Source organism: Pseudopodoces humilis, chromosome 19 (genome assembly GCF_049639895.1).
Source record: "Pseudopodoces humilis isolate 2021_Gansu_Grassland_sample_001 chromosome 19, ASM4963989v1, whole genome shotgun sequence".
Taxonomy (NCBI): domain Eukaryota; kingdom Metazoa; phylum Chordata; class Aves; order Passeriformes; family Paridae; genus Pseudopodoces; species Pseudopodoces humilis.
In genome coordinates, this window is record NC_142218.1 from 11,771,065 (window position 1) to 11,915,243 (window position 144,179).

A 144,179-nucleotide genomic window follows, 5' to 3' on the forward strand; every position below is an offset into this window, starting at 1 on the left:
AAAATATCACTCTTTTTCCCTTAAATTTATATCTGTTTTAAAGAAACCCATTCTCCCCAAATTACCTTTCATTATCAAAGAATTTCCTGCCTAAGGAGAGCATATATATTTGCCAACTTCTGGGATTATTTAGCCATAATGTACTGTGTACTGTCAGCACTCATTACTGTGACAGTAGCAGTAAAGCAAGCTGAAAATGACTAAATTACAGTAGACTCCAATCAACTTGCATGTAAATTACCCACCCTACAGTTAACTACTGAGTTATTTAACCTTCTTGCCTATGACAGTTCAGTAAAGATTAGCTCGTGTTCTAGAAAATTATATAATGTTCCAACCCTGCTTATTTAAAAATAAATCAGTTGTGATATATGAAGTACAAGAAAAATTTCCAAGCTACACAAAACCCCTGCTGGCACCGGATCAGGGGCAAGGCTGGTTTGACTCAGAGCTCTGCACCGGCGGGGAAGCGAAGGTCAGAGCCTCCTTGTGCAGAGGGTCCTTTTCTTCTCCCGTTCTGGCTGCTGGGAAAACTCCACGTCCCCCTCCCTCCCTCCCCTCCCGGCTCATTCCGGTCCTCCCGTGGATGTGGGAACACGAGCAGGAACGGGGAGTGGGGGAGGCAGAACACCTTGGGCTGTCCTGGAGATGCTGCAGCCCCAGGAGCTCCCCACGGCCAGGTGTCACAGCCTCCTTCATTCCCAAAAACCGCGGCGTCGTTCTGTTCTGGCACCGCCCAGCATCCTCATCCTCACCATGGAAAACTGATGGGGAACACCCTGGATGTCCCGAGGGAGCGCTCCCCGTCCTGCCGGCGGCTCTGCCCTTGCCCTGGGCTCCTCCTCGGGCTGTCCTCAGCAGCCCCAGCACGGGGCGGCCGCAGGGCACAGCCCGGTGTCCTTCAGCTACCAGAATAGCAAAGCGCAGGACAGCGCTTTATCTCCCTTAATCTGCTCGGCAGCCTCTGCCAAGCTCCCCGCAGTTCCGCACCCTGCTGCGAACGAGGGGAGTCGCAGCTTTTGAAATATTCTGGAAGGTTTTTTTGGATTTTTTTTTGATTATTTTTTTTCCCAGTTAGCAGAGCTGTTATTTTCTGTCTCCTGCAGCACCATGTGCACCCTTGCCCGGCGTGTGGGGTTATCTCCAGGGCCGATGAGCACCATCCCCCGATCCTGCCCGCCAGAGCCGCGCTGCCCATGCAGCTCAGCGGCAGCTGGGTCAGCACCCACTGCGAGGTCCGGCCGGCCGTGCTCTTCCTCACCAGGTACTTCACATTCCACGGCAACAACCATACCTGGGAAGGGCATTACTATCACTACTCCGACCCGCTCTGCAGGCAGCCCACGTTCACCATCTACGCCTCCGGGCACTACACGCAGGGCATCCCCTCCTCCAAGGTGCGGGGTGGCACCGAGCTGGCTTTTAAAGTCACCCAGGCTCGGGTGACACCGCTGGACCAGCTGACCGTGGTGATGCTCAACTCCTCGGAACCGGGCAGCTGTGGCTTGGCGGGCTCCTGGAGCGCCGGGGTGGAGCAGGATATAACACCCACGAACGGATGTTTGGCTCTGGGCATCAAGCTGCCCCACACCGAGTATGAACTGTTCAAAACGGAGCGGGACACGCAGGAGCGCAGCCTCCTCTACATCGGGGAGCGGCCCACGGACGGCTCCAGCCCCGACAGCCCCGACAAGCGACCCACGTCCTACCAGGCCCCTCTGATCCAGTGTGCTGCAGCCTCAGAGGAATTCTCCAACTACATTAGTCTGAAATACGTGGGAAGAAAGGATGCTAATGGGATCAAAGCACTAAAACCTTTGCCTGTGGCCTTTTTATTGTTTATAGCACTTCTGTTTTTAAGGTGGGACTAGTTATCTCTTCAGGTACAGAGCAGAATTCAGATAAATCTTGGTGCTAGCGTGATTTTTATATCCTTCAAATGAGCACATCTGGAATCAGTTTTACTCAGATTTGGAAACACTTTTTAAAAACACCCAATAGTGAATGAAGCCAAGGAGATATGCCTGACTCCACACTGTTTGTCCTGTGGCTTTATTGCCTAATCTCCCCTCCTTGCGTGCAAATTTAATGTACTGACACGGATGCACTGCACATTGCAACAGATAATTTAGCAACATGAAGGGGGAAAAAAGTGACATCAATTAAAATTGCTGCTTTGAGCTTTTGACATTGCTAAGATTTAATCAACAGCTTGATTCAGATGTAATTCAAACATCCAAAGTGTTGGCTGCTGAGTTTCTTTGAGGTTAAGTTCCCTCCCATCACACTCCTTTTTGCTGTTCATGCAAATTTAATCTGCAAAGTCAGTCAGCAATAAACAGTCAAGTGTTCTTGAGAAGGGCACGGTTCACATGCCTCTTGCAGTTTACAGATATTTTCTGCACTTTGCCTGTGTATGTCACACACAGGGACCCACAAACAATATTTGCACTTCGAGATGCCCAGAACAGCCCTCACAGAGGGCTCAACTTTTCCACCTGACCCTGGGCATAGATTACAATCAATGGAAAACACTTCTGTGCACAACAGCTCCAAGCCTCAGCATTCCCTGGCTGCAGCACTGCATGCCTGCTGTGTTACTCCAGCTCTCCAGTGCAGTGCTGGCCTGGCTGTGAGACATCAGGAGTGTCCCCATGTCACTGCTGCTGTGCCCGGCACAGGCACCATCACCACGCACCTTGGGAAGGGAAAGACCCCTCACCAGCCATGTATTTTCACTGCCTTTTTTTCAGTTTCTGGCACAGCAGTTGTTAATCCAGCTCTCCTCTCAAAGTGTCACTTCCAGCCTCATTCCTGTACAGATGTTTTATAAATCTGCCTCTGGTGAACAATGAGCTGAAGAGATGCTCAGATCAGACAGCACAGTCAGGTCAAACTGATTCCTCCTGACAAGCAGGACAAACTATGAAATTATATTCCCTGTCTGCTGCAGCTAAGCGTCATATAACTTCCTTGAGAAGCCCTTCTCCAGCAGCTAAATCCTCTCCAAATAAGCCTATATATCTTACCCACAAAAGATATTTTGTTAAAGCAGCTATGCAATAGCCACCTTCTTAATGCTGTATTTACGAACTTGCAGCTTGTACTTAGATAAATTATGGCATTTATAACACAAAAATACGTTGGGGGGATCTGTACATTAATAATTCAAATGAGATGCTTATTAAATGCATTACAGTTGTGACATAAATGTTGTCAGCATGTTCACATGTTCCAGGCATGATCCAATATTAGTCATGTACATAAACAGCTCTACTTAAGGGTGATACACGAAAGGGCCAGGCTTGGCTGCTTTGCCTTGGGTTCTCTCCCTAATCCCTGGAGACTTCAGCAGGCAAATCTTATTTCCAGTCTTGTTGGTTGTGCTTTGTTCCCTGCTGCTGCATGGAGATCCATGGCTCAGAGAAGGTGGTGTCTCCTTGGGGATGTTTCCATTAGGATGCTGTGAACTGGGGCAAGTCCTGGGCAGTTCAGCTGCACCTCCTGTAAGCCATGCACTGGCAGAACTTTTCCTTCAGGAGCTTCCCATCACTGTGTTCACCACAGCCCAGGAAAGGCTCCAGTGGCTCCCATCAGCACAGGTACCCACCCGTTCTGCAGGACACAGATGTCCATGGCAGGAACAGGAAACAGCCTTGTGCTGCCTTTGGAGCGTGGGTAGAGGAGGGACAAGGCAATGTAAGGTAATTCCTGCCCTACATTTACCCCCATGAATCAGGTTTGTGTGCAGATACTTTCTTTAATTTACACACCATGGAAATTAATTAAACTCAACAAGTGTCCAGGTCCTGCATGGTGTAAAAGTTCTTACAAGGGCACAGATCCTTTCCAGGTGGGGATGGGATTAACATGATGTGAAACACCATCACACACTTATGCAATGTTAGCAACAAGCCCTGGGGAAAGCTCTGCCCTGCAGCAGCTCAGGCACCACTGGCCCCAGCAGCACCAGTGCCCCACTGCTCTGCTGGCTGAACTTCCCTGTGAAACCTCATCAGGAGCCTCCTCTTTCCCCCTCTAAGTACACCTCTGAGAGGAAAAAAACCCATGAAAGAGCTATTTGCATAAATATCGTAACTTTTATTGTTCTGTTCACAGTTTTTGAAGACACATTCCTAAATTACAGAGTTATTCTCTCTTAAGAATTTGTGCCTTTTCCCAATTTGAATTTGCCTGGCTTTGACTGCCAGTTGGTGATTCTTGTGTTGCTTTTTAAGATCAGAGAGCTGTAGTGAGCAGTATTTTCTGCCTGTGAAGGGACTAGTGCACTGTAATCAAGACAGTCTCAATTCTGGTAGAAAAACTCAGCCAACTGAGTTTTCTCTCACCCTCTCTAAGGCATTTTCACACTCCACCAGTAATTTCTGAATTTTTTTTTTTTTTTTTGCATCCATTCCAATTACTCAGCTTCTCTTGTAGAATGTAAGTATCCAAATTGCATCCAAAATTCCCAGCTCTCCCAGCTGAGACATACAGAAGGATAATCACTTGCAGCTAACAGTAATTAAAAACAAGAACACATTCGTATTCATTAGGCTTTTACTCTGGGACTGCACTGGGAACGTACGTGGAGCTGTTATTCATTCTGGTCCTGGCTGTGGATATTTTTGTTATGTTTTATCAGTAGTGATTTTGTCCCTGTGTTCTGTCCTCAGTGCTCTGGAACCACTGAACCTCCAGGTCCCCCACACCCCTTCTTTGGGCATCCCCATTTCATTGTGGTTCTCTTTGAAGTGCAGCAGCGTGTGATTGTCAGGGAGCTCTGCAGGGCCCTGACAGACCCAGCTCACTCTGATCCCAAAGAGAACTGAAACCCAAAAGACACAATGAAAGGACTTACACCAAGCTCTGTCAGGAACATCCATCTCCTCTTCCATCCCTTTCCAGGGGGTCCCACTGTCCTGACCCACTGACCACCCCCAGCAGCAGCAGCTCAGACACTGCCCCAGGCTCCTCCCTTGCCAACACTGATCAAAATTACTGAATTAAAAACTCTAAATTTTTAATCCTGAGCATTGCTAAGGAATGATACCACCTTTCCAGTTCTCTTACATCACCCCTAGGTTTTATCTCCTGCATCTATTTATTAACAGTTCTTACCCTATCGCAATTTCCTCTGAACTTCAGTCTTCATCACCCTCTCCAAGCATTCCAGCCCACGTTTTTCTTTTCCTTTGGGTTGTGCTTTCCTTATTTTCTACATTTCCCAACTCCCATTTTGAATGGATTGCTGTCTGCTTCCCTTTTTCTTATTTGTTTTATATTGCTTTCCATCTAATTTTTCCCCTCATTTCATCACTGAAGCAGGATGGGCAGTTAGCCAAAGTTGTCCCCCTTCTCAATTGCAAAATTATTGTTTTTTTGGCCATTTAATACCTTTCAGTTAGAAAACTGTCAATTCTACTTCAGTTTTTCATCTAATTTCCTCTGTGCTTTCAGTTCTGATATGAAATTTGCTCAGCTATGCCCTTTTGAAGCACCAATTACATCTATTAGCAGCTCACATGGCTGTCTGCTGAGCTCCACTGCAATCAGGATCCCAACCTCAGTTCTGACATTCATTTATCATTATCTGGCATAAACAAGACAAACCCAAATAATTTCATCTTTCATGTCTAACACTGCATCAGAAGAACAGGTCTAGGACATAGACCAGGAGCTTTAAACCTGACTACTGGGTTGCTTTCTACTACAAAACAAATAAATACCTTTTTACTGTCCCTGTGAAGGAAACCCAAGCCAATGTGTGCTGGAAGTAGATGGAAACACACGTGGGTCTTAGTAAACTCTTCCACATTCACTTCTCTTAGAATACATTTTCCAAAGATTAATCTTTTTTTAACCACTCCAAAAAGCAAAAATAAACTAATTTCCAAAGTCTCAAACAATTTTCTGGCTTCCTGCACTGAGACTGAGCCTTCAGTACCTTCTTTAATATCACAATCTCCTCAGACAAGCTGCCTTTCCAATTTTCTGCTTCTTTAGCAGGTGCAGAAGTTTAAAGTGTGAGCCAAGTCTGCCAGACAAACAGTCCTGGGTCCGACACACAGCTCAATTAACAGTAACTTATTTTTCCAATTAACCACCTTCATGCCTCCCTGTTTAAAATACCTTGGAATGCATTTATGCATTCTAGATTTCCTGGATAAAATGAAATAAAAAAAATCTGAAGCACTTTTGGATACATTAACAGCACTGTGCTACTGCTTTGAGAAACACTCCACTTGGAATAAATAAATGCACTGCACTGGAACAGCAGGAGGAAGCTGGAGGCAGAAAGGATATGGGTGACAAGACTCGTTGCTCCAAACTCCACAAAGAGTGAAGAGGAAGAAAAGAGGAATCAGGAGGTGAGTGGCTGTGTGGGATGGGGAAAGGCATCCAGGAGCAGTCAGATCTCCATGCCAAGGGAGAGAGAGCCCTGCCAGGCAGCCTGGGGCAGCCAGGGCTCCCTGGGCCTCTTCTGGGACGGGCGGGCAGGGAAGAGCAAGCCTGGGAGGGTGATGGGAAGAAAGAGACCCAGATGGAAAAGAGGCAGCAGGGAAGAACAGCATTTAAAGATGCTCAGCTGAACAGGCCTTTCTGTGCCAAGGAGCAGTGAAGGAACAAGGATGACTTGGCCTGGACCAAAGCACTGAGGGAGGGAATGGAGTGAGATTTGACAGCTCAGGCAGAACAGAGCAGCAGGGAGATTGGGCAGCAGAGCCTTCAGCCCCCACAGAAATGCTCCTTTGGGCTCAGCACTGAGGCAGAGATTCCTGGCTCCAATCACACTTGTGTGTGGCCTCCCAGCGAAATGTGGAAACAGAAATTGCTGCTTCAGCTCTGAGTTCCTCCCCACCACGCCAGGAGCTCAGGTCAAGAATGGGGATCCACACACGGAACACAAAGAATTCCCCCCTGACACACACGTGGGTTACACCCAACACCACGGTGCCACGTTGGAAGCTCACATTTTAAAAACCTATTTATATGAAAGTTAAGAGAAATTAGGGTTCTCCAAGTCCAGGCACACAAAGCTGGACAGATTTGGACAATTTCTGAGCAGCTTCAGCTCACTTTTTAATCACTGAAATGATCAGACACTGCAATGTACTCCCCAAACTCAGTGCACAAAACTGGTTCTGCCATTTCCTAACTCCTGAGTGCTTGACTTTGTACAGCCTTAATAAAGGTCTTTTAAAAGTAGGTCTCTGTGGGTAATTGTGTGTGGGACATTTGCCAAACTAAACATAAGGGAGTTCAAGAGGCTTTTCTAATCTTGTGAGTTTATCCACTAAAGAAAAAGATTTGATTAAAAAAATGAAGTACAGCTAAACTGGGAACAATACTTTACTACGGGCTGTTCTTCATAGGCACTTCAGAATCTTGAAAAAAACCCCACAAAATTAGGAACTTATTAAATCAGAATGAAATGTACCAATGCAGAAACATAAACAGAAATGCCAGATGGGTAATGTCAACTTATAATACACAGCTTCAATTAATTCTTCTTAATTCATTTGTTTTCTTAACTTCTTTTGTTTTGCTCTCTGGGAAAGGCCATTTTCTAATGACAGATCACAGGAGGAAAGAGCCAAAGTTCAGGTTTACTCCAAGGAAAAGCAGCCTTGTTTCTGTGCTCAGAGCCCGCATCCCTTTTGTACTTTTCACTCTCGCAGAGGCTTCAGGACAAACTCTGACCTGGATTGGGAGGCAAAGAGATCTACATGGAAGTTTATTAAAGGTTTCAAAGTTTTGCTCTTCAAGTACAAATGTGAAATTAATTATTGAAGAGGAACTGAAGCCTCAGGAAATGGCAGTGAGTGACAGGCACACAGTCACTCGGCAAGTGTGCAGGTGCGTGCTCAGTGGAGTATCACGTGCAAGATTCCTGGCTGGCTCTCACTTGTGTTACTTTAAAAATAATCTTCATTTATCCAGTAAAAAACTCAACCCATTAATCAACCAACTTTTATAGTTAAGCAGATTTGAGCAGTGAAAACACAATTACTTTGTTCCGTGAAGCACATCTTCTCAACATCCTGAACACATCAGCTGAATTTCACTCACCACCTGTCACTTCTCAACTTGCTCACTTGGGCCATGGATGCTCCCCCATTCCAAAACCATGGCACAGTGGCTCTCCAGGCCCTGTGCAGCACCAGTGCAGCACCAGTGCAGCTGTGACCCAGCCACAACAAACAGGAGCGTTCAGTGTTATTTTACAGGGGCTTTAATTTCAAACAGAGGTATTTTTGGCGATGTTTTTTTCCTCATTTACTTTATATAGAAAACAGAACTCAGGATATGGAATTTCAGGACATCACACAGGGCAAGAGAAATAAAGTTTCAAACTTGAGAGCACTACAGTGAAGCCATTGTTGTGCCTGAAAATTAAAGACATTCCACTGAAGGGCCAGAACTGCCATTTTCTGAAGAAAAGGGATGACAATTTTCTTCCACTGGGCAATGCAACATCAAGTATGTCAAGACATAAATGATCCACTCCTTGTGCACACCACGATGTAAAATTGCTGACAAGAATTGCAAGTTCACATGTGCAGCAGATACAAACCCTTCATAGTTTATTGATGAAAAGAAATTCTAGTGAATTGCAAAGTGAAGTTCCAACTTTATCCCACTAACAGCATTTCAGGAGGAAAAAGTAACACCACCATCGAGCTTTACAATCCTGTATTTTTAGAAAATGACATTATGGTACATCAATCCCCATCAACATAACAACATGACATGATCTTGCTCTTCAGCCCCCAGGCTACTCCCCAGTAACCTGAGTTGGTCCTGGCTTGCACATGCAGCTGTTCCAGCTGTGCATTCCCAGCTGACAACTGCCAATGCACAGCAATAGTTATGATCATTCATGCACGGAGTATTTTCTTTAAGAAGTGGAGAACTACATAAAAATAGAAGAAACCATTTTCCATTCGTTTCTCAGCACTAAGCTTCAAGACATTTCAGGTATCTGTTTATCCCAAATTTGCCCGAAGAGTGCACCAAGCAGCCTCTACTGGGTGTTACAAAAATCAACAATAAATGTGCAAGTGGTCATCTTAAAGTAACAGCAAGGACAATAATTAGATTAGTAATAACTTGATTTCTACTACCATGAATCAATCACAGGTTTCTAGTATCTGATGTTGTGTGAGGACCCCAGACAATAATCTTACTTAGAAACTCTACGTTTTGTGCACAACTTCCTAAGATGTACAATGTCCTTCAGAATAATTCACTTCCTGTGAATACTTCATGAGAACATTTGCTCTTGTGTTGCCATGAAAGGAACAACTTACAAAAAGAGCCAGGTGGCTTAAGAATATCCATCCAATCTATATTTGCACTCTATCTACAAACTGGCCTTTTAGGAACCTTAGAAGAAAAAAAATTCCTTAAAATTTCTCTCTACTGCCTATGAAAGAAGGGTTTGGTCAAACAGGGAGTGAGAATTCCCCTGCTCAGTCATTTTATTTCAAGCTCAGCAAAGCAAAGCATTACCCAGACAATTCAGGGCTACTGTGTTCAGGCTCTTGTCAAAAATTGTGAGGGAAAACTGCAGGATTTTGTTAAATTCCAAAATACAAGCAGTTGATTTAAGAGTTTTGTTTAGGACTAATGGTGGGGGTCAGCCCAGCTGCAGGCTATGGATGTTACCAACACTGAAATCCTCTCCTGGTCTCCTTGATCAGTGTTTGAAAGGAATCTGGAAAAGCATGAGAGGGTTTTCTGGGACCTCTTTATGATCCTGGAGCACAAACACCAGGAACAACTTTGCTCATGAACGATCTACAATTCCAGGCTGGCACAGATCACCAAGAAGTGACTGCTGAGCACTGGGGGAGGACAGAGTTGCTGCTGGCTTTGCCCTGGGCCAGCAAAGGCAGCTGTGGTAGCTTACACTGGGGTAAAACCTGCCTGGAACATGACTCCAGATATCCTCACAGGAGACCAGTTTAAACCTTTAATTCTCCCCCTTTATCTTGCAAAGACAGTGATTTTTTTTTTATACCAACCTCTTCTAGGCTATTTTAAAGCAGAACAAAGGACTCTCAAAAAACTTTTTTTTCAAAGTGAATCAGAAATTCTGATAAGAGAACAAGATATTTACAGCCACTTAAAAATCCTACTTCATATCTCAGTCTCCCTTCAGCAAAGGTTTTCTCCAATATAGTCTTCAAAGCCATGAAAATGAATTTTGCAGTATCACTCACAACCTTGTCTTTCTGAAAAGAATGCTTCATTAGAAAGTTTTCTTCAGCTTCTACTGTCCAGGCAGTATCTTATTCTTGATCAATTCTACCCAATTTGCCCCATAAACTCCCTGCTTTGTCCTTTCCAGCTCATCTCCCACCTGCCCTGCCCTCTGCAGCCAGGCTGCAGTGGCTCTGCCCCTTCCCTCTGAGCAGACAAGGCACCAGCACATTAAAATGCTAAAAATCCACCTCTCCTTTCTACTGAATCTCCTAGAAATACTTCCAGACTCATGTTCATAAGCTGAACACAAAGTTATGGGAGGGTTTTCCTCCTACTTACTTCTTAAGCCTCAGATAAAATTTAATTTATTTGCACTTGCAGAGGAGGAAGCCCTTGAGACACAAGTGGGGCAAACATAAAGGTCAAGGAGTGCAGCAAACAGGCTGCAGCCCCAACAGCTTTCTCACAGAATCCCAGGGATAGGGAAGGAATGACAGAAGTCATTTTTAAAAGATTCAGCTTCATCTTGTAATATACTTCAAAAATTGCCACTGAATGTTTCTGGGTCTACCTTTTAAGAATAGATGTGAATTTACTTGCTCAAAAACTGTTTCATCTACTGAATCCATCGTGTTAATAACAGAGAGTTTGTTTATACACCTTGTGGTAAAAGAAGCTTAGAAACAAAATCACCTTATTCTGAAGATGCTGTCAAGTGTCTGAACTCCTGAACCAAACTAACCTGGAAAGAGGGATGTTACCTTGTACTCTGAACAACTTTTGTGTCAGGCTCACGATGGGGTGGTTTGGTTTGATTTTAAAATTAGTCTGGAAAAAAAGAAATTCACCCTGGAATAAGACTGCAAGTTTCCTTATGCCATGAACAAAGCTGACAAGAGAACGCTGTTTCATCCCCACCTCTAAAACTGTGAGAACAGGACAAAAGTAACAAAGGAAACATTAATTTGGGGGCTTTATTTAATTTTTCTTTTCTTTTTTTTCTTTTTTTTTTAAGATGCTACATAGTCAAACAAGATTGGTCTTTTTACGGCATAGGACTAGTTTACTACTAATATTTTTGTTTCTCCCCTAGATAGACTTATTTACATACAAAAACAGTTTCCTGACCACTGTTTCCCCAATGCTCAGATGATCAAAACTCCCAACAATTGTGTAGTGCCCAAAACACCAGGAGGCAGAAGAATCTCACATCACTACAGCAGCAAATTTTTAGTTCTCGTCACTGGCTTTGAACAGGAGCCTTTTCATACCACAAAGTATTAGTCAATTTTTGTGACAATAAGGAAACATGAGATGAAATACATTAAATAAGTCAAATATGCATTAAACATCTCTGAATAACATTTTAATTCAACTAAATGAACCAACAGCAATGTAGCTTGGTCCCTTGGTGAGAACAAGGCATTGACCTTAAATCTGAACGAGCCCCTTGGTGCTGCCCAGCTCCCTCAGTGCTGCCACAGACAAGGCTTTGCAGCTTCTCACTACTCATTTAAGTGCCAAGAAATTGGTAACTTGCACAGAGTTGAAGACACTGACAGAAACTGTTAAATTCATGAGCAGAATGGTGGCTTAACGTATTTTACAGAAATTATCAACACCTCCTGCCTAACCCAGCTCCAAACATCCCTAGGGCCAGCTCCAGCACTGGAGGAAGAGGTTTTTCTAGTTTTCCTTTTTTTTTTCTTTTTTTTTTTAAAAAAGAGGTAATCCAGCAACATGTACCAGGGTCTAAGAATGTTTAAAATGACATATACAATATTCCATTGTAGTGTTAAATCAGGATTTTCTCCCCCCTTCATCACTGAAGCATATTCTCCTTCATTCATTCCCTCACCGTACATTTTGAACTTTCTAGATTATGTTACATAGTATTTGTGCAGGGGTAATTTAAAGGCAAGACCTGTGAGATGTCATACATTAATTTTTTTTTTAAACATTGTTATGAATAAATTTAATCCAATGATATGGCAGAACCATCAAACCAATTTACAATTTCCAGCATGCTGCCTCTACAAGGCTATTTTTCCTATAATTACACCAAAGACAAAGAACAAAACCACCAAAGCAAGTAGTCTGGAGCTGAGCCCTTCGTCCTTGACAGCAGCTGCAGAAGGAGATATTGGGCTGTTTGTCGGGGGTAGTATCTTCCTCATCCGCAGTCCATCTTCTTCCTAAAGGAAGAGATATTGATTGTTTCTACAAAAAAAAAAACTTTAAATATTCACCCTTCTCATATTTATTGAGGTGGGTGTTATAGAATAGGTGAAAGTGAATTTACAGCTAAGTTAGAGGTCTGTTTCCTGAATAACCCTGAGAAAGAAGGGTAGAGAGGCAGCAGAGGAAAGCCACACACTCTTGGAAGTTTTGTCCTGCTAAGGGAGTGGGGAAGTGCTGAGGAACTCTGCAAGAACTGTCCAGAGTCCAGAGACGGCTCCAGAACTTCTGAAAAATGATGGAGCAAATGCCATGAAGGTGCTTTTCTTGCTTTGTAAGCAAGTAAGGTGCTGTTGGGGAAAATGTTTCTCAGTATAACTAAGATGAAGTTGCACATTTTTCACAAGCCAAGGCAATTACATTCCTCATTCCCCATGTCAGATGTCACAAGCAGATCTTCTCAGCCCTTGAAGGGAAATCAGTTTCCCCCATCATATTAATGCTGACATTTTGACAGGGACCTAATGGCAATAATTAGGATATTTTCTTGATCGGGCTTTGGCAGCTCACCTGATTTAAAGATGAGACAACAGATAAAACAATGTAACACCAGCAGATATTCTCATTTCAAGTGGGGATGATGCTTCTGTCACATCTCTCATCTCTCCCTGATGTGTTGTGCAGCACAGCTGTGTGTTAGCACACTCCAGTCACACACACACACACTCTGAGCACCTCAGGAGAGGGGCAAATGAGTCTTGTGACTCAATTTGTGTCCAGCTGAAGCAGCAGTGTTAGACTTTTTAACGTGATACAGTATTACAGTGCAAAAGTGTAAGGCACCAAAGCAAAAGTCTCCAGTCTATACTTAAAAAAATACTCAAGAAACAAAATTGTAATGAAAGTTACTGCAGCCTTAAAAATTGTCAGATAAGTGAAGTTCAAAGGGCTCAGGGTATGTCAGTGTTTCTCACTTTTGAATTTAAAGGGGCATCTATGTGATTTGAAGGTGAACTTATTTTTTTATTAAAAATTTATTTATTAACTCACTGAAAGCCACAGGCTACCCAATACCTCACTGCTGCTCCTATTCTGAATGGGGACAACTGACTTTTGTAAACAACAAAATGTTGTTCACATACAACACACTTTGTATAGAAACAAAAAAATCGTCATTTTAAATATTTTAATTTCCTTCTGACAGTGACCGCAGCCTGACACTGACAGCACCTGGTAGCAGGCAGTGATTGAGCATCGCTTTCTGATGTTTTACAGATGTTTTCAACACTCCACAAAGGGAACAAAGAGCTCACCCATCGAGGACGTTACTGTAAGACATCAGCTCAATTCTAGATAGCTCCTGTAGAGTGTTTATTCAAGACTGATTTGCAAATAAATTAAATAAAATCTTACAGAACTTAAGAGTACTGAGTCGCTGGCAAAACAAGAACACAAGGAGAAATTAGGGTCATATTTGTTATGTACACATATTATTTCTGTGCAAAACAAAACTGTTTTCAAGAATTCCTTCATGCATCAGCCAGCCAAGCAGCATCAGAGCTGAGAGAACAGAGCTCCTTTCACTGGGCTGCAAGAGTCACAGCATCCACACTTTCCTTGGTGCTGATATCTATGGAAGCAGACACTTACAGCAAATCAAACTACTGCAAAAAGAATTTTTCAGCAGAGTGATAAAGGCTTCTCAATTACTGGTTTTCCCAGCCATGTGCTGCATATGACAGGAAGCCCATTTCCCATTCATCTGTCTTAATTTGGCCATTTCAGCAGCACATTACAGGTGCAATTACTGAAACACTCAGTATTTGCACAACACTGCCCTCAAGCTCCCATCGGTTTGGGAGACGGGGCCAAGTCCAACACTGAATGCTTAATTCAGACTGAGAAATTAGGTGGGAAAAGAAAAAAAGAGGGGGAATTCAGTGCTCTGGGTTGCTACCCAATCACCTTCTGTGACTGCATGACTTGTGCCTCCTTTCAAAGGAACCATTGATTTCAGCACCTTCTCAGAGTTTACAAAGAAACCTGAATTATCTTTTACTTTATAGACAATATTAAAATATTGTGCTAAGGTCAGGTAACCAAACCTTTAAGATGGAAGCTTCTTTTTCAGGAAAGGGGTAAATCTGAAAAGAAAACAACAGCAATGTTTACCTTAAACTGTTTATTCTCCTCCCGTAACCTCTGAACTTCTACTTGAAGCCTCTTATAGTCTTCCATTACTTTCTTAACTTCAGAGTCATCCAAAGGAGAACTTATTGATTTAGACATTACAGAGGAATCTGTCTTTGTTGCAGTTGTGGATACAATTTTATTTATTTCTATGTCATGCTGTTAAAAAAGGATAGAGTGATTTTTGGTTAGTTATTAACACCACACCACACACCTGATATAAAGGAGGAGAATCAGGTAAAATTGGTTGTGCACACCTGACACGTGCCTGTATCAAAAGAAATAAACAACATTTTGCTTTCTGAAACTTTACTGCTATCCCAGAAAACACCAGATCAGCAGCAATAAGTGAAGACAGAATGACCTTGACTTTTCAGACCCAGCATACACAGAAATGTCCCTAAACTCCATGGTCTCCTCACCCTTCCCTCCCCAGGCACAGTACAAGCAGCTACTGCAGGAGCCAGGACAGTGCTGTAGCTCCCTCCTCCTTCACTCTCCTCTCCTCACCTCTGTGTTTCTGTGGGGATGGAGGAATTTGCAATCCAAGTTGGGAAACCAGGTTCAGACCTTCAAACCCTGCTCCCTCTCCTGGCCTTTGGATCTTCTCCATGCTCTGCACTTTAGAAAGGGTCTCTCATGGAAACAAACCCCTCCCTACCCAAACAATTACATAATCCTAATTACAGACTGTTCAGTGCAAGGTAGAACAACTGTGCCTTTAGTACCTGCACACTAGGAAGCATTCTTCAGTTTATTCAATCCTTTATCAGTTTTATATACTGGACAATACATATTTCCATTACAAATTAGCGTGTCTATTATCTTAACAAGAAACAATCCAACAATATTATAGCTGATAATTTCAATATAATTCCTAACTGCATGTGTCTTCCTCATCAGCTTTCTATCAATTTACTTGACAAAATCTGAGCTGTACCAAGGAAGTGTTGGACAGGCAAGTTTATACTGCTGATGGTTATAACTGCTTCAGCACAAACTCTGAGCTTCACGATCAGCATCTTAAATTTTTTCTTAAGTATTCTTTATCCTGTGACCTTTTGCTAAATTAAAACAGATCTACTAAAAAATTGCTTTGTGCTACTGTTGCACTTACCAAATTCAAACTGGCTGCTAGTTATACCAAGGATTATCTAGATTTTAAATAGTTTACATTGTGTTTTTAAAGGGTGATGCTATCCAGGCAGTGAAACAGAGGGTTCTGTCTTGTGCTTATATAGCTGTCTGTACAAACATGCCATTTTACAGGATTTACTGTGGTATTAAGTCACTCAATATGCATCTGAAAATACTCACAGGCTTATCATTTTCTGCTGGTAGCTCAAACACACACCTAAGTTTCGAATCCATGAGTTCTTCCGGTTTTGCTTCTTTCCACTGGAATAAGTTAATATTAATTTCATATTAAACATATTAGTACAATCAGGCAGATTGGAAATGCAGTGCATTATGTAAACAATTCACATCATTTCACTCACAAAGAACCCACAGGTGTTTATCACACTACCATTAACCATACACAGGATGAAAAATGAGATCAAAAACATAACTGAGTGGTATCATAAAGACAGACCAGATACTGTGCAGCAAATAATTCTAAATAGTCTGAAACTTCCACAGGTAATTTATGAGAGAACTGGGAGCTGTGTCAGAGTAATTAGCAGAGACAGGGGGAATTATGAGCCTGCTTAAAAAGAAGAAAAAAAAATAGTAAAAGGAGGGGTGAATTCAAAGGAAGGGAAAGACAACAAGCCCCCAAATAAATCACAGAGTGAGCTCTCAACTCTCTGCACAGTGGAGTACATATTCAAACTTTTCAAATTTCACATGATCTTTTCTCCCCAACTGGAATGAACTACAGGACTGCTCTTCTCCCTCCTTTTCCACATCCTTATTTTTCAGCATCAACATCTGAACAGCACCAGATGTGCTACATACAGAGGGATAACTTTCCCTCACCCCTTCTCTCCCCTTCAGCTGGGGAGTCTGCCATAAACAAGATTCCTTGCAACCTTTTTAATAGGGATCAGCAGTAATAAATCTTTGCTCAGTATCAGCTGGAACCCTGAAGTGAAAAGATTTATTCTCAGTGATAATAAACAGCAAGAAGTGTCTACACTTATATCCTGGAGTTCTCACATGCTCCTCTTCACTTTGACCATCCTCCTGGTAGCTTGGTATTCCTCAGCCTATCTCAAGTAGGTGACAAATTATGGCTAAGCCCATGCAACCTGGAGTAGTATTTAACTCATCCTAAATAGCTGAATCGTAGTTCAGCTTTTCTGGGGCTCAAGTCAGTTCTATTTTAAGTTCCTTGGCTGCCTGTGAAGTGTTGAAAGCTTTACAGTACTCCCATAACTGGTCTCACCTGTTCATCCAGAATAGGAAGAGATCTGGATAGTGGTAACAAAACTGAGAACTGATCGAAGTGTTACAGAAAAAGGAATTGTATTGGTCTGGAGAGCTCTGGAATACTGAAAGGCCCATCTAGGTACTAAAAAACATTCTTTGCCAGTAGAATAACATTTGTCATGGTATAAAGTAACTCATAAAAATTAAAGAGCTCGAAAGAAAGGCAGACTGACTTATCTTTCTAGAGATGCAGACATTTTATTACTATTGCTGTTTCTCCCACTGGAATCTTATTTTGAGCCTATTAAACAAATATTGTTCCATAAATCAGTTTCAGAAGGGAAATTATTAACCTGCAGAGTGCCCCAGCTTTAAGAAGCTATTCAAAAGAAGACACAAATTATAAAGACACTGTAGAGTATATTTGGGTTGGCTTTTTTGTTTTTAAATAGCACACACAAGCCACACACTTTAAGAGTAATGGTCTTTTTCCTTTTCACATTGTGTCCTCAATAGCCACTGAGTGTTCTCTCAAGCTAACAAAAGCTAGGCTACAGAACTTCCTTGTGCCTTCTTCTGGGGGCAAATCTTGCTGCTAAAGGAAAGCCAGCAGTTGACATAATGGTTTACTCCTTTGCAGGCTGTCTTACTGCAGCCTGACATCTTACTTTTATGTCTTTTGTCCTGCTCTGCTCCAGCACCTACATACTTCTATTGCTCTTATTTGTAACCCACAGGACAGAATTTGAGGGCCTTTTATTTACAAAGCCACAGCAGCCATAGGTAGGGATAAAGAAAAATAAAATACTTGTAAATAATCCTCTTGCATCTTGCAAAAGGAGCTGCTCAAGACACAAGACTGAGAGTAGATGCATAAAATATAAAAGATGCCACCGACTCAGAATATATTCTGTATATCCTTAGAATATATGGTTCAAGCTGGACTTTTCTAGAGAAGGATATATAGCAACAAACTGCAATATGTGTTTCATGGCTTGGCATCCCATTACTAACAGCAGCTTCCTAAAGAAGTAACCAAAGACAACAACTCTCAGTGCAAGATTCCTGGGGCTCAAAATAACAGAAAGCTCCTTGCCATGGAGAGATGGAAATCTGGAAAAGGATTTCAAGGACCATTCCAGCATGGTTTGACAACAGCCCTTAAACAACAGTCAAAGGACTTACAAAATTCTACAATTAGAAAGAAATAAATTTTAATTAATTTCAATACTTACTACTGCTTCCATATCTGAAGTATCAGCTGGAGCAAACATAGACTGAACCATAAACTTGTGTTTACTTTTCTCATTAGGGTCATAGTCAAAAGGCTGTAGCATCACTGGAAGAAAAAAACCCAGAACACATTGCATTAACATTGCTTTGGTGCAGAGTCCTGCACTGATGACACAGTTACAGATTTCAGAAAAACAAACATTTAAATGGTTTCAAGTTGTTTGTCGTTTATGATCAAAACAGCAGTTGAGCTCAGGAACCTCACTTTAAACCAGAATTTTGGAAGGAGGCAAGAGAAACAGATTTCCTCACTCTGTCTAGACTTTGGTCTGAGAATTCTGGAAATGCTGATCACTCTACAATATTCTGTACACAGTTATGGCAAGATAACAATAGTAATTTGAATAGAAATAGTAATAGAAAATAGGATCATTTACATATCTTCTGGGACAGAGGGAAAAATTTTCCAAGACAGCATCCTTTTGTCTTGTTCCATCCTTGGGGCAGAAGTAACAAGCTTTTTGCTGAGCTGTACACACAATATTGCTGATGGTGCCCAAGAAAAACTACAGAGGCAAAGTCAAACTTTGTAAACCTTGAGATGGAAATTTCCTCTACCAAGTTCAAGAGTCTTATGGTATTAGTTTTATCAAGCACAAGTATTTTCCTTCCACAAATAAGTTACTGACAGTTTGTTACCAATTTATAGCTGGAAGTTTATAGTTAAACGTGATGCAAATTTTGCCTATGAAAGGTATGCAAGGAATTAATTTATATTCATTCAAAGAATCAAAAGCACTCCGAAATTTACTTACAAAATGACTCTGTTTAGGGGGCAGAGAGGAAGGAGGAGCAGGTTTAGGGTGGGTGTTTGCTTTAATTTAATTTTTTAAGCAATAGTGGGAATTTCCATGCCTTTGCTTTTGGGTTAAAGCAACCCAAAGAGGGACAGTTGGATATTCCATTTACATGGGATATTCTTTAATCACAATGGTCACTTGGAACCCCCACATTTTCAAGTGACACCTGGATATTCAGCTATAGAGACATTAACAAACATGAGCCTGGCTTCACCATGAGACAGAACATGTGGAAATAACCAAAGCAGTTTACACAAACGTGTTATTAGACCCTGCAAAAAGCCACCACCCCCTCAAATGAAAAACTAAGCTTGCAAATACTGTCATTACTGCTAACAGAGAAAAATGGTGTAAGGTTTAAAAAAAATCACATTTTATGACCTATCTTACTTCAGCCCCTCAATTCAATCACTAAGAAGTGAAGCAGTTCAAGAATTAGGACCATTTTCAAGTACTGGTGCTATTAACATTATGTGCCCAAATTCATGCACTAATTGCAGGGGTTTGTCGTATAAAAGCAATATCCAGAGATCCCATTTGTTGCAAATGAAGGCAAGTCAAACCAATTTGCCTCTCTTAATGAGCAGGGTATGTTATGGTTGTGCCATCTTTACTGTGCATACAATCTGTGGCCATCAACAACCACGTGCCTTTTAAAGTCCAAAGAGAAGGCATGCAATAAATTCTCTCAGATGAAGTGCTTTAAAAATTACTATACATTTTTAAGTCACCTTGAAGTACTTGGATATTATTCCAAAATGAGTGTTTGCAAATTAACTGGCTACCTTTAAAACTATTTTCCAAACAGGAGTGACTGCACTGTGAAAGCACAACTATTTCAACACTGACACATCACTGAAAAGCAGCAGCATCGTTTTCTCTCCTCTGTAGTACACACTAAAATAATTCCAATGTGTAAGATCCAACTCGATAGTCAGAACTTATTCAGCATTTATGAAACTTCTACAGATTGTGGCTTTTTCAGCTCGCTTTGCTGAGTGCAACTATCAGCTCATTTGAAACTCCTCATTTCCCAAGGGACAGTGCTGAATCCATCCTGGAATGCCAAATGATTGCTGCTCCATTCACTCAACCACAAGAGCCAGAGAGGGCTTGACAGCACAGACGTTGTTAGCACTTGTATTTTTAGATCAATACATGAAAGCCACATTGACACAAATTATTCAGCAAATGTCTTGTAAGCCAGATGGGAAGCTCAAAAATATGTACTTTTTTCAAGAGGAAACCAAACTATTTTAATATTTATCCACATACTATTGGGCTTTCTGTGAAAGATTAGTTTCATAAAACTGCCCTAATTGCTGGAGAAATTGCTACTGGGAATGTGGCTCCTTTGTTCTGAATGGAAATCACAAACCTTATGCAAAAATTATGTGAGAAGTATGTTCCTACAAAATACTTTACCACATCAGTTGTCCCATCTGGTCCAAAGTTTCAGCTTTCATCAGTAATCAGAGTTTTAAGAAACAAAATTATTAATATGATCTTCAAGCTTACTGTCAGCAGCATCCATCAGGCAGAGATATATCTCAACCACTTCCCAAGCTGCTCACCCCACAGCGCAAGCACCAGCACTGTTTTACCACAAGCAAAAACTGCAGAGTCACTGAGAGACCATTGGACATCGGTTTTCTCACACATTCCTGCAATATCCCCAGCATTTTACACTCAGTAGGGAGCTGAGGAGAGGCACTGACCACCCAATATGCTCCTTCTTTTCCACAGAATAAACCAGCTTTCTCAAGAAACAGAGCAAATCTGAAGCAGAGACTACCTTTAACACCTGCAGATCTAGGATCTGTCCTTTCCAAGAGCACAAGGAACAGAAAAGTCTCCCAGCTCAGTCAGCAACCTTCCTCTAGTTTCCATCTCAATTTATTAATGGCCTGTTTACTTGGTCCTGGACCAACACTGCCCTTATGCTGAAATACCAGAGAAGGGGAAGAGTCATTTACTTCTGGTGCCCTCCAAGACATCAATCACAGCAGCTCTTGGGCTCCAGGTAAACTTAAGCCAGACTTAGCAGGTTCTCTCTAGGCCAGGCTCCCCATTCATCCTCTGCACCTGTTTTAGTTTGAGCTTCTCCAATTACACATGAAGGAAACTTTACTAGTGCCTTGAAGCATAGCATTTATGCCCTCTCACCTCTTCCCTTATCCAGATGTACGATGCCTTACTCACAGCCAGATTATGTCAGCATTTTGCTCACCCCAATCAGGCCCCTTCATTTAACAAGCCTGTAATGCAGCAAGAGTATTTTACTCTCCAAATATGTGATTTTGCAGTTTTTCTAATGAAACTCATCCCATTTCTCTTATTGTAGCCTTCAAGGACACCTAATCCTTCTGCATATCTTCTATCTCCCAACTTTACAAGATCATCAGTTTTTAGTGTACTCTTTGTACCAGAACTGACTGTAAGATTAGGACCAAGAATCACTCTCAAGAAACATCACTAGTAGCTCCCTGCTGTCACGTTTCCATCCACATCACTGTTCATTCTTTACCAGCTCATTCAACAGACTATTATTAGTCAATCTATTTTTTCTTTTCTAGCTTTATCAATAATTTTCCCAAATGGCATTGCATGGAATTCTTCATGGTCTGGATGGATCAAAATCTACCACACTTATATCACATAAAATACCCCAAACAGAAACAGGGGCAAGCCTCAAGATCCTTGTGGAATTCCATCAGCTCTGGCAGAGGTAAGCAAAGGACACTCACATCTATGGAAACTAACAGAATTCCACCTTTGTTTCACGTTTACATAAATAAACATAAAATTTCTGTAAATATTTCAATAATACTATTAAGTGTTGCGTTTGTGAAGATCAAGATAGAATTTTAAAGCAGGTAGGCAAGAACAACCCAAAACTTGGCAGCTTCTGCTGAGTCCTGGGAGATCTGTGGGAGCCGGGCACAGGAGTGACACCACCAAGGAAAGTTTGAGAATGCAGCAGAGGATGAGAAACAATCAGTGCCTGAAGGAATGGGGCAGACCCACTGTGACTGCAGAGCACAGGGCTGCAGCTCCATTCCTGCCTTTCTGAAGTCAGGCAAGCTCAGGAAAGACTAAAAATCTCTCCCCGGATATTTGACGGCAGCCCAAGGATAACGTCAGCTTCTCCTCACTTTCAGGAAGCATGTTCAGACTGCTCTCTTCAGTGGGACACTGTGCACAGATGGTACCATCTGCAATTCCTCTCCTCCTTATACATCTCACCAGCATCTGCTGGTATTCCTTCACTTTTCCTTTGTAATCCATTCATGGCTTTTATTGAAGTTTCAAAGCCACAAAATCAGCTATCTTTGCTGAAATCAGACGTGCTTAACAGCAGTGGAATGTGTGCAAATAGTCCTTTCCCAAGTATTGCAGCCCCAATGCAATGGAATCAGATGACAGTGCACACTTACGCTTCCCGACAGTTACATAAACTCAGCTGTTAAAATTACATGCCATTATATAACAGGTGAAAACACGGGCTCCAAACCTGACATCCCAGCAGGCAGCACATGCTGACAGGGCTTCAAATGCTGGTATTTAGCAAAAGCTGTGATATGGCATAAGAAGGCAGCATTTGAGACTCCACTAGATTAAAGTGAGCTTTATTTTTCTAGCATTTTGTACGTTTTTAAATGAGCCATCGTATTAGTGTGAAATAAAGTGAAGCTGCTGCCACTTAGAGCAAAATATCTTCTCATATACTTAAGGCAAAATAGTACAGACACAGTTTCACAGGAGTGTAACAAAGGCATCTGGTTACTACAGAGCAAGAAGGAAGAGGCTGTCCCAAATTCAGCTTCAGGCAATAATATTCTCTGAGACTAAAAAATGCATAGGCACTGATTTTTTTGGAGACAAGGTGCAGCACCAATGCAGTGCTATCAGTGGCTGTGGTAAAGCCAGTCAGCAATTGTGAAGGAGACAGATTGCATATAGTAAACACAACCCAATTAGCTTAAGTGTCCAGAAGTTACTGTAATACTATATTTTAATAATTTCTCATCAGTAGTATTTTCACTAGGCTTGGAAGAATTCAAGTCCTATTTATTCAAGTTCTATTTTTATGCCCTGTGTAAGACTTGAATTAAATGACTGAAAAGGTAACTGATTTAGAGGCGAAGAAACAAATTCTATTTATTTTTCCACTTCATTAACTCCAAAATCAGTCTTTTGTTCTCAAGCAATATTACTCCAAAGCAGAGGTTAAACACATCTTCCCCCCTTTCTGTGAATCTGAAAACAATCCTATTTTGCAAGTTAATGGAAGGCCCCTCTTTGATCCCTCCCACCCAAAGGATTCCATCTGCTGATCAAAACCAAAGACACTGCCATCCTCAAGTCCAAAATTAGGTCCCATGCATGGTCTGAAGGAGCTTAATATATTACCTAAGGAACAATGTAAGTGTGCTACTTGCATTTTAAGATATAATGTTAGTGTAAAGACTGTCAATTTAAGATTGTTATTTATTACTACTGTTAATATCAGCATGGAAATATTAGAACACACATGTGAGCTGGTGATTAAATATACCACAGCTATTCTCCAAACTAACCAAATCATAAACGATTACTAATAAAGTTATCAAAAAAGTGAAATTCTGAAAGCTGTGGAAGCAAGAGCAAAGCACAGCTCAGGGTTAGCACAGCAGTCTCATAAGGAGATACTTCAGCCCTGGACTAGATCCACACTCTACCTGGTGTGCCACTGGGAAGGGTCAGGCTGGAAAAGCAAGCTGCTGGTAGCATAACAAGAGATGGTTCCTACACTTGCCTGCGCTGTATTTGATCAAGGTGGAGCTAAGGGGCACTTGTAAGCAGAACTTTAAGAAACCACTTGACACTGAGATCAAGACAACATTTCAAAAAGCCTGGTAAGAGCTTGCAAAGGAAGCAGGCTTTTAATTTTCAAAGTTCATCTGCAAGATGAAAAGCATCTACATCTTTATAGCATGAAGATAATTTGTAGCTAGAAACCATGTTAGTTTTCATTATCATTTCATTGATTTCAATGCATTTGATATGCTTGCCTGCAGCTAGTATAGATGACAGACAGCTTTACTTGGGAATTGTCCCGACTTTTAAAAATCTCCATTTCTCTCCAGAGAGCTTTTTCATTTACATATTAGTCATTTCAGAGCTCACTGGGTACGTGCTGGCCCTCTCCTGAAGCAGAAATGCTTTGCCTGCCCCACCTGGAGCTCCCACACTTCCCTGGTTACCTCCTCACTGTGACATTCCCTTGGGATTAACTGCAAGGCAGGCACAATCCTGCAGCCCTTTGCACACTCAATTTGACACCACAGAAATCCCAAAGACAACAGATCAATCAGTGTGCAAATATGGGCATGTATAAGAAGACTTAACAGGATCAGAGTTGTTTAATTTTAGAGTGGAAAGTGGCTTTGGGATAAATTTTTGTTTTGTTGAAGCAAGCTCTCTCCAAGGGTGAGGTGTTTAAATATTTTACATTTTATTAAGGAAGTTTATTATTGATTTTTACATGTTGATTTTTTTCAAGTAAAAAGCAGTAGTTTTAGCTTCCCAAATTTTTTATCCCAGGCTAGAAGAGGTTGGTAGGAGCAAACTGTATAACCTATCAATAATACTTCTTATCATGCCAATATTAGTTTTTTTTGAAGAATGGCAAAGCAAATCCGCATGTTTAGAGAAATAATTTTCTTAACTAAAGTCTGACCTCATTCATCCAATATGCCACAACTACATGCTTTGGTAGAATTCTTTATTGAGAACATGGATCAGAGAAGTCATTGAGAGAATATATTATCAGCAAGTTAATAATATACAGATATTCTGCTTGTGAGAATACTCAGCTCTTTATGCTTTCAAAGTAAGCCATTCCTTTGCTTTTCCATTACCAAACATAGGCAAGTCAAGAGCTACTGACTCATTAGAGAAAATCATTAACTTTTCCTATGCAACAGCAAAGATTTAGTCATTTGACATTTTTAACACCAAAGGATACTGTTCAAGGCACACAAAACAAGCATGGTTTGAAAGTAAATGTTTTCATTGTTGGTTAAATCAAAGGCAGTTTGGCATCAGCCCACACCAGTCTAAACCAGTGGCTATAGTCCACCCAGTTTTATTCTTCCCTCAATGTGCTCATCCAAGCACTTGTCTGACCCCATGGTGAGCTGGTTCAGGAAGTTAAGCTGGCAAAAAACTAACTGTACAAAAATAATCCCACAGGGAGGGCAGGGCTGCAGCAGGACTGGTTTGGATATGCTGGCTGAGGCTGTTAATGAACCGTATCAATCTTTTATGTATTTCCGCCTTTTTCCTCTCCAAAACAAGATGTCAGACCAAACTTATTACTGCTAGACCAGGAATAAGAGAATAAGAGAAGTAAGGATATATAAAATGGCTGCTTCTCCATGAAAACACAACCTCTTGGATTCACCAAGATACTTAAAGGCTGCAAGGCATTCCAAGAAATAACTGATTATAAGAAGCTATTTTCAACCACCAAAGAACTGCTTGAATGGCTTACCAGAAACATTAATTGATGTTCCTGCATCGATAATTCCACTGTTGGGCCTTACACAGTATCTACGTGGTGCTGTGGTCTTAACTTTGAAGCACACATTTCTGTCCGTGGGGTTGCCGAGCTTCAGGTTTGTAGTGACCACATCTGTGAAAGGACCTGAGAAGGAGAGCAAAAGCAGACTTGAAATCACACAGAAAGCACTTTCCAAGCAAAGGCTAAGCAGGTTCTAAATCTCTGTTCACAAATCTCATAAAGCAATTAGAAGTTCAATTTCCATCTGCAGCACGTACAGATAATCGTGCACGCAAAGCTGAGGCTGCAGCCAGGCCCCAGCCCAAGAGCTCATCATTAACACAAAACAAAAGGGGGAAATCATTCACACATTGTGCCAACACCACAACATGGCATTCAAAGGATGCCAAATTCCCTGCTGTGTCACAGTTGCTCCGTTCTAGTCACTGAAACCCAGGCTAGCAGAGATACCACATATACCCATGTTATAGATGATAAGTAGTGACTGTAGTACAGTTTGTTAACCAGGCAAGGAATGGGAACCAAGGACTACCACAAATCCATCTACACGTGAAGCTGGACCTCCACAGAACCAGGATTCCACCAGGTATTCAGGAATGCCATAGCATAAACAGCAAGACAAGCATGCAGGGTACATCGCCTTTCACCTACCAATTTTTTTTTATTTTTTACAAACTGTCATGGCAACTAGAAATTATAAACCAGAAAAAATAAAGTAGCCTACCTCACACCCAGGACAGGAAATAACCATTTGGAAATATGAAAATTTTTAGATACTGAGAGCACTGGCAAAGATTTCTGTTTTAGCAAAGCCTAAATCAAACCATTGTCAAGTTCTGCAAAACCAAGTGCAGGCAAATCCACTTCTCTCAGGCTCACTACCTAATTGAAACTCCCAAATCCCTCAGGCAGAAGAAAGGCTGATTTCCTACAAGACACTGATAAATCAGACAGGCAGCACACAACTACAGTGCTTTACAGATAGTAAAGAAGTAAAATTAAAAGAAATATAACCACACTTTGATCAACTGTCTTCTCCACAGAAGTGATTAATTTGATGCCTGAATAAAATACTTTCATCTGTCCTCAGGAGTAAAAGCAAATTGGTCAAAAAAAGCATCAAACTTTTCCTTGCAGAAATGGCAGCCCTAAAATTGCAAAAGGGTGAATGATGATGATAATAAAAATACTAGCAGGCAGCATTCCACCACCCTCCTCTCACAGCATGGATGCCTTGATGTAATTTAAGTTTGCTTCTTATTCTATGCAAATTTGTCTCCTAAGACAATATTTAATCCAGCCATAACAGTACTACAGTCCTGCAACCTCTATCCTTGATCCAATTTGTTTAAAGTAATTAGAGGGGAAAAGCCTCAAAACAATCACACATGTAATAACCCCAACCAGACAACAAGGTAGCACCACTTCTGTCTGCACCCTGAGCAAACCAGCTTTGCAATGCAACACGGGAGCTAAAAAAAAAAATTAAAGAAATAAAAATTTCAGATCCAAATTCACTAGACCTTTACCTGGTGAAACACTGGGATACAAAAGAGAATGAAACACAGCTGTAAAGTTTTCTCTGTGTTCTGCATGTAGAGAGAGACTTTTAGCTAATGGAAAATAACTGGCCAGATGCAGCCACAAGTAGTTAAAGAAGTTAAACAAGCCAAGCCATCAGAAAAATCCATCAAACATTTAGGTGTGCAAGGACAGTAGCAGATCTTAAAAACAGCCCTAACTGGGAGAAATCTAGCATTTCAGAAATTCAGAAGAAATTACAGGATGCCTATGCAATAAGGATATGTCTTTACTAAAAAATTACAGCTTGAGCCGTTCCAGCACGGAGGGAGGGTTGGCTGTACAAAGCCCTTCATCTGCAGCTGCATCCACAGTAGTGCTTTACTGGTCCGCATGCTGGAATAGATTTCCTGGGGGAAATGCCATGTTTTTACTTGGCTGATCCATGAATGTGTGCGGGATTTGCGTGCCCCAGCACAGAGCTGCTGTTTGAAATAGTAATACGACAACAATTCTGTGGGGAAAATAATTTCCAAATGGAGTTACTTATTGCTAACATAGATCATACCAAAATATTTGGCAGCAAAACCTTTCAGCAGAAGGAACTCATTTCTTCTTGTCTGCTTGGTGTTTCCTCTTCTGATCTGTCCACTAAACCCTAAACAGTTTCTTTAGCTGCATTTTCCCCAAATTACAGGTTTTACAGCCACCACAACTGTACTAGAAGGTTGACATCTGCTTCCAGCAAACCGGTGTGCAGGCACATTCCTTCTTATGGTGCTGCTGTTCAAATTCTGCAGCAAAGCAAAACACCACAGACAAATGCAGGATTAACATGCCATCAAGGTGTCCTGAAGTGTGTAAAAAAAAAATAAACCAGACCACAGGGTATTACTCAGGGGTAATTGAGGCATGGCAGTGAAATATTATCACTTGGCTGGCCTGCCTTTTAAGAGCAAGGCCCATGGACTGCCAGCTTGGGCTGAAATGAAACCTTGTTAGCCTTTTGTTGGATTACTATAGCCAAAGTTACAGATTTTTTGGGGAGGTTGGAATATGTGGGAGAACTTATCTCAGGATAGACACAAGCTAATTCTGCACTAGAGACACACCTTTGCTTTCTAACATCTGGATTTGAGCACTGCAGGTAAAGCTGGTGTGGGTATAAACAGTCACATGAGATGCACATCAACCCTGGAACGTCATTTTCCAATGCAAGGCATTGGGACTTTAGGAATTGTATCACATTCAGTAAGAGAAAACACTCTACGCTTCTTTCTGGTAACTTTGTCCTCATTACAGTGGATGGACTATTTTATACAAGCTTATGCAACACCTGAACAATGCCTGTACTCCCCCAAGGTGGGCTGAGAGCACAGTTAAGCCAAACTGGAGCATCTGGATGGTCCTCAGGTCGAAGCAACAAGCGAAGACTGACTCTAAAAACCCACAACCCTTACTTAATCACATTATTTTGTTTTGAATGCTTTTTCGATTGCTCATAATATTTCTAGATAAGTGGAACTCATATTAAGGCAGGGTGCTTTCCAAATGACAATTTGCTCTTTAAAATCATCCCAAGTGTTTTTCTCTCATGTTTTTTAAAGACCATGAGAAAAATGCCACTGGTGTCATCCCAAGGACAAAGTTATGGGAAACAGGGTCTGTACATGCATCATCTGACATGGGGTTGTCATGGGAGCAAGCTGTCTAGAAGGAAGAATGTAGTAAATTGAATTTGGTGCTGAAAGTCTGAAAATACTCCACAAGGGCTTGGTGACTTTCTCCTGCCAAAACAAAGTCAACTCATGTTAATGCAAAATGGGCATCTAGTGATACACAAAGTAGCAGTATTACTGAAAGGAAACATCACCTCCTGTACTCACAAAACAGCAAACAGTAAGAGGTATCCTGGTTTTTCATAGGATTGCTTTCCAGCAGGGTTATTTCTGAACTGTGGCTTTTCACCCACACATCCAACCCTTCACGTTTGAAGATCACAGTGTTATCTCAGAATTTTCCACAGTCCATTTCCTATCCAAACACCAGTGCTGTATCAATCTTTCCTTAGAGAGCCATTCTGCAGCGTATGGCATTGTAATATCCCATACCATTTTAGTAATGATAAAAAAGTCTGGGAATTAGGTCAAAAGAACATGATGTCAACTCTATTTAAATTTTAAATAACTCTCACTGCAATAAAAATTGCCCATAATTGTTTCAGCAAATCCAGGCTGATAACTTTTTGATGAGCACAAGTACTCACTGTGAGTTCCTTGCCACTCACTCCTCAAAAAAATCACGTTACACAGCCACATCATTTGTACTACATCTTAATACAACCATCCTCACCTTAAATAAAATTCTATGCTTTGGCATGCCAAATAATCAGTCCTCATGCTGTTTGGCACATGAAGGAATTTAGCATAAGCATAAATTTAGCAGAGGGAAAGCTTTGATGGCACAGGCTTGGCCAGGAACGTTCAAACCCAGCAGGGACAGTTCTCTGCAGATCTGTACCTGCAATTATCACTACATCATTATAATTAACTACACACATCAGGTGGGCCACAGGGTTGCTTAATTCCTGCATGAGTCCATCTCACTGCTGAAAGGGGAGGTGGTCTGGCCTCTCATCTCCACCAGCTGCCTGTGCAAATTGCACTGTGTCCCTCTGCATGGGCCAAGAGCAGAGCCAGGGAGCTGCTGGGGCTGGAAATTAATCCACTTACCAGGCAGGGAGAGAGGGAGGGGGCAGTGGGAAGAGAAAAAGGAGAATCAGTTTTCAGCCAGAATGAACAGCACTCAGACCTGGCATCAGGGAAATTGCATCTTCCTGCACAGCATTCTGCCAATTTAAGGTCTCACAGTTGCAGGTTAAAGCTTGCAAGCACATCTGCAGTCACACTTGTAGTGTTGGCATAGCTGCTGAAAGTAATTAAGGCACATGCATCATTTTTTCTGTACTTAAATATAATGCAAATTCTCATCTGCTAAAAGCTAGGCATCCGTAAAAAATATAGTGAACTTTTCAAAGAAAAGCACTGCAGGAATACTTGATACAACTGGAAACCAACTTGATCCACACAGCTAAGAATTAATTCTTATCAAGTTGCCCATGTCATTCCCAGAGTGTTTTAGATGCACTTTCAGCATCTTCCCCTAAACAACTTTTGCAACTCCAGCTCACTACAGGCATGTATCTAGCAGCAAGGTAATTGGAAACAGCCAGAAAGGCAGAGCTTCTCATGAGATAACCTCTCTTGTACTTCCTCTGTGGAAAGCAGTGGAATGCAATAATAGGAAGGGAAGGATGTATTTCACCATGGTTTAATCCCACTGATGTGTCAGATGAAAGTCATTAATCACCTGACACATTAATCAGCCATACAAAGGTAACTGAGGAATATTTAATAAGGGAGATGGTGGAAAGCAATAGAGGGGAAACCTAAATTGTTTTGTGACTATTCTTATGAGCCCAAATCCTACATGTGACTGGTAATGTCCACATGGAACAGTAATTAATCCAGTGAAAGAGCCACACTGACTCTGAGGGCAAAGGATGTGGGCTGAATGTGATACTCATCCCTTCCCCATCCCACACCCTACACTGGCCCCTCTCCCATGGCATTAACTGCCTCCCCCCAGCAATGCCAGCCCCTCAAACTGGGGATGCCCCTTGCCCTGCTCTAGAGAGAGGTGTCAGCACCAGCCACCATACCCATCTCTCCATCTGATTTGTTCAGCCTTTCTACCTCCAACTTCTCTCATCTTCACATCTGAGTGGTTTTTCAGTTTCTTTACTGCCTCTGACAGCACCAAGTGATTTCATTTTATTTCCACAGGCTCTCCCATTTTATTTTTGTGGATGTCTATCGGCATTAGAAAGACAGGCAAAATAAAACCAGTACTGATGTGCAAGAGGGCTGAGTAACAGGTAAGAACTTGACTTACAGCACGTTTCTTTTAAAGTCATATATAAAGCTGATGACCTTTGAAGATAAACACTAAAATGAAAAGAGCTGAAATGTCAAGCAAGACATCTTGAGCTATCAGCCAGGTGTCTGAGAATCAAGAACACCCAAGATCCAATCAAACTCTCCTACCACCTTACTTGTCTTTAGACAAATCACTTAAGGGCTTGATCTTCTGCTATTAAGAGCCTCAAGAGTTGACAGCAACTCCAAAACAGAAGCAGGTTTGGACCCTTACAGTTTCCCTCTCTGTCAAGTAAGGAGAATACTTACCCAATTACATAGAATCTTGTGAAGATTAGTGTTTTAAAAAGTACTATGTGCCAAGGTTTAATCATCATCATCATCATCTGGCTCTGGAGACTTCCATAATTAAGTGAGCATCCGCAACTTTTGAAATCAAAGAAGTAAAAAAAACAGAAAACAAGAAGAGCCTGTGTTGCATAAATATCTGATTTCACAAGTAACTCACTGAGAGAACCCAAAACCCCGAAATTTGGTAATTATTTTTAAGAAAAATCATTGTGTAAACCACATGCCAACCTTTTGACCTCAGCTCAGATTTTAAAAGGAATTAGCTACAAACCTCTAGCCCCATGGAATCAGTATCTTTACTCCCAGCACTTGCCTCCTCACCCAAAAAAACCCTTGAAGCAAAGTGACAGGAGGAGAGTGGTCCCTTCCACTTCTGCTGTGTCAAACAGTGGATGCCTGGATGAAAAGATATTACAAAAATAGAAGAAACATCCACATCACTCCCTATGCAATAGCTGATGCAGTGGAGCAATTTTTTAAAGAAGTATACAATCAATAAAGTGACTTAAGAGAAAAGAAAAAAAAATAAAAAAGAAGATGCAGAAACCCAACAAAATTACACGATCCAGATGCCAAAGGTGGAACAAGGTTGGAAGGTTGGCAGCAAGTCATTCCATTTAGATGGATTAATCAGTGTCCTTCCCTGGCCTATTCTAGCATAAACTATTTTCCTCAGAGCATGCCTCATGCTTAATTGGGAAAAAAGCCCAAACCCAAAACAAATATGAGACTGAAGACTATTTTCAGGGTATCTGTTAGTATGCAATTTTTGTCACCTTTTATCCCTCAGAGGATCATTAACAGTCTGACTTCACAGTTGTAAGAACTGAGAGGCCACACATACGCTTGCCAAGAGAAATAGAAGAATATGTCCTTCATATAATTTTGGTACCAGTGTCATTTGTTTTTTCCCAAATGATCTCTTCAGAATATTTTTACACCCAAACATTACCTACACCAGATTTCAGCAACAAAATCACACAACATGAAATATTTTCTGTGCATCATAAAGTTAAACCAGATTTCTGCACGCACTTGCATGAACGAGAGACTGAGAGCAGCCTTGGTGAGCTTTCAGAGGTGTATCTCTTTCAGCTGTGCTTTCAGAGCCTTTCAGAACTGAGTGCCAAACAGATTGTATTACTTTACTCATTCTGCACACAAATATCACATGAACCAACTCCGTCCAGGTATGAAAACAGCTCAGGAAACAGTGGGACAGCAGCTGCATCTCTTTCAAGAACCATGATGTAGCCAGATCCACTTAGAGTAAGATAACTCCTTTTTGTACACAGCCTGGAGCTCCATCCACAGGGTATGGAAAGGACATAAACAAAGCTCAGGCTCCCAGGAAAAGTGGGAATGCAGCAACAGAGCAATGAATCCTTGATGTGCAAACCTCCCCAACAAAAACACCGCTAAAGACTGAAGTCAATGTAAAATGTTTCCCTGAAAAAAACATTCTGATTTTAATCACCAATCCAAACTACACTTTTTCTTCTAAAGTGATTTTTTCCTGGTCTAATTTCATCACTAATCTCCATTTCAAATGCACATTAAAATGTTAGGGAAGGAGCAACTTAACTACTCTAATTTTACGCTCACACATACTCCTCAAATAGAGAAATTTGATGCACAACTTAAATAGCAAATGAGCAAATATTTTAAGTGCAAAACTGTGCATACGTCAAAAATATCAGAAGAAACAAACACATTTAGATATTCTGGGGATGCACAAAGAATAGCTGCTTTTCTAATAAGTTTAAAAAAAAACCAACCCCAAGCGACATAAAATAGGCAGTGGGATACTATTTATGGCTACAAATAAGGAAGGAATCCTGAGTTTAGCAAGATATATTTCAGGGGAGCCACTTGAAAACCAGCCTATTAACTGTACTTTCAGGACCAAAGGGGTAAAAAAAACCCAAAACAAAATCAGAAATTTAGCCAGCAGCAGCGAGAAAACTTAATCAGAAAAAAATAAAAATCTGACAGTATATATGTGTTGCATAGAAAAAAGAAACAAATGTCAAGTTGTGTTCTTCAAGCCTAAACTTCTGTCTTTTCCAACCTAAACAATTCCATGATTCTGTGATCATCTGCATCACTGTATGACATTACTAAGCACAGTGTAAAACCAGCAGTACAAAAATTAAGGAAAAATAACTGTTACTGCCCTTAGATCTTCATAGAAAGGCCAATAGAAGAGAAATCACAATCCAGAGGAAATGCAAATGTTTTGAGAAAACACAAAATATATTGTTAATTTGCAACAAGAATATATAACATCACAAGAAGCACTAATTGAAAATATCAACTGACAACAAACATGATACTGCACAAGGGAGAGGGTGAACTGCTGGGAGAAACATCAGAAGCACCAACAAGGATAACTGATGTGCTGAAAAAACTAGCAGTCTTGGGAAGAACAAGAAAGTGCAATTTTTTTCTTAAAAGAATTACATAGTCATTTGACATGCCTTCTACAAGCACAACTAATTTGTCTTTTAAATTGCTTGCAAAAACATAAGATTTGGCTCCATAGTGATCCCCACACCTACATGATTTTATAATCTGCATCCTAAATAACCGGATCACCAGGCAAACCTCCCCCTTCTCTATTTTTCCACCCCTCGTGGAAACCAACCAAGAAAACAGGATTAAATTTAGAATGATAAAATCTTTAATCCATGCACCATGGTATGAGGGACTTCACTTACAGCTCAGAGAACTAGACACTAAAGTAGTTTAGTAAAGAGATTATTTTCATAAAGTATTTATAATAACGTGGGGTAAGTACTGCAGGCAGCAGCAGTACCCAATCTGTACAAATGTGTTTGAGGCCAGGAGAATTACAGTTGAATTGAGCAATTTTCAGAACAGCTCTAACAGAGAAAGAACAGACTCAGCCCTCAGTCTGGGCTGTGCTGCTGGTGTGAACACACAATCACCTCCACCCTGCCCTGAATTGAGCAGGGCACTGGTGATTTGCTTTGCATACATTTCCAGTGACAGCAAGACCGTGACAGCTGTTCCAGACCCATGGCACAAATCCCTCTTTACAAAAGGTTGCCTAGCAGGCCAAATTTTAAACTCAACAACATCCCAAATATCTCAGAAAATATCTTATGTGGCTCTACAGACATCTTGGTCTACAAAGCACTGAAAGGGTTTATATATTGAAAAATACTGGGTCAAATGCCAGAGGAAGAGACTTAGCATGAATCTAACCCCTAGCCTGGACAAACTGGTAGTTAAATATTCATATATGTATGTAAAATAAGCTTCCTTTCTGCCTCTGGTCATCACACAGAAAGACAAAGGCCCCTCAGTGTTGTGGTAGGAAATGTCACACCAGTGCCAGCCCCTCATCCAGAGGAAAGAGGGCTCAACTCAGGAAGAGTTCCTGACCTAATCAGTGAGGATTTACTTGCAGAATAAAACCCAACGAAACAACAATTGCAATAGCAAGATGATAATGTTAAAGATCATGTTTCTTACAAATACAAAGATGAAATTTAAGTCTGAAACAACAGCTGTCACCACAAACAGAACTGTTGCAAACACCATCAATAAGGCTTTCAAAGCCAGGCAGCCACACTGACAGGGAAAGTAAAGAGGCTGTTATTGTACCAACTATGAAATGCATTCAGTAGTTATTAGCTGTTCCCAGCAGGCAGCAAACATAAGACCAATATGGTAACAAGATAGTAGAAAATGAGTGTGACTGCAAGATGTGGGCAGAATTAGCAAGGGTCATTTGATTCCTGCACTGCCTCAGCTGGGCAGAAAGCTGTGCTCAGAGGCACTGAGAAACAAGACAAACCCTCCCTCGCCCAGTTTCCTACAAAAATTGCATTATAAGATATGTAGAAGTTGCTCATTTGATCCAAAACTCATTTGATGCAATCAATACCTTCCAGAGCTGGCTGCATAGAACAAATCAAGCTGCTTTTAAAATTGGGTGTTTGTTCACAGATGTAAGCTGACCTGAGCTCATGAAGTTGGATCATTTGCTATGGTGATGATGCCTTTTTTCCAGTTGAGTTTCAAAACAGATCTGACAATCTATTTAAAGGTTTGTACTTGAATTTTTACAATCCTAATTCTGAATTAGAGAGCAATTAAACAGAATTCACTCTTGTATTTAACAGCAGCTAACCTACTTTAAAAGAAATAAACCATTACACGATTACTGGTAAGTTTTTAATTTATAAAACTTGTGCAGTGAGGAAAAATAGGTAATAATTAAATTTCCACTGAGAAGGCACTATCAGGAACTGCTATATAAATTTCTACTCCATATTCCTTTTACGGGTGACAGGACACTGCACATGGCATGCAGGGCAGCAGCTGGTAAATACAATTTACTGCTAAGCACCAGTGTGAACCTGCATCCACTCTGACACATTAACTGTGTCTTCATTTTGCCATGACAGCCATGCTCCCAGGACTTGAGAGAGCCACCCCTTCCATCTGTATTTTCAATATGATCTGTTATCAGATATATCTTCTAAAGTGATGAATAGAGGTCACATCGCAGCAACCAAATCAGACTGGCAGGCTGCCATCCTGATGAGCTTTAAATAACAAATTTGAAAAACTTTTTCACGTATCATTGCAATAGCTCCATAGCTCAAAGTGAGCTGAAAATCCATGGACAAACACGGGATTCCCAAGGAACAGGAAGTTGTGAATGTATGTGGCCTGTTCTGTACAGTAAAGGCAAGGAGTTGATCACATTTAAAACACAAAATCTCACAAAACTAGGAGAAGCAATGGCCAAGAAACAAGCTTTATCACTGCTTTAGGTCTTTCCCTGAAATAGTAATACTTTGATCCTATTAATGCTCGTAACTTCAACTGGAATTCTTAAAATCTGTGCAGTCCAAAATTATTCAAAAGTCCTTAACCCATAAATCACATTGACCAAAGCCTTCAAGGAGATTGTGGTATATTTGGAAATAGTCTTGGGAGACCTAAATACATTAATTAAATTTAACAGAAGATGCAGTTAAACCTCCTTTACTGCTTCACACATCTCAATTGTTCTTTGGTGCTCCAACCATCCTATTCAGAGTTTCAAATTTCTGTTAGTCCCACATGTTCAATTCCTCCCTCCTTTCCCAGTGGAGCTGTGAGTGTTGTGTCTCTAGTGTACATGCCATCAGCAGATTAAGGAAGCTCAAGAGAAGCACAGTCTTCAACTAATTCCACCTTTCAAAAAGGAGATGTGTTGTAAGAAATTCACAATGCATCACTACCCTCTCTTACCTCCAGTTTTTTCCCTCCTAACACCTCTCTTTTAAAGTGAAGAGACTATGCAAAGTGATGAATTAATTATAAAACCAATGGAACACGTGAAATCAGAATAATTCAGTGAGATGCAGCAGGTCTGTACAACTAAACAAACATTTAATAGAATAAGTTAATGATTTTAGCTAAGATGCAAGAAAAGTGAGTGTAACATGAACTGCACCAGAAAAAGACTGATTTTGTTTGATAATTGGGATATATTTTAGGATAAATTTCTGTAGATTTAGGAAGCCTTCCTGTTATTGAAATACTATGTCCTCTTTTTAAAACTATAATTTTATAATTAAATTCAAGTATGTGGAGAGATGTAAAGGTTTACTCGTATTTAATGCAGTAACAATGACTTGACTTGGAATCAGGCCAGACAAAGGGAAGCAAGGGCTGATACATTTTTCAGCAGGAAAGTAGACAGCCATTGGCACAGCAGCCTTCAAAGAGTAAAGAAATCCTAGTACTGGCTGCCATTCTGCTGTGAATACGAGGAGGGCTCTAGGAAAAGAACATATAAAGGTTCAGCTTAAAAGATGCATATTAATTATCCTAAACAGGCAACTCCTCACAATACTGTCACTATTTTACATTCTTAAAAATGGCCTGTGACTAGAAATTCCTATTTACCCAATACAGAAGAGAATGGGTACAAAGTCAAATTCCTCCTAATACTTTCAGTGCAGGAGTGATTCCACCATTCCTGTGGATCAGGACAGGGAGAGAAACATAAGTGAACAGTCCACATGTCCTTAACCTCTCTTCTGAGACTTGGCAGCAGCAGCTTCTGCAAAGACTAATCTCAAACCCCAAATGTTACTGGCCTGTTGGACTGAAGAGCCTTAGCCTGGTATCTGACAGGAATGGGATATTCCTGTCAGACGCAGGAGGCTTTGCACACCTCCACTGCAATGAGCAGATCTGGCTGGAGTTTATTCAGGCTGACCTAGAGGAGCTGAAAGTGTCTGGAGCAGCAGCCTCCCAGCCACAAAAATGCAGGTCACACAGACTGCACAGGACTGGGGCTAAACACTAAATACCAAATATTTCAATGTTGCAGATGCAGTGTTGGACTTAGTACATCAATATGGGCCGAGGCCACACCTTTGGGCTGGAGCTCTGAGGTACCAAGGGCTTGCACCTGAGCCAGTGACAGTTGACAGCCCCATGTCAGGGATGAATCCATTCTGTTAGCAATGGAGAAGATTGGTTTTTCTGGTTCATTGTCGTGCCCTAAGCAGAAAGCAAAGCTACACAGTGACATATTGCATAGGTACAGAGTCACATACTGGGGACAGGAACCTGCATTTCCAACTGGCACGACTTACAGAGTTTAGCAAGGCACTAATCCCTGCTTGGCAGTACTGCCGGGAGCCACTTGGGGAGCACGGACAGAGTGCTGAGTCATAAATCCAGCCTAACCTGGAGCAAACCTCCAGAAATGCTACCAAAATGTCCCTCGGCCTCTGCCACCTCCCATCTGTGCCACCCCTCTTGAGCAACACTGCCCCAGCACCCTATGTCTGCAAATATGCAGCAGCATCTCAAATACTACAAACCCAGGGCAGTTCTAAAACATGCTATATTTTAACAAATTTTTACTTGCTGACAATAAACAGCCCATCTCTACTCTTGGTGGGTACATATGGTGAAAAGACAGATCAGCCTTGGTGGGCAGTGATCCTGTGAGGCGCAGGAGGCATCCTGCAGCACAGTTCCACATCCTTGTTCAGGTTTAAATCTAGCAATTCTTAAAGTCAGAGCCTTGAATGTTGTAATAAATTCTTGGCAGACTGATGTAATCTCTTAGATTGCAAAAAAGAAGAAAAGGAAACATAAATGTAAATGTCACGTATACCAACAACAACATTTTTTTCACCATTTGTTACCAGTAAACGCTGAGCTGTAAACCTTTAGCTGGATAATTTTTTTTGCAAGACTACAGTGACCAAGAAGTGGAGGAAGTCACTGGCAAGACAGTGAAGCTCCTATTTCACATAGCATCAAAGACCAGGGGAAGGAAATGGGCACCTTCAGCCACCTAATGGTGTCCAGCCTCCCACGACTCACAGCTGCATTTCAGCACAGCACACGCTGATGCTATTTTGGAGCCTGTGTGCTCTGCTGTAGGAGATGCGAGGCGGGAGGAAAGACAACCCCTGCTCATGTTCACATGCTGTGAAAAAAAATTCCAGCATGAAAAACTCCTTTGATATTTTTTTCGAACGAGACACAAGCACAGTATTTTGAAACAGAGCACCAAATGAATTTATGAGATTCACTGCAAAACCAATGGGCTACAAAAGCTTCTTTAAAATGGTCTTTAACCCTTAAGAAATGAAAGTGCAGGCCACAGTTGCAATCCCAAAGTGACTGGGACACATAATAGAAGACATCTTCATTCACTGTATTATTCTCAACATCCTACCTGCTTCTAAATTTTGTATTGAAGAGCTACACAGAGCCTTTCAACAGAATCAGAGCGAACAATTTTATGCTTTTTCTACCTGTCTGCATTTGGATTAAGCCCTTCACCACTTCTAGTGTTTGGTTTACAGTCCAATCTCAGTTACCTACATTGAGCACCATGTCTTTCAGCACACACCATGAGGATGCCTGTACCAGTCAGCAGCTTCATGACCTCTGTCAGCCTGGATCTACTTGTATGGGGCCAAGGAACGCTCTGGAAATAAATGTAACTATTTACAAGGTGACAATATCAATTCAGCTCTATTACCAGGCAGTATGTCTTCACAAGATCAGCAGGGCAATAAATACTTAGAGCAGAATTTACTTCATGAATACTTCAACCTGGTGTATCCTGAATGAAGGACATTGGTCAGCACTGCTTGCTAGAAAGGACTGTAAGACCGAGGTATTGCCAAAGCATATGAATGCTGCCTGCAGCATTAAGTCTGTTTGAACATTAATATTTAAGAGTACTTTGAAACTAAGCCATTTAATAGCTGCAGTTAGTCAAGCAGCATTTTATGTTATAAAGAATATGTGTTGTAGGCTGAAGATCTGGCAACTAAAAGTGCTATGGTTAGTTCATTTAACTTCAATGGCTACTGGCTATTTAGCCCAGAACCTCATCTGAAAGAAAGACAGTCTGGTAAATTATCATTACTTCGAAAAAACAGTCTGGCAAGGTTTATATCTACCTGTGATGAAGAAAAGAAAAAAAAAAAAAACAAACCCTGGACCACAATTACATCTCATTAGCAAGTCAGCACCAATTAAGGCCGCACTTTTTGCCCACCTGAGCTTGGATTTGCTTGTTGGCTGAAAGCAATTTTATCCAGAACAAGAGGTGATTTTCATCTAATCATACTTAACACAAAGAACCTGAGAACAACAATAGTTTCCTTCTTAAGCATGTTTGATACTGCTGCCATAACAACTTCAGCTTACAACAAAGATTATGCATTCCCCCCAGTGTTTATTAACAGGCTGTTTGATAAAACCCACTTAATATTATTAGTTCAAATATATTTACTAATAAAAACTGGTAAAGACCGCCTATATATTTAAAAATGTACATGAAAGCTTTTTTTAAAGGAGTATTATTTTTGCTAGAGGCCAATAAATGAATCCCTATTTTTTTTAAGAAAAGCTTATTTGCCAGATTAACAAGCAAAGCTATAAAACACTTCTGACTCTGGTCGCATAAATAAACTTGGTGATTGCTTATTTGTAATCCCAGAATATTGTATTACAGCTGTGCTGTCAGGCTACAAGACAGGAATTTGAGTGCCAGTGGAAGCCCAAATCCATTCAAGACTTTTATTTAAAGGATGGATTTTTGCACAGGCAGACTATTCGTGGCTTATTTAGCCAAAAGGCTTGCAAAATTACAATAATAATAAATAAGTAGGAAAAGCCAGGAAGTGCTGCTCAGCACCTGGCCAGAGGCCTTTTGTTTTTGGCCAGAGACGATTGCAACCCCACAGTGCCTGGGACACGTTACAGAAGAAACCCTTATTCGTTATCTTATTCCCTACATCCTTCCTCCGTCTAGATTTTATACCGAAGAGCCACGCAGAGCACTTAAACAGCTCCATAGCTATCAATTTCCTGATTTTGTCTTTTGATTAAACCCTTTGCCCGTTCCTAGGGTTTGTGACACCTGGCTTCCCAGTCCCACCACACGGACATCGCTGTCCTACATTACAGCACCAGATCTTTCGGCCGGGGCCGCGCACACACCCCCGGCGGGGCCGGGGGAACGCACCCCTGCTCCCGCCGCTTCCCCGCGGGGTCCCCCCTGTCCCCGGCCGCCGCCCCCGGGAAGGTCAGCCGGGCACAGCCCGGTGTTCCCGCTGCCGGCCGGGGAAGGCGGCGGCCGGGACCCCCCCGCGCCGTCCCCGCGGGCCGCCCCCACCCGCGCCGCGGCTGCGGCAGCGCTGAGGGCGGCCAGGGAGGACCTCCGCGGGCTGGGGGCGGCTCCGCGGCGGGCAGCGGGGGCCCGGCGGGCGCGGCGCTGAAGGACATTTTATCCGCCGGTGGTGCCCGGCCCCCGGAAAATGGCTGCCGGGGAGCGGGGCCCGAGCGCGGCCGTGCCGCCCGCCCGGCGCGGGGAGCGGCGGCGAGGGATGGCGGCGGCCGCTTCGTACCTTTGAATTTGAGCTCGTGCTGCGGTTCGAGGCTGAGGACCTGCTCCGCTTTCGCCATGTTCCTCCTCCTCGGCGGTGGCGGCACCAGGCGGAGAGAGGAAGGGACGGGGAGGGAGGGGAAGGAAGAGGGGAGGGAGGGAGGAAGGGAAGGAGGAGGGAAGGCTGCCGGGGGGCGCGCCCGGTAGCGGGTTCACCCCTCTGCCGGCTGCTCGTTCGCTCGTCGCTCGGGTGCTGTTTCACCCTCGCCCAGCTGGTTGTTCACACTGTCCCGGCGGCCCCGGAGCGGGGACAGGCGCGGGCGGCGGCTGGCGGCGCACACGCTGCCGGGCAGGGCGGGCGGGAGGCGGGATGATGCAGCACGGAGGGGCCCGCGGAGAGGCTGCGGCGGCGGCTGACGTGAGCCCGGCCCCGCCGTCAGGGGCCGCGGGGGGAGGCCCCGCGCCGCCGCTCCTCGGGCGCTCCTGTGGCCGGAGGTGCCTCCCCGGAGCATTACGGCAAGAAAGAGGGCTAATAAATAACGTTTAATCGGCACCGGAAAGCGTGATTTGTAATAAACGCCTTGTTATCCAGACGCAGCGTGTTATTTTAGGCCTCTGCTGCGTGTGGCCTCAGGGCTGCAGGGGAAGCCCTCGGGCCCCGGCTTCCAGCGCCGCCGGGATCTCCGGCCAGGCTCGGGAAGGGCAGGGAAGCGCTCCCGGGAAAAGGAGGAGCTCCCGGGGCCGCAGGGCTGGGGCGCAGCGTTACAGCGCCAGGGCAACTCTTGGAACCGGCATCGAGCTGCGGGAAATACTCGCTTTTTAATGCATAAAACCAGAACTTCAGGTCACCTCAGATTTTAAGCCATCCACTCTCCCCTTTCCTAACAGTAACCAAAGTTTTGGGTTGCTTGTTGTGGTTTTTGTGTTTGTTTTGGGGTGGTTTGTGGTGGTTGTGTTTTGGGGATTTTTTGTTGGTGTTTATGTTTTGTTGGTTGGTTTTTACTCCAACGGTTTAAAACATTATTTTTTTTAAATTTACAGCATGGTTTAATACAAAGTGCTGTTTTATTGATAGCCCTAGGCCAGTGTAATTACAGCAACACTACACTTCTTGCTCCCCTCTGTCCTCAGGTTGTTTTAAATATTTGAAAAGTTCCTAAGAATTTATAAAGCATTGCTGTAATCTGTCAGAGGCAGGAGTTTGGGATGCCCCTGTTACCAGCAGAAACATGCTGGTCTTAAAAACTGGTAATTTATGTACACAAAGTATTCATTTGACTTCATAAATACTGGATTTATACATACATGACTTCAGGAGGAGATGCCATTTGCAGAAATAAAAAGCTTCCAAAGAACATCAACTCAAAGCATATGGCTATGTTTGGTCCTAGGCAGGACTGATGAGCAAAGAGGTGAGAAGTGAATTAAAAGGTTAAAATGTTGTGAAAATCTGTTTTCTCTCATGGAGTATAATCCACATGATGCAATGCACCTTCCCCTCACACAAATTGTTAGTATATGTTATTTGACTTAATAAATGCCAAAAATGCAGAAGGTAGTTAAAAATATCTAGAATTGGAGGAGTGTTCTCCTTTCTGTCACTAAGAGCAATATCAAATGAGTGATCTATATGTTAAAATTAACACCCTAAGCAAGACAGTGGCATTCACTGCCCTGAGCACATCTGCAGTGTTTATACCACACCTTCAGCTGCTCCCGTCCACCACAATCCCTGCTTTACTGCTCATGTGCTTTACCACCTCCCATCCTATTTCATCCTTTTTGTTCTCAGTCGTCTTTCATTCCCTACCAAAACAAACCAAACCCATTCTTGTATTTAGTAGAGACCTTAGTTCTGCATGATACAAGTGAAATGCCAGCTCCTTCCAGCCAGGACAGCAGGACTGATTTTTTAAAACTTTATTACTGCAGGGCAATACACTCAAATACTGCTCTTGTTCTTAAATTCCTTCTCTTTTGGAGAAAGAATGGTCACATATCATAAGAGTATGCATTTTCTTTTTCCAGGAAATTAGATTTGGATGATATTAGTTTTGCTCCTTGGGGGGGAGGGTGGGGGGGGAATTTTTAGCCTAAACTACAGGTTATGTCATAACATTTCAGATCTCAAGTCAGGAGAGAATAGAGTTCACTCGTATTTTGCAGCTTTTGTGGCTGGTGCTGTGGGAAGGTTCCCTTTTTTTACTTAATCTCTTAAGTTTAATTTATGAACAGATTCTCTCTGTAAGCCAGGCATTCTTGGACCAGTAATTAGTAGAAAACACAAGCTTTATACATATTGGTAAGTTAATTGCAAACTAACTGGAGGAGTAAGAGAGAAAGCTTTACACAGCATAGTCATGCATAATAAAAACCCTAATGTAAACAACTATTAAGTGTTGCCGCCCAGACCTTTTCAAGTTCTACTTTTCCTGAAAGAAGTACAAAGAACCCCCTGAAGCATTTGATGATCCACCTCTCAATGGATTTGGCAAGATGTATCACCTTGCCCTAATTAGCAGCTCCCAACTTGCCTGTTTGTATTTGAAGGACTCACCCACGTTTTCATCCAGGCTGAAGTTTTTATAAAGCACAGCATTGTTTAAGTTGAAAGTTTATGAAGTCTAATGAATGTAGGTTGTCAGGTTTTTGTCGCATGTAAATAATGTGTGTACATTTACTGTTGTGCAGGTCAAACTCACTGCAATGGGTGTGCATGGAGGCCACCTGCAATACCCCGTCCCTGTTCCACAGACAGCCCTCACTGGGAACAATTCAGCCACAAGACTAAAAGGCAACTTGTTGCCCACGTGGGTTTTTGATTAACAGGAGAAAATTGGGATGAACACTACCGGGAAATGCTGGACAGCACCTGAAAGCTTTGTACTGAAACAATTTTAAAGAACAAGCTCATCAGTTGCAAAGCTTCTCCCTTAGAAGCTATGAAAGACTTGATCCAAGTGAATCATTCTCATTCTGTGTGTGCAAACCAGGTACTTTGCATTTAGTTCTCAGATTCCCTATGCAAACGTCTTTTTCTCTCTATTCCAGCATATTCCTTGCATCTACCCTTCTTATACTCTGATGCACCTTCATGCCATCTTAGACAAACCCATCTGACACTATTCAAAAGCAGTTTGCTCACATCTAAGACCATAACTTCTAAATTGCAGGTAACAAGAAATTTAAATTATTCCAGGTCTGTTACACAGAAGATGACACAGTATGGGTTTCTTGCATAGGAGCTGCAGTCACTTGCTTAAAATCTGGTATCCAACCTTTTCATGTGAAACAGCAGTTCAGAAACAGGAGTTATTGTTTATTTAGCTTTTGAAGGCTGCTATTAACTCAACGTGTTAGATGTGCATCCCAGATTGAAGCAAGCAAGCCACATCTTTCAAGCATCATGTAAGACACGCGAGTTAACTGCAGCCAAATCCATATTTTTGGGGACTACATAAGCAACGGAGCAGTGGTTCAAAAAAAGCAAGCTATCAACCAGCTGGCTGTGTTAACAAGCAAGAGGAGATCCCTTCCCAGCACAACAGGCCCCACAACACTGTGCAGATATTAAAAGCACTTTACAGTTTTGATTGACAGAAATTTGGCCTAAGCAGTTGAGAATTGTGCATTTCATGCAGTCTAAGGTAAAAGCAATGTATTAAATAACTTGGCCCTAATAGAATTTGTCAGGCCTTGCCCTGCTTGACAAGACTGTGTGTGGCCTGCAGTTTCTCAGACATGGTGCTGCAAAGAAAGGAAGTGTTACACAAAAGCTGCATTCTCTCTGCTGTTTCCCCCCATCCCTTCTTTGCACAAGTTCTTCTGCCTTTGTCTGTGTGTACATAAACCAGGGAAAAGCTCCAGTTTCTGAACACCAGTAGTCTGGACTTCTGGAAAACAGCTATTCCAGTCATTTGTACACATAAGCTATTGCTTACATTCCTCTTCTATAATTATATTGCTATAGAGACTGTTTTTTAAGATATGGAGAATTTTGGGAGCATTTATAAACAAGTCAGCATATTTATAAACAAAGCTTTTTATTAATAAAATGTTTACACCTTTTTATTTTTTTGCACAATACATCAGACTGGTAGTGATTTAGCATGTTATTACACTATAAAAGTTTATTATGAATGCTTAGGCTGAAAAGGCTGTTTACATTATGTCAAATCAACATTTCTTTATTTGCATTCTATGCACTATATGGGAGTGTAACAATTCAAACAGAAAGGAGAGAACAAAAGCCTGGTTTTCCTCATTAGCATCTACAAACCAACAATACAGACAAACCTGTACACGCTCTCAGGACCAGCCCAAGAGAAGACTAAAAAAAAAGTCTCAAAACATTCATAAGCTTGGGAATTCATCACTACAATATTTCATCACTAGTAATCTGACTACACTTCATGCAGTGAAGCAATGGTTGGAAATTTGTGCAGTTTACAGTGCTGCAAATGCTCTGTAACTTTGAGCGGCTTAAGTTTGTTTTAGTAAGAGATAATATAGTAAGAAGGCACAGACCTTTCAACCCTTGCAACAGGTTAACCCCATCCTAGAATGAAAAGGCAGAATGTTGTTATGAGTGACAAGAATTGCCAATACAAAGGTTAACCTTCACACATTTTACAGGCAAACATTTACTACACTGCAAGAGCTCTATGCATATCAGGTTATTTTTGTGTCCTGAACACACAAATGCAGTTTCTCATTCAGAAAAAAAACCTTTTTTTTTCTTCATTGTCCTCAGTGTGTGGAGTACAAGTGGGAAGATGGACAGGAAATCTTTAGCATCTTAGCTAAAGAAATGCAATCTATTTCTGTGCCTTAAATCAATTAATACACCATCACAGTGTCAGTGCTGCATACACAATTTCAGAAAGAAGAAGTACAAGAAAGAAAGTTAAAATACAGAAGAGGCTTACAATAGCTTGCTCCTCCAGGTCAATGTGCTTTTAGCCTTCATTATGTGATAAAATACAGTCATGGCACAGGTCTCAGCTGCTGTAACAGTTTCATAAGGCTGTGCTAATGAATTACCATTTTGCTTACAAATATTTGCTGCTTTGACAGATTCTTCTAGAACTTTGTGGCAAAAGAGACACTCACCACCTATCATTGTCTAAATCCATAAGGAAACAAAGAACAAATTGCCAAGAAAACAATGAATTTAATAGGAAATACATACTGTAACACAAGCAAAAGATAGTAGCGGTGAATCTGTCAAGGTGTCAGAGTTACAGAATATTCAAGTGCAACAACTGGATGGAGTATCACACCCACAGTGATGAAGAGCATGACAGAAGAGTGGTCTGTTTCCTTCAACATTTGAAAAAGTTGGTTTGTTCAATAACACACATGTGAAAACATCAACAGAAACCAAGCAAAGCAAACCCCAACCTTCTTAAAAGAAAATCTTTACAAAGGTGACTAGTTCCTTAAATAAAATTTACAGTTAGTATTTAAGCAAAAATTTAGGAACATCAATTTGCATGTTGAAGGAACAAGAACAGCAAAATTGTTTCTTCTAAGTCTTTACTCTAGACTGAGAAAAGTCATCCTACTGCTTCAATTATTCATGTAAAATAGGGAGCACCAAGTAACTCTCAGCCATTAGAACTTTTCTAACTATTTCTGAATAGCTCTTTATAGCATGTACACTCTGACAACACTATGTTAAAAATTAAGGGTTGGGTGGGGTGAGAGGAAATGGAGGGGGGGAAGGAGGAAAAAGCTGACCCTAGGGACATTGTGACATGTCAGAGGCTAAGCTCATCAGTATTCGTGGATTTCAGGATAGTCTTATATCTCTTGAAAGATTTGTTATCTATGACACTTCAGGGATAAACTCTGGTAATTGCCTGTTCAATTTTTTTCCAAGTTGTGAATGCATTCAGACTTTTGAGACCTCCAGAATAACAGAAGGGATTTTTCAGAAACAAATATTAGTGTCAGAAGGCCTAAGTAATTTTAGGGAATTACGTTTTGGCACCTGAATTTTTATATGATATACAAATATGTATTTTCACGCATATTCCTTTTGACAAGCTGGAGCCATATGACTCAAAGGAAACTAACATGACTATTTTAATACTAGAATCTGTATTTCCATCTTGCATTGGTAATTCACACTGTCATCATATTTCTGTAAATCTTCTGTCACCTACCATCACTAGGCTGTGATCCACTACCAGAGATGGGATTTGAACATAAAACATCAACAGTTTTCTATAGGGAATTTTTTTGCAGATTTTTAGAGACTTAATTCCAAGTACACAATTCTCCTGCTTTGAGTTACTGACTTGTGATGTACATCTCAAGCATCTCAGATGGTTGTACAATGACTTCCTGCTAGAAAAGTTAAGAAAGCTTCTCTTTTTCTCTCAACTATAAACCAGAAAGCCATTTTTAGAGGCTGTAAGTATTTAGGAGAGATACGTGAAGCCTTTTTACAAAATGAGCAGGCAGTGTAGAAGTTGAAGCCAGTGAATTCTGCAGGTTCTGATCATGTTGGAGATGATTTTGCCCTGCTTATCTGTAACTATTGCTGCTGAGTGAGGCTCACTCCAGGGTGAGCAGCTCCACTGTTCTGACAGCTTCTGTCCTGTAAATCATCCATTCCTGTGCAGATTGCTGACACAGCACACCACAAATAGCCTACACCATCCTTAACACACACTAAAGACTGTTTCACAAGCAAGTAATTCAAACTTCACTGCTAAAGCTTCCTTTTCCTAAGGAGGAATAATGTGTTATAACATTATTATAACTAATAGTGTGTTATACTGGAACTAAACACTAATGTGAAAGAATAATTTAAGCTTAACAGTGTCATAAAAAAAATCTTGCTGAGGCTAACTTTTAAACCATTCAAGATTTTCCCCTTGAATTACTTTGTGATAATTAAAATGAAGCTTTAACCAAGAATGTAGTTCTCCCTCAACCAGGTTAAAGGATTAGACTTCCAAATCAATAAGTAGGTCCAGTCTCCTCTCCTCTTACTCTCTTCCCAAGCAAAAAAATAATCCTTCTTGAGCATGCTGGTAGCATTAAATGTAAAGCAACACATCAAAGACTCCAGTCTGCACAAAACGTCCCTCTAAACCATTAACTGTCTGATCATGCAGCACTTAAAGGAAGGGTCTCACTGATGGCAGCAGGGATCTGGAGTGCAGTGATTTGTTGGACCTAACACAAAGTCTTAACCTTCATGGCAACAGCAAAAGTTGTTAGAATTGTCTTAGAACTTTTTCAAAGCACCTCTAACAGTTTTCAGTAGTATGATTACTAGATGCTACTAAATGTCAGCTTCCAAATTTCACCTGCTTGGGTACTTGATATGCCAGTTTTCAGGATGTATATAAAGTATCCTACAAAACTATCTACAGCACAGATTGAGAGCCTGGCAAGTCAGTTAAGTGACTGTTTCAATAGAGGGTCAGATGAAGACACATTCCAAAACCTGGAGCAATAATTCAAGTTGTTCCAAAGCTTAAGAATGAAATGTTTATCAAATTATATTTTTGTTCAATTCTCTAACTTCCATGAGAAATAACTGATGATGTTCAGAAATTGCAATAGTCATATTTTTTCAGCTAAAAATGCTCTGAATCAATGATATAACATACACCTCATTACATTTTTACATACATGACACTTTGCCCTTTCAAACTTGTTCTGCAGAAATGAATCTCTGCAATGTGCTCTGGGATGACCCTGCTTGAGCAGGGAGGTTGAACCAGATGACCACTATGGTCCCTTTCAACCTAAACAATTCTGAGATTGTGTAATTCCCTTTGACAGTAACTGAAAGTTGAGTCTTTCTGATGAACTCCACTCCTTAGACAGAAAGACATGATGGAATAAATCTTTAATCCTGAGCTTTTTTAACAACTTCTTACCAGGAAAAAAGTTATGAAAAATTTAGCTGGAATGGTTGATAATCAAACGCTCCAATACCAATGTATCTCCAAATAGAGAAGCTATGTTAGGACAAAATATAATCAATTCCAGCAAGCCTAGTGCAAGATCAAAGCAGCTGACCTAACAAATTATTAATATGAAAGAAACCATTTTTCTCCAACAAAAATGAAACAATGAGCATGTGCATCTCATGCAGGGAAGATTGCATTCCAGCTTTCAGCAGGGCCAGTGATCAATAAACACTTATCTGGACTCAGAAGAACTTACATCAACTGTCTGTCTTTTTAAATAGGCAAGTGTTAAAAAGCAGCCTCACTCCAGGGTTGGCAGTTTGGACAATGTGAAACACTGGCTGTTTCTGTGTGTTCATTACCTGCAGTAATTCAAGATCAGAGCTGCGGAAGCAGTAGGGTGTAAACCCATGAAGTTGGATTTCTTGGGCTCTCTAGAAGCATGGAGCCTGTAGGACTATGGCAAAGGAGGCAGAATTGGCAATGCAGGCAGGATAAGCAAAAGGCATGACAAAAATGTAGTCACCAAATATCACTAAACTCACTGACTCATCCAAAAACCTCACTGTACCAGTTTGCCTGTTTTGCTCCAGCTCTCCAAGAATTTTCAGTAACACAAATGAATCTGAAGTACAAGTCCTTTAATTTCTTACAAATTTTCCTACATTTCCTTCAGAGAAAATACTTGAGATGATAGAAAACCAGATTAAAACAAAAAAAAGAATAACCATTGTCATGATCTCAGTTTGATACTAAAGCTAACCAGCATATTTTAGTATATACTCAAGTCTATTAAGCTCTTTTTCTTCAAAAGTATAAAAGTTTCTCACTAGTGCTGGTAAGAAACAAAAAGTAAAAATAAATAAAATAGCACAAACAGGTATGGTCAACCTATAGTTTAATTGAAAGCCTACTAGAACCCATACAGAATAAGCTAAACACTGATTTGCTAAAAATCCTCACAGATGAAAAACCCCCACAGATGAAAAACCCCAGGAACCAAGAGGTAATGATCTACATTACCACGTCTTAAGGTTACTTCCTATGTGTATTTTGTGCCCAAAATGGGAAAGACTGGGTGCACCCCAAAGGAAAGGTTGTTCAACAGACAGGCCTCATGCTGCCCCTACAAGATTTTCTATTGTCCCTTTCAAACATCATTGAAAGGGAAAGAATTTCATCTGCCTCTGGATGAACTCACAGTGACAATACCTAAAATGCAGGAAAAAAAACCCTGATGGAGATTCCCCAAGAGTTTATCCTTAGGTATGGAATGAAAGGAGTGTAGAAGATTGTATTATTTTTTACTGTTTTTACATAATTTATAACACTTTAAACACTGGTCTTATAAATATAATATGAACACTTTACACATGCCAAGCAATTAAAAGCTTTCCCCAAAAGCTTGTAGGTCTTATCAGAACCACTGGCAGCATCTGTTTACAGCATCTCTTTTCAGCCAGTAACCACTTAATTCAGTCAGATCTACAAGTAATTTTCTTCAACCAACATCTTAATATTAAAAAAAACTTTTAACAACAAAAAGATGCCTATAAGCATACCAGTTTGCCTTAAAGTGATTACAGTCAGCATGAAAAAGAAGATTGTCTGTGGTATAAGATCGGTTGCTTGTGTCCCCACCCCCAGTGCAGATCATCCTTAAATAAAAAGTGCAAATGGGATTTGGGGACTGGATGGACTGATTTGCCTACTATTTGTCTTCAGTTGCTCATTCTGTAGCCATCTCACATCAACTGTCCCATCATACTTTGGATTAGCTACACTAAAATTTAAAATAAGGCTCACTGAAGAAAAGGAAGAAATGACATCTAACTTCCAGACTCCTCCTAACCCAATCTCCCACAAAAGTGCTCATTTCCCTTTTTACAAAAAAACCTCCCAAAACCTTGATTACAAAACTATGAAAACATTTCAGTTCTACCATCCACATAGTCACCTTCCAATCAAGCAAGGCCAAAAAAGTGATGATGGATTCCCTTTGAATGCACGAGACACCGCACGCTGTGGAAGCCAGCAGGCTGCCCTGACGACTGCAGTCTTTTCTGCGCACGTACGGGTGCCACAAGAGCCAGTCCCTTTTTGGGGGACTTTGGGTGTATGAACACCAGCAAATAAAGATCTAAGACTGATAATATAAACCCAATGTGAACTATTAACTTCCAAGACCACCTACTGTATAAACAAGTTTGATTTTCTAAGGGGTCAGTCAACAGCAGCTGCGCTTTGTCACCGATGGCTGTCGTCGAAGTTTGAAGCCCTTCCCACTGGATGCGGGGTTGGTGTCAGTGGATGGAATTCTGCGACCTACAAGGAGGCAGGAAAAAGAAATTTATAGGAAATGTTATACTTGAAACTAATTCTAAGCATCCAGTGTACGCTCTGTATACAAAAATGTGCCTTCAATTAGCTATAGGTCACTAGGGAAGACATTCCTGCCCGGCAGGATGGCAGCAACAGTCTGTGTTATGTCTGTAAGAGGGACGGACATAACTGGCTGCACAAAAGGACAGCGAGACACTTTGAAGTCAATTTAGCAGCAGCTACACTTCAGGCTGATCTAGACCTGGACAGCTGAGCTGTAAAAGCACTTGGAGAGTACTTTGCAGGATGCAATACCATCTGGAACAGCTTGAGAACAACCATCTTGACCTGTATTTCCACAGATCACCTGCATCGGGCTTAACAAAGGAGTGCTTGTAGAGAGAGCTGCTTTACTCATCTCATCAGTCTTTAAAATGGACTGTTCCTGGTTGAGCATTCTCTTCTGAGGAGGATTTATGATTTTTTTTCCCCCCATAATTTATTCAAGATCAATTTTAGAGAGCAACTATTAAGTCAATAAATCAGGAAGCTAATCTACAGCACACACTCTTTACATCAGCTTCAATATATTCAATGCTATGCTTCTATAGACCCTATCTTTTTTCTTAAGTCAGATGTTTCTGTAGTTAGTCCTCTTTTCACAAACAGGCTGACACACCTGCACATTGGTGTTGCTACTTGACACATATCCTCTAAATAACATTGCACAGAATTCACTTTGGAATATTGTCTGCTTTTTATTCACACATATAAAAAGTATCATTGTTGTCCTCCCCACAAATGGGACAGAAAAGATTTCCAATTTAATATAAAAATTTAATATAAAAAACCCCCAAAACATACTTGTATTAAAACATACTTGAGGAAAATCTACATGTAGTAGCTGCTATTCCCCATGCAGTAATCTGGCATTTATGAATTATTGTATTTTTTAAAATACACTTTTTTACCCAAAGTAAAAGGACTAAGAGTAAGAACTTAATTCCTATTCTCAGATGTATAAAGTCTGGATCTTCCTTATGCCATTTCCTTCCTTTTCCATAACCTTGGAAGTACTAATTGGAACATTCAATAACAGACATGGTAAGATGACACTGACTTCTGACAGGAGTACCCTGCCTGGTATTTATCCAGCAGCATCACAGTAGGCTGAAAACCTCTAGAAGGAATAGTTAGAGGTCATTAGGTGAACAGAAATTCATGCAGCTCATTTTTCAGTTTGTAGTCATGTCAGATTGTAACAAATTTAGTATAAAGTCTGTAAATTTTCACCCAAATAGCATAACAAGTAATACAGAAATCAAATTTCTATGCAAGTTTTTTGCAGAAGAAAGTACATTAATTGTTTAAATACTTACTAATTTCTATAAAGAGTTCATTAATGTTTATTGCATTTTTCGCACTTGTCTCTACAAATATTGCATGAATGGAATCTGCATAGTCTTTAGCATCTTTTTCCATGACTTCTCTGGAACAAAAAAAATAAAAAAGCAAAGAAAAATTCATGAATGCAGAAGAACCCCATTACTCAAAACCTTAAGGGACAGATTAAGTTTTTAAGTGTCTCCTGTAATGAATATTTTACATGTTTGGCATCACAGTGCTCCCTCATGCTGAAGCTGATGCTCATTCTTTACTCTGTCTCCCTGCTTTGAGGTACAAGCACAGTCATGAACTACCCAAGGCCTTAATCCATCTGACATTGCACTGCTTTTGTCTGGAGTGCTCTAATCTTAGGTCTGCAATCAATCCTTCTGAGGCATGTTTTTCACCCCAGCAGCTTTATACATCCTAAGAAGATCCTAAAACATTATTTCCAATGATCCTGTGCATTTCTTATGACTGTTTCAAAAACCAAAGTATCTCCCAACACTGCACAAATCATCAGTGCAGCATTTACTTTGCATGAAGATGTAGCTATAAAAAAGCACTTCTGAGCACACAGAAGTGTACAAGTCATTCTGCCCCCCAAAGCAGGCAACTTGATTTTGTTTCTTTCCTTAAACAAAATGAAAAATACAAACCCCAGTAGCTGTAGTGAGGTCTGGACTTTATATTGTATCACTTCACATACAATTTCTACAACACACTGGCTACTTTCAGTAATGAGGGACTTTAGGATATCAAGAGCATGGACTTTGAGCAGTGGCTCAAATATTGCTTCTGATTAAAGTACAAGGAATCTTCCTCATTAGCTTGAATAGCAATGTTTACACTTATGATGCCAGCTGAGCATGTGAGACTTGAATTCTGTTCTAAATAATTTTACACTCTATTTCCTTCAACAGACACGCTACTTCTAATGAAAGTTATTAGAGCTCACTAGATAACTTCTAGGTATTAACAATTTGTAAAACCATACTCAGAGCCACCTTTGCAGTGGTTCTTTAAACATATAACCAGCTGTCTCCTTTGAGACACCAGCTGTGGTGCCTTTTCCAGCAAAACCTAAACCCAAGAAGTTTACACACACCTTCTTTCTGAATTTTGGCTTATTTAACAAGGACATCAATAAAAAAGGCCTTTTTTGTTTTTAGTACATGCCTTCCTGAAAGTTTGGCTGTTCATAAAGTTTCTCAAGAGCTTTTCCCGCTCCCTGCAACTATTTTGGCCACAGCCAATTCCACCCCAATATTTAAGCAGGGAAGGAAGGCACCTGAACAAGCAAGCTAGAAAAAACCTACACAATGCTTTCCAACAGGCTTGGTATTTTTCCTAACAAAATGAGGTGCTACAGACTGACAGGGGCACTTCTTGTAAAGTGAGGTAAACAGCTTCTATTACACTATAGTTTCACAGGCAGTTTAGGTTTGTGTAACTTGGCACTGCCACCAGAAAAGGTAATCCTGTCTCCCTGTAAACTGCTCATTCCTAACCCTGCTATCCCCACACCGTTATGCCAGCAAGTGTTCATGGTGTGAGAAAGATAAATATACTTGGAACAGTTTTCTTTTTTTTTTTAAATGGTTAGTTTTAATCTGGATCCATTTTACAGCCCAATTTACTGCCCAATCACACGTGTACTCACATCAGCACAGGGGAGGAAGTAGGCGAGACCATCCAAGGGCAGACTAACCACATCTTCTGACAGCAGAAACAGCTCAAACCCCTTGTGAAACTACAACACTAGAGCAGAACAGCTCAAATTGTTCCAAACCTTTCAGCTGCTCTAAAATCTTAAAATATTTAGTTCTAGGTCTTAAGGAAAACCCTAAAAATTGACAGGAGATATTTACCTGACATCATTAAGATCACACTTATTTCCTGCAATAGCTACAACAATGTTGGGAGGTCCATGCTGGCGAAGCTCTTTAACCCAGTTCTTTAATGTTGAGAAAGTTTCCTAATGTGGAAAAAAAAAAGAAAGAAAGACGATAGAAGGAATTAAGAAATTAAGAGTCAGAACTAGTCCATGACACAAATAAAAAAGCCCCAGAAATTATAATGCTGGGTCAAGATCAAGTTTCTTACCTCTTTTGTGATGTCATACACTATAATGGCTGCTGCTGACCCTCGGTAATACATCGGAGCTAAAGCACGAAACTGGAAGAAATAAAGCAGACAACATAAACCTGATCTTCCACTGACCTCCAGAACATCACTATCATTATTATTACTATCGAAAAAAGTGAAAACCAAGATCACAGCAGTGAAAAACTTTCCTTTACAGTCACAACTAGTCTGTGCAGTAGAGCACATAATCTCCCAGGAAGGCATTGTTCTCCTAAGGCCAGGCAATAAATCGTGCGGTATCAGCAGCACCAAGGCAAACTTGATCTTATTTTGCCTAGATTAGAACCTCTCACTTAACAGACTGTCTACACAAACATGCATGTGCTCAACTTTAAACACCAAACAAGGACAAAAATGCAGGGAGAAGGCAAGGTCAACTTTGACTAAGACAAAAATGTTAAGAAAACTAGCATATATTAATTTTGATCTGGAATCTTCAGAAGCTGCTGTCAACTTCTAGCCTCATGGATCAGTCATCAGTCTTAAATGCTAGAAATGTTGATTTCTTCAGAATCTAACTTATGGCTTCAGTTTTGCCCTCAAATTAAGAAGAATGTTTAAACCAAAAAACTGCAAAAGCCCACAGCTATGTGCCCTGTTGCAAGTAGAGCTTTAAGGAATGTACTAGATAAAAGACTGCAGTGATTTTCTTGTGATTTTCAGAATTAAATCTACAGCTGGTCTGTTTGCTTGGTAGGGCCTGTACCTTTGTGTGGACAGAACCTTATTAATCCATTACAAAAAAAGAGTGATAAACTACACAATCAAACTGCATCAAAAAATATCAATGAAGCATTCTTAAGAACAGTGGGATATTCTGCCAACTTTAAAGAAGCCAAGACAACTAATCTAGCAACCAGAACTCTCCATCAAAGTGCAGAGTGAACTGCATGTATTGGTTCCAGGTAAGCATATATGATTTAGAGCTTTTGTGCATCTTACTCAGGGTAAAAATAATGAATTGGATACAGTTTTTCATAAAGGCTTATTCATTTCCAATAAAATACCAATTTCCTTTTGCACAGTGCAGTTCAACTGAGAACGATATAATAAATCATAAAAATCTTGCTATAAAGCAGAATTCCAGACCATTTATATTTGGCTCTAAAATTCTGTTTTGAAAATAGGATTTTGAATGCAAAGTTCAGAATATAAAAATATTTAATAGTGGGAAAGGGAAACACGGGCAGGCACTCAGTTCACATTGGGACATAATCCCTCTCTTCCTTCTAAGTACTAAAATATAAAGGGAAACATATTTGGTAAACCAGCACTTGGACTGGTTGCAACCTGGCTTTTTGATTATTTCACTATTTACATTGGGAAAAAACCAACTTTCACTTGCTGATTTTGTATTACTCTCATTTCCTGGCTGCTAACACTTAGATACTTTTTTCCACCTAAGAGCAGTCGGCAGATAAAATATATTAATAAAACAGATGTTACCAGAAACACTGGATTTTCCTTTTGCCATTTTTCCAAAGACTTCAGCTTGCCCCCCAGGCTCCAGTTTGTGTTTTGACAGAAATATTAATGGAATTATGCATAATGTAATTATGCAGGGAAACTCAAAACTGTTAGGTAAGAAGACAAAAATCCTAATTACTCTAAACTACCTCCTATCAGTTGAACTCAGTGTAGAAGAAATGAGAGGAGAAATAAGATGTGCGTGTAAATGAGGTGTGTGAATGACTTGGCGCACATTTCCACCCCTGGAACAAGGTTATCCAGCCACTGAGAGAAAGGGGGTGCCCAGAAGCAGTGCAGCACTACTTGCAGCTGGCCTTTTGAAATGGGAAACAGCAAACACTCCTCTAGGAGCCAGGACTGTGAATTCCTTGCATTCCACATCACAGCCCAGCAGAGACATTTCAGTTCCAAGAATGGTGTGGACATTTTTAGTATTCCAGACCTATTCCATGGAGGGAATCCCTTCCATAATTCACTGTCAGATATGTTGCATGAGCAGAAAACTGTGCTACAGATCTCAGGGCCAGGCAGGTATACAGCCCATCTGTGCCAGCAGTGATAGTTCTGTCCTGCTCTGGAGAAAGAAATGTCTGTGAAGATACTGAATCATTTCAAAGGAAACATCCTTGCTCACATATCACTGTTTTCCTTGGTTATATTGGGGTCTCAAGTGACTTCTCTCAGATATGGAATATGAATTTCACAGGTATCACAGCTCCTGGGTCAGAGTCCTGGCAAGACACCTTTCCTTTTTTGATTTCAATAAAGATATCAAGCAACTCGTATGGAAGAAAATTAAAGAGATATCACTGAGAGCCCAAAAATAGACCAGGAACATGCTGGTCATGTACAGAGATGCTTCCTCAGATCAGATGTGCTGAATCCAAATTACAAGGTCCTCCCCTTGCTTGCAGTTAAAGTGAACAGGATGGAATGCTAAAATGTAATGGATGTTTCCTGCCAAATAGTGGCAGGCATGTTTATAAAGGTTTCAATTTAAGAGCACCAACCTCTAAAAATTCATACCCTACCTCTCAGAATATCACTTTCCAGCAATAACATTCCAGAATGGGCTATGATGTTCACTTAAGACAAACTATTTACAGCAAATGCTGACTGACTGCTGGGAATGGAAGGGCTCAGGATATTTTTGATAACACAGATACTATTAGACACATTCCTGGGAAATATCCCTGACAAGTTTGCTTTCTATGGTGTGGCTGGAAAGAAATAAATAGTCATTCAAAATCTACAGCATTAAATTACGATACAAATACACTTGAGTTACTTTCTAGCCATCAAGGCTGTTACCAAGCCAATGAGCTGGCAACTCAGTTCTACCAAGAATCCTAAAGGTCAAGTGCCTGTGGATAGGGATGACTGAACCTTTACAAGGTGTTTTGCTTTGTTTGTTATTACTGGGGGGGTTGTTTTTTTTGTTTGTTTGGTTCTTTTTGTTCGAGCTGTTTCTCAAGCCAATCCTGAAAAGCAGTACAGCTGTATTTGCCTGTTGTTACCCTGAAGTAATAACACAACCTTTGTCACAGTTACCTCACATCCTAAATAAACTCATCATGAGTACTTGGCAGTTGCCAGTAGTTCACTCGCAGTCAAGAAACAGCAAGAATAAATAATAAATTTATTTATTATTAATAAATTATCTGTTAATAAATCTACTGTAATTTCTACTGTTCTTACTAGTAATACATAAGCAAGCAAGTTCCCTAGCAAAGTATCCCTTTTAAATTCCAAGTAAAAATCATGCAAATTAATTAGCTGGGATTTCATCTGATTAGTCATTTTCTTCAAAGTTTTGTTGCCTCCTCTCAGAACTATGCATGCTGCAGAGATCAAAACCCCAAACTACCAAATTAAAATTTAAATTTCAAAAGAGATTTCTTGACATAGTTTCTAACATCATCAGATTTGATTAGTAAAACTTTACAAAAGGATAAAAGAGCAGTTATCACCTGTAACATTGCTTAAAACTCTGCTTTGGAAAGCCTAAATCTACATCCTACTCACATTTATAACTCTTACAGTGAAGCTAACAGAATGTGTTAGCCGTTGTGTATTTTTCCAGAATCAAGGCTTTACTTTTACTCTGAAACATGGTTAATTTATTTCACTTTGATTCTTCTGGTGCTGCACTGGCTGCAAATATTGCAGCTGAATGTTTAAAACTCAACTAGAAATGGTACTAGTGTGCTGCTGGCTTCCCCACACACCTGCCTTGTTTTCTCTGGAAAGACCATTCCCTTTCAGTGAATCCAAACCCAAACTATTGTTTCATAAACTTCTCTTAAGTAATCTTCCTTACCTTTAAACTTTAATCATGACATCAATGAAAAATAAAAACATCTACATCACCTACATCTAATAAGAACCTCCACAGAAACAAGAGTTCTAATACATGTTTGTAAAACCAGATCACTTTGTGACTTTCAGGGGAAGAGTTGAAAAGCAACCCAAGCTCTGGCCCAAACTTTCTCCACAGATAGTGACTTTACTTACCCGCTCCTGTCCAGCTGTATCCCAGATCAGGAATTTATGCAGCTCATTTTGATACTGTACAGTCTTGGTCATAAATGAGGCTCTGAAAAAAAAGTTACACAGTTCATGCTTTTTGAGAATATAAATCCTTAGAACATTCATTACCACCATGAGCTTTCAAAAAGGTTCACATTCCAATAAAAGCGCTTTCCCCACATGTAAACACACAAACTGATGAAGCGTTTCAGACATAAAGGCTGAAATTAAGAGAGGATGAAATTTCCATTCAACTACCAAAACACAACATGAATGCAAATTATAGGTTTTAATTGTTTGTAAGCTTTAGATAAAAAATATAGGATATATGACAAAAAAACCCAGAAAAGTCAGCCTTTTAACAACATTCCTCCTCACAGCACCACAGCAATCACTTCAGTGCACACTGGAAACTTCTGGGGGGAGAGAGGTCAAGTTCTTCCCTTTGTATCAGCTTTTTCTATCTCTGTATTAACATTCAGGTAAGTGCTGGTAAATCCATACTTGGGAATAAAATAGGAGATGGATATCAATATTGGTAGGTGTTAACAGGACAAAGAAATCAATAGAGTAAATTGCTTGTTGTCTGCACCTTGTACAGCTCCCAAAACCTGTCTGGCATTACATATTTTAGTTTGCAGAGGCTCTTGGACTTCCAGAAGATTAAAAAAAAACCACAAAAAGACAGCTCTCTCCTATGTTCCAGATGCTTCTCCCCTGGCTCAAATTCTAGATGTTAAATATTGCAAAGTACTTTTGTGGTTTATTTGATCTGCTTTAGCTGAATGAGTGAATTTCCCACAAGAACACAAATTCAGTGACCTTACTCTTTTACAATAGGGAGTCCTTTGCTGTATCTCTTACCTGTAGGCACATTTTATCACTGGAAAAACCACACACTGAATTAAAATCCTTGTACAGCTAGAGGTGACATAACTGTTTTAAGCACATGAGATCCTACACTGTGAACTTGAATACCTCTTGTGTGATTAATTCCTGCCACTTGAAAATATTGCAGACTTCCAAACTTATTCTTCTGTCAGTTTTGACAGGATTGTGAAGATACTGGAGCTCCTTACAGTGCTCCAAACTTGCTGTACAGTCAGACTCAGACAGCAAGAGTCTTTCAGTATGATCAGCATTGCATACCTGGGCCCAGGACTCTGAACTTCAGTTTATCTTGGGGCTTAAGAACCACTTAATGATGTCCTTGACACTTTTGTAACGAATGTAACTGCAGGCCTGGGACTTGTTTCAATGCTATAAGAGGACAATTAGCTAGGTACATTAAAGAAAAGGAAAGAGAGCAGTTACACAATGTTTCAGCTGTTAAGAGGTTACCTCCCTATTCCTTAAGCCCAGATCATTTGCCAAATACTGTGTCAGTCTCCAAAGTTGATTCCCCTTTTAAGAAGCCGAATATAAAGTTGCAACACCCCTAAAAACAAAGAGCCTAATTGCAATGCATCTCAACACCAAAAACTAGCTGACGTGTTTCTGCAATGAATAAAGAAAATCAAAGCGGTAGGAGCATCTCTAGTAAAGCACAGCAGATACTTTCACTTCCTTTAAGGCTGCTACAAATTATGCATAAAATCGGAATTCTCCCGTCAATATGGAAACAGTTTCCTAAACATAGGTTCTCACTGCATTTATCTTACTTGCTGCTATAGACCAAAACATCCCTGTACAGTCAATTTGAACTGAACAGCTGTGTTTCTGTGATTCACATCATAACTAAACCATCCCCAGTGGTACCTGACAAGAGGTTAAATGCTTCTTGAAATTCTTTGACAACTGGGTCAACAAAACCCTCCAAGCTGGAGTTATCCTTGGTGACTTTTAGTAGGAATAATGTCTGTTTTCTTACTAAATTTTCCAGCTGCTTCTCCCAGCCAAGTAGATACTATAACTTGTTTGATATTCCTTTTTGATGCTATAAAGAAAGACTAGATATTCTGCAGTAACTAAAGGTATATGCTGGTTAAATGTGCTATCAGCATCCTGAGGGGAGAAAAGTTGCAGAATTCTGACAGAGCTTCTGCAGCTGCCCATATCAGAAACAGAGCAATGAACGTTGACAACAACAGTGTGATTGCTCAGCTGACTCTAAGGGGAATGAAAACAGGACAGGAAACAAGATCATATCTCATGAACTCAAAGACCCAGGAATAAAGTTGAAACATTCTCAGCCTTAGTTTTGCAAGTTGCTCAAAGCTCTACTAATCCTTACTTTGTCCTTTCCACCTACTAGTCTCAATTAGGAATTAAAAAAAAGGTATAAAAAAAAAAAGAAAAAAGTAAAGATTAATTTACTTCAGGTTTTCAGACTGTGTATCTTGTTGGAGCTTCACACAATCCCTGCATTTGGGCAAGTTTTGATTCCTTTACACAGCAAATGACCAAAATAACCAGTCCTCAGGCCAGTGAATGATTTTGTTAAGGCTGGTAAAAGATAGATTTTCAGTCTGTCACTTCAAGCAACTATAATGTCAGGATTTATACTCGGAAAAAGAAGGAGTTGTAAGAGAAAAGAGAGAGATCACGGGAACCTCAATTTGTCAGAAGGACAGGATGAGACAAAGCTGATCTTTATCAGCAGGATCTTTTTTTGGTCGAAGCTGTAGCAGAGCCTGTGTGACACCTGAGACAGGAAATTATAGCGACACCCCCACACACCTCTTGGCATCGAGCAAAGGCTGTCCTCCCATAAGCCAAAAATTGCTTCTGATCAAAGCAGCCCAAAAGACAATTGTTAAGCAAAAAAAAAGGCAGCAAAAGAAATAAAAAGATCCAACCACTCCAAGAATCCCTGATGCTTGCCCTTCCTTCTATTCATTCAAAGATCTGAGATCAATAATGTTGCTACTCTGAGGCTCAAGTTTCAAATATTCCCCTTACCCATGAGACCAACAGCAAAAACAGTTTCATCAGTTAGATTTGTGTGTGCCTTGCATACAGATGTGCAACATTTTAACTAATTCATAGTGAGACCTACCTGAATTATGTTAACAATCCTTAAAAGCCTAGGAGACTTATAGTACTTGACTCTTTAAAAAGCTGTATTAGAACCCGTGGAGTTGCATAATAATTAGATATTGAAATTTAAAGGTTGTGCATGAGAAAAGCATGCTGTCCATTTAGCAGAAGCATCTGTAGTGCAATTTATTCATTGCTAGCTTAGATTAACAATACAAAATGGGTCCAGACCTCACACATAAAAATGGAAGCTGCAGGAGTGCTGAGAACACTCCTACGTGTCCTGAGGTAGCTCACAAGCTTAATTAAGGCTGCACTCATGTTTATTACCACATTTAGCTGCCACACACGAAGAACTCCCAAGTGATCTATTCAGGTAATCTCATTTTATTCTTGCATAAATCACATTTACTTCACTTAGTTTCTTACCCTATTGTTGGGTTGATGTTGGGATCAAAGCTATCTTCGACAAATCTCCACACAATACTTGATTTGCCCACACCAGTGTCCTAAAAAATAGAAACAGATGAAAGTGGTATTAGTTACTATGAACAGATGATATTTTTTGTCCTCAAGTCCTGCAGTACACTGCAGTAAATAACACATTCCTGCAGAGAATCCCAGAGAAGCTGTGAAACACTTCAGGTATTATATTAATTTAGTAGAAAATGAAAGGTCTGTGACAAATTACAGTTTTCTAAACAAAATTGTTAAGTTTTTTTTTTGAAGGACCACAAAAATCTGCATTCTCACTTACTGTTACTCAAACTTTGGGCTTTTTTACAAAGCTATGCACACCTTGCAATGGAAGAACAGTGAGAAAAGACCACTTTTGGTAAAATATGCAGCAACTGAATATGGCTTGCCAGGATGAAGGACCAGAGGAGCACATGAAATTATACAAGTGTGACACATGCTTTCAGCCTCTGACTAATGCTGTCCCACCCTGCTTAATGAAAGACTTGAATTTTTTTCTGTGACACACCTGAAACATGTTACTAATGCAACTCTACAGTGCTAAAAATGGTGAAAGAGGAAACATGAAACAAAAAATTCTGGATTGCGTATATTTTTGTAGCACTGAATCCGCAGTTAAAAAGCAAAAGATACAGAGAAGTCACATTTAGAAGTGAAATAAACTCTTAGCGGAAAACACTTCTCAGTAGAAGCTGGACATCTGTAATTGTATTTTAATTAAGACATGTGGAGACAAACTTTTTGCTTTATATTTCCTGAGTCATGAAAACTTTAAAGAATAAACCGCTGAGGAATTGCTTCACTGTAAATGAAGTTTTACATCACTCATGCATGAATATTGCAGCAATTTGGGTACACTATGTATGATTGTGTTCATCCTGCCAAGCTGTTTTCCTCTCCAGGAAAAGCACATTATCATAGCCCTGTGTTTCATACTGTTTGCAGTCTCATTAATCAGAGCAAATCTTAAAAAGAGAAACACAGATGTGGTTCCTGGCTCGGGCAGTTCAAGTTTTCCTGGGTGCTTATTCTCCTTTTCTTCCATGACAGAAGGTTTCTAAGGCCAGGTGAACATAAACAGTAGTTACCCCAAATACCTTTATAAGACAAAGGGCACACAAACACATTATCTTCCCCTCTGAAGGGCAATGTGGCCATTTAGAAGTAGAAAACAACTCTGAACAACAGAGGGTTTCAATGCAGGTGGTGACACCTCCACCTGTTCAACTTGGGGCTCTCAAACCAAACCAAGCCAACACGAGGCTTCATACCCTTCAATTTTTAAACTTCTGCTTCACTTCGCTCCGTGTCTCCTCCTTCCACCACCTGCAAGGCTTTCAAGCCTACATATGTTTTTTACAATATAAATTCAGGCCACTCCCTCTCTCTCTCCCACCAGTTTTCAGGTGCTTCCATTTATTTTGTGAACTCCAAGCCCGAAACAGCCTAGGAGAAAGAGGGAAGCACGTACTGGACGTTTGTGCTTCCTCTCTTATTTTTAAAAAGAGAACAGGGCAGAAAAGGAGCGATATTGAGCCCTGGCAGACAGCTCCCCCGCGGAGGGGAAGGCGCGTCCGCCCGGTCCCCTCAGAGGGGCGAGGGTCACCCCGCGCCCGGGGAGAGCTCCCCACGCTCGGCGCCTCTGACAGGGGTTCTCCGAGCTCTGAGAGAAGCTTTCCGCCATCACCGAAGAGCCTCTCCAGCCTCTGACAGAAGCTCTCCGCCATCACCAGAGGCTTCCCGGAGCTCTGACAAGAGGCTCCCCGCCGCCACAGAGCCTCTCCAGCCGGCCCCTCATTCCGCTCCCACCCTCCCTCCCGCCGCCCAGCACTTACCCCCAGAAGACAAACTTTCAGCTCCCTTAGAGCCATGGCCGGGCGGGCAGCGCCTTCAGCAAGCGCCTGAGACGCGGCCCAGCACAATCATCGCCGTCCCCGCGGCGGCCGCCCCCCGCCCGTCCCGGTTACCCGCACACCGCGCTCCTCCTCAGGCTGCGCGGACGCGCCGCCATCTTGGGCGGCCGCCGGAGTCCCCGCCCGTGCCCCCCGCTCGCTGCTATCCCCCTTGGGTGCAGAGAGGCCGCACGACCCCCGGCAGCCGCTGCTCCTTCACCCGGTGGCGTTTCGGGGCTGACCCGGCGGCAGGAAGCACCCGCGGCTCCTCCCTGTGCCCTCCCGCTCCTCCTCCTCGCCCATGTCCATTCCAAGATGGCCGGTAAGTGGGACCGGCGGGCGGGCGGCTCAGCTGGGGCTGCCATCGTCCCTCCGAAACCAACCCCCTGGTATCTCTCTTCTGTTTTTTGTTTGTAGGGATCCCTTTGTATTTTGTGGATTTGCAGGATGACTTAGATGATTGTGAGTAACTGTTTTTTATTTTTCCGCTCCCTGTTCAGGCCCGCGCTCCCACCCCGGGGTCCTCCTGTCGCCCTCTTTCCCTCTCCGCATTTTGACCCCGGTGAGGGCGAGGGGAGGATTTTGAGGCAGTTCTGTCAGGTGAAGGTTCCTAGGGCGTTGGGACCATCCCCGCTGGTTCCAGTGGCCGCTGGGCGCAGTGTCAACAGCAGTTCCGGCAGCGCTCGAGCCTGGGAAAGGCTTACGGGGGGATGAGGGGATCGGCCCCGCTCCTGTTGTCGGTGGGAATTAGGATAATTAGATTGCTCAGGTGCGGTGAAACTTTGCAAAGCTGTAGAGGCTGTGAGGACGCGTGTTCAGCTGCTCCTGCATCCCGGGGATGTGCTGCGAGTGCATCTCGGGATGAAGGGAAGATTGCCGTGTGTGCTCCGGTTGGATCGCACAAACCGGGTGAGTTTGGGTTGAGTACTGTGCCCCGGTTCCAGAGCAATGAACAGCTCCATCACACACCGATGTAGTCCAGGACTGTGTTCCAGGGGAGCTGGATACCTGTCAGACCTGAACCAGCCTGGTAAACGCTGTGATTTCAGGAGTTAAAGCTTTGACGAGCAGTGATGCGAACTTCTGTTGCCTTAGAAAGTAACTCTCTCTGTGGGGTGGTTTCATTGCGTCGGATGTTGGATTGACTTTTCTACTTAAAAAGAAAAATGGTACTTGTATTCGTTTCTTGTGAGAAACTTTATTTGTTTGTCACAAGATATTTATTGTTTGATACCGCTTGGAAATGTGAAACAGGTGGACCCATCCTGCCCACCTTCCCAGCTGATCATGAGAAAGCTGATTTAGGAGGAAGGTGTTCCTCGGGAACACCAGGGGAAATATTGGAATACAACTGGGATCTACGGTCCTTCATTTGGAAGATGTGCAGGGATCATTTCCTCTGTGGGAGGAGCTGATTCTGTGGAATTCTATTAGTTGTTGTTCTCAGTCTTTGAGATTTCTGCTTTTCCCTAGTAGGTAGCAGCATGTAAAGTGTGAGAAGCAGAAACAAATGCAGACTTCATAGTAGCTTTCTTACAGCCTTGGACCATCCCTGGAAGAGTTTGTTTTCCATTAGAGTTCACTCCTTGGCTGGTCTGTTTAGACTGTAGCAGATTAGCCTGCTAAATTGATTAAGAAGCTTAATGCTTGTAAGGCAAAACTCGAGTAAATAAAAATGTCCAGATAAAAACAGTTTTGCCATAAGTGGTAATTCATAAAAGAAGCTAACCATTTCAGGATGAGCATGTAAATAAATGAACCTTTTAGAGCTTTATTAAAAACCAATTCTGTGACTTAAAACTATTCTTTGATTAAGTTCATTAATTTGACAATATCTTTAGAATTATGGAATCAAAAGCTCTGTTGTAGCAGAGTTCAGGTGTCCCATGACTGAGATACTGATATTGTGCTAATGCAGAGGTTAGCAAAGAGTTCAGGATGTGTTTTAGGAAAGCCTCAGTGAAATAAATCACTGGAATTGGAGTCTTACTTGCATAAGTAAATTGGTGAAATAGTGTCATGCACACTGAAGATCAGTTGTGTTGAAAGGGAGTCTAGGGGCTTATTCCAAATGTGGGAAAAAGCTGTCGTAAAATCTAACTAAATTCAAGTGCATATTAAAACTTGTTTCTAATAAGATAATGGATCATCTCAAATAAATAATTAGCTTATTTATGCCCTCTGTGCAATTAATAAGAAAGTATTTAAAGACTTTGTTTTTCCTTCTACAAACACCAGGAAGGAAAATAACCTTGAACTGATGAAACTGTTCTGCTGGGTGCTGGTATTTACTGATTTGTGCTGTGAAATGTGAATAGTGGCACTGGGTGATTACATTGAATTGCTCCACTAGGTCCTGTGACCCTGAGTTTCTCATAACTCTTAACAGCTTTTGAGCACAGTGAACTCAAGTTCAGCTCTGAATACTGTCACATTTATTTCTGCTTATAGGTGAACAGATTTCAAGCTCACTTGTTTGCTCTAGTTAGAGGGAAAAATACTGAATATTAGATGTTCCTGGGAAAGAACGTTAGATAAGAAATACTAGTTCATCATTTGTGATTTACTTTATAGTACTTGGTGTATTCTAAAACTTGTGAGTACCCGTGGTGTCCTATTTTATGGAAAAAGAAAACTAAAATTTTTGAGAGAATACAAAATGGATTCTGCCATGATTATTCCTTACTTATGTGTAGTGAGATTGTGTGGAAAAAATTTCAGGTATTTAACTCTCAATCCTGAGCATAAGTAATGGTGCTCTGTTTTCTCTCTGCTCTTAGAAACACTGGTGTATGCTTAAGTACTTTAAATGAATTATGGAGCTACTCCATGCAGTAAAATTAAACAAGTACATCATGTTTACAAAATTAGTCCCAGGTGTGGTATTGTAGTCAAAGTTAGAACTGGGATTTATTTCATTGTCATTTGAATTGGTAGGAATCCTGAACTATTTGAAGTGAACCAAGAGCTTTAATTGTTAGTGTTTCTAATTAGGGACAGGTGGGAGCTAGGTAAAGCTAATGACAAGTATATTGATTGTAATCAGTCTTTCTTTATGTAACAGGTGACTAACCTCAAAAATCAGCTACTGAGTGTCTGGTCTGTGTGGAATTTCAACTATATATGTATTATAATTGCATAGGCATAAGGATTCCCAGAGTTTGGGTATGGAGAGTTTGTTGCAACCTCAGAAGGGAAATCTGCAATCCTATAGACGCTGTGTAACTTCCCCTGAGCTGCCAGGGATACAACAAGTTTCCCTTGAAGCAGCAAATCTGGATTGTTCCCTCTTCGGATGCTTTGACTGGGGGCAAGTCCTAGAACAGATTGATCCCAGACAGAGCTGGGCTCTGTAAATTGTTTACACTTGTACAGATAAATGTTTTGAACCTGACAGACCCTTCTGTAAGGAGCAGCCATGAGAAATAATAATGACAGTGGAGGGGAAATGAGGGTGTCAGTGCAATACGTCATTGTTCTAAAAAGCCAGGAACAATTAGCATCTGTTTCCTATTGTGTGGCTGTGGGTTCACTTGTAGTATCTGTGTGCACATTTGAAATTTCAACATTTAATCTAATCCCACAGTTCTACTTTGTTTGAAATCCATTGAACTTGTTGTGCATGTTGTCTGCAAGAAGAGCAGAATTTGGAACTTCTGTAGTATTATAACTCACCTGGGTTCCTTGGAGACTTTAAACCAACCTGCTTTTTTTTCCACCTGAAGACGCAGGTATAGCATTTTTCTCCAAGCATGTACAGATGATTTCCTCTTTTACTGAGCTGTATTTCTGAGAGTGTTTTGACTTGTGCTGAATAATTGGAAAACAGAGTTTTATATAGGAAATGTTGGAAAAAACATGAGGCTTGGAACAGAGGGGTTTTTTTAACATATGAAGTGATTTATAACGGGTATTAATGGAGTTTAGACCAAAGCAGTGGCTTATTGTCTTCAGTGGTTGTCACTGTCAGCACATGTGGTGGTTTGTGAGATATTCATGCATGTGAGAAGCTGTGTTGGCAGAATTTGCATTTACTTAAGCGTGATCCCAGTTGCTCTATTTGTGTGAAAGAGGTGTGCCTGGCTCTAGGAGTGCTTGGGACACCTGTAAACCCAGAGCAGCAATATTAACTACTCCTATGCAACCCTTTCCGTGGAGTTCCTATATCCAGTGCTTAAATAAGAGCATTTATGTGAAAGATTTGTGTTGCAGGCACATTGTTTCACTTGGTTGTAGGAGTGAAGGATTAAGATTAGTTTGGCAACAAAGTTCTCCCATTCCCTTTCTTTTTCACTGTCATACCTCCTGCCTGTGGTCTGTAATGGTGACTGTTAGACTTGGTAAGGCAAATTGTAACAGTTGATGTGGTAATATTTGGGTAAAAATCTGAAGCTGTGAATACTAAAAAGGTTCAGAGTTGAGAGGGTTCACACAGAAAAGTCCATAGTTAATAGATGCAGTAGGGAGCTCCCAGCATCTTCCCAAGTACCATGAAATTGAAGTTTTTCCCCAAGTTATCTGTTTGATTTAGGTATGTGGGACCCAGTACCTACAGTGAGAAAAATGCACATTTTTAAATGGAACTTTAAAACAGACATAAGAATTTTCTGTTTTAAGGCAATATAGTTTGAAATTTGCTATGATTGTTAAAATTACAGTTTCTTCTAATGGGACTGACTTTCTTTTTGAATGTGTTGGTCAGTTTGTGATGTGTGATTGTGTCAGCTAAGTCCTCTTAACTCTGCATGTGGATCCTCCACTGAAAGGGCAAAGTAAAGCATGTTTAAAGCCAAAGATTTTGAAAATTTAGTTAAATTTTGAAGCTTGAATTATTTACAAATCTGTATGCAAGTGTTGCACTCAACTTCATTAGATACAGTTTAAGATGATTTTGTAAACTGTTTCCAGTGATGTGCAGTTACTTTTCTTTTAAAGAAATAGCTACTGGTTTCTTGTATTCTATATTGTAACATCTCTTGCTGACTCCTGGATTTATTTTTTCTTTTTTTTTGGCATTACTTTTCATGTCTTTCAAGTTGGCTTTGAAGATTATGGACCAGACTGTGATAGCATGAGGATAACAGCATTCTTGGATATTCCTGGACAGGATAACTTAACTCCACTGGCTCGTCTAGAGAAATATGCCTTCAGTGATAATGTATTTAACAGGTAAGGGCAGAGCAGGCACACTTGCTGGTACCCGAGTCTGAGCGCAGTGTGGGTGTTAAAATGTTGCTGTGTCTTTCATTGTTCTTCCAAATACGTGCCTGATGTTATTTCTACTTGAATAATTTGTGAAACACTTCCATGGAAAGAGATTTTCATTCTTGGTTATCTAAACAAGATCTCTTGATTCCATTTTTGGTTTTTTGGTATGTCAAATGTTCAGAGAAGAGCTTGGTCTGTTTTATCTGTGCTATTTACACTTGATAAGTTCCCCTTGCATCCCATCTAAGTGTCATTGGCTGGATATTAAGGCAATAATTGCGTTCACTCCACAGGCAAATTATTGCCAGGGGTCTTCTGGATGTCTTTCGAGATTTCAGTAACAATGAAGAAGACTTTCTGACAGTAATGGAAATAGTGGTCAGGCTCTCTGAAGATGCAGGTTTGAAAGTTTACTTTTGTTTGTTTTTTAATTTACGTAAGTTATTTTATGTAAATTGCAACATAGGAAGTACTGACTTCCGATTTTGAGAAGGCAATGAATGAGCTAAGGAAGCTGAATCATCTAGCAGGAAGATCTGTCAATGAAAACATTCATTTTTATATCTGTTTTTGGAATATTTTGTATGTTAAATGAAAGGCCTATTCTTAGTATAGGGCCTGAAGCAACATTTTTCAATAAGTTTGTTACATTTGATTTGTTTTATCTGGTGTAAGTGGCATGGAGCAGTTGTGTGTTTTAATAGTTCTTGTGCATATAATTCAAGGTGACTGGGTTTTCCATCTTGTTATCTCATTTAATGGGATTGATTTGGGAACTGATCCCAAATCTCTGAACTGTGATGATGTATTCAAGGCTACTCTGTTTTATTCAGTTCTCCTTTAAGAATAGGCAATCTCAGTGATGCTATTTCTATGTTTTGTTTATTTTAATTTTTCTCTGTTGTGAAAACATAAAGAAAAATGCCACTTTTTTTCCTTGAGGTACCTGATCTTCATTTAATATTTACCAATGTACTTGAACTTTTTATTTACAGAGCCAACTGTTCGCACAGAGCTGATGGAACAGATACCTCCTATTGCCATTTTTCTACAAGAAAGTCGACCAAAATTCCCAACAGCATTTTTTGAATACCTTATGCCCATAGTAGTGAGGTACCTCACAGATGTTAACAATCAGGTAGGAAAAACAGACAACAAGAGTTGAATCCTTGGAAAATTCTGTGTGGTTCAGTGAATTTAAGGCATGAGGAAGAGAAGAAATTCTTGCTTGATATCTGGCTTTTATGTAGTGCTCTGTGTTTATTCAGCGTATTGCTCTAGGGAGGTCTGGGTTTTTTGGGTTTTTTTTGTTTGTTTTGTTTTTAATATTTCCCTCAGCAGATAATAGGAACTTCAGGATTTGCCTGACAGTACATGGACAGAATCTGTTACAGGAGTCATGACTTGCAGATCCTGTCTTCTACTTCATCTTTTGTCTTATTTTTAGAATGTAAAATGTCTTCTAATGATTATGGTAAACTTTAGTATTTATTATTAATTCCTTATGATAATAAAAGTAATAAGTTTTTAATATATTTAAGTAAATAAAGACTGGATTTGGTTTTTTTTTTGGCTTGTACCTGTGTGTCCATTCAAAGGATAGAAAGTTTTGTGGTTCTGGTGTCTGTAAATGTTGTTCTTATAGTGACAGACTGGTTTTGTGTGTTTGTTTATAGGTCAGAAAGGCAGGCCAGGAAGCACTGCTGATACTGCTGGAGCAAGACCTTGTGGCTCAGAGTGACATTGAAAATAAGGTGTGTCCAATTCTGCTGGACCTCTCTGCTCCTGACAGTGATGATGAGTACAAGGTGGAAGCTGTCAATGTAAGTTGATAACATTAATTTGTAATGGTGGTTAAGATGAGGTCCAGGAATAGAGTTGACATTAAATAAAGTAAGCCAAACTTTTTGTGTTTATTCATTAAGATATTTGGATTTTTACTTACTTTACTTTTTAAACAAGTCTTTAATTTTTATTCTGAATTTTTGAAAATACCAGATTTAAAAAGACAGCATCTTTATACTTCAGGATGCTGAATGATGTCAAAATAGTAGCTGAATAGCTTTAAAATACAACTGGTCCTTGGAAGCCTTTTAAAAAATTCTTGTTAGGATTGTTACATTCCCCAGAGTGTTCTTTACATTTGCTTTACCAGGTTTCACAGTAATGTTGTAGAAATATGACCTGATCTCAGTTCTGAAGTGTTTTGAAAAAAACATTGCCTGGTGACTTTCAAGAAATCAGTTGACTCCACAAAAAAGTACTGGTGTGTAATTACATTTCAGCATGGATATCTGACACTTGACCTGTAAAATATTTTACCAGCTAGATTTTCCTCTTCCTTGTTTGGGAGTTGGGAATTGCTTAGGCAATTTTCCAGGATGACATCTGAGCACCAGATGCCTTTTAGGAGTTTGAAAATTTGTAGGAAAGTCCTTGAATGGTCTCTTCCTTAGTTCTTATTTAGCATTCTATTACAAAGGCAAGCATTTATTCCTAGAAAGGAATAAAACTTATTTTTGTGAAGGTAGAAAGCTTCAATATTTTTTTAAAAATAAAAGCAGGAAGATGAGGACTGTAATGTGATGATGTTCGTGTAAGCATTAAACCCCTGGTGCATGAGAGCCTCTTGCTTTCTCTTCTTGCAAATACAAGAATTACAGCAACTTCTCCCAGAAAGTGGGAGCTGAGAGGAAGCATACAACCCAAAGCAGAAACATGGTTTGTGTTGGTAGTGGAAACTTATGGTTCCTCAGAGAAAGCTGAATTAATGAGCTTGTTACTAACTTCCTTTAATTAGATGCTGTTAACTCCTAAAATTCCTGGGCATCATTCCTGTAAAGTGTGCATTGGCTCACATAAATAACTGGTTGTTCTTGCACCCCCTTTTTTTGTCTCCTGATGTATGGCGAACTTCAATTTTATTGTGGTATCTGAGCCTACATATCTGTGCATGTTTTTAAGTATCTGAACTGTTAAAGCCCAATGCCTTACTTGCATGCTGAAGCTTGGGATATTTCCCATATGCTTGAAGAGTGTGGTTTTTATGAGGTCCACTTATGGAACTTTTGTCTTCTCCATAAAAAGTGCCAATGTTTGCCACATTGCAAACACCTTGAAAACAAATCTACTAACAGAAGACTATTTAACCAGATAAAAAAGACAAGGAATTAAATGCAGAAATATTATGTTCTAGCATAGAATGATTTAAAGTAAAGCTGTGTTTGTGCTTTACATAAAACAGGTGTATGGAAATACAAATAATGTGTAACAGTTTCTTCAATTTGATTGTAACCACTATCTTGCTCTCTGAGGTAATTTTCAGGAGGAATATTTGGCTGTGCTTACAAGCTTTATAATTTTCTTCTCCTTACACATGTTCCTTTCCTGATTTTCAGATAATCTGCAAAATGGCTTCTATGTTGAGCAGAACAACAGTTGAGCACATGCTGCTTCCTCGTTTCTGTGAACTGTGCAGTGATGGGAAATTGTTTCAAGTCCGAAAGGTTGGTGTGTGTCCAACCCTAAACCACCTGAAAATGAATTGGTACATTGCTGTTCAAATGCCTTCCTGTATAATTTATAATTTTAGCTGATGAACTTTCAAAGCATCTGGAAGAGAAGTTTTGATTTATTGACATGGTTCTAGTTTCTGTTGTTCAGTAAAGAAACAAATAACAGACTTTGGCCAGCAGATCAGGTCCAGTAGTTAAATTGGTCTTGTACATTTAATAGTTTTGCACAACTTTTTTTTTTAAAGTTGCTGTGCTGGGTTATAGGATGGAAGCAACTTTTATAATTTCTAGCATCTTATTTCAAAATTCAAAAGTAATAGACATTTGAGACATCCTTTCTTTAAAAAAAAAATCTGTTATTATTGAAAGGAGAAATCCCCAAAGTGTAAGACTTACTTTAATTTGTGTTTGAGTACAAAAGGAAACTTGTAGCACAAGAAGTATTAAAATATTTGGGTAGACTTAGGGGTCATGCTGAGCTTCAGCTTGGTCTGCAACATAAGCTGCACTTGCTGGAATTTGAGCTGCTTTTATTGCCTTCTAAATAAGCACAGAGAATGACTGAAAGGTGTATTAACACAGCTCTATCCTAAATGATTTCAGATTTTGCCAGCATGAAGGGATGTCCCTTTTGCCTTAATTAGAGCTTCTGTAATGGCCTGTAAATGGCATGAATTTGAGACCTTGATTAAACTTTGCTTCAGCAAAGCACTTAAGCCACCTTGAGCCAGGGTAGTGCTGTCAGTACACCTAAGTCCTGACCCTGGTATCATGTTCTGGCCCGCTTTGGGTTTGACAGCTGCTGCTCAAAGTGATTTAAACTTTCATGTGGGCTTATTGTCCCTTCTGGTGGTTACTGGAGCAGATGATGCTCCTCATGCAGAAACCTTTATTACTATTGATCCCAGAGGCATGTGGTGTATGGACACTTGCTCCAATGAGTCTTTGTTTGGATGAGTTAATATTACATGATGCAGTTACAGAGCTGAAATTGGAAGAGTCAAAACATGTGCAGTTGTTTGATGGGATAAATAATGCATGGTGGAGTTGATAATCAAACTAATGCCCTTGAAAGAGACACAGTGTTATTAATGACTTTTTATTTCCTAGATTTGTGCAGCTAATTTTGGTGACATTTGTAATGCAGTTGGGCAAGAAGCCACAGAAAGACTGCTGGTATGTAAAAATGAAATCAATTTGCAAGACCTGTATTTCTCAGTTCAGAAAGTTTAATAATGAGTTCCTTTATTGTCTTTCCTATAAATTAATCAGTGTGCATGCATTTTCTAATTGACTTGGCTAAGGCCTTGATTGCAATTACACAGCAAAACTGGCAATTAAGAGAAATGCAAAGTTCTTGTTTTGCAAAACATGTTTTAAAATGTAATTGACAGCAGATATATATATACACAGTTATATTTTTATGTATCTACACACACTGTAGAGTTACCACTTTTATTTTTCCCTGAACTAGATGATCATTCAGTGATCGTCAATTCAATTATAATTTTGTAGGCCATTAATAGTTCTTTCTATTATTTCTCATTGCAAATAGTTGTACACACATTCTTAATGGAGTGAGAGACAGATTTTTTTTTTTCTAATTAATATAACTAGCATATGCATTTAACCTGTCCCTGTTTGTTCTGTTCTTTACTTATTTTATGCTCTCTTGAGTTTTCATTGTCTCTAGTTTTCAAACAAATACTTTGATACTGCTTTGTTCAGTCTTTAATTAGTTTTGGATTGGCTTATTTTTGGCAGATTCCCAAGTTCTTTGAGCTGTGTTCTGATAGTGTGTGGGGAATGAGGAAGGCTTGTGCTGAATGCTTTATGGCAGTGTCTTACACTACGTCCCCAGAAGTTCGCAGGAGCAAACTGTCCCCACTGTTCATCAGCCTGATCAGTGACACTTGCAGATGGGTGAGTAATTCCCTCTGGAATTGATGCATCCTCCCAGGCAGATCCTAAACAAATAATGGGGAAATTCAGTAGAGCTCTGAAGTGCATTTGCTGAGATCAGAGCTTAATGTGCTCAAAAGTAATTTCCTCTAATGAGATAGTGTCTTATTTTTCCTCTCTCTCAACAGTTTAGAAGTGTAAATACTCTTCTGAGAAAAGGTTGCTTGTGTTAAGCAGATGAATTGAGGTACAGATGTCCTTCAAATTTATAACTTCCAAAAGATTTCTGTACAATGATTGTAGATACAGGCTTAGGTGTATGACCCTTTGCTTAAGTGTCACATATTTGGTAATTGGTTATATTTGGTATTAAATTAAGCTTGTTGTGTTAAGAACCAATTGGTTCTTACTGAAAATTGTACCACATTTAGATTTTTCAACTCTGTGAGAGCTGCATGAAGCCTGACTGTTGCTCTTACACTATCACAGGTTCGTCAGGCTGCTTTTCAGTCTCTTGGCCCATTCATTTCTACCTTTGCAAACCCTTCAAGTGCTGGTCTTTACATTCGAGAAGATGGGACACTGAGTATCCGACCATCAGCACAAGATGTGAATTCAAATTCCTGTCAGCCAAGTAACAATATCACTGTGATGTCTTCCAGTGCAAATGCTGCATTGTCCAGGTAAATCCTGGGAAAGGTGTGTTGTAGTGGAAGGGGTTAAAAGAAAGGAATTGTTTTTGTTGCTTGTCGAGGCTAAAAATGTTCATTTGAGAATATTTGAGTTCCAGAAAAGGTCTGAAGAGTGAGGTCACACATTTCAGTGTAACCACATTATTGAAAAAATTACTTTGGCTTCACTGGAGGGGAAAACTGGTGAAATAAAGCATAGTCTTAACACAAATTTTGTCTTTCTTTAGAGAGAAGTTTCTGTTGTTGCTGCTGCCTTTTATGAAGCATTTCACTGAAAACCTCTTGTTACAGAGTACTTAAAGTTTACTTTCAATAACTTTATTTCCAGCTCAGAACAACCAATGGAAATCAAACCGGAATCATCAACTGAGGAGACTTCAGCAGAAGTTCATACAAAGCTCTCTGAGGACCTAAATAAAGATCCACGGGAAGAAAGTTCAGATTGTTGTGCCAGCCCTGGGGAAGAATCCTCTCGCTTGTGTCAGGGTGACAAAGCTGCTGCTGGTGTCACTGAAGCCACGAAGGAGAGCAGTTTTCCAGAACTGAGCTCAAGGCTGCCGTCTGCCGAGGATGTGTTTAACACGTTCCTGTACTGGCGCCCTCCTCTGCCCGACATAAGTCAGGACCTGGAGCTGCTGCAGTTCAAAGCTGAGAAGCACAACGACGCCTGCTCTGTGCCATGTAATAACTGTGTTGCTAGCAGTGAAATAAAAAAGGTTCTAGAAAGCTTACAGGAGCACATAGATGATCCAGATGTTCAAGGTGAGGCTCTGTGACAGTAAAATTGCGTTTTCTCTGAGAAGGTTTTCTGGCCCTTACAAAACATTTGCCTGCATTTTAATTGGCTTGGGATTCATAGGGTGATGAACCTACCTTGAGTAGTAAATTGTAGTAGAAAGTTATGCAACAGCTTTCTTCATAAGACCTGAGTTATTTCTAGAGCAGTTGGGAAAATGTTCCTGGCTTCTGTTTGCATGAAAAACGAATTGATCCAACTACAGAAGGGAAAGCAGCTGTGGGTTTAGTGACAGCTAATGGACTGACTGAGAATGGCCCTAATTTCAAGTTCTCTCTCCTTAACCACCTGAAACAGGCCCTTTGTTGAAAGCATTGGAAGGATATTGGCCTGACAGTGGGATCTGTTTCATGGACCAGATCCCTCTTGTCATCTATAGTCAGCTCAGTTTCTTGTCACCAAGTCTCTTGAGTGCCCTGTAGTAAAAGCCCTTTTCTTTCCAAGAGCGAATGTTTGCTAATACAGCATTATCTGTGCAGCTCATACTGGGCTATCTTTTATCTTTTCAGATGAGTTAATTACAAGTTTAGTGCCTTTAAATGCAGAAAGGAAACTAAATAACCATCTTTTGCTTTACAGCTCAGGTCCAAGTGTTGTCTGCTGCTCTCAGAGCTGCTCAGTTTGATTCTGTTGGTGACTGTGAGACCAAAAAAATGGATGAAAGTAGTGACAATCTTCAGAACAAAATGATTTTGGATGAAACAGCTATTTCAGATGCTGCCTGCAACCAGGTGCAGGGGGACACTCTTTCATCCCCTTCCTCCCAGGATGACATCAGTGACCAGTCAAGCACCAGCGTGCTGAAAAGTATGGTAAGTACACATTGTGCTCCATGTTTGAGCTGTGTGGGGTTGTATAGTCCCTGGCACAACTGACCTACTTTTGATCCAAAGCCTTTGAACATTACCAGACCACAGCTATCATGTTCTACTTACTCTAATCAAAAAAAGAAAAGCCATTAAGGGTTATCATTTCTGTTTGCACCCAAATGACCCAGGACTTAAAGTTTTGCAGTCGTCTTGTACATTTTTTTTTCTGACTAAATTCTGTTGAATATAAGTTAATTTCAAGAATAAACACTATTTAAAAGTAACCATCCAAAATGTGTATGAATGTTGGGTTTGTGATGTTAGATTGCTTTCTTTAGAAGTAAATCTTAACTACTGCTGCCCTTGTTGCTGCTACAGTCTCTGTTTGCCTCCGTGTGCAACTGTTGTCTTTTTGTACTTGCATAAACACACTGAACAAGGCTCTGCCTGTGCAAGGCTTTGCCTGTGCAGGGCTGTTCTGAATCTGAGCTCCATTGTTCTGCACTGTGATGCTTTGAAATAGCCCAAACAGCACCAAGTATCCTTCGTTTCACTACCTGGTACCTCATTTTACAGGACTCGGAGGAGCAACACAGAGGAACCAGTGTATTTTTGAGGAAAGAGCAAGAAAATAATCCACCATTTGAAGATGACAAGTCAAAATTACAGGTGATTAAATGGCATCTAAAGGATTTAGTGGAGTACTGGATACAGTTCATCTCACCCTTAATGCAGTGACACCTTCTGTAATGGATCAATTGCGGGAATGTGAGGGAATGCTCCAGAATTCAAGGAGAACCCTGTTTTAAATGAGAAAATTAGGAACATTGTTGCCTTTTTGGTGCCTTAGAGGTGACCTGTGCAACTAAGGTAGGCACTGACTGTCGTGTTCTGTCACTGATTTACTCTGGCATCAGCAGAGAAGGAATTTTCAGCTTGATTTTCAGGTTGATGCAAGGTGTTGATAAAGCCATAATGAGTGTTCATTGCTGACTGTTATATCCTCATGAGAGGACAAATAACCATTGGAGTAATTTACCCTTGGTGAGGTTAACACACCCAAGGGGTGTCTTGTCTCTTGTGTTTTTGTGCTGACTGGTGGGTAGAACTGAAGCAGAGCAGCTGGATTTTCTTTCTGCACTTAAATTGAAGTTTGTTGTCTGTAGGACATCATCCCTCAGCCTTTACTGGACCAGTACCTGTCCATGACTGACCCTGCTCGGGCCCAGACTGTTGACACTGAGATTGCCAAGCACTGCGCCTACAGCCTGCCCGGGGTGGCCCTGACTCTGGGCAGGCAGAACTGGCACTGCCTCAAGGACACCTATGAGACACTGGCTTCAGATGTACAGGTAAGAAAAGAAAGGTTTGTTACAAAAAATCAGAATTTTCAGGAGGAGATTTTTTTCTTCAGTTTGTACTGTAGTTATAAGATCACATACAGAGGAATTTCATACAGAGGAATAAATGTGCACTAAAAACATAAAATTCCAGATTTCAATCAGATACGATTAACACTTTCTGCTAGCCCTGTTTGTCCTGCTGTCTCAATCCTCACACGGGGTAGTTCAACAGCTTGTTTATTTTAGCCATGGTGCCCCATATAGTTCCCTTGCTGGCCTGTTTGCAGTGGAAGGTGCGGCGCACTCTGGCTTTCTCCATCCACGAGCTGGCTGTGATCCTGGGGGATCAGTTGACAGCTGCTGATCTGGTGCCAATTTTCAATGGGTTCTTGAAAGACCTGGATGAAGTGCGTATTGGTGTCCTCAAACATCTGTATGACTTTCTGAAGGTAGGAAAATGTACTAAATTTCTCAACATAACATTTTTTCTGACTCCATTATATAAAGAGATTTTGAATGAGCTGTGCATGTCTATCTAATGAATGTTTAGTTTTTTGCAATGCTACCATTATGTGTGTGTGCCTCTATTCCTTCTTTTAATGTGCCTCACTGCTCTTTTCTCTCATATCCCAACAAAATACCAAGCTGAAAACCCTTTGTAAATGTGGTTGTAAATGCTGCTGCCTGTTGTAAACTGGGAAAGTTAGCCCAGTAGCAATTTGTGTTTGGGGCTGGGATAGAAGAGAGTAGATCCTGGTGGGTTGCTGTGGAATACACTCAGATCCTCAGCTTTTGGTAACTCACTCACATGCCGACAGATGGTGCTTTGCGTGTTGCTAAAGGGATGAGTTCTCGTACTTTGGATGTCACTTGTGTGTGTCCAGGCACTCAGCTGACTGTGCACAGTTTTTAGGAAGCACCTTATCATTGGTCACTTGCTTTCAAGTAGGAAAAGGCACATAGGTGTGATTAGTGACACACCAGAGTACTGCAAGTTTAAAGTTTTATCAGGTTTATACCAGTAATGTTTTTCCTTTAGCTACTTCATGCAGACAAAAGGCGAGAGTATCTTTACCAGCTGCAAGAATTTGTGGTGACTGATAACAGCAGGAACTGGAGGTTTCGTTACGAGCTGGCAGAGTATGTAATTTTGTTAACTTCTGATTTTTAACCTGTATTACTAACTTGGAAATAAGTAATTACATTCAGAAGTTAGCACATATCAATTAGGAGCTACAATCCTTCTTTAGGAAGGAAAAAGCCACTGGCTGTTAGGGTTGTTTGGGGGGAGTCAAGGGCATTTGGGGTTTTTGGGTTTTTTATTTTTCACAAGTTGTGTTGTATGTGTGACTGAAACTTAAATGTCTGTGATTTTTCTGAAATGGAGATCTGGTTCACTTGCAGCTGATGAAACATGACAATCTGATAGATACTATTCAGTGAGAATTTATTAGTTCAAGGCTCCCTTGCAAAAATTAATGAAACATGTAAAAACGAATTTTTTTAATGTGTAGAAAAGAAAAAACAGTTTTTTTAAAAAGTTCATTCTTTTGATACTTCTATAAGACTGGGTATATAAAAAAGGTAGATTAACATCCCACAGTTCTTTTTCTATAAACCTTGTTGATATCTGAAGCACCATTATAGTCACAGTTAGCAGATAAAGCCTGACCTTTGTGTTCATCGTGTTGCTATGTTTGGGCTGTTGAGGCCTTGTTCTCCCTTTGTAGTTTGGCACAACAAACTTACAGTGGTACAGATGTTACACAGCAGCTCCCTGAGCCCTGGTGAGGAGTTGCCACTGCCTGGGCTCTGTGTGGCTGCTGGTTCTGTGCTGGTTCTGTGTCTGGAGTGTGTTCTGTGTGGTTCTGACATAGGAATTATTTTCTGAAATGTAGATTTCTACACTGAGGTAAATATTCAATTTTTGCTTTGTAAGAATGTAGAGAGTATTGGTTGGAAGCTGAAAAAAAGCTCCTCATGCTTTTATTTGTAGCTTTTGGTTATTCTTTTTGATAATGTTGATACACTGGTACATGTAGCTTGAATCAGTTTCTCTTGGCCTCCCTGATGGATTAAAGCCTCTAACAAGTGAAGAACAAACTGCTTAAGGGCTCTGTAGTAACCCTGGTGCTCCTTCCCCACCTGTAATAGCCAGTGAAGGCAGTAGGCTGGTGCTGCACTTGGTACATTTAATGATTTCCTTTGTGTTCCAGGCAGCTGATCCTGATCCTGGAGCTCTACAATCCCAATGATGTCTATGACTACTTAAGGCACATTGCACTAACTCTGTGCTCCGATAAAGTTTCAGAAGTTCGGTGGATCTCCTTCAAACTGGTAGGGGATTTAGTTCACTTCCTGGCAGGAGAGCAGGAAAATGGTCCTGGAGAGGGTACCTGAAATCACTGTGTTTTCAGACAAGTAGGGTGAATAGGAATGCTTTGATAAACACAGGACTCAATATGGAAAAAAAGTGAAATGGAAAGTTGATAAAATATTTTGAGTTGTCAGACTGCCACAGATGCTGAAATTTTTCCCTGTGGTTGTATGTGAATGAGAAATCCTTTCAAGTGAATGAAAGACAGTATATGTGATTTGGAAAACCTTCCCCCAGTTCTGGGGGAAAAAAACCACAACAAAACACAGAACAACCAACTACTGATCATTACTCAAAGTTGATTTAATTTCTTAGGAAGCCTACAAGCACAGCTGGCTACATTGAATACAGTGTCCCTTGTAGAAATCATTGTAATTGTAGAAATGAAATGATATCTTTTTAAGTCTAAGGGCTGCATGAAGTTTTATTTCTTCTGTTTGTTCCCCTCCTTTTCCCATTCCTTTGGCTCACAGGTTGTAGCAATACTACAGAAGTTCTATGCAAACAGTGCCAGTGCCCTGGGATTAAATTTCATCAATGAGCTCGTAGTGCGGTTTCGCCACTGCTCCAAGTGGGTCGGGAGACAAGCCTTTGCCTTCATTTGTCAGGTTGGAATGTTCTCTCTCTGTTTCTGTGTGTACATTAAATCTGGGGTTTTGCAGCAATGTGGGCAAAATTGAAATCTGGACTCAGAATTTTTTGGGACACTTTTGATTTGCTCAGAGTCAGTGTGGTCTCAGTGCTGGCATCTAGCTTTCCCATCCCTGTCTGGGTCTGTGCTTCCAGCTGCCACAGCTGATCCTTGCACTATCTGGTATCCCAGTGGCGAAGCCAAGACTTAGGTCCCAAATAGAGATATATTTGTTTAATCCTTGGCCATGCTAGGCTAAAGGATCACAGGAACTCTTCACACCACCAGTGGGTGCTGGATGCCAGGAACTATTTCCCTTTTTATTGCCACCACTTACCCCCTCCAAACCCAAACTGCTTACTTGGGTAGCAGTGAGGAGCAAGGGCTGAATGTTAAAAGGGAAAAGGGTGATAACAAGCAAGAGAGGCAGCATTTCCTAAAACATTCTTGAAAGAAATCCATCTGCTCTTCCTGGCCCATCTTTGGCTGAAATTCAAAATGGTGATACACAGGGTGGGGTGTTCTCCTCCAGGGCTTTTTTAACAGGCCAAATGAAGGACAAAGTGGAAAGCAGTAAAAGGAATGGCAAGTAGTGTATTTTTAACAGAAATTTTGCTTTTTCTGTTGTGTGTTTGTCTCGTAGGCTGTTGTAGAAGAGGAGTGCATGCCTGTGGACCAGTTTGTTGAACACTTACTCCCCAGCCTTCTAAGTCTTGCATCGGATCCTGTGCCAAACGTCAGGGTCCTGCTGGCCAAGGCTCTCAGGCAGACCTTGCTGGAGAAAGGTGTGGTCCTTCATTTCCTTGGGAAGATCCAACACCTCGGGAACGCTGGCTCTCCTCTGCCAGCACAGCTCTTGTAGCTCAGTCGGTGCAAGGCTGTGAAACAGAATCTCGCGCTAGGATTTAAATTCAGATTTGAGAGTACTCGAGTGGCTTTTGCAGCCTTGGAACGCGGGATGTTCGTCCCGGAAGGGCTGGAGCTGCCTCGGCCGGTGCTGCAGGTGCCGAGCGGCCCCACGCGGGGGCAGTGCGGCCTCGCGAACCGCGTTTGGAATCCAGCGTTCCTCTTAAACACCCATCTAGGTTATTCTGTGTCGCCAATGTAATTTGTGTGCTGCCCTCTGATTGTTCAGAGGAAGAAGCACAGAAATCTCCTACCTTCTTTTCAGAATAAAGTATAGAGAAGGTTTTGGAATGCATTGAACGGTAGCAGCTTCCTGAGCTTCCTGTTGCTCATTGATACATTTCTATTTAGGACTCAGCGAAAAAAGTTTATCTTAGAAGTATATAAGTACCTAATAAGATGAATCAGAAGCAGTATATTTCTCTTTCTCTGTCAGCTTCCTTAGTTTCTGTAAGGAGACTAAACTGGATAAGCTGCCCCAGATGGTTTTGGCATTCTCTGTATTTCTGCACTGCTTATGCTCTAGGGTTTGTTCCTTGGGATTTGATTAAAATTGTCTTTTTTCTTCCCTTATTCCAGCTTATTTTAAAAGTGTTGGCAATCCTCATCTAGAAGCTGCAGAAGAAACCATTCTAGCCCTGCAATCTGATAGAGATCAAGATGTGTCATTCTTTGCCACCATAAAACTGAAACAGAATAACATGGACAGTATCACCATTGAAAAACAAAACTAAGGGGTTGTTCTGTAGTGAAGGCTGAACAGCAGGACAGTTTTTCACCTTGTTTCTGTTAGTGTGAGTAATGAGGACAGATAAGGTGGGTTTTGTTACCTATTTGAGCAGAAAAGGGGGTGTTGAGAAATGTTAGTCTTCATTTCATGACCCTGTTTCATCTACAGTGTATTTGATTCCTGTGAATAATTCCTTCCTTTTGGTTTTCCCTTTGTAAATGGAAGTGATAACTCTGACCTCACCTGCACCTTTAGTATTGTCTGTGAAGTCTTACACCACACTCAGTGTTTCAGCATAATTGGAATTTACATTTCATTTTTTTAACAAAATATTTCCGTTAGTACAAGTTTGCTATAAGCTTAAAAAGGTTGCTAAATCTTAAAACATGATTATAGCAAACTTTCCTGAAGCTGTTCTTTCCTCACTTTTATTATGATCTTTGTACTGTACCACCTATTGCATTTGTTTGAAAAAAAGTGTATATATGTGAATAGTCTTGAATTGTAACAAAAAATTATGAAGAACTTAATTCTCTATCAGTGGGAAAAGCTCAAAAATTATTTCATTTTTGAAAGTAGTTACACTGCTAGAATTAAGCATGGATCATTTTTGTGTGTAATATTTTTCAAAGCACAGAGAGCTCAAGATTCTTTGTATATTGTGAGGTTTCTATTAATTTGTTCCTTCTGAGCTATGCCCTTACAGTGTTAACGAGTCATAATAGCAACATTTCTGACTGCCCTTACAGGTGTTCACAGGTCAGTTTTTGTTGCTGCTGCCTCGCCCTGGAGCAGGTAGAGTGGAGATTTCCTAAGCGGAAAATTCCTTGTTCTGCCCCAGCAAAGGTCACTTGAGTTAAGAGGTTCAATTCTGCGACAGGAGCTGGAGCTGTTCAAGGGTATTACAGAGAGTTACAGGCTTGAGTCTTTGTTTGTTTTACATGCACACCTCATTTAACCAACACCTTGTAACCTGCCCAGTGGTTAAACCCCAAACAGCTTTTCCTAAGAAACAAAGGAGCTCTAAATTCTGCAAAACCTTCAGTGCAGAAATGTTCCAGGGAAAGGTGGTGCCACAGTTTGCTCTGCAGCCTCTGTGGGTTGTAGTGCAAGGTTTGGGGCAAATACCAAATGAGACATGTAAGGTGAAATGGGATGTCTCCTGTCTGTTGGAACAGGGGCTTGGAAGAAAGAGCAGAATTGTTAGTCAGATTGAGTAACCTCAGAAAAATTGTAAAGCTTATACTTCTGCTGAACCCTATCTTCTGTTGGATCCCAAATCTGCAATAATGTGGGTCCTGGAAAAAAGAATTTTTATTTTTTTTTTATTGTGGATTGAAACTTTGTCCTGCTCAAAAACTAATGTTTAAATACTAAAGAAATGGTTTCATGTGATAACAGTTACTTTCTTTCTGAGGGCAGAGTCCTTTCTCCTCAGCAGACCTGTGTAAATACTTGTCCTTATTTCATGTTCCATAGTAAGTAGTTCACATGGGGGAAGGTTTTTACAGAAATACCTGTTTTGGTTTTGTTTGAATGTGGCTTGTCTGCAAGACAGTGAGTAGGTTCCTCAGCTGGGTTCTGTATTTTGGGAGGGCTCACTTTTATATGAGTTAAGCAGTCATGTATTATAATATGTACAGTATTTGTAACAAATTGTTTTCTTGTAAGATCACAAAATGCTCTTTGGACGTTGCAGGCAGAAATATACTACTGCTACTGCAGCAAACAGTGTAAACTCTGCAGCATTCTACATTTAATTTTTTACAGTTTTTTTTATAATTTAAAACAAATGCTTCTTCAGTACAGATTTTTTATGATTGCAATTTCTTAAGGAAAAGACACCTCAAGTTAATTTTTTCTAGTTCTAATATCTTTTTCTAATGCTGGCATTATACTGATATTTTCTAACAGTTCAGATTTTCTAAGACCTTTCTGACAAGGTTTTACTTCTGTTTTTTATTATCAGTTCATTAAATTTCTCGGCACTGAACAGATTTTTTTAAGTGTGTGTATATGTAAGTATGTCTAAAATATACTGTATATAAATTAAATACCTTGAACATTAACCCAACCCAGGTTGCTGTTTGTCAGATCACCTTCAATAGTTACCTTGACTTGCAATAATCCACTGGAAAACACAAGCTTCCGTAGGCTTTAGCATGTTTGGTTCGTGTTCAGTAGGAGTTTTTAACTAGGATGTGTGTAAAGGGTAAGCCACCAGCTATAAAAGTTCACTAAAAGGCTGAACAAAGTTCTTTGTTTTTTAACAATATTTTGGTACCTCTCTGGTTCCCAAATTCAGGTGGATTTTGAATGAGGCGATTTCGGTCAAGCGTTTAAAACCTCCTGTTACAACTCCCCAGTTGCATGTCCTAATGGGGGGCAGCGTAGTTCTGGGGTGGGATTTTTGTAGACAATGTGCAGGTCTGTTACCCAGATTTACCCTCTGCAAGTTTGTCTTTTTGGTTTAGTTTTAAACTAGAAATTGTTTCAGCATGACTAAAGGCCGCACTTTACGTCTTGTCCTAGACAAATGTATGCAATGAGTGTGTTCACGTGCAGTTCTCTGGGTTGTTTAAATTATGCAAAAATATGTATTTAAAAAGCCAGGTGGAGCAAAGTTAGGTAGTCCATCCACTTTCACAGCAGCAGAAAGAATATTACTTTTCAGTGTTTCTAGTTAAGGAACATGACAGTAACAGTAGTTGGTGCAATACTGCTGGGATGCTGTAGGGAATGATCCAGCACCTGTAATCCAAAGCATGTTGGTCATGTTGCTTAGGTTTGAGCCTCACTGGTGGCCCTGGTGGGATGAGCACGTGGCAGCTGTGTCAGTACACGGTGGTGTTTAGAACCCAGTTAAGTGGGGACACTCTGGAAGTGTCATTCATTTGTCAGAATAAAGAATCTATGTAACTTTCTATTTGTATTTATCTCAATAAATCCTGTGACTGTTTTATAAACCAACTTGTGGTAACTGATTTTTGTCATGGGTGAGATGTGATTGCATTTCTTGAATGAAATGAAATGAAACCTGTCTTGGTTGTAAACACTGTTGGCTGTCAGACCAGATCTGAATGTGGAATTCTTCATGCTGTGTAGTAAAAGAATCATTAAAATGTGCCATCAATTGCTGGACCTTCCCCTACCTGTGGGGATATGGAACTTAATGGGAAGCCTCCTTCCAGGCTCAGGCAGTGCCTGAGTTTTGTTTTGTGCTCTTGGCAGCTTCACACCATGGTTGGTCTTGTCTTACCTGTGAAATCCAGTCTGCTGCACATCTCTCTGTGGAAGCTGAGTGTTGAAACATGGGAGCAGAGACCTGTCCTTGCTTTGGCATTGCACAAACAACTTTTTTAGCTCAGGGAATTTTTAAGGAGAATGAAAGAAATATGGAACAGGTGTAACAACAGCTTTTATCAATAGGCACCAGAGGCTCAGAACACTGTGGCAATTGTTACATTCCCTTCTTAAAGTGAACCAAATGAACAGAAATTGTTAAATGCCAGAGTACAATACAGCTTATAAAGCCCAACAGACTTCAGGAAACTGGTGCTGATTGGGCTCTTAAATGTTTTCCTCTTGCTTAGGAAAGAGAATTGTAGTCAGCTTGCAATCTCCCTGACATTGTTCCTGATGGAAGCAGACAAAAAGTACCAATGAAACAGAAGGGCTGCAATTTAGTTAATTTATGCAAAACACAATCAGCATTCAAACTGGGAGTTACCAAGCAGAAGTGTATTGATAGAAAAGCCAAAATACTCTGTGCATAAATTGTGAAATATTAAGACAGGATTTCAAAGAGACTCCTGGAATTCACATAACTCTAGGCCAGAGAAGATTCAGGAGGGAATTTTGTCCTTGTCAAATTCATGATGGGGGGGCAGAGGGGCTGTGATTTAGCCCCCAGCACTCAGGCCATGCCTCCAGGTGCTGCAAACCAGCGCAGCTCTGCTGTGACACAAGAGCTTGCAGTAGTAAGGAAAAATAGAAACAGCTTTTTCAGGAGAGTGATTAGCAGGGAATGGTGATTGCTTGTGAGGGGTGGCTGCTAAGGATCCATGGTAGGGAGAGGATGGAGCAGGAAGAGCAGTGAGAAGGTGGTCGAAGGACAGAGAAATGCAGCTGCAGATCAGCTGGGGCACTCAATTCCAGAGGTTGTCTGTAGCACAACTGTAGCAGAACCTACATCCACACACTTTCTCTGCCTCCATTTTCTGAATTTGCAGTGTTGTTGGGTTGTAACCACCAACTGTGTTCAAAGGCAAGCAGAAGCCAGCAGTGAGCTGTGCCTGAGGATCTGCTGACCAGTAAGGTTTAGGGAGGGTGGTGGTTTGCAGAGGGGAACCAAAAGTTATTAATTTCCTACTCTGCTTCCAGCAGCCTGTTTAGGTTGGTTTGATGCCTAAGTTGGGCTGCAATTGAGGTTTGTGCTTTGGTTTCCCTTTAAGTTCCAGTTCCCTGTACACTGTTCTGTTTGCAGCATTTGGTTGACAGGACTGTCTGGTGTGGGTTGCTGGTGTTTTTCTGGAATTCCTGTGTGTACAGGAGCTAATAAAGGAACTGTCAGCTCAGAAAAGCCCATAAATATGGTCTAGTGGCTTGGGGTAAGAAATGCAGAGATCCCTTAGCCAAGCCTCTTCCATGGAATTTCTGATGCTATTTCAATTCTTTTGGTTTCCAGGAGCCAAAGAACCACTGGGGTCAAGCAGAAGTCAAGGTATAAAAATTCATGGCTATGAGTCCCCTTACCTATGAGCTGCCATATGTTAGAGGAATGATCTAGACCATAGCAGTTGTCTTCTGTCCCCTGATGAGTGTTTGTATGCATAATTCAAACATGTGCATGTGTTTGAATTCCAGCTTTTATTGATTGAATTGGGCTCTGATAATAAACAGTATAAATAAATCAGAAGGGAGTTAAAGCACTGATGTGCTGGAGGGTTGGAATTAAAATGAGTGCAGTGACCTCGAGCAGAATGTAATTTCAAAAGTGCCTGAAATATGCTGATGACATAAAATAAGGCTGAAGAAGTTGGAGGGGCAGAGGAACAAAACAAACTCATTGAAAATTATTTGGATTTATCAGGATTACAGGCAGGTAAGTGGCTTATGCACTTTATTGTAGGGAAGTGTGAGGTAATGAGGCCAGGGACCAAAAGTTATCAGAGTGTAGTCGGAGTGAGAGTGGTGTGGAATGTGGATCAGAGCTTGTGGGAGGGCAGGTGCAGCGCTTGTCATTGGTGTCAAACATGCAGGAATCCTCTCACGCTGCTTTGGCAAAGCACAAACCTTTCAGAGACAGAGATGTGCCTGATGGTTTGTACGTGAAGAGAGGAGAATCCATCTTTTGATATTACAGCAAACATGATCTGTTACTGAGCTGCCTTATAGTTCATCACACTGATCTCTGACTAGAAAAATTAAAAAATGCATTGTTTTGGACTGATGAGCACCCTGACAGCCACAGGAAAGCAATGAGAAATGGGTGAATCCTTCCAGTTGGCTAATCTAGAGGTAGATTCTGTGGTTTTGAAAGTACTTGTTTTCTTCTGGTTTTCTTTCCTTCTTTTTAGTCCTAATGTCTATTTTAATTTTTTTTAATGTTTCATTTATCCCCTAAATTGTACGCTTTGGATTTTTCTCAGTTGTGGTCAAGCAGCTTTTGAAACAAAATCAGAGGCAGAAACAATAAAAGGAGAGCTCTGTGTTGAATTTTGTCGATGTCCTCGTAGCTTTTGTTGTTCTGATAGAATACATATTAATTGTCCCTGTTTAAAGGGGCTTTCTATAACTTGACCTATATCTCTAAATGTCATTTTTACCCTAATTTTTCACTGAAGAAATTAGATATTTGGAAATATAATTTTCCTGTCTTACCTTTTAGTGCCCCAGTTTTACATATATACTGAAAGATTCCCAATAGTTAATAATTTCCAGTATCTTAATGCCTATCATTAAGAGCATATCAATTACACTTCTCTTTTCCTTTGAGCTCTCTGTGCTGCATCCCATGAAATCCTTTGTTGTCTGGAAGCCACAACTTCAGTTTGCTACAGCTGAGTAAGACAGTGAGAAGCTACAGGGAAAACTGAACTGGGAAGGACAGAAGCTAAGGCAAGTCACAAATAATAACATAATCTCCTACACTAATCCTCATGTCATATTAGAATTAAATCATGAGTAGTGAAAAAATCCTTGGGGAAGTCAGAGATTCACTTGGGATTTTTTCTTTTTGGAGTATCTTCAGGGGTTTGTGGCCTCTGGTTGACATAGTGTCCCTGCCTGGGATACTGGGAATGTGCTGGATGCCCTTTGAGGTGAGCTCTCCCCCCACCCAGATGTGGGTCTTGCTGTGATTTTGATGTTTTTACAGTAATAAGGACAGAAAGATGCCCTCCATATTCTGGTATCCATTGGTTCTCCATGGCAAAGGATCAGTGTTGGCTACAATCTGCAGCCTCGGAGTTCTGTTGTCAGCTTGGGCTGTTGTCACACACTTTGCTAATACCCCCCGGTAATTTTATTTCTTATTCACATACACACTTAATGTCCTTAGTCATTAGACTGAAAAATGTTAACCTTGTCATAGTTAGTGACTGGAAGCAGAAAAGTCCATTTAATTCTCAGGGGAATGAATTCTAATTTTCTGGTTGTCAGAAAGTGGCATTTTACATATTTTTCTCTTTTTTTTCCCCACCAGTTTAGTGCTAAATTTAAATGTGTGTGTCATAGGAATAGACCTTTAGTCAGTACTAAACACCCCAAAAGCCTTGGCAAGGGTACAATGTATGAGAGCCTTGACCAAGAGCTGCTGCTAAAGCTCATTTCAGGCACTGCAGAGAACAGGGGGGTGAGAATGAAAAGTTAAGAGATAAGAGGTCAGAATAGAGGGCACATTAACATTGCATGTCAGGATGCATTTTTTCCCCCAGCAAATATGGATGGATGAAAAGTAGCTCATCTGGAATAAAATGTCCAATGAAGAAATAAATTATGTTAATCAAGCAGACTAGTACTAATATTTGTCATTAAAATGGGACATCTTCTAATTAATGTCATAAACTACTGTGAGCCTTTAAAAACCATACTGGTGGGAAGGGAAGTTGTCTGCAAATACTGAGTTCCCTGTTCTATGAAAGAGAAAAGCTTGTCATGAAAAATAGATGGCATTTATGGCAAAGAGAAGTAATCCTCCCACAGATTACAGCTGTTCACTGCATTGTTTTGCTGGTGGTCTTATCTCATCAATGCATGTTTTATATGGTTCTTTTTATTTTATTTTTTGGATGCATTTCCATAAGGCTGTTCTGAGGAGGACATTGTGTACTGGGAGTTGGATGTATTTTGAGAAACACCACTACAAAGAACTCAGAGTTTAAATTGCAAAGATGGATGAAGTAAAAATGAGGGATGGTTATTTTGCTTTTTACAGATGGGAGCCGAAGCAGGGGAGGTGACTGTTGTGGCCAAAGTCACCCTGGGAGTCTGTGGAATTGCATCCTGATCTTTGAAGTGCAGTTCCAGTATTTTACCATATATTGTCTTCTGTTCCCTTGCTGCTGAATGTGGATTTGATATGCACATGTGTAATGAGCCAAGCATGTTCTGCATATGTTTAGCCAAATTGTGACCTCAGGGACATGAGGGGAGTGCTCTCTGGTCTGGTTAGGAGAGCTTCCATGGCTGGGCTCATCCAAGGACTGCAAAGCAGTGTTGGCATTTACTTTATGAAATTAAAGTCCTTCTGCTGCCTGTCTGGTGTTTTAGCATCTATGGGTTCTGGAGAGGCCTGGCAGGGCACTGGGTGAAGCTGCATGGCTGATTGTGTGGCCTCTTGTACTGTCTGAGCACCAGATGCTGATTAATGATTAGTGTGCAACAAATTAATAAATCCATACCACAGACAAATAAACATCCATTACAGGGGCCTCTGAAATCTGTCTCCTCTGGGGGAGAAGGGAGACCTGCAGGCATTACATTCTTCACTGGACACAAATACCTCTGGGCTCTGTGATATCCTGACACCTTGCAGAGGGAATGTACACTGGAGATTAATTATATTCCATAGGTGATTCAATGTGTGCTGGGAAAGAACTGTCATTTTTGGCTTAGTTTTGTTGTATGCAGATGTTCTTGCAGGGAAGGGTGAGTGGGCAGCACAAAGTGGGCTCAGAAGGAACAAGTCCCAGGTGCTGCCTTCCTGTAAGGCCCTGGCATCCTGCCCTGAAGGGGTTTATCCACAGGGACTCATTTCAGACAGTACCTTTGAAGTCTAAAGATAAGATCTCATTGCCCAAGCTCCCTCTGTAGCTTTGTGGAGAACAAGGATCCTGTGGTGTATCATTTAAAATCTGAATTTGGACTGCAGTCCTGAATTATGACCGGAGCTTAAAAGTGATGCATGTGGCACATCAAACACCGCTGACCCAAGCCTCTCTCAGCCAAAATCAGGCAACAAATTGAGTTACTGCGTTGTCATCATTAGGCTGTCAGAAGCATAAGAACTTCTGTGCATCTGGCCTTGTTTTTCAGAAATAAAGAACATTTAAAGTTGGTGTGATACATTATGGAATGCAGGTAATTAATGCCCTTGCAATGACCAAAGGGAGAATTCAGACAGAATTCAGATGTGGTGTCTGAATCTGTACAAACACCTACAAATTCAGAATGGGATAGGGAAGTAACTAAATTCCTGATTAGCCTGACTGATTTTTCTATTTTCTTCTACATAAGAAGTATGTGTGTACTTCTGTGCTATGCTTGGGGCATAATTTACGTCTTGTGGTAAATAACAGGTATATGTGTACATAATTAGAAGGGACAATAAAGAAAAGCAGATGTGAAATTGAATTATGCATACTAAAGCTGTAATTTTTCAGGGAAGGCAGTAGTCATCAGGAGAGAAAGTGAGCTTGTTTGTTTTGATAGTGTTGTGAGAGACCTGAGTTGGGACTGCAGTCTTACAAGACTTTGTACTTTTATGTTTCATGGTATTACCCCAGGGGGTTTGGGCAAGACCAGGTGAACAAACCAACACTTTGGAACCTGAAGTATGGGATAAACTCTGCAATCTGCCCTTATGAGACTGTTCAGGAGGCTTACAAGACAATGCTGTGTGTTTATCTACTTTTCCACACTAAAAATATACAAATCATCATTATAGAGCCCATCAAAAGAGACAGATTTGGCTTACTAGGTTTGAAGAGCTATTCTCATATTTGGATACTTTTACACATCCATGACCACTCTTGCATGTGCTTTATTCAACTTCAAATCAAGTCCAGCAACACTGCCAAACACACATGTGAAATGAATGGAAAATACATTCCAAATAATTGCAGTATTTATGTAACTTGGTGTCTTCTGTGTTCCAGAAACCCTCAACAGCTGGTTAACCCCAGCAGGACTGGCTGCCCAATAGAACCAGCTGGGTCCTGCCTGTAACTGCTGACAGGTAAGGATGGATTAACAATGACTCAAATAATGCAAATGAAAGGAAAATGGAAAGCAAATTTAGGCAATTCTTTCTTCATCATGAGTCCTTTATGTGTAGAATTTTGCATCCATGCATGCAGGACATTTTAATTGCGATTTGTTGAGTATGAAGAAGGTGGTTCCCTCTCAAGTTAAACAGCTCTGGCCCAAGGTGAAGGAGTAAGGCTCGAGCTGTCCATTGCTGTTGGCTATCCAGTAAAATACTGATTTGCTCAGCACTCTTACTTTAAACAAACAGAAGGGCAAACAAACATAATAAAACTGGTTTGGTCTGATCTATGGCAAGAGCTTTTCTCATTTGTGCATAAATAACTGGAATCATTGTGGACACAGTTTCTGGGAGAAAAAACACATCATTAATGCTCTTTAGGAACCAGGTTATTGTCCAGTTTGCACTGCAGTGTGTTCCCTTTACCTGACACCTGGCTCAAGACTCCCAAAATTAAATTAAAATTTCCTACTTTCAATATTTAGGGCCCATCTCCTGGAGCAGAGTTCTCTGACCCAGCAGCACCACTGCCCCTGCATTCTGCTGTCCTGGGCAGAAGCAGCACAGCCAGACTTCTCAGGCCTTGGGCTTAAGCAGCAAGGGCTGTTTTGTTGCCACAGAGAACTCCCAACTTTGCCTGTGACTACAGCCATGGAGGAAATGAGGTGGGGGAGAAGATGTCCGTGTCCAAGTGAACCCATAAACCTTGCCCCTCCACGCTTCCTCACGTGCCAGTCAGTTGGATCTCGGCTTTTCCTGAGAGACTGTAAATATGTGGGGTTTGCTCATTAACCGGTGTAGTGCCAAGATGGAAGCTGTAATGCACATGATGGGAGCAGAGAAATCACACGGCTTTCACTGAAACAAAGGACATCTCTGGGCTCTGGCGATAGGAGCATAATGGCTGTTTTATTTTTTCCAGACAGGGACTGAAGCTCACTGGGGTTTTTTGGGCTCTTGCTTTGTTTTTGTTTTGCTCCAGCATTTAAGGATGAGAATGTTGTGTCTGACGCGTGTCAGCGAGCAGAGGAGATTCACGAGCAGAGCTGGGCTCGTCTTGCTCCCCGGTGAGGAATAAAAGCATTGCCCGTCTCTCACTTCGGGAGGAGAAGGGGGGGCTGCGGGAAGTGAGAAGGCATTGTCAGGTTCGGGTCAGGCTGGAGCATCACGGATTAGCCGGGTGTCACTCGGCAGCCTGGAGGCAGCGCTGGGAAAGCCGGAGACAGAAATGTGCGTGCAGGAGATGGGGGGAGAGGGCTGCTATGGCTTGTTTGGGTGCAGGGCTGTTCTCCACATTTGTGATCATTTGGGAAAGCAGGCAGGAAAATGGACTGAATAAAGAGCTCTTTATCAAGGAAGCAGAGAAATGACCACTTCTACAGCCCTGTATTGGAACCGTAAATGATGCTGTTATTAGAACTGTTAAGAACTTTGATTAACAAGAGCTGTGTCCACATTTAATCCCAGTCTGGTACCTGCAAGTCTGATCTTGCACCCAGGGAAGCTGCTGTCAGTGGAACCACCAAACTGAAAGGGTGGTGCTGGTGGGGAGTGAAGATTCTTTGTTTTGTTTATTTCTTCATGGTTGCATCTGGTTTTGTGCTTTGAAATCTGCAGGTTTATTTCAATATTTAGTGAATTTTTAGTTTATTTCACTTCTTTAGTGAAACAGATAAAGCAGTGAGGGAGAAAATATGAGGGAAGGGGCTAAATTCAGAGTTACTTGGGCCGCATACATAACCTGTGACCACAAGGTGTAAAAGTGTAATTTCCATTAATAAAAGCACATTGTATTGACTCATCACTTCCAAATTTCAGCCAGATCTCATATGTAACTGCAGAGTGTAGCTCACCTAAAACAGGATGCACGAGATTAACAAAATTTTTATGTTTTAAAATTAAGGAATACCATTAATGTTTTCTGTGCATGACTGAGGAACAAGGAACGATGTTTTGTTCACTTCCAACCCAATCAGTTTCACAGCACAACAGTATCAATTTTCAGTATAGTTCAATTTATTCCAGTATGGTCCTGTGAAATGGTCTGACATGCTTTCAGCTAAATGCCAATTTGATGGGATGTGAAAACCACAGGAGTCAGGAAGAAGGTAATAGTCTGTGAGCAGGCCTTATCTGTCCTGCTACAGGGGCACGGCTTCAAGAGGAAAAAAACACAACACATCGAGGAACCTAAAGCAAGGAGGGCCTGGGCTGGGCTTCACAGGGGAGCAGAGGTTTCTGGTCTGGTTGCCAGTGACCCTGTTATATCAATGTTTGTCACTTTGCCACTTTGTACAGTGTGGAAGGAACCAAAAAGAATCCTTCATCAAAGGAGGAAATGATGTGTGTGAATGGGGAGCCTTTATTCTCTGTAAAATGCATTTTAAATAAATACCAATCTTTTGACTCTGAGCTCCTGGTAAAGTATCTTACATTAATGAAATTATAAATAGCAAGTGCCAGTTCTGTGCCAGTTCTAACAGCACAGAAAAGAACATATTGTGAAGCAAAACACCAGGTTTTTGTCCCCCAATTTTGTTGTTTGTTAAGTGAGTGCTTGTGAAAAAGATAATTTTGATTTCATTGTTCTTCAACTTAAATACAGCTGCCATTTAAGCCTTTGCTGTTATTTCATCACACACCCAGAAGAGCACCTGCAGAGACACATCCTTGGTGGTAGATGTGGGGCTGATCTGTTTCCACCTCTGGCTCTGGTGACTGGGTATCAGATCCAGTAACATTTCTGTGTGTGCAGTTCTGAAACACCATCCACAGCTCTTCTGTAAAATGAGTCTGTTAGCAAAGTTTACCTGAAAACAACAATAAAGGCCAGATGACTTCAGCTTTCTGAAGAATTTTTGTCAAGAAGTTGCTCTGGAGCTCCCTGTGCTCACCAGAAGCTTCACAAAAGACCAAATGAAATTTTGGTTGGAGCATCAAAGACATCTGAATACACTTACATCTTGTTCTCATATTTTGGTTCTGCTCTGACTTGCACAGAAACACAGGTCTAACACTTTTATTCAGAATTAGACTTTTGTTAAGCTTTTGAAGTGATTTAATTTTGTTTTGAAGCATTTTCTGGTGTGTGCAGAGTTTACTAACACTGTCCTGACCTTGGAGATGTGTGATATTTTACAGTGTGCAGTGGCATTTATGTACCCAACCTGGCTCAAATAAATAGGTTAATTTCCCCAAATTAAAGGCCAGGTTTCAAACACAACAGGATGATACAATAATTCTGTAATGACCTTTAGGATTCACAACTGGGGCAGATGACTGGGCAGTCCTTTGTCAGCTGCAAATCCACAACTTCTACACAATTATTTTCATGTAAAATGGTAGAAGTGTTGGGGAAAAAATAGTCATGTTTATAGTTTACCATAACACCAAAATCCTGAATACATGGGACAAATATGATTCAGAAATGACTGAAAATTTTAGCTTATATTCCTTGCACATCCCAAATTAGTCTCTATCAAATTATCTCCTGAAGTAAAGATACCTTAAATGACAGAATGTATAACACAAAACCCTTACTGTAAGGTCTGAATTAATCTTCAGACATTGGAATAAGAGTCAGGAATGTCCAACTGTAGATACTGGACAAAGAATTTATTTTGGTTTTCAAAATCAAACCATGGCTCATCTGGATTTGGATTTCACTCCATACAAACATTCACTGGGTATTTGGTGCCAGCTTTGACTCTTTAATATAACTCTTTAAAAGCTACTGAAGTTCCCCTTTTACTTGGCCTGAATTAATGTAATTTAATTGCTCATATTAATCATTATTATACCTGCTTATATAAATCAGACAAGAATAAGATCTTATGACCTTAAACTGAAGAACCACATATCACATGATTAAAATAAGCAAGAGATACAAACCTGGCATGACGGGAAAGCACACTGAATTTAAATATTGCTCTTACTATTATCTTGGTTGTCCAAAGAACAGTGTACACAGGTTATGATTAGTAGCTAAACTACAATTTAACTTCAATTTCCAGAATCTGATTCCAAGTTATTCTTTATTCTGGTTTTTAAGTAAAGTGTCTGAAGTTACTTCTGCTATGTGTTCTCCTTTTGGATAATCTTTCCAAAGGATATGACTCAGTTCTCCATTATTTGTAAAGAATATGGAGAAAAGTAAAATATTATTATTTTGTGGGCATTTGGAAATGGAAGTAAAAAAAAAAAAAAAAAAAGGTGGGATGTTGACCATTGTTAGTCATTTCTTGGGAAGAAGGGAAGAACAAACACTGGCAGCTGCCTTACAGCTGTGGAAGCCAAGGACCTAGTGCTGACTCAAGCAGTAGATATTGATGGCTGCAGAACACAAAGGAGATCTTGCAGCAGGGATAAAGAGGAAAACCTTTCCCCTTTAAATGATAAGGAATTAGAGGGAACTGCCTGTGTTGATTTCTTGGAGGCTCTTTTTGGTTTAAACCTTCTGGTTTGAACACTGGCCAGTTAGAGTTATATTGTGCAAACAGTTGCTGCAGCTCAATGAGTCTCTTTCTGAGTTTGCAGAAATCCTGGCAAATCTTCAGGTGCACAGTGAAGTACAAGACTGAACTCCAAGGCACTGAGGGAGCTACCCCAGCAACTCCTAGTGTAACCACCTGCTGGCTCTGAGCATCTCTCCCTGGTTGGTGCAAATATTGGTACACACAAAACTGAGGTGATAGAAATCCTTTGTAATCCAGTTGCATACTGATCAACTAATGGAAAACCCTATTTTGATACTAAAACTGATTTTTCAAAGTGACTTTGTGTCACTGTGGCCTTTGTGTACTTTCTTTACTGGGAACTATTCACTTACTTATATGTGTAACTACAGAAAATACCTGCAAAGTGTACCCAACACAGAACCCAGTGTATTTTATGAGTAGATTCTCATGGAGAAACAATTATATTTGCACTGTCATTCCAACTTTCAATGAATATGTTTAAATTATAGTTGTATTAGTGCTAAAAAATAGTACATGCTCTGTGATCTTCATCTGAGTTTATTAATTGTTATTTCTAAGTTACAAGCAGAAGCTCTGAAACAGAGTTAACAGCTTGGATGCCATTGATTCAACCAAGTAAAATGAAAATGTTCACACTTCACCAAAATTATTGTGGATTTTTACATAAAAAGCAGGAATGATCAACAGTCCAGCAGTCCACCACAGGATATTTCCTTAGGAATACAGATGGATCTTTGTGCCTCTTTATTTCATAATGCCACTCAGAGGGCTCACATGGTCACTTCATACTACTGACGGTTCCTTTGCAGCTTTGAATTTGATAATCAAGTTCAAGTGCCAGTTCTGGAACACCTGATCTCCAGCCAATAAATCCCTGGGTAGTTTTAGGTACTGGAGGAGATGGAAGCACCTAAAATCAAAGTAACATGTAAAACTGAATGATGAAAAGGTTTTTGGTTGAAGTTTCTGTCATGCAACATTGTCTTTTGTGCTGTAGTGTTCTAAAACCAAAATCAAGTCATTGTCTAGTAGAGTATGTTGGAATTTATTTTTCCCAAGTTTGGTTCAATACTAAGGTCTTTAATTGCTTAACATTATTAGAATTTTTTATATAATTCTAATGTATGGAAAAGGCTCAAGCCAAAGATAATCATCTTTAAAACTAATTAACTTCTGAAAATGAGAGAAATAGTGTTTTCTCCTTGCTGTAATATACTTGATAGCAATGCAGCTATGGAATAATAATTTTAAATCCAAATGCCAAAGATATTACTGACCAAGCTGGCTTTTACATCAAGAACTACTTTTTCATTCTACCTTCCTTCTACTTTAGAAGATGGGTGAGCAGCAAGTTAATCTGCAACTAATCTAGCTAAAAAGGAAACAAAACAAAAGCCAGCAGACTGTTCAGTGACTGCTGTGCTTACTTTGGCTGAATCATCTCAATTGGGCACGTTCTATCATTTCAGCATCTGGGGACTTAGCAGAGAAATACACAGCAAGAGAACAATGTTTCAGTTCTCTTGCCAGAGTTGCTTCACTTTGTTCTTTGGCCAAGATTAGAAAATGTTTGTGATATTTAGGTGGAGCAGCTCCTCAGAAAAGATAATTTTTATGGCCAAAAGTGCCACCCACTGAGCAGGATAATGAAGGAAATCATGTCCCACTTTCAGTCTGGGGGAGGGGACTATGCAGGAGCTTTTATTAGTCTAACCTAGAGAGAACAGATTTGACTGTTACCACAAGGTAAATGTGCAGAAAGACACTTCTGAAAAGGATGTATGAAACTTCACTCTGAATATGTAACGGGTGACCTAAATCACAGCCAACCTTCTCTTCCTCCCAGTTCTGAGGTGAAATGGAAACTCTGTTCCAATGTGCACCACTCTCTGCACACTTGTGGAGCAGCTGGTGACTGCAGGATTCGTTAATGCACCAACACCCTCATGGGGCTGAGACTCCACTGAAACTGCAGCTGGACTGAGATTGGAGGTTTGGGACAAAACTGAAGAGCAAGTAGCAGTAATGGCAGAAATGATGCCATTTCATTTCTTTACTGCACTCAGCACTAGCTCTTAATTTTTATTTTAATGTAATCTCAGTAAAAGCTTTTACTACTTCCTTACCTTATCTCCCCACCCTTGGAATCCTTTGAAAGAAAGCTAGTTCAGCAAGTAAGAATTTCCAATCTCCTTTATTTCCCTAATCTTCTCTAAGTGGACTAACTGTCCTCTGCTTCCCCTTTTGTGAGTACATTCCTCTCCCAATGTCACTGCTTTACTTGCCTGTAGAGTCACCCTTTTCATTGGTGACCCTGACACACTGTATTTATAAATTAAACCATCAGTCATATTCTACTCTCCAGCTGTTTGACAGCTTTAAGACTCTGAATGTACATATAAATCATATAAAACAAAATAATTATGACTTGGCTGATTAGAACTGGCTTCTTATTAATTTGTGGTACTGAAGAGGACAGTGGTATTGTCTCTGCCAAAAAGCAGACTCTTAAATAAAGGTAGAAAAATTACAACCATATCCAAAGGGCAATTCCTTGTCTTAAACAAATGCTTTTAAAGCATAGTTTGGCTTGCAAATGCAGTTTACTTTGACCTTTGGTTAAAGACCCCCCTCTATAAGACAACTGGTTTTCAGAACTTGTGTGGTTTCCTGAGACAGATGTTGCTGTATTGCAATTTTAAAATCTAATTTTTGAACCTTAATGTATTTTTCCACAGGTGTCACAGGTCGAACCCGCAGGTGATCTGGAAGCTGTAGCTTGGGCTTTGCATCTCCTTTCTTTTCATCTCCAATCAACTAAAACCAAAACATATTTAAAAACTTTTAAAAATATTTAAATTACATTAAAATATTTAAAAACTTTATCTTTTAAAATACTTAATAATATGTGATATCCACACCATTCTCCTCACTGTTGTATGTGAACTTCCTGTTCTTTCCACCTCAAGCAGGATTACTTATTTCAGTGCTCTGGAAATTACTGGATTTTTTTTGTTTCAGAAGACAAGCAAACTACATTTATAACAATGCAGAGACTGCATCAATCCTGTTTTTTAGCAATGAAATACTGTGATTCCAAATGTAACATCATGTGCTACTGTTCTCTAATATCTAAACATCACTGAGAAGAGACATCACTCCAAATATTTTCATTTGTTGTAGATTCCCCCACTGACAATTTAATTAGCTGGAACCTTTTCCCCTAGATTTTTAAAATAACATATGGAGAGACAAAGGGGAAATATTTTCCTGTCAGTGTGCATCTAGTACTTGTTAGCACTATTAGGAGTCATGCTTCTCAAGAGAAATACATCAGAATATGCACAGCATATAAATTACCACTAGATGTATTTTATTCAGAAGAAAACTGAACATTTGAACCATTTATAAAGTAATACAATTGCTACCTTGAATGCCAGTGTAGTAAAGCATACTCAGTAAATTTCTAGTCTTCTATGCTCTCATAAGTTTGTTTCCAGATAAATTTGTGCACAAGTCCATATAATATGCCATTCAATTTTACCTCCTCTAGAGGTGTTTTCAAAAATCCCCATTTTTCAGCCCATCTTTTTGCAGAATCTCTTTCACTTTCAACACGATTTTTCCTGAAACCAACAAATATTTAAGATTACTTTGAAAACTTTCATTAAAAAAAAAAAAAACAAAAAAAAACAACACGCCAACCCTACTATTGATGTCACAAAGCACAGCACTTTAGCAGGAATCTTTAAACTTCCATCTCCAAACAGCAAGTTTTTATACAAATTATCCTTGTCTGACTCGGAACTAGTGGGAAAATACTTTGCAGAGGTTTCAAACACTGCATGTGAACGCGCTGCTTTTAAACTATGTTTTGTTAACAAGCGGAGGAGGTCAAAAAGTAAGCACCAATGTCCTTTTATATATACTTTCATTTACATTACATTACCTATTACATTTCATATACATTTCATTACTGTGTTGGCTGACGAGATGCCCCGACCCCACAGCCGGGGGAAGGAGGGGTGCACTGCAGCCAGCTCGAAAAGCCCTGACTTTTTAACCAAGCATTACCCAGCGCACACGCTCTTTAGAGCCACACGAGAGCTGTCAGCGCGGGGCGGGAGGGGAAGGTGGCCGGGAGCAGGGGCAGAGCAGCGGTGTTGGCCGGGCCGGCGGGGCTGTTACCAGTTGTTGTCCTGCGCTATGAAGTTGCCGGGCTCCATCGAGCCGGGCCGCCTCAGCCCCGCCGGCCCCGGGGACGCGCCGCGGCCGCTCGGGCGTTGCGGGGCAACGGCGGCGGGAGGGGCGGGAACTCGTGTGGGCGGGCACAAGATGGCGGGAAGGGCGTCGAGGTGTTTAATAAAATGTTGGGAAGTGCCCAGGCACTCTCTGAGGGGAAGGATCCCCTTCTCCCGTGCTTTAGGAGCTCTCCGGAGGCACCACAGCCATGTCTCAGGGAGAAAAGGAAAAAAATAAACTCCCATTCCCTGCTTTCTTGAGGCCCCTCAGGCGGGCACAAGATGGCGGGGGGGCGGGCCCAAAGTAATGGGAGGGGCCTGTAATAACTCGTGTAATAAAAAGTTGGCAAGTGGCCCAAAACTCTGTGAAGGAAAGGGTCCCCTTCTCTTTTCCTCTGGGAACTCTCCAGGGGTACCCCAGCAATGTCTCAGGGGAAAGAAAGCAAAAAATTCCCGCTCCCTGAGGCCCCTCAGGAGGGCAGGGGAAGTGCTCCGTAGTTTTTTTTTTTTGTGTCTGCCTTTAAGTGAAGGAAAACACGTTTAGGTAAAGGCTTCTTTTTAACCTATTCCTGGTTCTTCTTGCTACACGCCAAAATTGTTTTTGGTGATTTCATTGGGAAACAACACCAGTCCTGTGATACAGTGTCTGTCTGATCTATTTCTGATAAATGTTCTTTACAAGCTACATGTCTATGACAGAAGTGCTGAGAAAGACCTCAGCATACTTTATGGCTTCTATATGAGAACCAAGAATATATTTACAGCTTGCAAAGGGTTCATTGTGTTCCAATATATTAATAGTTTTGGCTCTACATGAATTTTTTTGTAATTTTATTTTCTTGCAGTTGCTGGATAAAATATTTCAACAATGAGTGAAGCCAGCTGGCTTTTTGCCCTCCTGGGTTTAAATGGTTCCCCGACCTCTTTCTTGTTGTCTGGAAATTGACTTATGTAAACACCCTGGAAATAGTTAGTGGGACTCTCACACTGCTGGGCACTTATTATCCTTATTAGAAAATAAATGCAGAAAGGTTTTGACTTCATCTGAGTGGTTTATAGGCAGTGTGTTTGAATGTTTAATTATTAGACTTTTTTTAAAAAAAAATCCAAAGGACCTGAAGCTCTTAAATATTGGAGTATGAGAAGACTATATACATTTATTAGTCATTTTAGAAGTACTAAGAACCTCTGTTTGAGTGAGATGAGAATAAAAACGCCTTCTGTAGTTCTAAAATAGAAATTAATACTGCTCTTCTGAGTCTCTGAAAATCATTAAAGTATCAACAAATGGAGTATTTCACTTACATGCCATTTCTTGATTCTCTAATTGATAATTAGGCTTGCAATTAAGTCAGCTGGGTCTCCTATCACACCCATAAATGCTTACTCATTGTCCTACTTAATTAACTCCTGCTGCTTTGTCACATTTATCTCAGGAGTCTTCTTATTGCTTTGATGCTTTCTGTGAAAAAGATAATTTGTTAATGAAACAATCAAATCCATAGTTTACTGTGTCAGGGCTTAAACTGCACAAGCATTTGTCAAGAGAGATGGAACTTCTTATACTAACACTGTGGAAATATATGATGTTCAAGTTTTTTGCACTTATTTCTCAGATGAGGGGATGTAGTAAATGAGTAGTTAGTCATAGGTCTTATTAGGTTCTTATGAGCATAGGACAATATTAGAATTGCACTATGAGAAAAAAATGAAGTAGGATTTTAATGAGCTAATAATGATACTGAATGACAGGAACACAGGTCTGCTGAGATTCCAGTCTTCTGCAGGAAGTCTGGCTCTTTTAGCTGCATACAATAGCATTTGTTATCATGTGGTAAATGCTGAAGAAGGTCCTACATCACTCAATGTATCACCTCTAAATAGAATCAAGTCTCAATGCTTGGTGCTTTTAACATGGGTGAATTGTCTCTGGATGTGGCCATAAATGCTGAAATTGCAGTTCTTCCTGCCATTTGATTAGGAATTATCCAGTTTTTCAGCTGTTCAGTTATGCTGCTGTTGAACAAGAGCTCACAACTGTTCTTTAATAATTTATAATTTGTCCATAATTTGTAATTAGTGTCTGGAGTTTGAGAAACCTTTCACCTGTGTCAGGTGTTTCTCCACACTTGTGGAAGCAGTTTGGGTTTTTTACAGCCTCTGTCCTCCCTTTTCTCAGTCAAAAGAAGTGCTTGAGGTGCTGTCTTTTGATGCAATCTGGGTACTGGCTGACAGGGATTAAAACTAACCAAGGGGAAAATGAGATGCTTTAAATACAAATACAGTTTTTTTGTGTAGGTGTACAAACGCTTCTACCTGCACATGATGGGGCAATGCATGAGGGCTTGGAGGAGGGCAGTGCTGGGTGCTAGGTCCAGGTTTTTCCAATATTTTAGGATGTTGTGTTGACACAGACACAGGTGGTATTGCTCTGTGAAATAAGTCAGGGAACCAAATAGGCTTAAATAGGCTCTGCAGAAAGTCAGTTCACAGTTTTAATTCCTTTCACAGAACAGCTCCGCTAGCCATTGTATTTCTGCATGGAGGCAGCAGACAGAATGGAGACAGGAAAAGGTGGTGTGAGCTGAAATGAGCAACTCAGGGTAGGTGGATATCTTAAACCTCTACTGTTGCAGAAGACTCTCTATAATGCTATTTTGGCTTTGTTAACATTTGCATTCTTGAAAATCTGAATTAAGTTTTGGTTTTCTGGAAATCTTACATGTGTACTGTGATACAAGAATATTAAGGCTTTGTATATTCCTTTTTTATGGAGAAAAGTATCCAGGTAAGTACACAAAAGCTTTATGTGTCACAGTCTGAAATTACTTGACGGAAACAAGCCTGTTCTCTTTTGAGTTCTATGTAAGGGTTTGTGGGTGTTGTTTACGAGCATCTCCGCTCCCATGGAATGCGCTGAGATTTGAGACCACAAGATATTCAGATTTAAGTGCTAAAGAATTGTTGCTAAATCAACCTTTGTATTCTGTACCTGTTTTCTGAACACTTGTAAAGCAATGGTCTGGTATAACAGAAACTGGTTTTCTTGTGGAGATGATGGTTACACAGAGGAATTCTTTCTTCATGGGAGTAGCTCCAGCACAGAGGGCTGTGCAGGGTCCTGCTGGAGAAATGTTTGTAAATGCTGTTTTTTGAGTGGAAATACAGGGCAGTGTCACGTGTGTGCTGTGAGCAGCACATGCTCGCAATTTGGGCAATTACCTCAGAGCTCAGTTGCTAAACCAGTATGTGACCAGTAAGTCCCAAGCGTTCCTGTGGTGCTATGGCTTTTGCTGGATGTCTGGCAGCTCTGTAGAGGCAGAGCTTTGACTGGATTTTTCAGCTGGAAAAGTGGAACAAATGCCCTCCACTGATGGCAGATAACAGCAGTGAGGCAGGGGGAATGAAGATGTGCCCAAGGAAACTCGCAGTGGGGTGCACCAGTGTGTGTTCTCTGTGTCTCTCAAGGCCTGCACCTCGCACCCAAAACTGCCACCTTCACATCTAAAATTTTGAAGAGCAGCTATGTTGTTTTCTTTCAGCTGCGCTAATCTTGTGTCTTCCTCTCTGACATCAGCAATGTCAGAACCTCTGAAAGTGAAGCTCTCTGCTGAGGTGTTTATATATCCATTTCTGTATCTGTGTTTAGGCTTCTGCAATGAAAACGTTTACCAAAAAATATTAGTTAGTACTGGCAGCTTTGTGTTTGCTGCTCCACAGTTTGCAATGTGAGGTGTGGAAGTCTAAAAGAGGAATATTTGAGCATAAATTCAGTGTCTTTTTGTGATGTTTTTACATAAAATTTCAGATGTAGACAGCCTGAGACTGCCTTGTTATGATTACTGTGATTTAAGTAATGAAGTCCCATTGACACAGGCTGGTTTGATTTTAAAAAACCCTGTTAAAGTCTATCACATCAAGAACATGTTAATTGGAGTTCCTGAATTTCCATTTATGAATGTAATCCAACAGCCTGGTTAGAATTATTATATGTTGTCTCAAAATTTAGGACTCTCATCTTATTGTGGCTGTAATTATCCAGTGGCTTTTGAAAGCAAGGGCATGTTTGTTTTCCCAATGATAATATGTTCCTTTTTTATCCATAAAATGGCATTTACGGCTACAGCTTTATGCAGATTTCTGTGCTTGAAAAATTCAATAATTCCTGGAATTTTATTTGGTTTTGAGCAGATTCATTCCTTTTTATTCAAACTAAAGATTTACATGAGAGACTGTTTTACTGTAAGCCTAATGGATACACTTATATTTCTGTTGTACGCAGTGGAAGAAATATACATGCCCTCCAAACAAAAGTATTTGTTCTATGGGCATGGAGACGTTTGTCACTTCCAAACTGGAGAAGGTGTTTGCATTAAAATCCCTGAGTCCCAGGCATTGCCTCAGAGCACAGCTCCCCAGTTCTGGCTGCAGAGAGCTTGCAGAATGCTGCCCTGATGCAGTTTCAAAGAATACAGCCACCACTTGTAGCCACTGGAAAAATCTCTTGTAAATGCCAACGTGCAACACTTAACAGACCTCTCCTGCTGGTATGAGAACTACCTAGGCACCATATGAATTAAAGATGAAGGAGAAAGACAGAATTTTAAATTTTGTTGCATTGTATAAACTGAAATCAAACTCTTCATGGTCTTTGAAAGTACTTTTTGTTTCAATACAGCACATGTTTCAAATCAGAAAGCGTCTCCTTTTTTCCTTTTGCCTGAAAGGCAGGGGGTCTGGGACATTTTAATAGCTTTCATAGCCTATTCTGAAAATATATTATTGCTGCACAATAGTTTCTTTGCATGAGAATTGCTTAAATGATTCAAAAAGGATTGAAAAATATATTTCAAGTTTTAATTTTATGCACAGAACATTAATGAGCAGTGCCCCTTAGAGACTTGCTGTCAGTTTAACATATTCACAATAATCTCAACACAGATGTTATTCCATCGAAATCCTTTTAGAGGGAAGAAACCAGTAATTTTTCCTTAGAGAATGTCAGAAAATATGTTATTGTTGAAAATTACATTTTGATCCCAGAATGCTATGTAAAAAATCATTGCTAGGAAGAATAAGTAGCACATTGTTTCTGAGGTAAAATGCATGTGAAACTTTCTTGAGCCTCTGTAAATTCTAAAACAAGTGAATGTTCTGTTAGTTTCATGTAATTTTGCTTCCCATGAGGGTGATTGCAGGCAGTGATGGGATATCAGCATCTAATTGTATTCCCATTTGAGAGTATTTGTTATAAGTTCAAATTTCTCTATTTGTAGCCATCACATGATGAAGTTATTGTCTCTTTTGGATACATTTTCCTCTGCATTCTCTGAGCATATAAATTAAAATACTTGCTAGAAAGTACATACTTGGAATAACAGTTTTTGTTGGAAAATGCTTTAAGTACCCTTTCTGTTTTGTGTTCTTTGATATTGCCTGTGTTTCCATTTTTTCTTTGGTGCACTCATGTTGTACTCTGCTTGCTTGGTCTTGCCTGAGAACAGCTCTCAAATTTTGCTGGTACTATAGAAAAGATAAGTTTGTAAATATTATGTTGCTGAATATTGGATGAAAAGTTTTCTGTTCCACTTATTCTTAACTGAGGTTGATCTCCAGTGGCGAAGCTGCAGCCAGTTCCCTGGATAGACCCCAGCCATATGGGAGTGGTGCGTAGGTAATGTGAAAGAGGACATTTGGGAAAGTGTTGGATGACTCAAAGCAATGGTTCTGCAGTTTTCTGCAAGGTTCTAAGAACACTTCTAGGACTGCATAAGTAAAAGAATCGTAGCTGGGAGCGGAGTACAGAGTGCACCATCAGCTCTGTGCAGAGAGAGCTGATTGGAATATGTGCCATCAGGTTTTTCAAAAGTTGTTTGGAAGAGGAGGAGGGTGAAACATGAGGGTGCAATTCACCCATGACCAAAAGAAGGAGAATTGCCAGTTCCAGTCAAAGAAATGTTTCAACCTCTTCTTGGGAAAGAAGCAGCTCCTACAGCCACTTAGTGGGTACTTTGGCAGAAAGAAGGGCTGCAGTTACATAACACACAAAGTGGGATCTCGGTTTCAAGTCTATTTTATGAGCCCTGATGCACAGAATGGCAGAGATGATGACTTAGTGAAACTTCAGGATACTGCAATGGAATATTCTTCATGAAAATGTGTTTATTTTGCCAAGGTAGATGTCTTGATCTCCAATAGCTTTTAATTTCTCTACTCTGCCATTAAGAACTGTACAGAGAAAATCTCTGCGTAGATGATGATAGAAAATAGCTGCAAAACTGTAAGCAAACACAAAACAGACAAAATTTCCAAACATTTGCTTTAAATAGGATACATTTTACTTGAAGTAACAAGCCTGGAGAATGAAATTCCATTTTGTTGTAGAATACAGAAAGAAAGAAATACATTCAGCAGCAATCTGTTGTTTTAATAACAGCTATGGGAGGTCTTGGGATTTAAATTATTCACACTGTCATACTCATGTGTAGGTTCATCCTATTTTATACTTAGTTGCACTCAAAATGCTCAGTTTTTAGATGTATGCACTATAGGTAGTGTTGCCATAGTAAAAATGGTTGTACAGTGCTGTAGTAGGAAAAAACATAAATCTATTTTTGCAATACCAGTAATAATGCTATTGGGAAAACATAGAATGTTAGTATTAAATTTAGGTTAGGATCTTGTTGCTTTTCTTTGTCCTGAAGATAGAAAAAAATCTTTTTCATTAGAGATTTGGAAAAAAGGTTTATTGTCCTTAATTTCTTCACTCAAGGTTTGGTGGCTTTGATTAGGTTTGCTGCTCCTTATGTAAGCTGTGCCTTTAAAATTAACCTGGACAGGCTCATTACTGTAAGGAAAATCAGTGTTTAAGTAGGTGGTGTAATATGATATATGCAATAAAAAGGTAAATGATTAAACACCTTAATGTATCTATAGACCTTGGTTTAATAGTGCTTTGACTAACATGGATTATGACATATAACTCGACACATACACATCCCAATTCAGTCAAAACCTCTTTCAGTAGCATCTTAAATAGTACCCATGCAGACTTTCTCATTAAAGTAATTATGGGGGAGGGGTGAGTTGTAAGAACAGAAAGAAAGTTTACTCTTCCTCTTTATAGTGAAAACAAATGTGTTTTTCTCCAGAATCTGCCAAGCCTGTGTTTTAATGATTTAACAGATGGAGTTGGCACATGTGAACCTGGAAGATGCATCTGTCTGATTTTTCCAGTCTGAGGATTTTTTAACTGCATTAATGGCACAGACAATGGTAAAATATCACCTCCCGGGGCTGCTTTGCTCTCCTAACACATAATGTCTTTTAAGGAAAAAAAAGTGATAGGAGACTGGGGTGAGCAAAAGGCCAGAGAAATGAGGATTTGAAAAGTTTAATATTTTCTGTCTTCACAGCATTAAGCTTTTAAGCCTTTCACTTTGAATTTCCTGTGTATATGGTGTGGAAATAGAAATTCTACCCAGGCAATGTTATGTGTGATCTTAGGGTTCTGTTAATTAATGGTTTTAAATAAACACCATTTAAATAAAGAGACCAATAGCCACCGGTGCATTGTCCTTTGTAAATGAAATTGAGTGCTGCTTTTCCAATTTGATAATTTTAGTTTTTTGGGGGTTAGTTCTTGCAAAGGTTCTGTTCATGCATAACTTTAGATTTAGCAATCTCATTTAGTCACTTTTACTGTTCATCCAAGCAGGCAATGCAGATGCTTAACTGCTTGGAATGAGGGCTTTAATTTGAATTTCTTTTCAACTGGAATCCTTAACACTCACCTGGATTTTCCGCTGAAACCAATGGAATACCTTTCTGTGCTTAAATCCTGAAGTCTCTAGGGTGCTTGCGCTGAGCTCTGGGATGACACTGTGGAAGCAGGACCAGGTGACCCAGTATGGTCCTTTCCAGCCTAACCCATTCTGTGAGTCTAAAATGCCTCAACAGTTCACAGGAGTGGACTAAATTCCAGGCTCTTTGTACTTCTGCAGGTGTCTCTGTAAGAAAGTCCCGCTTCTGAGGAAAATATTGTCCAAGGGCCAGGCAAGTACTCATGTGAGCTGCCCAGCTGCTTGCTCTAACACTAGGGATAAGCGCTCTTCCTTGTGGAAGGGTCCCTCATTTGGTTTGTCAACAAACGTGTTGTGATAAAATGAAATTATCTGCTCTGGGCTGTGAACTATCCAGGACTTGCTTGAACAGCACCATGCTTTGTATTTCACTTGTTTTACTTTGCTGCAGCTGAGAAAAAAGGCTTGAAGAGGAACGTATTTCATTGCTAATGAAATTAGCACAGCTTTTCTGTCTGACATTGAAAAAAATTAAAATGACATTGAAAAAGGCAGAAAAATTATTCTCCGAATTTCCAGAGTTTTGGTTTTATTTTTTGCTGAAGGAAAAGGTCTAGTGATAGAGCTGCACATCAGAAATGACTACAGTGATGTGCTTCACTTATCTGTGTATCTATCTTTGATTCTACACATAACACACTAGGATTTACTCGGTGGTCTAAGGAGGGATGGTAGCTCTGTCTGTGAAATTTGCCTGGCCAATGTTATAAGATTGAGTTTTCAGAAAAATCTATTGAAAGTCCATGCAGATTGTCCCACCTGCGCTTCCTGGTAAAATGGTGAAGGATGTGGAGCTTGTGGTTCTATGCTATGTTGCCTTCCTTCATCTCCTTCCATCTCTGTAGTACTGCAGTCTTGATGTCATGGACCTCTTTGAAACTCTTAAATAACTGAAACACATTAGGTGAACCTATTAATTGAGGCTGCTTCTCCATTTCCTGGCATTTAGTATAGCTTATGTTGCCTTTTTTATGTGTCTAATATTATGTGATGGGTTATCAACCATCATAGGATTCACAACCCTTTGGAGGTGCTTTCACATTCATAGCTTTAGGTTGTAGTTAAATGGGCTCAACACTACTTTTGCTGTGTGTCATCTAAGTACATAAATAGGGTTTCAAAATGCCCTCACAAAGTTCTAGAAAAAGACTTCAGCCAGTGCAGAATCAGACACATCTATTTCAATAGTCTTATCCCTGATTCATGTTAGGTAGAGACAGAATAAATCTCTTCATTTTTAGTGAACCAGAGAAGAGTGCTAAGAAACTCCTGCATTCAGAAGTGCTCAAGTCCCAGAGAGGTGCCAATTTTCTGCAAGCCTGGGATACTGGAAATATCACTGCATTAACCATAGCAGATATTGCTGTTTGTTTTCTTAATGCCCTTTTGTATTTTAACAAATGGCTGTAATAATTTTCATCCTCATTTTAAGGTTTGATTAATTGGTTCATTGTGTTCTTTCTTCAGAAGGAAATGTGTTACTTATATCCCTTGGTATGAGTGACATATGGGTTCTAGCTGAAATGATAGAACGTCCTTTCGTTTAGCTAAACAAAAATATGCTTGGCACTCTGTTTTTCTTTGCTACTCTTCCAGCCAAATTTAATTTGTGAGAGTGATGTGGCTTCTTTGTCATTAACTATGGTGACAGAACTTTGTCTGGCTGAGATTCTTCATGCTTGTGAGGTGAGGTCTGTAGGATGGCAGCAATAATGAGAGAGGTGGTGTATTCTCTACTCTCTTCTGCCAAAGTGCTTAATGTTGCAGCTCAAATCAGCCAACAAATAGAAAAGGATGGAAATACCTGAAAACATGAAAATGCTCTACTCTCTATGAATTCTTTCCTCCCTTTCAAATTCTCTGGTAACTATTTTTCTTTTTAAAATTCTGCATTTTATTTTAAGATCATCTTATAAAACACTATAAGGCAAAGTCTGTGTAAATTTCCTTGAAATGTGGCAATGGAAATGACTTCTATTTGCCAGGATTCAAGCCAGTTAAGCAACTGGATGATTCCGGAGTTTTTCTACGTGCTTTGCTGTATGTGAGAATACATCCACTATGAGCCTTCATTTCAACCCCAAACCTCTCAACACATTGAACCCTGTTGTGAGTGAACATGGTGCTGTTTGTATCCTACTGACTGTTTCTTCCTTCTGTGCTTGTCATAGCGCTGTTAGTTATGAGTTATTATTTTAGGAATCTTTGGAATGTCATGTGCATTTTGCCTCTCCAACAAATTCCAAATTGCAAGACTCTTGCCAGTTTGGGAATTTTTATTAGCTTTTAATTCCTTATTATTTTGGACACTGATAAGCAGGGTACTTTATTCATTCAACTGTAGCTTTCTACTGTGTAAATGAGATGAATGTCATCTTTTAAAGAAAAAAATTTCTCCATTATTGAAGGATATTCTTATGTAAAAGCATTAAGCACACCATGCAAGCTGAGTATAGATCATACAAATTTAGTGTCTGGTCTAAGAAAGATGAAATTAAAAACTGCTTAGAACACAGGTGCTGCCTCCCAACCCTAAGTTGTCTGGTTTGGAATTTATAAGTGTGTCCTGGATAAGGAGAGGCTGTGTTGCCAATTTTAAGAAACTTTTGGGAGATCGCAATTTTGTATCAGTGTATGTGCACATATGTCGGTGGCGGTTGTTGTTAGGAAACTGTTCGTACTCAAGCATGGATTTAGATTTTTTTTCCTTCCCAGTAATCTGTTGATTAATTTTTTCCAAGGAATAGAACAATTTGTGTGGAAAAAGAAAAGGTTAGTCAGTATGCAAATGTAACTACCAGCTTCCATGATCTTATAAACTTGATTATTTTTTTCACAAACCAATTAGAATGATGGCTTGGCCAAGGCAAGTTTAAAGTGAATAAGTTTATGCCCCACATATAATCTACAGTGACAGAATTTAAAAAAAATTTTAAAAATTTAAAAAAAAGCTTTAAACTAATCTGTGATTCAGCAATTAAAATATAAACAGTAGTCAAATTCTTAAAAGAGGAAAGATCAAGAAAAAAAGTGTTGTGGATTAATTTTCTTCCTGTTCCCAGTTTCAAATTCATGATAGAATTAGGCTTCATGTAGTGTCTAAAACTGCAGTTCTTCTCTGTAATCTGGGAAGGACATGGCCAGAGAGAAGAGTGCCATCTAAGTTTATCTGGAAATAATGATTAATTTATGTTTTGAGTGGAAGAGTTGTCTTGCACCTAGATTATGGGTCTGGATCCCATGGATCAACCTCAGGGAACCTGAGATCTCCTTGGAGCTTAGAATAATTTCTCTGTTCTGGTTAAATTACTTAAGGTTTCATTTCTGTTCTAGAGAGAGAGAGAATATAGTAATATTTCCTTACTTGTGTCATTTACCTGATACCTTCTTAGGTATTCAGGACAGGAACTCTGTGTTGATCTTTGTTTTATAAAATCTAAGACATGAGGGACCTGGTTTCAGAGGGGACATGTGGGTATTACTTTATAATGGTAATAATCAATAATAAATCAACTAGACATTCAATTTCCCAGTCCTCATAATGTTGGGAGTTCACTATTCCAGCAGCCAGGTAAGTTCAGCAGCTTACTCTAGCTCAAAGATTAGTTTTACTTTTGTTGTCTGATTTGGCAAAGTGAATCAAGTGATTCGGAAAACAATTGTGATTTTTCTATGATACGAAATGAGAATTTCTTTTAAATAGTATGGTTGTTATAGTAGAAAAACTATTGTTTGGAACATCTTTGACAATTAACACCAATGCAAGATAAACTTAGTTTTGCATTGATATTTGTAAAAAATATATCAAAACACAGGTACTGTGACCGGAATTGCCCTAAGGCAGCTCAGACAAGGTGCCAAGTAGAAGATAAGAGTGTCAGACTGACACAATCCATGAAGTCTTTCCTGAATAATTTTATTAAGATTTGTCTTTCGCTGTGATCATGTAGCAAAAGGAAAGAGTCAGCCAATAGAAGCTTTTAGTACTAAAGTGTAACTGATGTAAGAGAAATGAACAACTCTTCCATCATGACACTGCTCTGTGGTGGTAAACACTGAGAGAAGACAAACACTTTCTGCAGCACAAAGTGTGACTGAATGCCTTTAAGGAGTAGAAAGTGCTAAATGACCTTTCATCGCTTTAATCACTTGACTGGGTACAAAATTTTTTAATGAAGGTCATAGGACTGGAAAAATATCATAGATTATCATGGAAGTGGCATGTTCTGCTCCTCCTGATTTGGGTTTTTTCCAAAAATTGTATCTGCCGCCAGTATCTTTTTCCTTGGAAGAAAATACTTCAGCACAGTAATAGTAACAGAATCTTAATGTTCTATGTGGTATCAGATGGTGAAGAGTGGTGGTTTTTTAAAGCAGTGGTTGGTGTAAAAAATCAGAATTTAAAGACTTTCTCTGTGTCAGTTGTTTTTGTAATTTTGTTTGAATGCCTTTAATCCTGTTCCCACTGTGTAAAATAAATCACTGGCATAATTACTGGTGTTCCTAAAGGCTGGTTGTGGCCTTTAGAAACTGGGCCAGAGAAAATAAAGTCAGTTTGACTGTACATTGCTTTTTGAAAATGTAGTCTTTGTTGTATTTTCTTGTGAAGTACTCAGGAACTGCAGTCCAGTTACATCTAGGCCCTACACACTGGTTGCTTATCCCTATAATGACAGTAAGAAGCTTCTTGAGTGACTTTTTGTGGGCACAAATCAAGTGATTTTCTTGTCCTTGTTTGAAACAGGAAAAACTGTGAGCCGGGGTAAAAGCCAAACAGCTCAGTTAAGAGATTAAGCTTTCATAAGAGGCTGGGATGAAGCCATATAATAAATTTTAGGCTGATGACCTTTCAAAGAGAGGCTTGGAAGGGAGAGCAGAGATTAGAGGTTTGGCTTCATATCCATGTAGAGTTACTTGGTGTAATCCTATAGGGAGTAAGTGATTGCTTGCAAGGGGATTGTGGACTGAAGGAAGAATATGATATATTGAAATTTTGTTAATATTTTTAGTTTGGAAGATTATCTGGACTCAAAGAAGATTGTCCTCTCATCTGTAATGATAGACGTTGGAAGAAAAATTATTCAGCTGAAACAAGGTTGTTTCTCAGTTCTGGGTGTTTTTTTTTATATAAGAGCAGGGAGTTGTCCATTGCTGTCAAGAAGATGATTATCTAGAGCAAGATATAAATGACGAGTTAAGTATTCAAGAGTAACAGATCAGAGGCAAGATGACATTCAGTTTTCAGAGATGGCTGAGCTCTTTTTCTGTGCAACTGGAAGTACTGGAGGTTGTAGTGCTGAGAGCACATTGAGTGCACAGCCTTCCAACTCTGCTTCCCCTGGGCACACTGGCATGGGACCATGCTGGTAATTCCTGTAATTGTCTCCAGTTCTATGCACTCTCCTTTGGTCTGCTGTTTTCTGCTATTCCAGGGACTCAGCTTACATTTACACTCTCTTTACACAAAACTACCTTTAATATACGTTGATGTAATTTGAGAGATGCTTTGTTGTTCCTTTCCTAATTGGTGCAATGTGAGCTGTCTGCAGAGACATCAATATTAAACATCAGAAGAGAGTTTTTGAAGTAGAGCATGCATCTGATGAGCCATGTGAGAGTGTTGCAGGGAAAGAGGTCTATGCTAGCAGTAGTAAATGAAAACAGCCCACCTTGTTTGAACAGAGAGACAAATGGAGCATTTGTATCCTTGGTGATTTGGATGCTGGCAGAGAAGTTTTGTTTGTCAGTCCTTTGACTTCAGACACTGTCTTATAATCTTCTCTCAGAATATGTACCAAAGAAAGGAAGGCAAAGTCTGTTTTTTATTTCTTTACATGTTCAGCAGGAAGACAGTGATTTGTTTTCAGGCACATCATGTTGTTACATTACACAGTGTAATCCCAATGAAGTGTGATAGGTCTTGAAAGATGAAAAAGTCTTTGCAGGACTGTCACTCTTGGGGAATTCACTTATCAGTTTGTATCATGGCTTTCAAAGTCAAATCAGAGCTGCAGAAATCCCAACATCTCTGATGCATGCTCTTACTTTTAAAAAATCAAATATAAACATAAATAGTAGGAGTCCTATTCCTGAGCTTTAAAGTATGAGCTTTGTCACGGTGTCATTAATATTTTGTGTTTCTCAGCACACGCTGACTGTTGCTCTGTGACATTTGGGCTTTGCAGGGGCTCGTGCAAATGTTGCCTTCAGTTTCTGTGTTACATAAATCCATTCCTTTTGTATCACTTTTCCACCCCCCAAACTTTGCTATCATTTGTAGCTTCTAGTGGACCCAGGCTCAGAGTAAAGTGCAAGTGGTGAAGTGAAGTTTTCATCTGATTCTGCACAAAAGGCTTGCGTGCATGAATTTTAGACTCAGCACAAAACCATAAGGCCTTGAAATTTGCTTAAGTCACATACCTGCACAAAGCTCTGCAGAATTTAGTGAAGTCTTTTTACTCTGAGTTTGTCATGTAATTTGGAGGTTTAATTACACTCATGAAACTGCTGAGGTTATTATAATTCATTATGTTTCCTTAGCTGCAGGTGAGGCAAGGGAAGGCTGCAGAAAGGGTTATGGTAAGATTTTTACTTAATATGCTGAGATCTTCTATGTTTTTCCCATGACAGCTTGTCTGCCAGGTTACATTCCTGAGCTTCAAATATCACTGCAAGCTAGACATCTCTTGAAACCTGACCCATTTATTCCATTCCTACTCATCACATTTTGGTGTGGAGGCTCACATCTAACTTTTCTAACTTTTCTGCTCAGAAAACACGTTTTTACATTAGTTTTCACTGAGGGGGGCAGAAAAGCTGCTCTGCAAAATGGAAATTTTCTGATGAAGCACAATTTGTTCAAATCTCGGGGTGCTGCAAATAATAAGCATGAGAAGAATGGAAAAAAGTAAGAACAAACTTCTCACTTTTATGAAATCTGCTTTGTGGTGATGGAGTGAAACAAATTCAATTTGCAAATTTTAATCAGGTTTTAAAACCATATTGAGTAAAATAAACAAGTGTTGCTTTATTGAAACATTTTAATAAAACCTGAGCATCCTAAGCATCATGACTTTTGCACACGTGGAAGACCTTAAGAAAAGCTTGCTGTTTCATTTAAGATTTTCAGATTCAGAAAGAGTTTAAATGAAATTTAGCCTGGAGTAGAATACCCTGCAGAATGTGTCTGTGTGCACTTGAATGAGTATGTAACTGCAGTGGAGGTTCCCTTTTTAGCCAGCTCTCTCCACGTGGGTGAATTTTACCTGGACTATCTCATCCCAGAAGGCAGCAACAGCTGGTGGTGTTATGTCAGAAAATGGAAAATAACTTCAGAGGCTCACAGTCACTCTCCAGCTTCAAAGCCAAATATGTAAGACAAGTGAGGGAATGGCAGATTGCAACAAATCAGTCTTTGATTAATTTCTCCTGGGCTGTTCAAACAAATTTGCAATTTTTACTAAATACAAGCTCGGTGTGCTTCATTGATGAGAACAGTGTGTATCTTATTTTTATGCCCAGATCTGACTGCAAGCTAATGCCACCTGGCATCAGTGCTGTCTTCAAGCTTTTCTTCAGTTCATTTAAGACTTGATTTTGCAGCTGCTGATGCTTTTTGAGTGCCCCCTCCTCAACTGATTGTATAAACTTTTCTTATGAACTGCAGAAAGCAATGCTTCCAGAAGGAATAGGGTGGCATTTCATGTGTCATCACACATGAATGAATGAATGAAAAGAGCCCTAAGCTGGCTCTTGGAAGGAGCTGAACTTAGAGGCTCCTCTTTGACTCTTCACATCTTGTTCTGTAGCTTCAAAACCAGCAGTGGTGAGAGATTGATTTTAAATGCCCCTCAGACTTCCCAGGGAGGAGTTGATGTAGTTCTGGAAAGAAGTGTGCTTTGTTTCTGTGAACCCTTTTCCCGTGTGGCTGCTTCCTTGGCTGGGCTGGGCTGGCGGGTTCAGCAGGGCCACGTTTCCCCGTTACCCTGTGGAACAGCTGTGCTGCTGGAATAAGCTGCTGCTGGGGTTTTGCTAACACTGTGCTCTTCCACATCTCACCTCAAGGCTGGACAAATAAAATGGCATTAGTAATGTTATCTGATGCAACTAACAGTTCCATGCCAAGTGGAATATCTTTTGAATTATCAGTTTGTGCAGCTGTGGTGTAACTATTATGAAAGATTCCTAGGGATTTTCTGTAGGCAGTGTGGACAAGGATGGCTCTTAAATTTTGCATTCAGGCATAGTCCAACTGCCACTAAGAAATAAAGGTCAGTATAGAAACTGGAGTGAAATGTGAAAGCTAAATTAGGAAGAGAAAGATCCACAGGCAAGTAACAATACTGTTCTGACCATCTGATGAAGACAGACATGAGCATGTCTATGTGCACGCGTTTGCTTTTCTGATCTGTGCAGTGCTTTTAAGTGGTTCTGCAGTTCTCCTAGGAAACAATCATTAGGCTAATTGAAACGCTACCTTTAAAAGCAACAAATGTCATGATACATCTTAAAGGCATTCAAAGAATCAAATTACATTCATGCTAGGAAATAAGGTACAGTCTATATAAACATTTCAAGCACTGTGAGATCAACTAAAATGTAACTAAAGCCAGTAGACTTTCCTTGTATTTTAAATGGAATTTTTAAATGATTTTACAGTATTTCCCAACAAGGTGAGGGTAGAAGTACGACTCGGTCCCAGAGAAATTTTTTATTTTTTTTCTCTAGGGAGTATTTAGCAATGGGAGCTCTTTGATTCTCTTTAGAGAGCAAATGGCTCACAGAACAGTTACTACCACTCTTGGTGTCTTGTCAATTGAGATAATGTTCATCTTCTTATTAAATAAGAACATGCAAGAAGAATTCTGTTATATCTTTATGGAGCTCCTTCTCTAGTTGAATGTTTTACTCATTCACACCAGGCAGCCAAATTCTCTAGTACATATGTGTGCTTTAGGATGAAAGATGCATATGTTAGAAAGAGATTTGGCCAACAGACAGGGAACTTTACTGAAAAGGCTGATTATTTTCCCCTATCAGTAAGTAAAAAATAGTTCTAACAATAGCCTGATATAACTTTGCTGTCATGATGGTATTTGGGGAAGAACTTGGGGTTTGTAGGCTATCAATGACTGTCCTTCTGAACAGTGTTAGAGAGGGTTAAAGTAGAAAAATTTTGTCATAGCACCTTTTTTCTTATAATGGGATGGGAATGACACTGTCCTTCTGATATAAGATCAGCAAAAGTACATTTGTCTCCCTCTGAGGATAAAACGTGATCCCATTTTGTAAAAGAATGTATTTATTCTTAGAAAGTCCTAACTTTTGCTTAATGGCTTGAAAATAGATACATATTTGAAACAAATTTGGTTAATTTTTTTCCTACAGATGGTGCTATTTTCCCATGAAAAATCTTGAAAGTTTGAAAAATCAAATGGCTTCAATGCCAATTCATTTTTAGCCCAAAGGAAAAAGCCAGGATATTGCAAGGACTGTTAGGCTATGAAGCTATGTTTGTCTGGTAGTGGATGGAAAGCAAATGGAAGCTCCCCAGTTCCAAAGCTGTCCCTCTTTATTTTGTCTAACCAAAGCTCTGAAGTACTGTCACATACTGGAATTGGTTCATACAGTGCTGGGATTTATTTCTGTGAAATTAGGTTTTGTTATTAAGTGCTCATGTGCATGCAACCAAGTGGAAAATATGGCTTCCAGAACTTTCTGGGGTTTTTTATTTCTGAATCTGTTTTATCCCTTATTCTTTGTCATGACCCATTCTGTTATTGCTTTTGAAATAGCCTATGGTCAAAACAGGGGAGGTGAGTGTTTATTCCCCAACCCAGGAACTAAACAAGTCTGACTCTTCTCTTGAGGTCCAAGTTTTATGTATTAAATGAAGGAGACAGACACTGAACGCTGGCAGGAATCTTGTGCTGCTCAGTCCTTCTCACTCTCCTGGTACATCCTCACAGAACTTGGGTGATGGTCAGTCTGATGATCTGTTCTGAGTGATGCATTCTCACTCTACCTTTTTGTTTTTCTCCTGACAGACCATTGATTCTGTGTGCTCCTCTTAGAAAAATATCTGCAGCTATTTCTAACACGTAACACAACATGACTGATCCAGCTCATTTCATGAGATGTGACTGCTGTGTCAGGCAGGTATAAAATTATCTGTGAGGACACTCCTTGTAATAACAGCCTGTTGCCCCACTTGTGCCACTCAGTACTTTTTAATTTCTGGCTTGTCTTGAATATAAGTGGAGCTGGCAGTTGCCTGGATCACCACTCACACAGAGAGCTGTTGTGTAGGGAAAAAGGGAATTTGATACCTGTATTAAAAAGTCCCCCCAAAAGTTTTTACATTTGAAGTCAAAGTAAATTCTAAAAAGGCAGCAACAGCCCATATTGTGTTTGCTGTCACTTTCTGAAAATCCCATTCCTGGTGTGTGCTGTGAACAGGTCTTGTTGCTGCTGATTCAGGCTCAGTCTGAATCAGAAATTTGTCAGGAGAAATTTCCGAGACCGAACCTGAAATGTCAACAAGGCAGTGCTGATATTGGGAGGAGTCGCCCTTCTCTGGAATCACACAGTGGGAGAGCATAAAGCAAATCTCATTTCTCCTCATTTCAGACCAGTGAGGGTTTTGTTTTGCGTTTCTGTTGGTTTTTTTAAACTCAGTGTGTGTCACGGGCTGGCGAAGGCTGAATGTGTCCCTCTGTGGAGACAGCTGCTGCTGGAAGCAGGCTGTCACCAGCAGAGTGTGTGACCAAAACAATACAGTTTTCTTTCTTTCCCATTTTTCTCCTTTCAGAACAACTCCTAGATGTTCTGTATACTGGCAGGCAGGAGGAAAAGACAGATGGTGTGACAGTGGGAGAACAGTCTATTTTAGCACTAATAAAAATGGGTCTGGAGATTCATATATGGCAGAAAAATCATAAACTGGGCATAGCAGGGATAAAGCAAGATAGGCAGTGACCTTTCAGTGTTAGAACTGCACAGGGATGCTTTCTCTTTTGCACTTGAAATTTTAGAGTTTTAGCTTCTCCTACTGCAAAATATCTATGAAAACGATGCTAGTCCTGGTGTACAATTTAGCTCCCATATCAAATATTATTGAGCAAAATATATTTTGGTTACATAAAGTAAAATGTTCTCCTGTTCAAAAAGGGCTTTTCCTACCTGCATCAGTCCTAAAACTACTTGCTCTGCACATTTTGTGTGTGTATCAAAAAAAGGAATAAAAATGGATGTTGCCCCTATTCTGTGAACTTTGATGATTTCCTGACAGCTTACCTGTCCTGGCTTGTGCAGCTCTGAGGAGTCAATAATAGCTGTGAAGGAGAGTGTCCATTGCAATTCCTGAGGGAATTCTCCCTGTGTAGAAATGTGCTGGATTTGAGATTTTCCCCCCTTTAGCATTAGTGCACGTTTCACTGTGAGGGGATGAGGAAGACTCTTGCATGAGCTCTTGTAGAAGGAAAATAATGGGATTTCTTGTTCAGTCAGACATAAAGTCTCATCTCTTCCTCTGTATTGAGGTTCCTGTAGCCCTGGGGATTTTATATCAGTCTGCAATGTTGGTAGCTGTAACTGCTGGAGGGGATAAAGGTTGTCAAAATGAAATTATGCTTCCTCTTGAGAGACCTTTTACAGGTCAGCATAGCTAGGCCTGTCTTAACTGTTTTCTTTGAAGGAATTCACTTTAAACTTTTCTGAAATTAGCACATCTGCCAGGAGGGAAGGGGAGTGGAAAAGAGAGTAGATGAATTGCAAGGAACTTGCCACTTTTGTTGCCCGATGCCAATAGAGTGTCTGTCTTCTCATTGGTAGAAAGGAAAATATTTCCTCTCTTTTTAAATATAAACACAGCTAATTCCCTGTAGTTATCACTTGACATCTCGCAGATTTGACATCTGCAAACTGATTTAATTAATATTTGGGCTACCTTTCACAAGTGTATAGCACTTCCAACACACAGAAGTGCCAAGCCTTTAGCTGATAAAATAAGTTGCTTCCAGAATTTCCAAAGATAAAATCATCTAATTAAGTCACCTTTTCTGTTTACTTCTGATTAAGTTCTCAAACTAACACCTACAGATGTCTGAGAAAAACCCCCCACTATCACTTTTCTCATCAGTGTCATTACTTGAAAAGAAATGTCTGCCTTTCATGGACAGCCCCATCAGGGTCAGCAGAACTTGAGATGCTGATGGAATCAGTATGGATATTCCTGGGAGGATGCTCTCTGCCTGCAGAGATCCTGTAGCCAACATTTGCTGCACTTTGGGAAGTTTGGTGCAGGGCTCTGTTAACTGAGTTGTAAGAGCAGCTGTGTGTTCTATACCACTGCTCCCAAACTGCCCTCAAGGATGGAAGAGGGGGATAAAGGGAACAGTGTGGAGGGAAGGAAGTAACAGAAGCCCAATTCAACTCTCATGGAAGGCTACAGGAATTTTTCCGACGACTTCATGGGAACTGAATTAAATTGTTGGTGAGAAACCATGTTCACAAAACTCCAGACCTCCTCTTCTATTCTACATCTGCACTGGATCTGTTGAATTTATTAGGAATAAAAATCTAGTTTACAACATGTGGAAAATAGAGGGAGGTGAAGGTTATGAGAAAACCCCAACTTATTGATGTGGGGCTGGAGACCTCTTGCAAAATGGACTGTTTCAAATGTGCTAAAAACATGTCCCCCCCTAGCACCCAAAGCCTTCCTGCATTCATAGTCCCTGACTTCATCAGTTTCACAGCATTACTTTTCAATCAGCAAACATCATAAACACAGGAAGGCAGATTTATGGCTGTTTATTAGCCAGCACCATTACTGTATTTACTGTAGTGTGAAAAAGGAAATCGGGGAAAAGTGCTATAAATCTCAGTGGCTGCAACCCAGATGCATTTATTTACTTACTGGATACTTCCCTAGTAGCTTAGCAGATGCCTGCTAGTTTACACTTATATTTTGAGCATATCAGCAGAATGCTCTAGAGGGATGGGTGTTAAAATCCTGCTGGGGTCTGTTGTGGGCACTGCTAGGAAAGAGCTACTGAAATGTGTTCAGTTTAAGCAGCTAAAATAGTTATTGAAGAAACACCAAGGTGTTAACCAATCACTGTGTGTTTAAAGGGAGTATATTTATAAATTTGGAGGTATGTAAATATACCATCTTGCAATAACAACAGGAATATAAACATCTGGCTCTTAAAATAATAGGAATAAAAGCAAAACTCCTGACTTGTTAACATGAGGATTTTCTCTGTTCCAAGAGGAACCACAATCTTCAAATCTTATCTCAAGTCCTGGAGCTGTCATATCCCACTTGTGCTGTGTAGGGGCTGGTATCAGATGGGGAGTTCTATTTCCTGCAGGCCAGACCCAAAGGTTGTACTTCACCATTGGAGATCTCATTGTAATTTATTTCAAAACAGTAAGTTGTCTGCCCCTGGATGACCTATTTCCATCTGCACTCAAAAGAAAAAAAGTTATTTTGGACATGGCTATTTTCTAATGTTCAAAAATGCACAAATACTTCCTTACAGAACTCTTCTGCATTGTTCTCAGTAAACACGTCTTATTTAAAGTTTAAAAAAATGCGACTTTAGCAAATGTTCCGTTGCCTAAGGTTGTTTTTTACACCTTCATTATATAGAAAAATCTAATTAATGACTGTGAATTAAATTGAATGTGTTTAGGCCTCAACTGTCTGAAAGATCTATTTATCAACTTTCCAGTAAAAACACAGTTTATTTTATTCAGTGCAGATTTGTGGTCAGATGCAAAAGCTGGATCTAGATGTGTGGTTGAAGTCCAAATGTACTTTTCCTAAAGGGAAAACATGAATCCATTCAAACCAATTGAAGTATCTTCACTGATGTTTAGTGAACCAGGAATTAAGTTCACCCCAAAACCTAAAGGATTTTTGGCTCTTATTGTTAATGCTGTTTTTAAAATGAGCAGTAAAATGCAAAGAGTACAAATTATAGATGAACAGTTTCAATGAGGCTGTTGATTGCAATGACTGAAATCTAATTAAGCAGTTTAAGATCTAAGTGATATTATTATTAAAGAATTATGTTAACAGAGCATTTGATCAGCCTCATAATTTGTTTCATGTGAGTTATACTTAGGAGATAATGTAATTCCAAGTGACAAAAAGCTCAGTTCTGTTTCTTTCCTCTTTTTTAGGGAAAACTAATATGCTATATTTAAATTGAAATAAATTGACAGAGAGCTCTCAGGGAAACAAAAGCACTATTTTGGCATCTTAACTTTAACTGTGACTTCATATAAATACTAATACTGACTACAGGGTTTGAGATGACATTATATCAAGTACTTTAAAACGGGAACGGAAATGTCTGTAGATGAATATATGCAAATACATGTATATTTTAACACAGATATGCTAATTTGTTATGATGACAAGCTTATTAGCAGTAGCCAGTAAAATGGTTGTGCCACACTACCTTTTGACTGTGAAATCTGTAAACATCCAGTTTTTTATTTAAAGTAATTCAGTGCATTTTCTAAATGAATGGGAATCTATTGGGAAGACATTTATTATTTAATTTGCCAATACAGTTCATAGAAATAGATGAACACATTGGATTGCTTCCTGTGTGATGCAGCTAAGTAGCAATCATGGGGACAGCATGCTAGATAAATATATCCCTTATTTTTGGAAATCAGGTCTGTGCTTGGTGACTCTGGCAGTCAGCCTTGGCCTGGTTGTAACTGATGTTTGTGCTTTTCTCACTCTCCGAATTCCATCAGTCCCATCTCCTGTCAGGTCCCAGCATCTCCTACAGAGTCAAGAGACATTCAGCACATCTGGGCTAATCACACATTACACTTTCTTGTTGTTTGTACACAGATGTTGTCTGCAAGAGATGTCCCAAATTTCACTGTAAATGTATTTTTGTGAGCATCCTTTCCACACTTCAGTGCCTGCTCCCCTTGCCTTGAATGCTGAAGTGCTCCTTTAAAATTTAACCCTGTTTGTGTCCGCAGAATGTGAGTCCTGTCCCTGCCTCACACAGCTCAGAGCACCTTGGTCAGCCCACAAATAGAATAAACAGTTGGAGGAACTGAAAAAGACAAAACAGGAATCATTTTAGATACAACTGGACACGAAGAATTAGCAAAGTACGATATTTTTATGTTGGATTCCTTTGATTTTTTACTCTGTAGCTCTAAGTTTGTTCCTTGGTTACCATGAAAGGAAACCAGGCAGGATTTCAGTCTTAAAATTTCAGTGTCGTATAACTGTGGATTTGTTTGAAACCAACTGTTATATTTCAGTGCACAGCCTGACGAGTACCCTGGGGAAATGGGCACAATTCCAGGGAGACAATCCTGTTTCCAGGTTAAATGTGTTCTTCTGTGGTTGCTGCTGCCTTGACCGTATTTTGGATGAAGGGACCATCTCACAGAATTACCATTTCCCTGTCCACCCCTCACTGCCTCTCTCCCATAGACATGCCAGGGATTGTTGAATCAGCTCCTGTAAATACTCTTGATAAAAACAGCTTGAATTTGGCTGCTGTCTGTGCCCTCCCAGTTTTTGGACATCCAGTAATTTTGATTTAATTGAAATATTATATCAAGGAGTTACTTGTAATAGATGGCCTCTGGCACATATTATTTCTTAAGCTTTCAAACCAAACAGGGCACGGAATGAGGGAGGAAATCATGGGGAATGATATGGGCTTGGACAGAGAAGGACTGAGGGTGACAAACTCTGCAGAGGAAAGAAAAAGTCACGAAACAAAAGGAGACCAAGCAAGTGTGGCTGGATGATTCACTCTTTGCTGGGCTATTGCTTTGTGTGTGTCAGGACTCACAGCAGTAACCAAACCTTTATTCCTAACTCTGCCCCCTGAAATTTTTTGCGCCTTTTCTCATATGGCTCATTCTGTATCATTCCTTAAAGACGATCTCTAATGAGCCAAAATGTGCAGTATTGTTTTGATCCCATTCTTGGTTTTCTTTTCATGTCTGGAAGGATGGAAAATTAATTTTGCTCTTGGTCTGGTTCAAAATCTTCCTCCCACACTGTGGAGCCTGGATGTGGTGTTGGAAGATAGTATGTTCTGGCTACAAGCATCAAAGTGAGATCCAAAGGGCAAGCAGCTTTAAATATTTAACTACTAATAATCTGGTTCATAAAACTGACTGGGTGTTTATGGATGATAGCATTGATACTTTATGCTATTGATATAACAGATGCAGTTAATCCTGTATTTTTAGAATATAAAAATATGCAAAAGTCATTCTTGATAGATAAAAAGAAATAACTCAGCCAAGTGCTTTTAAATGTTGATGTGTCAGCAGCCTTGCTATCTGTCATTAGCATATTTTTCTTTATATCTTAAATTTAATCAATACTTTTCTGAGGTTATGATCAAGTGGCATAAAACATTTTACAAATTCTGATTGCATATGATAGATTTTGTGCTCTCTGATGGCTCTGATCTAATATCAGCTTTAGTAACTACTGACAGACTATGGTTCAAATTAAAGGTGAATGGCCACTTCTGGTGTTTCAAGTTTTAAGCATTAAACTAAACATGCTTTTAAAGAGACTTAATTTTCATTGGCGTGAACTGAGTTCTTCCCAGAAATCAAGCAACCACTGAGGTCCCAACTCAACCTTTTCACTGGGAATCACAAGCATCCCATAAAAATTTTCAGACTTACTGCTTCCGAAACACCTTGAGATACTTAAGCTCAGGTACAATGGAAGAAGAATTGTTTTGTTAGTATGTGAAGTGACATGTTGATAGATAGGTACCTCCTGAGTGGTGGTTTCAAATATTAAATGATGATTACCCAGAGCTCCGAGGCACTGATTCTTTGAAAGGGCTTTCAATTTTGTGGGAGTAGAATGACAGGGGCTGATTGCAGCTGATAAATACTGAGCTACTAATCTGTACATTCTTTGTTCTTGACAAATTGTATAAATTAAGTTCTGAGGAAGAAGGGACCATCCTTAAATCTGAGGGCAATAGAGAGCCTGGTTGAGAGGAACTTGCCCTATGTGCTCCCTGCCTTTCCTTCCCTGAGCAGCTCCCAGTCTCAGGGACACAATCCAACACCCCGTGGGAGAAAACTGGTGTGAATGCACTGTGGATGGAAATTTAGGGAGAAATCCATGTCAGAAAAAACACAGGATGTAATTAGTCAAGGTAAGCAATGTGTAAGAAGGAACTGGAATTACCTTTGTTGATTGCTTCTGCAAACAGCACATGATGTACCCACTCAAAAAAAGGAAGAATAATGAAATGTTTATACTTGCAGAGTCCTAGAGAAATACTGTAACTCTTTCCACCCGTTCTATACCTCTCACTTCAGGTAATGTAATCTTGCAGGTCATGGGGACAGTAGTAGTTTGTACAAGAAAAAGAACAAGCCCCAGTATGACTGTAGTACACCTTGAACTTTTAACTTTTGTTTTTGCAGAAGTGTCAGTTAGCTTCACAATCCCTCTCCATTTTTCTCTCCTCTAAAGGTCAGATACCACTTCTTCATTATGTTCTCTGTCTTTTATGCAAGCAGCATCTGCTTGAAATGTGTCACTCATACATCTGTAGGGTGAAACATCTCTCCGAGGCATCCATCACTCACTTGCAGCCGATACCTGGTCATAAAGGTGACCTATTTCATATTAACAATCCATTTCCTTCCATTGTCAGCACCAGGATATGTTCTACCTTTTCCCTTGTCAGATGTGTAGACTTAGGGGTTGGATTGAATATTCTTTGAAGGTAAAAGGATGATTTTTACATCACTGTATTCTGTCAATTTTATTTTAATGCTGAGGAAAAATCTCCAAACAAATATTGCTTTCTGACAGAGAACACTAGAACACTGTCATACCGAAGCACCACACTTCATATGCAAACTTGGTTAAATTGTTTGCATGGTGCAAAGAGTGTCATATGAATCTCTCAAATTACAAGGTATCATAGCATGTTATTTGAGTTCCTTGTGGGATTTCAGTGCCTTGTGTCTTTTATATTACTTGGAATATGGTGCTGAATTGTGGAAAAATTAATTAAAAATGAATTTTAAGATGAGATATCTCCTGCATGTTACAGAAGTCTGTTATGCAAAAGAAAACAGTATGCATAACCTACCATGTTCCTGACATCTCTTTGAATTGTTGAGCAAAACAGTCTGTGTTCACATTTTAGGAGACACAATAATTCTCCAAAAGTTGCAATCTGTCTTTGGAGAACCCACAGGTTTGTCACTGAATTTCATTATCAATCAAGGCATTTTTGTGGGGAAAAAAAGGTGTCTTGAAGAGAACTATATGTAAGAAAAGGAGGATAATCTCCAGGATCAAGATGCTGCTTCTGTTATGAAGTCTTCAGCAGTTGATCAGATTTAGCTGTGGTGTGCATTAGATTAAAATTTATTTTTATTTTTGAGTTTTAAATTCCTTTTTTCTCCTCTAGTTCCCACTATAGTTTCCTCTCAAAGTAGTTGAGAATAATATTTACTGCTTATTCATTACCTCAGTGATGCAGAAAATCAGTTCATCATAATGTTTGCCTAATTTTGAGCTACCTAGTTTGCTTCTGCTTTATTTGAAATAGATAAACATGCACAAGGTAATTTGGATACATCTCTGTCATGGTAAAATCTGTACTGATTTAATGTGGTTGTCTGGGATGTAATCAGTCTGGTCACTGGCATAATAAATACAGTATTTTTTCCAAAGAGAAGTGGAAATTGAGAATGTCATGTTGCTAGAAGAGAAAAAATATTACCTGAGAAAATCATAGAGAGAAATTCCAGGCTTTGGGAAATACAGTTCCCATTGTTCACCTCTCCTGGTGTAACACTGATCCTGTGTAACATCATTACTCATCTGTGCGCTGCCTTCAGGATTTGTTCCACCACATTCCACTGGACTTCTTGGGGGCTAATCAACCATTCACACTGACTTACCACACCAGAAACCAGCCCTAAGCAGAAGTATGTTTTTTGTTTTCTTGGCAGTCTTTTTGCTGGAAAATCTGAATTAGGAACTTGTGAAGTACCCTTCAGTATTGTTTTGAGGTATAAAAATTCCCATTACTCCCTGCCTCTGACAGTACTGAGACACTCACTGCTGTGTCAGTCCTGAAGGATCTTACTCTGTTCATGATTCCTTTTAGCTCTGACCTCGAGGAGATCTTATGAATCACTTTAAGTTTCATGAATTAATCTTAAAATTACAAAACAATGATAACTGTGGCAAAGGGCAGTACATTTGAGAGACAAAACAAAAGAAAAAGGCTGACAGTGCTGGAAGGAGCAAAGTAACCACAGGAGGGTTTTATCAGGAATCAGAATGTGAATTCTAGCAGTGAGATGCTACCCCTGTCTGAAACAAGAACTATCAACTGTCTGAACATAAAATTCTGGTGGGTTTGTGCCCTTGCCCAAGAGATACTTCATGTTTTTATGGGACAGTTTGGAGAAACAAACACAGCACTGGCCTTATGGGCAAAGATATCCTTTGTGGTGTAAGCCAACAGCATTCCACAGGGAATGGGAGATCAGGTTAATGGGACATAGGGATGAAAACAAAAATTCATCTGATGGTAAACGTAGCACATCTTTGCTATTGCTAGTTCATGTATGCTAGAATATTTTACATTTGCTGTGGGCTACAGGCCTTTCTTCTAAAGCTGAAACTACTGTTAATGTTTCTGAAAATTAAAATGGTACTGATCAATACATGTTTTGTGTTTTAGTGTTTTTCCAGCTATGAGAGCTGTCTAACTGCAATGGTTGGCTGAAGCTCTTTTTTAAAAAAATCTTTAATGGTAAATTAAATCATGATCATTCTTTTAACATATTCATTGAAGAATTAGCACAAATCTAACGAAGTTCTCATCAGCCCTGTGTGTTTTGTACTGATACTTTTAGGCAAACACCATTTACTTCTGCTTAGGCTGATTTGGTTATTAAGAAACCAAAGGGAGTAAGGAATAGTTTCTCACTTGTTCTGTTTGATGTTGCTTGGACTGTGTCTCCCTGCATTGCAGGGGAACTGAGCCTCTGACAGACTCTTTGGTGTTCTGATTCTGGAGCATTATTGGAGATCACTTTATTATCTTAGGCTCTGCACATCACTTCAAAGGCAGTAAATGTTAAGATGGTGTGCAATCATCTGTCAGATCTATCAGATAGGCAATGGATTCACTCTACAAAGCCTTTTAAAATTCTGTAACAATCTTTGAGAACCTTATCTGAATGCCTGTGTGACATGAAGGCACCTTCAGATTCAAACTGGCTCTTACCTTGAAATGCTTCACCTTCCTCCAGCCGAGCTCCCTCTGAGGTCAGAAGCAGTTGAGCTGTCAGTATGTGACTCAGTTTTCTCATTATGGTTTCTAGGTGCATCAGAACCGGGTTTAAACATAGCAAACATCACAGTCTGACAGTTTATAGAGCTACTAATGCACATACTTGCAAAACCTGTGGATCTTTAAGGAGCTGCTTTCAGTGTGTTCCAATACAAACAGATACCTTCTATATTTTTGATGTGGAGAAGCTTAGGGATTGTTGCTCTTCTAATTGTCCATTCACGATATTTATTTATACTTAACTGTAACTGAATTTCCATATTCTAGCAGTGTTTGTAATGAAATGTGGTTTGTATTACTCTGTATCATCCCAGAATGAGACTGAGATATCTGACTGACTAAATAATGTGTGATAAAGGTTATTGCATGAACTTGGTTGTACTTACCATTTGGGGCATTCAGCTGCTGTGAACAGCTAACATGGGATTCTTCAGCATGAGTTCCTCATTTAAACAAAGATCTATCCCAATCCTTCATTATTAGGATTCAAACAAAAAATTTATGTAATTTCATTAATTATCTTTTTCTCCTTTGTTGTGTCTTAGTTTTTTTTATTACCTTTGGGAAAATCTCCAAAGTGCTCGGATCGAGAATTTGCTGTCTCAGCTGTCTTTGCCTTTCCTGGTGCTTTGTGCTGTGAATAGGGTCATGTGAAATTTTGCTGTGATACAATTGTCCTTTTTTGAGAACTGTTCCTCCTCAACTTGCTTCCCCTGCATCTTCAATCTGAACACTATCAAACATGCACTAAAAGCGAAGCAGGATTCCTTTATTTAGCTAGAATTTCAGGCTGGAACATTCATAGTACTTTTCCAGAAATCTGCAAAACTATTCCTTCAAGTTCCTAATTCTGAAGAATTTAAGCAGGAACTCAGTCTTCAAAGCCCAGATATGACTCAGCCATTGTGTAATTGTTTTCTATAGTAGTAGAGAAACTGATGTTCAATGATGCCCAGCTTCAGTTACTGCACAAATACTGCTGCTGACTGAAGAGAAAAACTTCTCTTGTAGCAGCTAAAAGTTTGAAGTTTATTATAATGTGAAGGGACAGCATATCAGATAAAACTAACAATTGATTATAATGCTAAGATAGGAAGTGTACTGTTATATTGTCATGGCTATGGCCATCTAGTCCAATCCATACCTCTGGCAGTGGGCAGTTCTACATGAAAAAGTTTCAAGGAAACCCTACAGCAGACAATCCTGGAATTATTATATGCTCAAAAGGGGCCATCTGTCCTAACCTCAGACATGGAGAGGCTATCTTATACCCTCAAGCAGGAAGTTTTTATCTGTGATTTTTCCCTCTGTAGAAAGATTTATGTACAAGCTTTTCAACTTGATCTCGCTCCCTCAGTTTTTCTAAGGTATTGAAGAGGTGTGAACACCGTATGTGATCTGCAGAGAGTGTCAGTAGGAAATGAGAAATGGTAAAAACTCCTGAAAACAGCAGTGTATGTTTGAAGTTTGACTCCTGTCTTACTTGCTTATTGCAGACTGAAGAACCAGATGATACATGTCAGAAAAACTAAGACCCTCATCACTTTACAACAAGAAATATTGCTGATTTCCCTCTGAGTGTTTAAGAAGCTATTGCAAAATATGTCCAACATTGGCTGCTCCTGTAAAAGTCTGGGCACTATCCAGGAGCAGACTTAGCAGTGTCAGCATGGTAAGAGACAGTCTTATCTCCAGGAAGTTTAGAAATGAGGAATCCTAGAAATCTCATGAGGTAAGCCAATTTCTGAGAAACTAGATACACTAGCAAAAATGAAGATGTTCAGACGAGTTGTATAAGCTTTTAGTCAGTTGCTAAATTCCGATTATTCATTTCCAAATTTTTGGAGAGTCACATAAACCCGTGCCTGTTGCTAAAAGTGCGACCGCTGTCTTGCCTGTAAGACAAGAGGAAGTAGCAGATACTCCATGAGGGCAAAAAGGCAAAAACACAAGAAAGTCTGTAAACCACAGAAGTGATCATATGGGCTTTTAGTGACATAGATCATCAGCTGTCTTAGAACTGCTAGACTCGGCTTGCTTTCCAATTCTTCCTTGCAGCTGGTGGGAATTTGGACAGCTGAGGATCTAGACAGGGACTGGGGCAGAAAAGCTGTGCAGCCTTTTAGCATTGTGGGTTTGTTTTGCAGTCCAGCACTGCCCGGTGATTGCGGCCTGTGGTGCTGAGGGATGTGAACGTCCCTGTAAACATCAAACACATGCACTTGTGTGGCCTTTGGGTGGAAAGCATTCAACCCTCCTTTATTGGCTGTGTCTTTAAAAAGGTGCCTTTTGAGGCATCTTTGAGTAAAGGACAATTTGATTCTCTCACTCACCTTCAAAAATTAACTGATTCCTCAGAAATGGGGAAGCTCCCCCTACCTTCTTGCTTATAGATAGGGACTGTTTTCTTGAGGGATCAGATGTCTAGAAGCTTTCTCAACGTGCATGAAACAACTTATGACAGAATAGCAAGCTGCCCTGTGCCATCACGGCAGCTGGCAGTGAGTCATTGCTTCTGGCCCTGTAATGCAGACCTTGCGTGTCTGGGAAATAATGCCCAGCCAAGTGTGATTGCAGCCTATTATTAAGGCTTTATTTGTGAAATTGGTATAGCTGAGGTCAAACATCTTTCACTCTATTTTCACATAGTGCTTTTAGACAGCTTTCAATAATGATTCCATTATACCCCTACTATGAAGATATTTTATCTCTTATACAAATCGCTGGTTAATTACAGAGTTGTTTTTCACATCTGATTTGGCTTTTGAGTAAGACAGTATGACATGGAGCCAGAGGCAACACTGACTGCAGAAAAAATGGTGTTTCAGCTTTAAACTTAGTGAGTACAAGAATTTCTGAAATAGATGAATGCAGCTGAGATTTACTACTTTAGGTAGTGAAATGCATTGTCTAGAAAGTGAAATTGTTTAGAAACAGTGGTTTACCTGCAGGTCTCCAGGTGATGTGTTGTTGGCTTCCTTAAAATGTTTTAGATCCACTTTGTGTGGTAAGGAGGTAGAAAATTATTTTACTTGTAATGTCAACCACTTCAGAACTGTTCTTTGATTTATGGGCCTTGTAATATCTTGACATAATGAATGAGAAACCTCAAACCTGGGAGCTGGCACTGAGCAAGGGAGGATGAGGTGGTGTCCTTACTTGGAGTGGTTTCTTAAGGTCAAGGACAGAGATCTGGGAACAGGGATATTGTAAACTATCCTGGATTACTGTCAGAGATACTTGCTCCAGATGTTCTTATTTCTGTTGACTGTAGAAGGAATCTGCACAGTGGGTGCTGACGTTTAGATGGGACTAGTTAAGAGAAATTCCCTTATTCCCTGTTGAAAGACCACAGTACCTTGTGTAGCTGCATTTCAGTCCCAGAGAAAATCCAATAAGCCAGTAAGAATATTTATGTGAGTTGAATCTCTAGGATTAAGTCCTGAATTTCTGTTGAGTCTGAATTCTTACTCTTCCAAAAATGTTGCTATGTCTTTTTCCTTAAAGGAGCTGGACAGTTGTAGCAAGGTACTGGCAAACATTTTAGAAGAGCATGCTATGATAGTAACCTCATACAGAAGTACGACTTCCAGCACTAACCAACATCACCTGCCAGAGAAAACTTGGCAAGTCCTCTAATTTGGTCAGTGAATGTTGCTAAGGGGGATATTGATTTGAAATACTCATAGCTCAGCAAAAAGCACTCTTGATCCCTCAGCTGTGGACTCTGGAAGGGAAGTATTCAAATAAATAAACTCAGCATTTTGTATTTAAAACAAAAGGAAAGGACTCAGAAGGTCTCTTCTTACAGTGCTGGTAATTCTCAGATTTACTTTTTCACATCTCATTGCTTAGGTAGTAGTTTTTGTCAAAGTACCAAGATGACTTTTACATCACTGAAACTCTGGTCTTTATCTGTTTTATACTGTTATGAATGATGAAAGAATCAAGTTCTCAGTATTTTCCAGGGGAAGTTGGCAGTGGTATCAATTCAGGTGCCCTGTGATATCTGTGAAGAAAGGTTTGCAATTTTGTTGTGAAAATTAATGAAGGAGGCAATCTAAATTCTTACCTCTGCATAAAAATACCCACAAAAAAAACCCCAAAGAAACCAACCAACCAAAACCAGCAAACAACAACAACAAAAATTAAATCCTGTTGTCTAAGTTATACCTCTTATGCAGAAAAGCATGACTTGCCAAAAACTGTGACCTTATGATGTCCTAAAACCCTTTGCCAATTGCAATTAAATAAAATAAACCTCAAACAGAGGGGGAAAAAAACTTCTTAAAGACTAAACTCCAGAACACATTGTTCAAGGAAACGTATTTCCTTCCATACTAAAGGTCTCAGTCACCACCATTCTTAAGGTTTTTTTTAACTTTTCAATGTCTTTGCACCCACAGAATTATTTTGCACTAATGTAACAATATGTAAGTTTTTGTTCCAAAAATCCTGGGCCCAACTCCAGTTTCATCATGTGAACTTGAAAAAGCCAACATGCTTTGGAGTTACAAAAATAATACTGGATTATTTATTTATATAGCACCCATAAATTTACAGGTTGCTTTACACTCCAGAAATAAATTCTAGTCCCTGGAAGGGTAGTGCCACAATGAATTCTGGCTGGTAGGTTTAAATAAAAAAGAAGAAAAACTCTAATAAATTCTCATAATTAAAAAAGAAATTTAAAAAAATCTCATTACCAATCTCTGATTTTAAGTATTTCTGCAGTGAATTAATTTAATTTCTAGCCTAAATAAAAGGCAGAGAATAATTGCCCCAATACCTCCTAAAAAAAGCATTAAACTCGCACCCTGGAAGCAGAGAACTGAACCATCTGTTGCTGGGTTGTTGAATCCATGTCAAACTCGGCAGCATGTGAGAGTGACGTACAGTGCAGCGTACGGAACAGGGCATTTATTTTTGGTGACATCTGGATGATTTTTATCTGCTACAAAAACAAGGATTTTGGGGACAACAAACTCGAAATCATATGCACTTATCTCTACAAAACCACCATGGTTTGATCCTCTGGTTACATTTTTCTCTTCAAAAGCCCCACTCTGATGAGGGAGAAAGTTCTAAGAGGATATGGAATTTTTTACTTCCTTGATTCTTATTTCTCTTGCTAATTTCGTTAATGAGTTTAATAAGGTGACAAGCTCCACACATCTTTTCCTAGGCTGACTAATTTACTTTGGATTCATCAACTTGTCCCTGATACCCATGCTCAGTGTTCCTGCTGACTGACATGGAACAGGTTTACACTTTATGGTTAGAACTCAAATACAAGAAATAAAAGCAAAAAGAAGCCCAGCTGGATGAAATTTTGGAGACTTGCTACTGCAGCATATCATGGTCATATTTAATCTTCTTAAAATTGACACCTGCTAAAAATTTACTGTTCTGAGGGGATTGATGGTATTTCTGTGCTGACTTTATTGGTGTGACAGTGACAAAATTCCAGGGATTTCATTGGAGAAATCTGTAATAAAAGTTTCTTTTACGTTTAAAATTGTATTTGGAGGTGGCTGAGGGTTGTGTGCTTTTGTTCTTTCTTTTCACAGTGGCATAATTACTGGTCATAGTCCATGTGAGAAATCAATGCAAGCACCTGCAGGCAAAGGAAGTGGCTTCCATACTCTGTATGGGAGATCTCAGAATAGCTCCTTTACTGTTATTCATCTGTCACTTCACTTAGGTTTGAATTTACAGAAAAGTGAGAGACATCTGGTTCTTACTTTGAAATCTCCATGGGAAACACAATAGCAATAATTTCACTGAAGGAGGCTGTCTAGCAGTTAGTAATGATGGGACTATTTTGGGTTTACTTAACTGTACAGTGGGTGCTTTTCTTCTGCAGGTAGTGCTGTCTCAGATTTTGGTGTACATTTCTTATCCTGTCCAGACTTGTTTTAAGTCCTGATTGAATAAATAAACCAAAAAGCCCAAAGCACTCTGGTTTTTGCACTTCAGTCAGGTTGCTTATGGACCTCAGTTAAGGACAGTAAAGGTACAAGTCAAATGCTTTTTTTCATTAGGACCTGATTTTAGTTGTGGTCTCATGTGATTCTGCTGAAACAAGGAGGGAATTCTTTGTGAAGGAGTGAGTTGAAACCAGTTCTTCAGTCTCAGTCTGATATTTATGCCGGAAACACAGTTTCGTCCCCCCTTCCCTCTGCAAAAGACTTCAGGGTTTTGCCTGAATAAAAAAAAATGAGTCAGGAGCCTTGGGAATTGGTCCAATGGAATGACTGTGACTGACATTTGACGGTCAGTCTGACCTTTACCAGTTCTTCATGTTATTGCCATTAAATGGTTGCTCACAAGGCTCTGAACAGGGCCAATCTCAAATCCTCTTCACTCTGAATCATTCTTTATTCTCTTCTTGGAAATGTTCCTTCTTTGCTTTGTTTATATCTGGTATTTAGTTCTTGTATGAAAATAATGATGATAAAAATCATACGATTCAGGGTTAAAACATTGTGTCAGACAAATTAGGTTCTGAATGGTTAGTAGGAAGAAGTAGTACTTCCTTGTGGTGCTGTCCTAGGCTATTAAATACTGAGAGAATGATGGGCTTTGGATGGCTGATCTGTCTTGTCTTATTCTGCATTCTCTGGACAGCAGAAATCATAATGAAGAAATTATTCAGTTTTCAAAGCTTGTTTTAAATAGACATTGGCATCAATAATGAATCTTGTTGCTCGTGTGCTTACTAATTGTATTTAGGAACTTGCTAACTTAGATTGTGTGTGGTTTTAGGAGTGGCAAACTGTTAGATTTAAAATCCACTGGACTTTACACGGAGATGGCTCTTTGATCAAACTGGTCAGGTATCCTGGAAGCACATCACTACATTAAAACAGGTTTGGTTTAGGAGCTACATGCTATTAGTGCTCCTGCTACAGAAGATGTGGAGACCCTAAGGTCTGTTAATGACAAAGAAATAAGAAAAAAACCCCATAGCAATAATGGTTTAATATGCAGAAGATGTAGGCTCATTGTCACAGCAGACATGCCAGGGTCTGGCTTGCCATTTTTGGTCACTTATTTGATGTGTTCTTGAACAATGTGGTGATGGATATGTAAACATTAGACATCCTCTACATACCTATTCTCTATTCAGTGGGAGGTCTCATATTGGCTCTATTTTTTGTTGAGCTTCTTAAAGCTAATGATAATTCCTCCAGCAATGTGTAAAAATAAGTGAAATTATATTTCGGTATGGAGCTGACATCTCTGGATGCCAAAACAGTTATTGTTTTGTGTGAGGAATCAGAGTGTGCCAAAAATTCTTTCTCTTCTCTTTTATTCTGTTATTAAAGCTCATTGAAAGCTAAAAAAAGTAGAATGTCATGTCAAGAAGAATAATTGTTAATTTTGGATTTAAAAACGTCAACAGATCAGTGTCACATTGCAAAAGGAAAAACTACCTCTTCATCAAAATGATATCTGTTGGGGAAAACTTTGCAGAGGAACTCCTCTAAATATATGGAACTGAATCTTGCTTCTCAGAGCTGTCCAGTGTAGTTTGCACTTTCCATCCACCCATCCAAAGAAACCCATGGGCGGAACAAAATTCTGGGATACCCAGTGCTAGGTACTGTGCAGGAAGCAGCTCTGTCTCCCAGCATTTGTAACCTCAAAAACAAGGAGAAAAAACAGGCTGGGAAGACAGAGCTGTGTGTTTCACCACCAAAAAAGCTCTTGTGAGTCATGAAGTCAGGCCAAGTACAGTGAGGGTAGGAATGGGGAGAGCTGAGTCAGAGCTGCAGGGGTAGGGCTCCAGTGCTTTGCCCATCGAGCTCCAATGGATTTGTTTGTGCTGCTGCCTCCCCACCACCATAGTGCCCTTTGTACTCATGGAAGTGCCAGACTGGCCCCAGGGGTGTTTCCGTGGGATCTGTGCCTGACTCTCCAGGAGGGACGAGAGGATGGAGGCTCTCCAGCCAGCAAGGACCACAATAAAAAGTACCTGATCCTCAGGAACAGTTGAATTCTCAACAGTGTTTAAGGTGTAAATGTAAAGAAAGAATTTAATAGAGAGCAATGGGAGGTATATTAGAGTTTTTTAAGTATTTCCTTTAGAACATGAACACTGTTCTGAGCAAATTATTCTGAGCCATTGCTACTCGCAGTTCTTCCTGTGTTTCTTTTCTCCAACTCCTACTCTTTATTTTGTTAGAAAAGTAGAAGTTAAGGCCATTGTGTTCTTCAAAACGAGTCAATTCTGCCATCTCCAACAGAGTTCAGTTTGAGTTTAGCTTCTGACTAAGATGAAGTACAATTAAAATGGGGAAAGTGGCACAGTGCTTAGTACTGTGTCTGCTAATTGCTGCTGTACTTTCATTTCTTGTGACAGCTCTCCATGATGCATTATCACTCTGGTGGGTTCCCCCCACCTTTAGCAGCTTTTCCTTAGATTAATTTCTGAGTGTTGCTGCACATTGGTGTACTGAGCACTCGGAACAATTTGCAACTATTAATTCTGGTCCTGAGTTTGCTACTATTAAAGTTCATATTTGATCTTCTGCCTCTTGTAATCACAGGAGGAGATGTGGCTTCATTGCTGCTTTCATGTTCCCCATATCCCCCTCTCCTGTCTCTCCTCATGCCCTTCAAACAGATTGTTCCAGCCTGAGTGAATTGCAGAGTAAGAGGTAGGAGGGACGGCATGGAGGTAAAACACAAGGAGAAAAGACTAAGAAAGCAAAGCTAAATATTAATTACTTCCATTGTGATTGGCATAATTTGTCACTGTTGCATTTCTTGTCTGCTCTTAGAAAATTTTGCAACCCCAAAGTTGTCCCCAGACTTTCATCATTTAAAATCAGTGTTGGAATTCTGAAATGTAAATCCAAAATGAAAATGTGTCAAAGTTCAGAATATTCAAATGTGTGAGGACAGTGTAATCTGATTTTATATCTTTATTATGCTCTTTATTATTTCATTACTATTAGAGCAAGGAGAGCTTATAGGTGTGCTGTGCTCCTGTGGAGTAAAACCAGTTCTTGCCATTGGGATTTAATTAACCTTCAGAAATAAAACAGACAAAATGGGTAAAATGGAGAGATTAGAGATTATGAAGATAATAGTGATTAATTCTTTAGATCAGCTAGGAAATCTGAAACTAGATTGTTTGAATCTTATTCTAGTATCTCGGAAACTTTTTTCTCTACTTACATCTCAGATTTTGTGTCAACCTTCTCTACTTCTGCTGTCTTCTGAGTTAAAGAGTCAAATAATCAGATGACAGTCTTGAAAATTTATCCTTTTTGAAATTTATGGCAAAAGTTGCATTAGCTCCAGGAATTAACTCTTTTTTTCTGTGAAGAGCAGTAATCTCAGGATTTGGTTAAGAGAAAAATGTTGCTGAATGAGCCATGAGCTGCAAGATCCCCTCATGCCATGGGCAGGATCAGCTGCAGAACCAAAGGGTCTATCCCTCATTTTAGGAAGAAATACCAGACAAAATTCTGGTGTGTCTCTGCTGATTTTTGTGCTTAAATTTCATTCTCCATTAACGATTCATTTGGTAAAGCTCTCTGCCCACAGAAGTGCCTGAATCAAACAGTTATTCCTACACAGATCACAAATTGAAAATGGGAGAAGCAGGCATTCTGTCAATGGTTAAATGACTAATTTGACAGTAGGCCATTCTTCCAAGAGTAAAATGCTCCCAGAGACATGAGTGGGCTCAAAGGGAGGCTGAGGCCATACACGATGGCAAGAGCTACACATGGTTCTCACATAAATATATTCTTTATAGTTACTCTTAATACTTCATTGATTGATAGGTCATAAACTTCCAACACTAAAAGTGCAGAGATTAGGAAACAAAAGGGATTTCAGAAATGGGATGGAAGCCAGGGAAGTTTTCCAGTTGTACAGATTTGTATTTCTCTTTGTAGTTCAGACTCTTGAGCTTGCCAGGTTAGTGAATAAGAATATGTAGTCCTTGTCTAGAAAATATCTTGATAATATGTATAAAGAGCAGGCATGGAAAGCTAATGCAGCTCCATATTCACATGTCCCTCTGCTGATGACAGAAGAAGGGCTGGGCTAACACAAACACATGGTGTTAGGAGTTCCAGTGACATGATCCTCTTCCAAAAGGAAATTCAAGACACACATTCTATCTGTTTTTATATGTATCTGACATATCAGTCATACACTGCTTGTAGGCAAGGATTAGAATGCAGAAGTGAGTGGCTGTGCTGCCCCCACTGTTTCTGAACCATGGAAACATGGGATTTCCAGGGCCAAAATTCAGATACAGAACTTGTATTCCATTTAGGAACCCACATAAACATCCAGATTTTTAAAAGAGTGCATGCCAGTAAACTCTGACTTTATAACATGAAACATGATAACATATGAATAACATAATGCATAACATTTTTGATGTAATAACATGAAACATTTTTGGAAATTTGGCTTTCCCGGCAGGTCTTTGAAAGAGAACCGATCCCTTTTGAAAGACGGGTCCATGAACATTCCTTAGAAAAAGCCTTTTGCACACACGACCGATCAAATACATAACAACACCAAGGTTTGTTTTACGCTTCGTTTTTTTCGCCTGGAGAAGGGAGCTGCTCCCTGCGGAGGCCGCTGCCCACGCGGGGGCGCCCCGAGCCCCGCACGCCCCGAGCCCCCAGCCCCGATCCCGGCCGGGCCGGGGCTCCTGGCTCTGTCTGGAGCTGGGACACCGGGATGGATGTCAGCTCCCTCACCCTGCCCAGCTGCATCGCGCTTTCCCCGCCTTTAACTCGCCTGCGGCTTCTCTCTCCGCCAACTGGCAGTTTAAAAAGTACTTCGTACATATCGGCTCTTTCCCGAGATGGATTAATCTTTGGTATCCAAGCAGCCTGAATCCTCGCCTGTTTTTTTCAGCCCTGTGTCTCCTGATTATGTCTTCTCGTATCTGCTAGTTGTAGGATTGTTTTCTTCCCCTTTTTGCATCTCTTTTGGCTCACCAAACATCTTTCAGCAGAATCACAGTGTTTGTGCCGGTTTTGCACTCGGAAACTCCTGTCTGCTCAGAAACTCACATCCAGAAAGTTTTCTCTCTCTCATGCTTCTTCCTATATGTTGTTTCCATCCTCTCTGGTGAGAGTATCCCTTTGTTTTGTTGATGTCAATGGACGTATGGGTAATGCCACAGAATTTATCAAAATATTTCACATGAAGTTAAAAAAAGGGCAGGAACAGTGATAGCTGATGAGTATAAGCTGGACCTTACATGGTTTGCAGGTGTATTGCTCAGGTAGACCCACAAATAAATACAGCCAAGCTTCCTAGAACTTTGTGTTGGTTAAAAAGTGCTCCAAATTCTTCATGTTATGATGTAGGCTGTTGGGTTTTAATTTCTTTTTCCAAGGTCCTTCCTTTCAGATCTAATTCTTCCTTTATGAAAGCACAAGGCTTGGTTCTTAGTTCCATATGTCTTTATAAGCCCACACCCTGAACACAAAATACTGTTGAAGATCACTCCCTTGTCTTATCCTGCCAAAAACAAACTTTAAAGAGGTTTGGGATATGGATGTTCTTTTGTCCTGCTCAGCAGACCCCTGACTGGGATAATATCCTTAGGGTTATGAAGTATTATTGAAAGGAAGCACAAGAACACTGTGCTCTAGTTCTGCATGTGGCTTTAATTATAGATTCTCCTGAATCCTTTTCATACCTGTTCTTAATTTTTTTTTATTGAAATTTCTTCCACTCTGTAATGATCCTCTTCGAATGAGTTTTAAAAATGCTATATAGAAACTAACTATACAAAATTAAGGAATACTGATACTACCTTTCATGTTCTTGTTTCTAATTCAGCCTGGCAAGCTGTGCAGAATAGCTTGAAGAACTGGGGCCTCTTCCTCATGAATGCACCTATAAATTAAAAGCAAAGGAGTTTGAGCTGCTTTTCATTATCTTATATCCAATGGCTGAATTTACACACCAAACAAAACAGTATCATCATCTTACAAAATAGTGTTTGGGGAAAACATGTGTTTCAGAATTAAGTGTTTTTTTGGTCCTCAGTAATAGCAGTACTTCATTTATTTTAGATAAATATTTATACAAGCATGCTGTATATATACTGTATACCAAGAAAGCCCAGGGTCTGAGGCTCTTCAGCAAAGAATCTCTCATTTTCTATGATGATTTTTTTTTTCCTGAGCTGTTTTATAAGTATTAACCACTGAGGGAGTTAGGAACCTAAAAAGAAAATATTTTTGAATACTGGAAGGAGATCAGTTTCCTTTCCCTAGACATGATGTTACTCAGTGCAAACTACAGCCTTAAGTAAAAACAAAGTGTGCATTGAGAAATTCACTGTAGAACAGCTGCATTTCTGAAATGTTGTAGGAAGGGAAAGTTTCACCCCTGGACTCCCTTCAGGTGTCTCAGAAGTTTCTGGTGCCCTGGTGCTAAAAGGATATTAGAAAAATTCTGCTTAAAAACTGGCTGCCAGAAAAGTCTTACTTTTAGGAAAGCACACCCTCCCCAAACCCCCTTAAATTTTTAAGTACTCTTTAAAAAGTCAAGGGATAGATCTGAAGATGAGGTGGGAACTCTGCTGTCCTAGAAGCTGGCCTGTGTCAGGAAAAAATCACTGTATCTGATTTGGTTTTATATCTTTTTAATGGTGGGACTCCATTAAAAGAGCCCAATTCATTGTTCATAACAGTGATTACTGCTATATTCCAATCTACATTTTCCCAAACTTCCCATGTGCCTTCAGTGCCTGCTTTTACAGGCATTTAATATGTTGGGTGCAGGGGCCAGATATTTTAGGACAAAGAGGGGTAGTTTCAAAAGAGTCAGAAGAAGTTATGCCTCCAGCTGAAACTGGAGTGGGTTACACAGTAAACTGGTATTTTCAATGTCAGTTTTGAATGGGATAACTTGTCCAAAATTATATAGGAAACTGAGGCTAGAAACTGAGGAATAATTTATTATGGCTTTAATGATGTTGTAGTAACTTTTATCAACTCCCCCCTAAGTCTCTAACATTACAGTCCCTCACCTGGCTATTTCAGCATTATTGAGGAGCTTATTCTTAGTCCTGTTCCTGGAACTGAACTTGTCTGCAGAGGTAAAATGGCTTGCTAAATAAATCAAATTCAAAAGTGTTCCTGTCACCAACCAATTCAAGTGCAATGCAGGAAAAAATAAAATGAAGTTCTAAAACTTATTTTGTACTCATTAGAGGAATTTTCATTTGATACAAAGTCATTACACAGTCCTGTGGCAGACTGGGAGAAATGAGTACATGCAAAATGGCCTAAAACATCCACTGTAAAACTGTTAAACTAAGGGAATTGTGTAAAATTTGATTTTTGTACTTGGCTGGGCTTACACGTACTTTTTTCAGTTTTGATTTGAGTTGTGGTTTTAACTCTGTTTAGAACTGGGCCAGAACCACAACCGTGGATCCAAATACCCACAAGTCCTGGCCCAGATCTGAATTTTTCATGTTGAGTTCTTTTCTAATTCACAAGAACCCCCAAATTCTGGGCAAAATTCTATCAAAACCACAAACTCCCCTGGTTGGAGTGCCAAGCCATAGTTCAGCCCAAGTTTGTTTGAAAATTACTAAAAACTGGTCACAGATTCTGTTGAATGTGATCCAAAATTGAATCATAGTATTTAGAAACTTCAGCAAGCTGAGGTAGAACTCAGTGGTTGCAGTAAAACCAAAGCTGAGAGAGTATTGTGAGGTCTTAATTTCTTTTTGTGGACATTTCTTGCAGTTCAGCAAACCCATCCTGAGAACTGCACTGGTTCAGGGGAACTGGTGGTTCAGAGAACTCGTGTGCTTGAGAGTAATTCTTAAAGAACTGAAAGCAATGATGGAAATGTGTTAGTTTCCTCTCTTATGCTTTTTACATTTTTAGTGGAGTTGCTCTTGTTCTGTTCTGCCTTCTGCACAATTAAAATAAAAGCCTTTGAAGTGTCTGAATTTGCATATTTTATTTTTTTCCAGAGACTTTGTCACAGCCTCTTATGGAAGTGATAGCATTAAACTGGAGCAGCACAATGAATTCCAGGAAGCGAGTAATCTTCATTAAGCTTGTTTATTTGCAGGAGCTCCATTAAATTAAGAATGCTTATCAGCCTATGTCTGCACTGATGAAACCAGTTCTGCTGTTTGCCTTGAGGGATTGGTTCCCTACCTGACACCTTGGGGTCCTGGATTTTAATCCTGCAAAATGTAGATCATTAGTTTAAAACTGACATTTAATCTATCGTACAAGATCAATCTTTATATTAACTTTTACATATTCTCCATTTTAAAGATTAAGAAATAGGGTTACAATGCAGTTCATGACTTAAAACAGGTGAAAAACTTGGTTTT

The 144,179-nt window shown here is 40.1% G+C and overlaps 5 protein-coding genes and 1 long non-coding RNA gene across 11 annotated transcripts in view; 3 read left to right on the forward strand and 3 right to left on the reverse strand.

Moving 5' to 3' along the window:
• The window catches only part of APCDD1L (APC down-regulated 1 like), a 17,789-nt gene extending 14,578 nt beyond the window's left edge, over positions 1-3,211 (forward strand). The window contains exon 4 of the mRNA XM_088064388.1: positions 1,107-3,211. Coding sequence (XP_087920514.1) covers positions 1,107-1,871 — 765 coding nt within the window. The 3' untranslated portion in view covers positions 1,872-3,211. The remainder of the gene's footprint in view (positions 1-1,106) is intronic.
• A 5,343-nt stretch (positions 3,212-8,554) lies between these two features.
• VAPB (VAMP associated protein B and C) lies at positions 8,555-41,694 on the reverse strand. 3 transcript variants are annotated; one of them, XM_088064390.1, is made up of 8 exons: positions 39,991-40,005; positions 39,306-39,411; positions 25,585-25,737; positions 18,189-18,292; positions 15,898-15,978; positions 14,795-14,848; positions 14,496-14,534; positions 8,555-12,407 (listed from the first exon to the last, which is right to left on the reverse strand). In XM_088064390.1, the coding sequence occupies exons 2-8, from the start codon at positions 39,364-39,366 to the stop codon at positions 12,246-12,248; spliced, it is 654 nt and encodes a 217-aa protein (XP_087920516.1). In that variant the 5' UTR covers positions 39,367-39,411; positions 39,991-40,005; the 3' UTR covers positions 8,555-12,245. The 3 variants fall into 3 exon arrangements, with proteins under 3 accessions (XP_087920516.1, XP_005524902.1, XP_087920515.1); XM_005524845.3 differs by lacking the exons at positions 14,496-14,534; positions 14,795-14,848; positions 39,306-39,411; positions 39,991-40,005 and adding exons at positions 14,563-14,739; positions 41,345-41,694; XM_088064389.1 differs by lacking the exons at positions 14,496-14,534; positions 14,795-14,848; positions 39,991-40,005 and adding an exon at positions 14,563-14,739.
• Positions 41,695-45,348: 3,654 nt separating this feature from the next.
• Positions 45,349-64,584, reverse strand: RAB22A (RAB22A, member RAS oncogene family). The gene is made up of 7 exons (XM_005524846.3): positions 64,406-64,584; positions 62,523-62,602; positions 59,100-59,181; positions 55,074-55,145; positions 54,839-54,945; positions 52,961-53,070; positions 45,349-51,584 (listed from the first exon to the last, which is right to left on the reverse strand). The coding sequence occupies exons 1-7, from the start codon at positions 64,439-64,441 to the stop codon at positions 51,487-51,489; spliced, it is 585 nt and encodes a 194-aa protein (XP_005524903.1). The 5' UTR covers positions 64,442-64,584; the 3' UTR covers positions 45,349-51,486.
• A 101-nt stretch (positions 64,585-64,685) lies between these two features.
• On the forward strand, positions 64,686-86,341 carry LOC102105312 (serine/threonine-protein phosphatase 4 regulatory subunit 1-like). 3 transcript variants are annotated; one of them, XM_005524847.3, is made up of 20 exons: positions 64,686-64,784; positions 64,880-64,924; positions 69,499-69,631; positions 69,964-70,070; positions 70,666-70,808; positions 71,347-71,493; positions 73,069-73,176; positions 74,296-74,361; positions 74,950-75,108; positions 75,577-75,770; positions 76,108-76,541; positions 77,155-77,387; positions 77,961-78,053; positions 78,551-78,736; positions 79,015-79,176; positions 79,767-79,867; positions 80,944-81,064; positions 81,578-81,712; positions 82,379-82,520; positions 83,221-86,341. In XM_005524847.3, exons 1-20 carry the CDS (start codon positions 64,778-64,780, stop codon positions 83,373-83,375), a joined length of 2,871 nt encoding a protein of 956 aa, XP_005524904.2. In that variant the 5' UTR covers positions 64,686-64,777; the 3' UTR covers positions 83,376-86,341. The 3 variants fall into 3 exon arrangements, with proteins under 3 accessions (XP_005524904.2, XP_014109615.2, XP_087920913.1); XM_014254140.2 differs by lacking the exon at positions 64,880-64,924 and having other exon boundaries at positions 64,707-64,784; XM_088064787.1 differs by lacking the exons at positions 64,686-64,784; positions 64,880-64,924 and adding an exon at positions 68,129-68,193.
• Positions 86,342-97,985: 11,644 nt separating this feature from the next.
• CIMIP1 (ciliary microtubule inner protein 1) lies at positions 97,986-101,565 on the reverse strand. The gene is given in 5 exon segments (XM_088064765.1): positions 97,986-98,249; positions 100,058-100,156; positions 100,884-100,965; positions 101,414-101,446; positions 101,528-101,565. Coding segments are annotated over 5 exon segments (516 nt in total).
• A 397-nt stretch (positions 101,566-101,962) lies between these two features.
• Positions 101,963-144,179, forward strand: part of LOC148182827 (uncharacterized) — a 42,779-nt gene continuing 562 nt past the window's right edge. Inside the window, exons 1-4 of one of the 2 annotated variants that reach the window (XR_015774160.1) lie at positions 101,963-102,124; positions 104,092-104,183; positions 140,270-140,372; positions 143,808-144,179. The exon at positions 143,808-144,179 is cut by the window's right edge and continues 562 nt beyond it. This is a non-coding gene — a long non-coding RNA (uncharacterized LOC148182827). Of the gene's footprint in view, positions 102,125-104,091; positions 104,184-140,269; positions 140,373-141,649; positions 143,642-143,807 lie in introns of those variants that run through there. The other variant, XR_015774159.1, reaches the window with a different exon arrangement.

Coding starts and splice junctions, on each gene's coding strand:
- VAPB (XM_088064389.1), bottom strand. CDS start 39,366: ATGAAGCTGCTGACTGGTACAGGCATCCTCATGGTGTGTGCTGAAAGA. Junction 18,293..25,584: donor AACATCAATTAATGTTTCTG/GTAAGCCATTCA, acceptor TTTTTCTTCCAG/TGATGCTACAGCCTTTTGAC. Junction 15,979..18,188: donor CTTCAGATATGGAAGCAGTA/GTAAGTATTGAA, acceptor AACTTATTCCAG/TGGAAAGAAGCAAAACCGGA.
- RAB22A (XM_005524846.3), bottom strand. CDS start 64,441: ATGGCTCTAAGGGAGCTGAAAGTTTGTCTTCTGGGG. Junction 54,946..55,073: donor TGTATGACATCACAAAAGAG/GTAAGAAACTTG, acceptor TTTCCACATTAG/GAAACTTTCTCAACATTAAA. Junction 53,071..54,838: donor TGTGATCTTAATGATGTCAG/GTAAATATCTCC, acceptor TTTTTGTTCCAG/AGAAGTCATGGAAAAAGATG.
- LOC102105312 (XM_005524847.3), top strand. Junction 70,809..71,346: donor TCACAGATGTTAACAATCAG/GTAGGAAAAACA, acceptor GTTTGTTTATAG/GTCAGAAAGGCAGGCCAGGA. Junction 81,713..82,378: donor CCTTTGCCTTCATTTGTCAG/GTTGGAATGTTC, acceptor TTTGTCTCGTAG/GCTGTTGTAGAAGAGGAGTG.